General features: G+C 38.1%; 3 protein-coding genes, 2 long non-coding RNA genes and 1 pseudogene across 5 annotated transcripts; 5 read left to right on the top strand and 1 right to left on the bottom strand.

Moving 5' to 3' along the window:
• The first annotated feature begins 19095 nt into the window (after positions 1-19095).
• Positions 19096-20718, top strand: LOC107824702 (aspartic proteinase NANA, chloroplast). The gene has a single exon (XM_016651503.2). It carries the CDS (start codon positions 19234-19236, stop codon positions 20578-20580), a length of 1347 nt encoding a protein of 448 aa, XP_016506989.1. The 5' UTR covers positions 19096-19233; the 3' UTR covers positions 20581-20718.
• Positions 20719-31053: 10335 nt separating this feature from the next.
• LOC142174218 (serpin-ZX-like) lies at positions 31054-64953 on the top strand (annotated as a pseudogene).
• A 5225-nt stretch (positions 64954-70178) lies between these two features.
• On the bottom strand, positions 70179-74584 carry LOC142174780 (transcription factor bHLH30-like). Its single transcript, XM_075240980.1, has 3 exons — positions 74432-74584; positions 73476-73982; positions 70179-71640 (listed from the first exon to the last, which is right to left on the bottom strand). Exons 2-3 carry the CDS (start codon positions 73926-73928, stop codon positions 71152-71154), a joined length of 942 nt encoding a protein of 313 aa, XP_075097081.1. The 5' UTR covers positions 73929-73982; positions 74432-74584; the 3' UTR covers positions 70179-71151.
• Positions 74585-87751: 13167 nt separating this feature from the next.
• On the top strand, positions 87752-96208 carry LOC142174668 (uncharacterized). The gene is made up of 2 exons (XR_012703641.1): positions 87752-88171; positions 89391-96208. It is a non-coding gene; the product is annotated as an uncharacterized LOC142174668 (long non-coding RNA).
• A 398-nt stretch (positions 96209-96606) lies between these two features.
• On the top strand, positions 96607-106223 carry LOC142174850 (uncharacterized). The gene is made up of 2 exons (XR_012703936.1): positions 96607-97519; positions 105574-106223. It is a non-coding gene; the product is annotated as an uncharacterized LOC142174850 (long non-coding RNA).
• Positions 106224-141887: 35664 nt separating this feature from the next.
• LOC142174217 (uncharacterized) lies at positions 141888-142770 on the top strand. Its single transcript, XM_075240012.1, has 2 exons — positions 141888-142416; positions 142532-142770. Exons 1-2 carry the CDS (start codon positions 141888-141890, stop codon positions 142768-142770), a joined length of 768 nt encoding a protein of 255 aa, XP_075096113.1.
• The last annotated feature ends 1409 nt before the right edge of the window (positions 142771-144179 follow it).

The raw sequence follows: 144179 nt of genomic DNA, 5'->3' as shown, positions 1-144179 counted from the left end.
TGGTCACTGAGCTTAATTAGTTCCCCGCCTGTTTGTGATCGTTAATTAGTTGATTTGTTTGGTTTTTAAGTTTTCTGAATTTGTTTAGGTTTCATCTTTGGGCTCTGAGGTCAATCTAAGACCTCATGTTAAAGGAATTCTATTTGGTTTGAATCTGAGCCCATGTCTGTTGAGCTATTGGGTCAATATGACCCATTTGGTTCTCAAAATAAAAACAAGGAACTTGAAGGGTAATTTAGGGAATTGGGGTAAGGAATCTTGTTCTAACTAACTAGGAAGCTTCTAGGAAGCTGGGGTTGGGGATATTATGAATTTCTGGATTGTACATTAAGGACCCTTAAGCTAAAACAAGAAAAAAAAGGGGTAAAGGGTAAATAAGTAGTTCTGGGGGCTGCCCTATTGGCTGGGCCTATAAGAGGTATCATTCTTGCCTTTCAAGGCAAGATTTGAAGAGCTAAAAATCCCTAAAAATTCCAGATGGCTAAAAACTTCAAAAAATACTGTTTCATTGAGTTCTTCTGCTAATTTCTGAAATTTTCCTGGTGATGTAACAAGCCCTAACTAGCTGACCTTAGAAATGAATTAAAATCAGCTTGGTTGAAGTTTTCCTGGTCCATTGTTTGGATTGAACTGGTTTCTGGTCGTTTACTTCAATTTCTAGGTTTGAAATTTGATTTGTTCTTGCTGCTGACCCTTGCTCTTGTTACTGCTCGTTGCTGATCTTCTTACCTCTCTCTTATTTGTGCTCTCAGGTACATTTTCTTAAGCTTTAGTTGATATAAGAACTATAATGAAGATGGAAATAAAACTATAAGCATGGCAATCAACCTGGCGTTACTTCATTTGCATCTTTTTTTTATGTTATTGTTGTACTTTGGTCATTTGAAGTGTCACGAATTCTGACACTGTTGTTTGATGAGATTGATTCATATAGTTGTAATTATATTGGGACTATGGGACTTTTGTATGAGAAGATCCTGTTGTATTAAATGAACCCTCGACTTGTATGGTTTTAAGTGATTTAGATCTGCCATTATATCTGAATGTTAGCATTTAAAGGGAAGTTAATATGCAGTATGTTCTGGTAATAAGCATGAGTATGTATTTAGTGTTCTTTTATAGCGACTTTACAATTCCTAATGTGTAAATGGGTATCGTATGAGTGTGGTTAGGCCTGACAGATGGTTTGAATTAGTTATTATAGTAATGTTAATTAACATTTTCAAAAAAACAAAAGGGGAAATCTAGTTTTGATAAATTGGATTCTCCAGCTGTTAAGTACCAATTCTCAGCAGTCGTTGATATCTTTTCCATATGGTTCTGAAGATTAAAGTTGCATGTTATTTAGTTCTCCAAAATTTAAAGTGACCTATTATTTAGTTATAGAGGCGTGGTCCTGTTTTGTGTTCCAAAATCAGTGGCATTAACGTTTGGGATCTGTCATCATTAAATCAGTGTAATTCAGGGTGTCTCATGGATTCGATCTTGAGACTTTATTGCTCAACTGCAGGGCCCCTAACTTGGGCTCAATTATGAAGCCCAATCCTAAAGTCCCTTTTGAACGAAGTCTGGGTTGTCCCTTATCGGACTATCAATCCTTTGTCCTGGCTCCAGCCTTTTGGTGTGGTTGGATTAGCTGTATTATGCAGCCCAGTTTAAGTGGAACATTGGACTACATTTAGTGTTAATTGAGCCCATTAATTAGGTTAGAGGTGAGCTATCCCCATAACATAAACAATTGTGGCCCTCCGGATAAGTTGAGTTAATCCTTTTAATTTGAGAATTGAGGTGTGCCATTTAGTTGATTTTCTATGGCCCTCTCAAATACTAATTAGACACTATTGATGAATATTCGTAGAAAACCTTTAGAGCCGTTTAAAATACAATTGTGATTGTGTACACGTTCGCATGACATGATTACAATTCTAAAAACCAATTCGGAGTATGCGTTCGCGCAACTTCGAACAAACCTTCTTAATAATAAAATGAATTTTCGTAGGTTATTAATTAAATTAGCTCATATAGTCTGAGGTATGTCGTCTACCATTTAATCATACAAAATGACAAATGTTCGTAGTTTGCTTTAGGCACGCGCAACTTTGGACAAACTTTTCTTTTTTATATATAATAATAAAGCGTTATTAACTGTGGACACGTTCGCGTGACATGATTTTTTGACGTGCCAAACAAATGGGTACACGTACGCGTGACCCGTTTCAAGATAATTTTCTTAATTAAAAAGTGGTAAAGGATAAATGCACATAGGATCTAAAGTCAGTAATTAAATAATTTTAATAAGCCAAGTATGATCAAAGTGACCGTGCTTGAACCACGGAACTCGGGAATGCCTAACACCTTCTCTCGGGTTAACAGAATTCCTTACTCGGAGTTCTGGTTCGCAGACTGTAATACAGAGTCAATCTTTTCCTCTACTCGGGATTTGAACCGGTGACTTGGGACACCATAAATCTCCCAAGTGGCGACTCTGATTTTTAATAAATAAACAATCCCGTTTCGATTGTCCTTTAATTGGAAAACCTCCCTTATATATACCCCTTACGAGGTGTAGTGAAAAAGGAGGTGTGACAGTATGTATGTATGTATGTATGTATGTATGTATGTATGTATGTATGTATATGGGATATGGGAAAAGGTTACGGCGTTATATACGCACCATCACCTGAGCAGCTAGTACACGATGATGATTTTGCCCACAGTGGCCGAGATGATATGATGGGATGCCCTCAGAGGCCTGATGATGTTATGAAACATATACCTATGCGCGACATGACATTCATACGCATATGCATGACACTATAATTATTTTATGATTTACAGAGCTGTCCAGAATTATAGGTTGAGTCATTTACTTCATGTTTCTTCCATGTCTTTAATTAGTGTTGACTTACTATTATATTTCAGTTCTGCCTTACATACTCAGTACATTATTCGTACTGACGTCCTTTTGTTGGGGACGCTGCACTCATGCCTACAGGTATAGACAATCAGTTTGACGAGCCCTCATAGTAAACGAGGTTAGCATTCAGCGAAGGATCGGTAAGACTCCACCTCATTCGGAGTACAGCCGTGTTTATAAGTCATCGTGTCAGAGTTTTGCTATAGAATTATGAGTAGGCCGGTACCCTGTCTCATTTTATGTCAAATAATCTTAGAGGCTTTGTAGACACAGGTTTATTGTATACAGTATGTCATAGGCCTTGACGACCCATATGTACTCATATTTTATGAACGAAGGTTCATTGATATAACATTTGCCCACTTAGAACTGTACATTACGAGTTATAGCCATGTCGGCCCATGATAGTTACAAAAGGAATGAATGAGTTACAGAGTGGTTCGCTCAGGCCACTACGGCACCGGATGCTAGCCACGCCTCCCCAGGTTTGGGGCGTGACAAGAACCTATTTCATCAAGATTACTTGGTACGTACTCTCCACTCTGCATATGTTGAAATAATTATATTTGGATTGTGATCGAGATGAGAGTCCCATTTAATCCTAACCTCCTTGAGCTTATATGTTACGAAGTGAACCAGTTTCATTCAAACAGAGTCACAAAACATAATAAGTGCCTAAATTCTAGGGAGAGTCTTCAATGTCTTTTCAAACTGACTTCCAGTTTGATTAGACTTCTGAAAAAGCTGTCGTTACCCAATTAAACTCTTCCTCTTTAAATTGATTAGGCCTTAGTTATTTCTTCACTTCCAATTCACAACCGTCAAACAATTCTCTCTATCTTCTCTCATCTTCCAAACACACACACACACACACACTTATCCTCTCCCATACCCAAACACTAAAATGACAAACCCTTCTGAGAACCCCTCGTATCTACCCAAGGAAACTACATCCACACTATCCATCATGCCCTTAACCACACCCATCTCTAAGAAAGGAAGGTTTAAGATGATTGCACGCAAGATTGTCGTTGGAGGAGAACAAATGAAGAAAACTAATGAAAAATTGAAAGCAAGTCGGGAAGAAGAACCCTAAAAATTTGATGAATCATTCAAATTTGCTACTGAGGGGGAAGAAACCTTTTCTTCTTAAACAGAACGGGTAACATCTCATCAGAAAATTACTTCTGAAATCATCTTTGAGGTTGCTACAAATTTGGAGAATAATTTTGTTCTAGTAGGAACTGTGGCTGGGGTTAAGACCACTGAGTTTGGGAGAATATGTGGTAAAAATAAAAAGAGAAAAGAAAATGAGAGTGAGGGTGTTCAAAGTGTTGTAAGAGTTATGGGAAAAGGAGTGGCTGAACCTTCACCCACTCCTTCTAGTTTGACTATAGAAATAGGGGCAATGGTAGTATGGAGTGAGAAATCTGATGGACAAGAAGAAACTGTGAAAGAAAAACAGGGAAGTGGGTCTAGAGAAGCTACTGAGGGGCTGGTTAGATTAGGGAAGAATGTTTAAGAATAGATTCCATCTGAGCAGGAACCCTTTGAAGACCTACTAAGAAAGGTGTCTGACAGTTACAATCCTAATAAGAAAAGGAATTCAAGAGTTAAATTCCCTGGTATTGTTAGGTCAAATAAGAAGAGAAAGGGTGCCTCTTCTATCCCTGTAGAAACTTCTCCTACAAGAGAAAGAGCTACAAGGAGTTAGAAGAAGTAGGAGTAAGGCTGAACTGGAAAAGGCCCTAGAAGAAAGTAAGAGAAAACTTGCTGCTAGGGGAAAGAAGAAGGTGGTTGAGCCTGTTGAGGCAGTTAAAATTAAAGATATGAACTTGGTTATTTGTGATGAAGAGGAGACAGAAGAAATGGAGGTTATGACTCCAAAGGCAAAGAAAATCAAGACTTACACAATAAAGTCTATTTCAAAACAAAGTCTGCAGAGCCTTCTACCTTGGCTAAAAGAACCAGGTCTACATTGAAATCTAGAAAAATGAAAGTAGTGGAGGAAGAAGAATGGAGTGAAGAAGAAGAAGAAGAAGAAGAAGAAGAAGAAGAAGAAGAAGAAGAAGAATCTGATGAAGAGAAGGATAAGATGGTTAAGTTTGGAAAAGAACCATCTTGAAGGGTAGACTCCTCAGGAACTTCGAGGAGGAAGGTATGTTGATGCTGCTAGAAAAATTACAATTGCAGGTTTGGAGGGACATGGTCCGTCAGATGGATGGAAAACTTGCTAGAGCTGAGATTGTGGAGTTCATGGCAAATTGTGAGATCAAAAATGGCAAAGTCACCAGTGTGGTGAAGGGGGTAACGGTGAGTTTTGATGACAAGGAATTGGAAGAGATCTTAGGTGTACCTTCTGAAGGGTACAATGATTACAAGAAGCTCAGATGTCCAAGTCCAGAGAATCTCCCTACCTCCCTTGCCATTACAAGGAATTTTGGTGACAATGAAGAAGAGCTTCAACCCAAGGTGATATACAAAAGTGAGATGAAACCACCCCACAAGGTGTTGTTCGAATTTGTTAACAAAGTTGTGTTGCCTAGGCAGGAAAGGAGGCATTTTGCCACATTCATAGACCTGGAACTTATGGAATGTTTGGTCAGTGGAAGGAAAAGTAATTGGCCTTGATTTATCATCCAACTTCTTGATAGGGTTCTGACTAGCACCAAAACTCATGCCATACCCTATGGTATTATTCTTACGGTTGTACTTGCACACTTCAAGGTACCCATCAAGAAATGGTAAGTTGATACAAGCAAGGACCACTTTGGGGAAAATACTCTTACTTCTTGTGACTATCAAGTCCACAACACTCCCAAAGAACCTAGTTCATCTAAAAAGGTACCTGTGAACAGCAAAATGCGAGCCTTGGTGCAAGAGAGTGGGGCTAAGAATGATGAAATTGAAAGGCTGAAGAAGAGGTTGGCAGAAGTAGAAATTGAGAGAGATGCTCTCAGAGCTGAGCTAGCAAAGGAGAAGGAGAAGAATGTTGGCATTCTTCATGATATGCTGAAACTGCTTCAAGACAAGAACCAAGAACGTGGTCCTTCCCAACCTTAAGACCTTCTAGCCTAATTAGACAAACCAGTGACCCGGATGAGATTTTTTTGCTCTGTTTGCTCATGATCCAGTATTTTTATTTCTCTTTATGCTTTTTGGATGACTAGTATCAATAACAATCAACTATCATTTTTGCTTTAACTGTTTGTTGATGCTTCTTAGATGGCTAATATCATTAGATTGATAAGAATGATGCTTGAATCCATGATTGCATTTGAAGTAGCCCCAGTAGTCATGAGTAATTTCTGGTTATCTAACATAATTATGCAATTTTTCGATGATGTCAAAAGGGGAAAGATTAGGTAGTTCTTTTACTTTGGACTTTGATGTTTATAATCTAATAAACCTGGTCCTTGATGTTTTGTGACTTTAAAATAGAAAGTATTCTAACATTGTGTTGATGTTGAGTTGAGTTGAAACAGGGCCTATAGTTATGAAAAGCACAGAGTTTGTCATCATCAAAAAGGAGAATCTGTTGGTCCAAGTGAAGTTTGTTTTAATGATTGATAAAAGAACTCAAGCATGAACCAGGTCCATGCATAGTGTACACAAAAATGGGCAGATTCGAGCAACGTGAATGAGATAAGCTTAAGTTGTTATATCTGATATCTCCTGATCGAAAAGGTTGCATAAGTGATAAGGAGAAAGACTTCTTAATTGAAGAGAATTTTATCAAAAGATAAGAGAGGAGTTAGAAGTTGAAAATAATTAGAACTCTTCCACCAAGAAAGAGTATAGCATTGGAACTCCAGTTATTTCCTAACTCTATATATTTCAGGATGTTCTCATTTTACAGGGACACACAAAAGCTGAAGATAAACATGAGTTGACAGCAAAATAGCAAGGTATTTTACAAGCAATTCTTGTGTGATCCAAGTGTGCGAACCTGAAGCTACATTAACCAGATAGAAGAACCAATTCCAAGTGTTTGTCTTTTATTCTAGTTCCATTGTAGTAGGTATTTTCAAATTGTACCTTTCAACTTTATCCAACAGTAATTGTATTAGGTACTTTGAGTATTCAAGTTAGAGTTAACTTGATGTTGTCGCAACAGTTAGAGGTTGGTTGCCACAACAGAATTAGAGGTAATTCTTAGGTTTACAAAGAGTTTTGTAAATGCTATTTTGGCTCAGTGATTAAGTAAGTGTTGGAAAAAATCCTACTGAGTAGTACAGCGTAATTTTTTCACCTTTTGAGCCGGGTGTTTTTCACGTAAAAATATTTGTGTTCTTTACTTTCTGCATTTACTAATTTCGCAAGCGTAGTATAAGGAACACGTAGAAAAATCATGTCCTTCTATAATATGTGCATGTGAAAAATCTGACACCACACAAATCACTCCCTCTCTTCCTGTGTGGTATTGAAGTATAAAACATCATAGTGATAGTTATTTTAATTTATAATTCGTAGTTTATGTTCAGCTAGTTTTCTTTTGTTTGACTTCGGCTTATAATGAAACTAATGAGGTTGGTTTTTTATTTTTATCTTCCTTTTGGCTATATATTCTTCTTTTTAATTAATTTTCAAGTTTCTTGAACCGAGGAATATCTATCGAAAACAGTCTATCTACCTTCTCATGGTAGGGGTAAGGTATGCGTATACACAACCCTCCCCAGACCCCACTTGTAGGATCTCACTGGTTTTTTATTGTTATTGTTATTGTTGTAATTAATTTCCCAGTTTGTTCAACTAGTTTTCTTTTGTGGAAATATTGCAGTAAATAAATTTGTTATAAGTTGTTTTAATTTGGGCTATGTATTTTCTTTTTCCTTTTGTAGTTATTTCATGTTGATTATCTCCATTTCTACTATTATCATGATGTTCTATAAAAAGAAACTTTTTCGTTTGAATTACATGATAAATTGTCTAACATTGAAGTGTTTCCAGCTTAATTCTATGCCATTTTTCAGTATTTGATGGAAAATAATCAGATTGGTAATACTCCTAATATAGTGTCTTGATGTATTTGATTTGCGACACCTAATTTGCTAATAACTTGTGATTGCCATGACATAGGGCGGGCTGATGAAAGTGGGTCAAGTAGGACGTTTATATGGTACGTATTCTTTTGCCATTTGATGTGGCTGTATATAGGATAAATATGTTATGTTAAGTAATTGCATAACAACGTGATACGTGGAGCCGAAGGCAGAGGATAGCTGAAGCCGAAGATAATTGTTCCGTTTGTTACCAAAAAGAGTGATGCTCATAAATATGAAATAAATACCTGCCACCCAGTAGCATTTAATGGAGAATATTCTACATCATTTAGTACACTGCCCGTTATAAAGAATTTTTTCATTCATGCCCGCCGTTACACATTTTTTAATGACCCTCATAATTGACATTAAATAGGGGCATGATCCTAGGACCTTGTTCTCTATGTGCAGCAATAAATAGTGAGGTCTGTCATCATTGTAAGGGGACATATTTCCTGGCAAACTTATATTATAATCTATTCAAAGCTCTATACAATTTTATCTTCTTACTTTTTGTTTTCATACGGAAGCCCCGCTCCCGAAAATACTATTTTTGCTATTTCTTCTTCATATCAAAGCTAAGTGTTACATATTTCTTTAATTTTTTTATTATTTCAGGATCAAATTAATTCACTTGTCTAGAAGTCACATATAAATTCAATTGTACCATTTTACGCATCATTTTTTCCTGTAACAAACGGAACAGTTATCTTTGGATTCAGGTATCCTCTACTTTTGGCTCCACGTGTCACGTTCTTATACAATTACTTAACATAGCATATTTTACTCTATACAGATAGTCCCACTACTTTTCGGTGATATAACTTCGTGTCACCGGAAAGTTGGTAGAAACATTCTTTCTGGCGGAAATTTCACTGGCCCTCCTCTAAGAGACTCCTGACGGTTGATTAGATTCATATCTCTCCGTATTTAATTATCCGAACACGCGTCATCCTACTATTCAACATAACTTTTGTGGGTTATTGAGGTAATTATGGCTATGAGTTTAGCCATCTAAACCTTTGCTTGTACGCACCAACTTCCTTTATTATACTTCATAACACTCCGAAATTTCTAAGGTTTTTTTTGCTCAACTCATCTTCCGACTTTCACCTTTCTTTAGCTTCCTTCTTTGAGAAAAAGAAAACCCTTCTTCTGATAAAAATGGCTTCCTCTTCAAGAAAACATAATTCTTCAAAGAACAAAGGCAAAGCTGATGATACCGCTCCTCCTACGGTAAGTACCATTGTTCCAAAGAGCCTCGTTACCACTAAGGATTTAGAAGAGAAGTTTCCTTTTGGTAACCATCGCACATGGGCCATTCACAGATGCTCTTCTTCCATCCGTCCTTCCAGTATTTCTGCTGTAAAGTAAGATTGTCGCTGCCAAGATTTGGACATTATTGCTCCTGATCAAACACAATGAGTAACCCTACCCAATGAGGGTTATACATATTTGTACGTGTATCCCTTTATTTTGGGAGCATTTTCTTTAACTGGAGAGCTTGGCTCTGTTATTGCAAAGTTCTGCTCCCTCTACAAGGTACGTTTGGCACAAGTAAGTCCTTTTGTGTGGAGGACGATTGCTTGTCTTCGGCGATTGTGCCAAGAGACGGGAGATGACCTATCCTTAGCTCATGTGATGAACCTCTATTCCCCCAAAATCTTCCGCAGGGGAATAATAAACTTCAACAAACGCGGCCACCATGCTCTATTATCTAGTATAGATGATGACAACGACCGTGGGTGGATGAAAAGGTTTGTTGCAGTTGTTACCAATAATATCATTCCGGCAACGACTTCATCTTTTCCGGAATCATGGAATCACACTCATAATCTCCTTGTTCAATATTTCTTTTATTAGATTTTTTTCATATTCGTATTAATCTACCTTCCTTCGCCTGTTTCAGCAACTCGATGGGTTCGACCTAGAGTTGAAGGCTTGGACCAGTGGGTCCAGAAAATCTTTGACGTTACTATGTCCGAAATCCTCACGTGAAAAGAACTGGCCCTTAAATATGGGTGGAATGCCATAACTTAGACTCATCTCGTCTTTGTTTTGTGTGTGAGGAAATTAATTAACCCTTTCTCTTTTTGTCGAATTCAGGTCTACCCGCGGGCTCGGTTGTCGTCCTCGAGGAGGACATTTTGGCTGATCTTGCTGATGCGGCGAGGTTGCTTCAAGAGACGCTTACTCGAATAGGTATCTGCTTCGGGTATAAATGTTTCTTCATGGAGCCCACAGTCGGAGAACAAGCAACCAAAAAGAAGGCGTTCATTTGCTGCCAGGGAAAGAATAAGAGGGCAAAGATGCCGCCCCCAAGTCATCTTCGGAGATCATGGAGAGGACCCCTCCGCTTGGGCCGGCTATAGACACCATGATGATTGATGATGATGGAGAGGCTAGTCATGAGGAAGCTTCTCTACATAGAAGACAACGATCCTTATCAACTCAACAGAATGCTCAACCTGTTGAGTTAGTTACACCAATCGAGGACGATGTCTCGGTGCTTTGGAGAAGTTCGAGATGGTAGAAAATGCCAACTCACGTTGCCCGATCCCAGTTGATGTGCCCGGTATTGTGAGGCTAAGTACCGGGCCCCTTCCATCTTCGCTTGATAAACAACTAGCATCCAGCACTGCAGTTGTCGCAGCTGTTTCAACTCCATCAGCTCCATCAACTTCTTCACCCATTCTTCCATCATCAACTGCTACATTATTTTCACCGGTCATATTTATTCGAGAAGAGGATGTTCCCCTTCCCAGTCCTCAGTTCATGGGATGTTGGGGCAAAATTATGCCGCCTCCTCAGAAGATCCGTAAAGGAGGAGGAGCATTACTCTCTCTGTCTCTACTAGGTACAACCTGATGTCCCGACCGGTGGAACTTGCTAACTATCTGGCCTTTGACTTCAGAAAAATATTGAAAAAAGATACAGGCTCTCTTGGGAGAGTGCTTGTTGAATAATATCATGCACGCCGCAATGGTATATTCTTCTTTTCCTCTGTTATTTCTTCTATACTGACCGTTACAAAGAATTTATCATTCATGCCCGCCATTACACATTCTTCAGTGGCCCTCATAATTGACATTAAAGAGAGGCATGATCCTACGACCTTGTTCCCTAGGTGCAGCTATAAATAGTGAGCTCTATTATCATTTTAAGAGGACGAATTTTCTGGCAAACTCCTATAATCTATTGAAAGCTCTATAAAATTTTATTTTCTTACTTTTTGGTTTCATTATTGCTATGCCCGGAAGCCCCGCTCCGGAAAATACTATTTCTGCTATTTCATCTTCATATCAAGGCTAAGTGTTACATATTTCTTCAATTCTTCATTATTTCAGGATCGAATTAATTCACTTGTCTAGAAACTACGTATAAATTTAATTGTACCATTTTACGGGTAAATAATAGTGTAACCCGAAAAATAAATTCGTGTAGGCCTAGGCCCAAAGCGGACAATACATATCATGGGATTGGTTCCTGACATAAGACTCTATAATCATGGAAATGATGCCTCTAAATTTGTCAAATTTACGTGAAATAATTTAGAAAAGATGAAGACTTTAGCTACATCCAGCGATATGATTATAATCGCATACACAACTAGCTCTTTACAGCTATGTTTCTAGCTTTTTATCTTGAAAATGACTGATCTTCAAACACATTATATTACATAAGGTACAAATAATCAACTTCCTTAAAACTTCAGATTTTACTATATTCTTCCCTGTATTCGTTGTGAATGTTATAATTTTACATTAAAAGATTTGAAAAAATATTCATGTGAGAAAAATTAGTATTACGTAGCAATTGATTTTTATTTATCAAACAAATGAATGCAACACATATATTTTGGAAATAAATTGATATGTATTCTCATATAAGACTCTTACAATTAATTCTTTATTATTTTGAGTAACAGTTTGTTTTTTGCGGAAATCACTTTCCCTAATCCAGATTCACGGTGCCATTTAAGATGGAATCGCTCCCTATTAGGAAGGAATAATATTGACAACAGTATTTCAACGCATAGCATAAATTTATGAGTAAAAATTACTAATAGCAATAAATAATATATTTGAACTCATAACTTTAAAACTATAATAAGTTAAATACCAAAATTTTTGAAAGTTGAACACATAAAACTTAAATTCTGGATTCGTCTCTGTTGACGGCCTCTAAAACTTGCAGTAAATTTCATGTAAAACGTGAACTTTTAGTATGTTCCAATGTCATAAACACGAATTTCAGAATATTTATTTTTCACTATAAATATTTAATCTGAAATTGGATGTTTAATAATTTGAAACCTAACATACCACCAAACGTCGAGAAAATAGGGGGAAAGAGGAGGAGTAAAGATAGGCAAAATATGCGGGAGTGACAGCTGTGGATGGCAGACAAATAGTAGACGCCGTTAAGGTTGGGACAATGGTTTGGTTTTAACATGTCGTCGTAGTCAGACATCATCGGATCCTGCCCTTCTACCCCACAAGCCTTGCCATTTGGTGCTAATCTCAAGGCCACTGGATGACTCAACTAATTAACAGCATCTTTTTGTTCCCCCACAACATTTCAAGGGATTCGAACCGTAAAAATAATTATTAATATTGCATTATTATAAGCTATCTATATTATGTAGGCGTTTGGACATGTATTTTAAAAAAAAAAAAAAATTGAAATTTCACTAAAATTTGAATTGAAGATGAAGTTGTGTTTGGTTATAATTTTTGCAAAATATTTGAATGTCTATTTTTCCAAAACCAAGAAACATGATTTATACCCCAATAACTTGTAAAAAATATCAAAATCACCCCAATTTGATTATCCTATTTGAAATAAACAATCAAAATGATATTGTTTAATTGTTATCATATTCTGCTTTACTGCAATACACAGAAGATTCAAAATCAATATCACATTTTCTAATTCAACTAACACACAAAGAAGTGCAAAAGTAGGCATAGCCACATATTTCTCATAACTATATAATCAAACTTCCAGTAGGCAGAGTTTAAGTATCAACTAAGACTGATGTTCCACCATCAGTCGCCAAAGATGTATCTGTCAAAGATGAAAAACTGATGGGGTCATTTTATAAATTTTAAAAATATAGAGTAAATTTATAAAACTAAAAACTAGTAAATTGCCATTTTCAATTGAAAAAGTGGTGAGAACCAGTTTTTCAAATTTGAAAATGAATTTTCAAGTGAAAAATGAAAAATTGGTAAGAATGGGATAACCAAACATTATCTTCAAAAAAATAATTTGAAAAAAAGGAAAAAATTTGTATGTCCAAACGGGCTCATATATCTTTAGGAGTGTAGCCTTTTTCCGGACGCTGTATGAATATACTGGGCTGGCCTTTAACATCTCACCACATTATAAGACCATCTCCAACCCTGCCTTCATTTTCTCCTCCAAGTTGGAGTAAACTCCAACATTGAGTAAAGTTACTTCAATCATTACTCTATGTTTTACTCAAAAAAAAATATTTTATTTTATATTATTCTTTTTCTTTAATATTATATTATTATCTTTTATTTAAATTTTATTTTCTTATATCTATTAAAAATTTCTATATTTTTTTACATATTCATCACATATAATTTAATATAAAATTATTTATACGATAAATTTTTAAATAATATAATTTATAAGCAAATATTGTAGTTTATATATATTAACGGATATTTCAAATAAAAGTGAAATCATTGAGATACAATATAATTAAATACATATTACATTATGGTAAAATTCTAATTAAATATTTCATAAATATTCAACTTCCACCTCTAGTATGCTCCCATAAATGATCTATTAATGTATTACGAAGTACAAAATGAGAAACTTTGTCCTTAATTCTTTTGTGTCGGGCTAAAAATTGTTCAAATCGGTGATTTTTATCTACTACCAATTCTACTGTTAGAGGTGGATATTCTCAATCATCTTGAATTAGTGCATTAAGGTCACACTCAACTTCGACCATTAATGTATTTTTATTTAATATATTTTCAATTTTTACTTTTTAATTTTAGCAATATCTAATATATTATATTCGCACCTTTCAATTTTAGCAACATCTTTTATTTTATATTTGCACCACTCATTTTTTGAGATAAATATATATTTTTTATACAATTATAACTTATAATAAAATTAACTTATAATTTTACATAAAAATAATAAAAGCACGAAAATTAATTTATCAACATTATACGCCAAAGTTAAGATGTAAAATTAAGGTTATAAAGATATTACATAAACATAGAGATAAATTAAAAGAGTTAAATAATAAAATAATAATAAAGTAAGGATGAATAGTAAGTATCCAATACAAATATCTGACAAAGGATGAATAGCAAAAAAGAATTAACCCTAATAGCCGCACACCCTACTACTTAAACTAAAAATAGCCGGTGAATATATGATATATGCATAATTAATGTATTATATATGTATAATTGTGTATAATACATGTATAATTTATGTATATAACTAAAAAAAATTAAACAATTAATATGGCCACTATTTGTGTAAAAATGCCAAAAAAATGTGCGTTTTGTCTTCAATATATATGCACTGATCTCAAACAATAAGAGGGGACAACTACAGATCAAAACTATACTGTGAGACTCTATCAGCTTACTATGTACTGTACAAGTATTATGTATCCATTTCAGAAATTTTAGTTTATTACTCTCTTTCATTTTCATATATGTTTTACTTTTCATTTTATTTTAATCTGTATAAAAATATGATTCTTTCTATAGTTAGTAGTAACTTCTTAATTTCAACATTTTTATTTTATTCCTGTTGACACTATATGAATGAAATTATATCTTTTACTATGTAAGATTTAAAGAGTATTTTTTTTTTATATTATATACATCTAAAGTTTAAGATCAAAAAATTTATAAGCCTTTTCAATATTTTAATTTGTGCCATGTCTAACCAAAATACATTGCATTTTCTAAGGTTGTTTACTAACTTCAATATTTTTTTTGTTTCTCATTCGGTGTCCAATACTATATTGGAGCCCGACTATATCCAGATTCGCTCCGTATTGATTTTATTTGTGGAGAAGCGCTTCCTACCAAAAAATAAAAAAAATTCATATTTAGGATTCAAACCCGAAACCTCTAATTAAAGGAAGAGCAGTTTCATTCATTGCATCACATTATTTGACGGTTACTAACTTCAACGATAGCATTCTTGAGTACGATAGTTTGGACTTGTTCCCTTTGGCATCTTTGGGTTTGTTTCGATCGGCTAACAAGTTAACATTAAATGTTTAAATTATTGTTTGTGCATTTCTTGCTTTTAGCATTTGATCATCATACATTTATTTATTCCTTTATATTTTTATTGTTTTATGTTTTTAGATCGCACTTGTGGAATTATAATGAGTTTATTATTATATTGTTATTATTATTCTTTTAATAAATAAAAAACAAAAAGCTTATTCATTTTATAGGCAGTATCATGTACTCCTTCTATTTTATTTTCTATAAACTTATTTGACTAGACAAAAGTTCATAAAAATAAAAAATAAAAATATGAACTATTGGTTCAAAATATGACGTGATATTTATGTGGTCATACACTCAGAGGCGGATCCAGGATTTAAAGTTTATGGGTTCCTATATCGATCTTAAGTAAATATACAATAAATAACTTGGTTCACAACTAAATATTTATGGATATTTAGTTAATTTTTTAATACATATACAGGGTATATGCAAAAGCTATTGGGTTCATGGGAACCCACTGTTAGGTGTTTGCCATAATTTTCTAACCATATTTGGTTTTCCTATTTGTTGAAGGAAAGGACAATATAATTACCTTAATTGGGTTTTCCTTTTTGTAGAAGGAAATTATAATTCTCCTATACTTGGCTAGTCCTTTTTCTTATAGGAAAATGTTTGGACTTCTATAAATTGAGGATCCTTCCTTCTCATTCAGTAGCATACACAATGTAGCCATAGGGGGCTTGAGATTCGTGTTTAGGTGGAGAACTTTACGGGACAAGTGTTAGTGTGTCACTTGTGTTTGCCTCTTCATGAGGTTATTCTCTCGATATTATGTACTCTCTTTTTATATAGTGGATTGCTCATCTCCGTCGTGGACGTAGGTCAGTTGACCGAACCACGTTAAATGTTTGTGTCTCTTTTGGTAGATTTCTCCTTTGTTGTCTGATTTATCGTCGTTGAAGGTTTGCTTTGCTAGCTTCCGTATGACACCTAGTTTTTCGGTCATAACAGTGGTATCAGAGCTAGCTTCGAGCGAGGTTCAAGACAGGTTCATCTTGGCGGTTCAGTTCTAGCCACAACATATTTGACGATAATCGTGATTTTTTTCTGAGAAATTTGACCGGTGTGCTACGCACGTTGAGACAAACTTTGTGGTGGAGATTTGGAGATGCGACCTGTTGAAGGCTATGTGAAGAAGGTGGATCAAGTTTATTTTGTCAGAAAATTCCGGCCAAGGGGGAGAATTGTTAGGTCTTTGCCATAATTTTCTTACCATATTTAGTTTTCCTATTTGTTGAAGGAAAGGGCAATATAATTACCTTAATTGGGTTTTCTTTTTTGTAGAAGGAAATTATAATTCTCCTATACTTGGCTAGTCCTTTTTCTTGTAGGAAAAGGTTTGGACTTCTATAAATTGAGGATCCTTCCTTCTCATTCAATAGCATACACAATGTAGCCATAGGGGGCTCGAGGGTCGTGTTTAGGGGGAGAACTTTACGGGACAAGTGTTAGTGTGTCACTTGTGTTTGCCTCTTCGTGAGGTTATTCTCTCGATATTATGTACTCTCTTTTTATATAGTTGATTGTTCATCTCCGTCGTGGACGTAGGTCAGTTGACCGAACCACGTTAAATGTTTGTGTCTCTTTTGGTAGATTCTCCTTTGTTGTCTGATTTATCATCGTTGAAGGTTTGTTTTGCTAGCTTCCGCATGACACCTAATTTTTCGGTCCTAACACCCACGTATAATAGGCTGCATCCGCCCCTGAATACACTCATTTTATTAAGGATAAAATAAAATATATAAATTTAAATTATTTTTAAATATAAAAATATTGTTCTTTTGGTGACATACTAAATGAAGTAATGTTACATAAAATGAAAATGAAGCAGAGTAAGTAATTAACTTCTCCTTGTATGATAATTGATGAATTACTAGAACATCTCTTATAAATAATTATTTATTGGTGGATGTCTATAACTCATAAAAGAGTAATATCCACTACTCTTTTCCATTATCTCCATAACTCTGACTGCTCCAATATTTATGGAGTTATGGTTGTAACTTCCATACCTTCATAACCTCCCCGTGATGTTCCTCCATGATCTAAAATGTTTAATACCATGCTTATGATATTCTTTTGTATACTTTTATGTAATACTATAAATAGAGGATGAAGTGATAATGTACATACTTGAAACACTTGAAAGAAATAAGAAGCTCTTATCTCTTGCCCTCTACATTCTTGTCTATTTTTTTTGTTTCATATGATTACTTTGAGCTAAGTTTCTTAACACGTTACCAGCACTAACACCTCATTCTTCGTTAGGTTGTGATAGGTGTTTCTTAACTTTCACGGCTTGCTTACATATACCCTTTTGGTTGTCAGGTAATAACTATTTGTTTATCTGTTTTCACATACAATGGTAAGAGTCTTTATGCTATTTTTGTTTACTAATTCACAAATTTTTAATTTTAAGATTATGCTTAAAAACTAACATGCAAACTGTGTATTACATTAAACTGCTACATTGCACAAAAACAAAAAATTACATTAAATGCTCTCCTATGTCGGAAACGAACAGTACAGCTTCTGCTGGTACTTCAAGAAATATAGCCAGCAACTCTTCAATTGGATCAAAGATCGGATATACTTACATTATCATGATGACACAATTTATCACTTAGAACATGGAGTCAATTCATCGCGTATAACCATGATAATAGAGTGAATTACTAGTTCACTTATGATAACCGCGTATAAGCTGACACGCATTCGATGTGGTGGTTTACACTTTCAACCTATAGATAATTCTGATTTAATATACTCCATTAGAATACGTGTTCTAAGTCCAATTGACCTATTTTAACAACTTCAAGTAATGATCTAATACGACTACTAGGCTAATTCAATTTTAATATATAGGTGCATTATGGTAATAAGACAACTTACCATATCGTCGTTGTCTGCATAAGCCATATAATATTTTTCCTTAGAGTTAATATTAATAGATATGCATAATTTGTTTATGTTTTTAATTTGTGTCTACAATATTAAAAGTTATGATTAGTTCTCCCCTTTATGTTTTTCTGTCTACAGGCCAGGACATAAGTCCTATGAATTTTGTATTGGCCTTTTAAATATTATTTCCTCCCTCTTAATTTATGTGTAGTATTTGGTTATGTACAAAATTAAAAAAAAAAAAATTTAAAAATTTGTAATTCAGAACAAGCTATAAATATGTGTGTCATAAATCATCTCATTAAAAATAAAATGAGATCATTTTGTCTCAATTTATATGGTGCAATTCTGATTTCTAGTCGAATATAAAATCTTTAAATTTTGATATAAAATTCATATATTTGGAAACTATTTCAAAATCATTATAAGTCACAATAATAATAATTTAAAATATGAAATAATCATAAGAAACTTGTTTGATTCGCAAAATCTGAGAGGAAATGATATGTGGTTATTTCGATTCGAATAGAAGAAAATAACCTTTTCAAATCTCTTTATATTTCATTTTCAAATATCTTATGTGTAAGAACGAAGATCTTGGGTAATAATAGAATAGTACTAGTATTATTTAGATAGATGCACTTAGTCCAAATATAGTCATACATTTCTATAACAACAGTATTGTTTGTTTCGAATATTTTTTAATATTATAGTGAAATATTGTTATAAAGAATATATATTATAATAGAACATGAAAATTATTCTGAAAAAAAGTTTGACTTTTATAATGAATTGTTGTTATACAAAAATAATGTTGTAGAGAGCTTTGACGATAAATGTAAATATTTTTTGTGATGATATAATAGTACTAATCATTATAGGCCAAAGATAAATAAATACTACTACTCCTCCATATCAATCAATAATAGAAAGAGAGTAACACGTACGTATAAATGCAACCAACCCTTCTTCTCCATTTCTCTTTCTTTCCCAGATCTTAAACGTTACTCTTTACAGTACAACTCCCTCTCTAATCTCGCATTATTAATCTCCAATGGGAAGAGCATTGTTGTACCTTATCTTTTCTCTCTTCTTCCTCTCCTCCGCCGCAAACCACCGTAAAGTCGAATACCTAAAACTCCCATTACTTCACAAAGACACATTCCCACCAAACCCTTCACAATCCCTTTCCTCCGACCTCCGGCGCTTAAACACTCTTTACTCCTCCCTTAACCACCGTAGCATCCGCTCAGCTAAACTCCCATTAACTTCTGGCGCATCTTCCGGCAGTGGACAGTACTTCGTCGATCTTAAGCTCGGTACACCGCCGCAACGCCTCCTTTTAGTCGCCGACACCGGCAGTGACCTTGTTTGGGTCACTTGTTCTGCCTGCCGAAACTGCTCTTCCCGCCGCCGTGGCTCCGCATTCCTCGCCCGCCATTCCTCCACGTACTTCCCCTTCCATTGCTACGATAAAAAATGTAGGCTCGTCCCCAACCCACGAGGCGTTGCGTGTAACCTCACGCGCCAACACAGTCCGTGCCGTTACGTGTACTCTTACTCCGATGAGTCTGAAACCAGAGGATTTTTCTCTACTGAAACGACGACGCTTAATGCCAGCTCAGGCAGTGCTGTGAAGTTTAAAAAGTTTGCATTTGGTTGTAGTTTTGAAGCGACCGGTCCAAGCATTACCGGTCCGAGTTTTAACGGAGCTCAAGGTGTAATGGGCTTGGGCCGCGGTTCGATTTCATTAGCGAGTCAACTAGGCCGCCGGTTCGGCAACAAGTTTTCTTACTGTTTTATGGACTACACATTATCTCCAACTCCAACGAGTTACTTATTAATCGGCCGGTCCGCTCAAGTCAACGATTCGAAAATGAGTTATACGCCGATGATAAATAACCCATTTACGTCGACGTTTTACTATATTGGGATTGAAAGTGTTTATATTGAGCATGTAAAATTACAAATAAACCCTTCCGTTTGGGCTATTGATGAGTTGGGAAATGGCGGGACTGTTATGGATTCAGGGACAACATTGACTTTTCTCGCCGAGCCGGCTTACCGGCGTATAGTGAGAGAGTTTAAGCGGTTGGTTAGGCTGCCAGAAGTCAATGACCCGACTCTTGGGTTTGACTTGTGTGTAAACGTATCGGGCGTGTCGAGACCGAGTTTCCCTAAAATGAGTTTCAAACTCAGTGGTGACTCGGTCCTTTCCCCGCCACCCGGGAACTACTTCATTGACACCGCGGAGGACGTTAAATGCCTCGCATTGCAGCCGTTGGCGGCTCCCTCGGGGTTCTCGGTCATCGGAAACTTAATGCAGCAAGGATTCGTGTTCGAGTTCGATAGGGATCGATCGCGGATTGGTTTTACGCGACACGGATGTGGTTTGCCATGATAACTCGGCAACTCACTGAGTCGTGGATACTTTTTTTTTTTGTTGAAGGGTGGGGTACATTTTTTTTCCTGTGGAAATTAATATAAGTCGATTTGTTGTAGTAAATTGTGTTAAATATAATTTGTATTCTTTGTCGTTTTTGTTTGTATGATTTTTATAGGAAACGGCCAAAAAATGTGGAGAGAGGGAAAAATAATAAGGGAGGAGATGTTTTTGTTGCTTTTCGCTCTGTCTGATTTATGTTGATGCTTTCACGTGAAATTCTTAATGAATTATGACATTAATTTGGGTGGGTGGGTGTGGGGGTAGGGGGTGGGGGGAAAATAGGAGCTTTGTCTACTATGGGGTTGTAATATTATATGCTTTCCTAAACACAAATTCAACTGTATGGTGACTGTATCCACATGAACATGTCAATGCTTGTGAAAATGAAGATTAACTATATTAGGTATCTTGCTCTTTTCACATTAGTAGTCCGTCAAAAAAATGATACATTTATCAAAGGGTGGTAACAGAACACAATTTGTCAAAAAATATATGAAGTTTTTCAAATTTCTAAAAAATTTCGAAATTCGACTTCAAATAAAATCTGAAATTTTCATCGTTAAAAACTGTTTCCGAAAAAAAGTGAATAATTTCTTATGGCCAAAAGGGTCAGTCCTCCAATTGAAAATATTGAAGCGTGCTCAATTGCTCATCGTTCACCTGCTTCGCTCTATTGTCATTCCTAATGTAAATAATTCGTAGAATAGGTATTGAATGGACAGCTAGGCGAAAAATTGAAAACGAAAGCTATCAATATTAGACAAAACAAACCAAAAGAAAGAAGTTAACTGTAATTTTCATGAACTGTATATATCACTGTATTCTCATTTAGTTTTATGAATTCAAATGAGTATTTTTCAAGAATTACTATTTCCAAACAAAAGGGCAAATAAACTTTCAATGTTTTCTACCCCATGTTTCTAAAATGTCATTGTATGGTTGTTATATATGTTTGGGGGTCGAAAAATTAAAGGATATTCCTGTCAATTTCTTGTCTGATTGTCATGTCAAACGACAACTTTTTTCCTATTTGCCAGCTCTACTCATATATCCCTAGGCTTAGTTCAAATTTACATTCTCACTATTTTATTGGACCCCAAAAATAGAGATTGCTTTGTATTGCAAAAGAGACTTTACTTTCTCTACGTCCCCATTGAATTATAGCTATTAAACTTTGGTCTATGAATGATTTAGTGGGCGTTTGGACACATCAGAATTGTAAAATTTCGAAAAAAAGTGATTTTTTAAAGTGAAAATGATATTTAAAAATTAAAGTTGTGTTTAGACATAAATATAATTTTAGGCTTTTTTAAATTTTTGTGTGAACATTTTTAAAAACAGTTTTTTGGAATTTTTATATCTTTGTTCATCTTCAAGTGAAAATTGAAGATTTTATGGCCAAGTATTAATTTCGAAAAGAAATAAAAAAATTCTTATGGCCAAACGGGCCCTTAGTTTCTTGCCTTTATTAGGGAACATTTTTATCTTTCAATATGAGATTTTTAAGTATGAATTCGGATTTAGTCGACCCCAATGCGAATATCAAAAATTAGATGAAAAACCAAAAAATAAGACTTAGCTTTTGAGACATTGCATTCATTTCGGGGAGGAGTTTATCAGAGACAAATCAAGATTTAAAGGTAATGAATTTGAAATTTAATCTTTTTAGATTATTAAATTCTAAATAATTTGTACATATAAATGAATATCTTAAGAAGGATCAAGCTTAATGAGTTCGAAATAAAGAATTTTATTTTAAAAAGTTGTGATTAATTTGAAATGTACCCTTAACATTCATATATCATGTAGTTAATAATAAAACGAAAAGTTTAAAATTAATTTATTATTAAATATCACGAAAATATCATTTTTTTGTCATAGATTAAAACTCCATTTGTGGGATTATACTGACCGTTGTTATTGTTGTCATATATTAAAAAAATTGTCACATAGAATGATACGGTCTACCCTCTATATCATGGAGCTAGTCAAGAATCAAGTTTATGTCAATTTGTGTTGAGTGTACTCATTAACAATTTTGTCCAAACAACTACATTTTTTGTTTTGGGACCCAATCAATAATTTGGTTTATTTTTCATTTATTTTACGTATGTATTTATCCATTCCAAACCTTAATATGTATAACCTTTGAACTGCTAATATAAATTAAGCGCTTCTTAAAAAGGTAAAAGTCTTTTAAACAATCATTAGTGTATCTAGGTGTCATTAAAAAGTACATGATCACATGGTTGTAAAACGATTTTTTCAGAAAAGTTTTTCAAAAGTTTCTTCAAAAACATTCTCCAAATTAAACCTTTCAAGAAAAGCAAGCTTAACTACCCTACACTTGGACCATTCCCAAAAAAAAAAAAAAGATTAAAAAGGAAAAGAAAAAGTGAGTTGAAAGTTAATTCTTCTATGAAAACTTTTACTCTTATCGTGCGATGATATAGCAAAATTCTTTCCTCCTTAATCAAATATTTCGTGTTTAAGTTACAGAAATAAAGAACTTTTTAGTAAAAAATATTTTATCATTTTTCAGCTCATCGACGTAAATTTAAAATTATTGAACTAGTGAAATGCGAATACCAATAATTCAAACAAACAAAAAAAGTACAATTTTCGCTTTTTCTTTACGTGTCAACATAAAAAATTTGAAAATAATAAAAGTCACATGATGGACAGTGCTACCATTATTTTCATTCTTGTTTTCTAGTAGAAAATTGATTACTCCCTTTGAAGATCTTAGAAGATTGATCAGTTATGAATCACCAACTTTATTTAGCAATAATTAAAACATAATAAGTTCGAGTATATACATCTTTGAGTATGACATTATTATTGTCAATGCCAACACTCCTTTTTCATTCCATGCAACACAGACCCGGTCAAATTGTCTTTCCGGAATAATTGTCAATTGATATTTTGAAATATATATTTTTAAAATTGCATAATAATAGTCCGATAGAGGCCTTTGCACGGATTGCAAGGTCATGAGAACCTCTCGACCCTTCATAGGCTCCTGGTCATGGACCTTGAGATCACGAGGAAGAGAAGGAAGAGGGCGATATATAGTCAGCATAGGATCAAGCGGGGAGCCTTGACAGAAGTTAAAGCGCAGGAATTGGGGTCCAAGCTGGTGACTATGGGGGCTTAGAGGAGTAGTGGGGACGTAAGCGCTATGTGGACCACGACTGCACAGTGCATTAGAGAAGCTGTGAGAGAGGTATTAGGAGTCTCAAAGAGTTACTCTAGTGGTCACAAGGAGACTGGTGGTGGAATGGAGAGGTGCAAGAAAAAGTGGAAACCAAAAAAGCAGCGTATCTAAAGCTAGTGGAAAGTGTAGACGAGGAGGAGAAGAGAGCGAGTATGGAGCATTATAAGTTGGCTAAGAAAGAGGCAAAGCTAGCAGTTACGGCGGCCAAAACTGCAACTTTTAATCATTTGTATGAGGAACTCGAGGGTCGAGGAGGGGATAAGAGGTTGTTCAGATTAGCCAAGGCGCGAGAAAGGAAGGCGCGTGACTTGGACCATGAAGTGCATTAAGGACGAAGATGGTAGAATTTTTTTTATGAAGGGCTTATCCGTCGGAGATGGCAGACCTACTTTCATAGTCTCTTGAACGAATAGGGGGATATGAGCATTGTATTATGTGATTTGGAACTATCCAGGAGTCATTGTGAATTTGGATATTCTAGGCGGATTAGAGTTGATGTTGTAAGGGGGCTATGTGTAAGATGAGCAGGGTAAAGCGACCGGGCTAGATAAAATCTCAGTGGAGTCTTGGAAGAGTACGAGTAAGGCATACTTGGAGTATCTCACTAGGATATTTAATGTCATTTTTTGAACGAACAAGATGCCCGAAGAGTGGAGGTTGAGCACGATTGTTCCTGTATATAAGAACAAGGTGATATCCAAAATTGCAATAACTATCGGGGTATCAAGCTGCTTAGACATACTATGAAAGTATGTGAGAGAGTGGTAGAGCTAAGGATGAAGAGGAGTATGTCTATTTTCGAGAATCAGTTTGGGTTTATGCTGGGGTGTTCGACTACAGAAGCCATCCACCTTGTTAGGAGATTGATGGAGCAGTATAGGGAGAGAAAGAAGGACTTGCATATGGTGTTCATCAACTTAGAAAAGACATACGATAAAGTTCCAATGGAGGTTTTGTGGAGATGTTTGGAAGCTAAAGGTGTACCTATTGCCTATGTTAGGTTGATTAAGGACATGTATGATGGATTAAAGACCCAAGTGAGGATGAGTAGGTGGGGACTCAGACCATTTTCTCGTTATGATGGGGTTGCATCAACGGTCGGCACTCAGCCCTTTTTTGTTTGCTCTGGTGATGGACGTACTGACGCGCCACATTCAAGGGGAGGTGCCGTAGTGCATGATATTTACAGATAATAGTATATTGATTAACGAGACGCGATATGGTATGAACACGCAATTAGAGGTATGTAGGCAGATCCTGGAATCTAAAGGTTTCAAATTAAGCAGGACCAAGACAAAATACTTGGAGTGTAAGTTCAGTGGTGAGACTCAAGGAGGGGAGGGGGAGGGGAGGCTGGACTCGCAGGTCATCCCCAGGAGAGGGAGTTTTAAGTACCTTAAGTCTATTATTCAGGGGGATAGGGAGATTGATGAAGATGTCACACATCGTATTGGGGCGGGATGAATGAAATAGTGACTCGCTTTCGGTATTTTGTCAACAAAAAGATGCCACGAAACTTTAGGATAAGTTCTATAGAGTGGTGGTCAGACTAATGATGTTGTATGAGGGTGAGTGTTGACCAGTCAAGTTCGCTCATGTAGTTAAGATGAAAGTAGCAGAGATGAGGATGTTGAGATGGATGTGCGGGCACACCAGGTTAGATAGGATCAGAAACGAGGTTATTCGCGACAAGGTGGATGTGGCCCGTACTGAGGACAAGATGCGCGAAGTACAGCTTAGGTGGTTTGGTCATGTGAGGAGGAGGAGCACAGATGCCCCGGTGAGGAGGTGTGAGAGGTTGAAATTGGAGGGCCTATAGAGAGGTAGAGGTAGGCCAAAAAAGCGGTGGGGAGAGGTGATTAGGCAAGACATGCGCAGCCTCAGCTGACCGAGGATATGACCCTTGATATGAAGGTATGAAGGTCGAGGATTAGGGTAGTAGAGTAGGTAGTCTAGAGTGTTCATAACAGTAGTATTGACACACAGTCTCGCTTTCTGGTGCTAGGTTTCTGTATTTTTCTTTCATTGTTGATCACCTTACTATCTTGTTGTTTTATCCTGCTTTTATATGATTTTTTGGTACTGTCTCTTCTTGTCTATATTTTCATTAATGTGGTGCTTATATTTTCCTGAGTTCAGGGTCTATATGAAACAACCTCTCTATGCTCACAAGGTAGGGGTAAGGTCTGCATACACACTACTCTTCCCAGACCCCACGGTGTGGGATAATATTGGGTATGTTGTTGTTGTTGCATAATAATAGTATAAAAATGCACTTTAAAAAAATTAATAACTAGAAATAAAGAAGGGATTTTAGAAAAACTTACTATGATCAAAGTATAAAAATAACTTAATTCTTAAAAAAACAGTCTAATTAATGCTATTTGGCTTCAAACATTTTGGGATTTGGCAACCTAAATCACATTCACATTGGCTACTCAAATGTTTGGGCAAATGGTAAGTTTTGGCGGAACACGATTTTTTGCATTGGACACTTAATATTTTTTTCTTTAATTAAAATCTTCTTATCCTATAATTTAGTTATTTTCTTATTTGATAATTTATTTCATGGTCATATTTTTATTGAGTAAAGTCTACATTTATATATTTGAATTTTTTTATTAAATCTACTCCTAAATCATGTTTGATAAATTTATTTCACCCTTCGTGTCTCCAAATTGGCATCACACAACTACAACACCACATATATTTGAGAGCCCCTTATGTGAATAATAATCAGGGCATATCGGCATCGTAGCTCCAGTTAATTCGGATTCTCGCTAGTAAGGCCCACTAAAGGTGGAAATGTTCTATATCAATATTTTTCTAATATTTAAGGCTCGAAGTATCTCTTATTAAGATGAACGAATTTTATTTATTCCATCACAACCTTTAGTAGTATTTGATCCACATGTAACAATTTGAATCTCAGTGCAACAACAACAAACCTAGTGCAATCTTATAAGTAGGATCTGGGAAGGATAATAATACACAGTCTTATTCCTGCCTTGCAAAATTAGAAAAACGATTTCCGATATATCCTCAGCTCAATCTCAGTATTACGAGTTCAAATCTAATAGCCTCCTAATTACTGTTTGCCGAATTGACTTTTCCTGTTCTTATTAATTAAGTACTTGTTTACTAAAAGAAAACAATTTAATTTGGTTCATAAGGGACCACTCAATGTTTCAAGAATGGAGTCGAGTCTTTTGTAGGCCCAAAGTAGTTCGTTCTAATTGGAAATTATTGAGGAGGCTTTTTGGGCTAAGCTAATGGCAGTGATTTAGTATTAGATTTCTTTCTCAATAAAAGAAGAGAATCTAATGATGAACAAAATAATACGTTAAATGTTGTGGGCTTGGTCTACACAACAAGTATTGTTTTGGTCCACATGAGTGATGATTGTTTGGTGTACTGCCATTATAAGTTTGAACAACCCCAGCACCCCATTTTGCTTTCTTTGCGTGGGTTTGTGTCAGATTGAAGAGTTATTGCTGAAGATATAGGAATGGTCTGCACTTGCTAAAGCCACCTACAATAAAGGTTCTCTATTTATTTCATCTTCCGAGAATCTGTATTATGAATGGTTAACATATATTTGAAAGATACATACATGCAACTGTCTCTAATAAGTTAGTCTTCGTGTGAGCTATAAGTCACGAATTTAAGTCGCGAAAGTAGCCATTAATAATTACATTAGGGTTGGATATCTATGTCATACCCTCAGGATAGATACGACTCTTTCTCGGACACTGCACGTGAACGCGAGATGTTTTATCTTTTATTATATACAAGCAACTGCCTATCTGAAATTTGTAAACCCCAAAAATAAAGGCAAATAACCTTTTATAGTAGGCTACATTGTACTACATTGTTCATACTGTTTTTATTCCTTTTTGTTTTCCTAGTACCTTGTCATTGTTACTGGTTACATATATTGCTTTTTCCATCTATTTTTCTGGTTCTTAGGTTGCTGGTATTATTTTTCTGGTATCTGTTGCTATTACTGATCAATTGTCTCTTTTGTTTTTCTTGAGACGAGAGTCTATTAAAAATAATCTTTCTATCTTCACAGGGTAGTGATAAAGTCTGCGTACACACTACCCTCCCCACACTCCACTTGTGAGGTTATACTGGATTGTAGCTGTTGTAGGTTACATTGTACAAATAATGTAAAATACTCAACAGAATGAATATAAGTTTAGTCCTCTCACAATCCGCAATGAGATAGTTTAATGTTCAAACGATCAAAATTCAAATAGCATTATCAAAAGTTATCCATGGCTTCAAATTTTAGATAAGTGATGCAGGTCAATAAAAGTTTTCTTACTCATATATTGATTATGTGATAGGAAAACTTATTCCTCCCACGTGATATGTGATATTTTCTTTTTAATTTTTATTTTTTGGGTGGCCATCTCAATATTTAATGAGCCAAGCCTTTCTTTACACTTTACAACATATAGTACATTTAAATTTTTGTCTTGGTATAGATGGAAGTTGGGGGTCTTTCTACTACCCAACGTGCACAAATTTATTGATGGAAAGACACTCGTGAAAAACATATATTCCCATTTATTTATCTTATATGCCCTTTTGCTAATTTTAATTCTCTTATAAAAATATACAGCAAAAAATAATGTTCATATTTTTTTATTGTTCAAAAGATTGTAGAATATATAGGACCAAAGTTTACTTCGTTGAATTCATCATTTCAACGTCTTGAGAAAGGTGCATGTTTCAAATATGAAAAGTCATTGGTACTATAAACATTTAATCCCAAACGTTCAAATGTTGTACTATGTTATATATTTGAAAAACAAGAATTGTTACTTCAAATATAAACTTGTCCATCTTCCAATACAATTATTAACTTTTTAATACGAACAATGTTTGTTGTGTGTAAGCAGTAAGCTGTGACATTTATAACTTGTGCATAAATGCATGTAGAGAGGGAGAAGTGGAGGTACAATCCATACTGAGATGTCATGAGGCTAATACATAGTACAACGTAGTAAAAACTTATTTGTATTCGATCACAGTTCCTTCAATATCATATGGTTGGTCTAGAATTGTAACTTTCAGTCCAGATTTTAATAATTTAAAGAAAATTATATTGGAATTCACAATGAAAATTGAATACTTTGTTGCACTCCAACTCTAGTCAATCTTTTTAATATTGAGGAGTTGTACTTTATAGTCTTTCCCACAAAAAGTAGATATGTCATGTATTTAGGAGTATTGGCGATGCAGTTTGACTCAGTTTTATTTACCAGAAAAATACAACTAATTTGTTGATAAATATTTGCTCAAAACCAAATCAAACATATTACAATTTAATTGGTTTTGATTTTTGGTTGATTTTGCAATCATTTGAACACCCGTACAACTATGACTTCAGTCACTTGATCTCAATCTTTTTTCTTCTCTTTGTACAAAGTAAAGGGAATTTGAAATTCTAGGGTAAGTGACAAATTAGATTTTTTTTGTTTCCCACCCCGTAATTGTTATTTATAATGGGACCACCCGATAGTGACGTACACAGAAAAATTTGTATGCCGTGTCACCATTTGAAAAGGTGAATAAGTAATGAATAAATTATTATAACGATAAGAATTGTCATTTGTATATTTTTATCTCATATTTTATTTCTCTTATTATTTAACATATATATTTAATATAAAAATAACAAAGCAATGTCACGTGACACCGTTCGGGACAAGGTGCCTGCGGCCCTGCCACTCGATTAATCCGCATTCGCATCATATAAGGTCTATTAAAGGAAAAATCTCTCATACTAAGATTTATCCATTCTTGAGACTTGTACCTCAAACCTCTAGTTAAGAGTAGAGATATCATATCCATCCCACCGTGGTGCAAATTTGAAGTGAGTACTGTTGCACCTATAAAAAATTGTGAAAGATAATTAGTTGTAAATTTGGGATGGGAATCGGAAGCTTTATTTGAAGCTGGACAAGTGTTGCAAAAAGACAAATTTTGTTTGATGGGCTTGAATAGTCATTCTACTGGGCCGTCGACTCATATAAGTTAGGTCCAAAGAATTGGGAAAATGAAGGTAGAAATTCAAAAATAGCCAGATTTATAACTGGTCGTTTAAAAATAGCCCAATTTTAAAAGTAATCGAAATTTAGCCACTTTTCATGTAAAGATAAATCTGAACAAAAACACTGTTCAAAACCCAAAAAATACGCCAGTATATTATGTTGGAGTTCCAGCATAAGTATACTTGAACTCCAGCATATTATTCTGGAGTTCCAGGATAAGTATGCTGGAACTCCAGCATAATATAATGGAGTTCCAGCATAAGTACACTAGAACTCCAGCATAATATACTAGAGTTTGGAGCACCGGTGCTCCAGTCTCTAGTATATTATACTAGAGCCAGCAAAGTATACCGGTCCAGCATAATATGCTGGAATTCATACACAGGTGCACCAAACTCCAGTATATTATGCTGGATCGGTCTCTGTTGCAGCAAAATAGTGGCTATTTTTCATTGACTTAGTAAACACTGACTATTTTTGAATGACCAGTCCGAAAACTGGCTATACCGTGCTATTTTTACCCATAAGTAATGTTTGTACAGTCGAACAACTGTAAACGGGAGTTTTATATTTTACCTAGTTATTTGGGAATTATTTTTAGGGCAACATACAAAATTAGTTGGTTGTCCGAAATTAATTGTATTTGCTAGTAAAAAAATATAAAATATATGTGTTATATGTATATAGTACACATATTTGAGAATCGCTTTTTCCAGAATCAAAGGAAGAGTTTTGGTAAACATATTTTGATAAACAATATTTATTGGTAAACAAAATAAGATCAGCGTGAAAGATAGACGAAATAGATACCAATTAGAGAGCTAATTGCCTCCTCCCCAAGAAACCTAAAAGAATTTGTAACCTAAAATTACTCTATAAAACCCTAAGCCTCTCTCACCCCAGAATTTGTAACCTAGAGAGCTTACGACTGCATATTTGCATAAGTACTGCTCTAACATATAGGTAAAAACTTAATCATAGTTAGTGAATATATGTTTTCTTCATTTTAAATAACTTAACCATGGTAAATCGATATAATTTGTTATAAATACTTGACGCCTTCCCCCAATTCATTCTCCCCATTCTTACGTACACCAAATCACTCATTAGAAATTATTAATCTTCTCCAATATGTATTACTATTAAAATTCATTGTATTTTAAAGGAGAATGGGATGAGAGTAACAAAGGACAATGATTTCCACCTTCTTAACAGAACCTCTGTTCGAGTTCCATTCATGACTAGCAAGAAAAACCAATATGTGAAAGCTTTTGAAGGTTTTAAGGTATTAAGACTTCCTTATAAACAAGGTAAAGATTCTCGAGATTTCTCAATGTATATCTTTTTACCTGATGCTAATAATGGACTATCCAAATTGGTAGAAAAAATCAGTTCTAAACCACAATTCTTGGAAAACTACCTTCCTTGTTATCGGAAGGTTTCAGTTGGTGAATTTCGTGACCCCAAATTTAAAATATCTTATGGATTAAATGCTAAAGAAGCTTGGCCTGGATTTGCCTTTCTCTGATGTTAATGAACTTACAGAGATGGTGGAGCCTGATTGCCTTCATGTTTCTAGCATGTTTCATAAGTCTTTTATTGAGGTAAATGAAGAGGGACAGAAGTTGCTGTTGTAAAAGCAAGTGTAGACAATAAATTTGCATCGAGAAAATAAAATTAAGACCGAAAATATTGCAACAATTGTAGTATTTTATTTCAAATAATATGAGTGTACAATCTCTATGAATCCTCTGATTCTACTTTTCAATAGTAAATAAATTCAAGAGCCTTTGAGCTTGATTTTGAATATGTATCTGTTGCCTCGAACGATGATCTTGTTCTTGAGCTTGAGCTTGATTGCTTGAACTTGACCTTGATTTGTTCTTCGTTCTTGAACTTGCACTTGATTTCTTGAACTTGAACTTGAAGCCTAAAACTTGTGGAGGAATTTGCAGCGTTTGATCCACAAGCTCTTTCTTGCTTCTTGTTATAACTTCTGGTGTCTTTTTTGAGTTATGAAGACCCCTATTTATAGTTGTGGAAGGAAAGAGTTGTGATAAGAACAAACTCTTTCCGACCAATCAAATTGAAGTGTGACATGGCTGCATTTGATTGGCCAGAACATGTCACTTGCACACGTGGTGCGATTTCATTGGCCCTTTAGCGCGACTGAACATGCCTTGTCATTTTGACACATGGCATGGTCCTATTGGCTCTTCCGCTTGACTTGGCGCGCTACGTCATTTGACACGTGGCACCAAATTGGGCCTCTAGGAAGATGACATCTTGGGCTTAATGAAGTGGGCTCATCACTTTAGCCCAATTAAATGGGCTAGCCCAATGGATTAAGATTTATTTATTTAATCCATATATATTGGACTTATATAATTAATTTAATTATATTAGCCCATAATATTTATTCGAACTAATATATTTAGCATATAGTCCAAATTTTTTATTGAATTCAAATTCAATAAAATTTAAATGCTTACAAATACCCCTACTTCAAGACTTGTTGAGGTGCAAACTTGTCGAAACCGAATCGGGCCTTGAAGTACTACTTTAACGCTCGTTTAGGTTAATAATAATCTATGCACTGTACTTCCTGTATGCCCAAAAATGATAATAGACCAATATCTTAGGCCACGTTTGATAGGAGCATGTAGAAATCATTTCCATGTTAATAATATTTGGTAGTACTTTGGTATGTTGGATTTTAAAATGATTTCAAGCACTGTAAATGCTAGTGCCAGGAGATCAAGGGATAATTGAACAATAATAATAATAATTATTATCACTTCAACATGCCTTTTATTTATTCATTTTAGAACAATCTTACGGGCACTCTAAAGTTAATTTTCTTATAGAGATGATCCCATTCTTTGACTGGATTGAAGGATAATATTTTGCAATAAGAATTCTTCCATCATGAACTTAACTTAGACACGTGGAATCTACTACTCAAGTAAGAATTGAAACCAAAAGCTTTTTCTTTCATAGCAATTTCAATCACAATTGGACGCTACTAACCAGTTCCAATTCAAAATGGAATTGGAGACACCACCACCGTTAGCCTACCGAGTCCGTATAGGAGAACAATTGTGGCAACAATCCCACATCGAAAATGTGGCCCAATTCTTGGAGAGATGAGTCTCAAAATAGTCCGATTCTTGGAGAGATTACTCTCAATGTGGTCCGATTCTTGGAGAGATTACTCTTAATGTGGCCCAATTCTTGGAGAGATGACTCTCAAAATGACCCAATTCTTGGAGAGATTACTCTCAAAATGGCCCGATTCTTGGAGAATTACTCTCAATGTGACCCAATTTTTGGAGAGATTACTCTCAAAATGGCCCGATTCTTGGAGAGATTACTCTCAATGTGGCCCAATTCTTGGAGAGATGACTCTCAAAATGGTCGATTCTTGGAGAGATTACTCTCAATGTGGCCCGATTCTTGGAGAGATTACTCTCAAACGGCCCGACTATCTGAGAGATTACTCTCAAAATGACCCGACTATCGGCGAGGCCCACTTAAGGTGAAAAAGGACTCATATGTCCACCTTAAGATTGGAAAGTTATAGTTCTTTTTAAGGACAAACCCACGAAGAGGCCAACTTAAGGTGCAAAGGGGCTCATATGTCCACCTTAAGATTGAAAAGTTATAGTTCCTCTTAAGGACAAACCCACGAAGAGGCCAACTTAAGGTGCAAAGGGACTTATATGTCCACCTTAAGATTGGAAAGTTATAAAGCTTCAACTTGAAGACGACATCGACTTGAACACTTGGAGAACTTTGAAGATTTGGCGGACTTTGCAGATTTCAACTCGAAGATTTGGAGGGCTTAAACAATTCAACTTTAAGATCGACGAATTTGAAGACTGAATCTTGAAGACCGACGAACTTGAAGACTTCAACTTTGAGACTTGGAGGGCCTAAATATTTCAACTTGAAGATCGGCGAATTTGAAGACTTCAACTTGAAGACCGACGGACTTGAAGACTTCAACTTTGAGACTTGAATGGCCTAAATATTTCAACTTGAAGATCGGCGAATTTGAAGACTTCAACTTAAAGACCGACGGAGTTGAAGATTTCAACCTGGGGACTTCAACTTGAATACCGACGGACATGAAGATTTTAACTTGGAGACTTGGAGGGCTTAAAATATTTCAGCTTCTCTTTTGCTTTACATTGTTCGACTTTTATCTTAGTCGCATAATTTTCAGTTTTACGCGCTTGTAACAAAAGATTCATAACTTGTCGTGGGAGAGTCCAAATAATGAACCATTTGATGACTTCAATATCTAAAATATATCCAATAATTAGAATCAAAAACCTTCAGAATCGCCCCAGATAATATTTTGGAACCAACTTTAGATCCCACCATGTTGTAAATTTCAGATTTGCGCAGTCTTACTAAAAAAATCATATCTTGGTGTAGGAACGTTGAAATTATAAACCATTTGATTTCTTGAAAACTAGACTTCAAAATCTAGAATATATCCAAAATTCTCAATCAAATAACTTCAGAATCGTCCCATATAATATTTTGAAATCAACTTTAGGTTCCACCACGTTGAAAATTTCAGATTTGCGCGACATCGCCAAAAGTTTTTTATCTTGAAGTAGGAATGTCGAAATCATGAACCGTTTGATCTAATGGAAACTTAACTTCCAAATATATAACATATCCAAAATTCAAGATTTAATGCCTTACGGATACATTCAGATAATATTTCGAAATCAACACTAAATTCTGATACACCGACAATTTCAGATTTGCGCGACTTTACCAAATATTTTGTATCTTGATATGGAAGCCCCGAGATCGGAAGACGTCTTACTTGCCATAAATCGAAATTTAAGATCCATACTCTCACAAATATCTTGGGGTTCAAATCTCACTGAATTTGAAACGTTGCACCAAGCAATCATTTCCTTATACTTGTGTTTCCTTTTGACGCCTCGCTTCTCTTCCCCTTTTTTTAGGCAGAGGGAGGACTTGGAGACCAAAAAGTTTGAAGGTTTGGAGAACCTAAAGACATAGAGAATCCCTGGACTTCAATGCAAATACTTGACATCCTTCTAAAATCGGCCCATTGAAGATATCAATTTACCAAGGAAGGTTGCCCCTTTTAAATCAAATGAGATCAAAGTTCAACAGGAGAATGGCATTTCAGCTTGATTTTGCATTCCTCCATACTTCACTCGAACAACAATTGGGGCAATATGTATCTTTTGAACTTATGCGACTAAACTTAGAATGAAACTCTAAGCTGTCTACGTACCTCGGTGAAGAGGATCAAGTCATACCGTAGTTCAGACTGGGTAGATTTTATTTTTTACGTCCTAACTTTTTCCTAGCCCACCTCTTTAGAAATTTTCAACCTAGAGGACTTTTTTTTGGGCCGTACACAGTTTATACTCTTGCGGGCCAGGAGTGTAGCAACATGCAGTTTAGGCTCGTGCGTCAAGGAGCGTCATAACTTGCAGTTTAGGCTCGTACGTCGAGGAGCGTCATGACTTGCAGTTTAGGCTCGTATGTCAAGGAGCATCATGACTTGCAGTTTAGGCTCGTACGTCGAGGAGCATCATGACTTGCAGTTTAGGCTTGTACATCGAGGAGCATCATGACTTACAGTTTAGGCTTGTACATCGAGGAGCATTATGACTTGCAACTTCGTGGATAATACTTCTTCAAAAACTTGCCAATGATAGGGTCGATTCTCATACCATCTGCATCAACCAGCTTGTAAGCCCCACTTGAATAAGCTTCTTGTATGACATATGGCCTATTCCATTTTGAAGTGAACTTCCATACAGGTTTATGGGAAGTAATTATGGGTCTTCGTACGACAAGGACTTGATATCCTACTTGAAAGGATCTCGGACAAACTCTTTTATTGAAGGCGCAAGACAATCGAGCTTGATAACATTCAAGACTCTGTTGAGATTCCAATCTCTTTTCATCGAGAGCTTCCAACTTTGCTAATTGAAGTCGAGCATTTTCTTCATTAGTGATCCCTTCTTGAATAGCTAGTCGTAACGAAGGTATTTGACGCTCAAGTGGCAAGACGGCTTCGACTCCATAAATGAGTGAATAAGGAGACGCCTGTGTTGGCGTACGATGAGTCGTTCTATATGCCCATAGAGCTTCTTACATACGGTCATTCCAATCTCGTTTGGATTTGGAGACAACTTTCTTTAACAAGTTGCATAGAGTCTTGTTGAATGCCTCAGCTAGACCATTGGCGGCAGCATTGTACATCGAAGAGTTACGTTGCTTGAAGCCAAAGAGATCACAAATCCTGTTCATCAACCTATTATCGAATGGCTTTCCATTATCCGTTATTATGTAACGAGGAATGCCAAAGCGATAAATAATGTTTACTCAGATGAAACTTGCAACATTTTCCTTTTTTACTTCCTTAAGAGCAACAACTTCAGCCCATTTTGAGAAGTAGTCAGTTGCAGCCAAGATGTATAGGTGCCCACCAGAGGACTTTGGCAGTGGTCCAACAACATCCAATCCCCAAGCGTCAAATGGCCAGGATGCAACAGTCGGGTGCAACACCTCAGGAGGTTGATGAATAAAATTCGCATGGAATTGACAAGCCTTGCATCTTCGAGCGTAGTCCAAGTAATCTTTTACCATCGTTGGCCAATAATATCCCATCCTTTTTATATAAAAGTGGAGCTTTGGTCTGGACTGGTGTGACCCACATATCCCAGGATGTGCCTCTTGCAAAGCTTGGAGAGCTTCTTCTTCTTCTTGGCATCGCAAGAGTACTCCCTCGAACAACCTTCTGTATAGAGTATCCTTATAGTAAAGGAAGCGAGGTGCACGATGACGGATTTCAGTCCTTCTCCTCGAATTTTCTGGAAGTATCCATAGCATAAATAGTCGATAATGGGTTGTCGCCATTCTTCTTTCTCAACTTCAGAAACAGCAACAAGATGCTTGAGTTCGTTATCTTCACCTTCGACATCATTTGGCGGTGGTACTACCCATTTTTAGCAGGCGGTAACTTGCGCTTGGTTAGACAGGGCTAATGATGAAGCTAGAGCAGCTAAAGCATCAGCCTTCTTATTTTCTTTCCTTAGTACATACTGAATAGTCACATCGCTAAGCCACCCCATCAACTTTTTTGCATAATCATGATATGGGCGTAGTTTAGGCTTCTTGACCTCGTAACTACCCAAAAGCTGATTGACCACTAATTGGGAGTCACCAAAGACTTGCAATTGCAATTGCTTCATATCATCGGCCATTTCAAGCCCAAGTATTAATGCTTGATATTCAACAACATTGTTGGAATAGAGTTGTGTCAAGGTGAAAGAGTAGGGCAAGACTTCACCTTGAGGAGTGACAAATACTACGCCAGCCCTGGCTCCCCCACGATGCGCAGCACCATCAAAGTACATCTTCCATGGAGGTTAAACTTTAACAACCATTGCGTCCTCATCAGATAGTTCATCAGTTAGCTCCCAGTCATCAGGTATCGGATGATCTGCCAAGAAGTCTGCCAATGCTTGTCCTTTTACAGCCTTTTGAGGGATGTAAAAAATCTCGAATTGTTGAAATTGGAGGTACCATCTCGCTAGTCGATCACTAAGAACAGGTTTTGACATCACGAACTTGATGGGATTTTCTTTAGAAACAAGACGGACAACATGAGCTTGAAAGTAGTGCTTCAACTTTTAAATTGAGAAGACTAGCGCCAAACACAACTTTTCCACGTAATGGACAAATAAAGTAGTAAAGAGAGTTTTCTTTCCCCTCACTATATTCTTGGGTCAACAGTGCTCCAACAGACCTTTCCTGTGCCGCAATGTATAGTATCAATGGCTTCCCTGGTATAGGAGCTGCTAAAACTGGAGGTTTCATCAAGTAGGTTTTGATACTTTAGAAGGCATTGCTACAAGCTTGATCCCACTTGAAAGGAATGCCTTTCTTCATGAGGTGACTAAATGGTTGGCACCTCCCAGCCAGGTTTGATATGAATCTTATAAGGTATGCTAGCTTTCCTTGCAGACTTTTAAATTCATGGATATCTCGAGGCTCAGGTATTTTCAAAATGGCATCCACTTTGGCTTGATCAATTTCGATCCCTCGATGGCGGACAATGAAACCAAGGAACTTTCCAGAAGTAACTCCAAAGGCACATTTCAACAGATTCATCCTAAGTTGGTACCTCCGGAGCAATTCAAATACCATAATCAAGTCTTTCATGTGGTCGCCCTTCTCTCTTGATTTCACCACCAAGTCGTTAACATAGCATTCAACATTCTTGTGGAGAAGATCGATGAAAATATTCTGCATAGCCCTTTCGTAAGTAGCAACAACATTCTTCAAGACAAAAGGCATTACCTTGTAGCAATAAAAACCCTTGGGGGCGCGAAACGTAGTAAGATCTTCATCTTTTGGTGCCATGCGAATTTGGTTATAGCCCGACAAACCGTCCATGAAATACATTGCCTCGTAACCAGTAGTAGCATCGATCATTAGCTCTGTAATAGAAAGCGGAAATTCATCTTTGGGACATGCATTATTGAGGTCCCTGAAGTCAACGCATACTCGAATCTGGCCATTCTTCTTCCTTACAGGGACAATACTTGAAATCTATGTTAGGTATTTAACTTCCCGAATAAATCCAGCTTCAATGAGTTTGTTAACTTCAGTTTCAATTAGGGGAACCAAGTCCGGCCTAAAACGCCTTTGAGCTTGTTTAACAGGGCGAAGGTGATGGACTGCTACTTTTGGGTCCAAGCCAGGCATCTCTTTGTAACTCCAAGCAAATACATCCCTGAATTCTTTGAGTAACTCAATATAAGTGCTCTCTTCATCAGTTTCTAGTAAAGCACTTAGGTAGGTGGGTCTTAGTTCCTCATCGGTGCCATGGTTAACTTCTTCTAAGGCATCAACTGTCGTCTTCACTCCTTCTTCAAGTTCAGGTGGAGCATCTTTCGCATCTTCATCTTCTTGAAGGTCCCCATCATTGAAGGATATGTGATAACACAGCGAAACATCCTCCAATTCCGCATTATCTTCCATCGAAAATGGAATGCCATTCTTGATTTGTCCAGTAACATGATACGAAGAACCTACACTTTCTTCGTCTTTGTCACACCTCCTTTTTACATACCCGAGAGGGTACAAGGGAGTTTTTTCCAATTAAAGGACAATCAGAACGGGATTTGTTTATTTATTTCAGAGTCGCCACTTGGGAGATTTAGGGTGTCCCAAGTCACCAATTTTAATCCCGAATCAAGGAAAAGAATGACTACATATTACAGTCTGCGTACCAGAAATCCGGATAAGGAATTCTGTTAACCCGGGAGAAGGTGTTAGGCATTCCCGAGTTCCGTGGTTCTAGCACGGTCGCTCAACTGTTATATTCAGCTTGATTATCTGATTTTATACGAATGTGAACTTATGTGCGAATTTTAACTTTTTACCGCTTTCATAATTATTATTATTATATATTTTTTATAAAGAATTGCAACGTCGTGAAAATATATCTCGAACCACGTTACATCAATGCACACGTGGTTGTTGACACATCTCGACTCGGTTGAGATTTGGATTTGGGTCACATAAATGTGCACCCGAGTTAAGGAAAATAAATTATTAAAGGCGCGCCTAAAGCACCTAGCGTATTATTATTTTGGGGAAAGCCATAAAATTCGCTAAACGGCACGTCCCGAATTCTAAATATTTTAATATATATACATTTAGAGGGCCCCGCAGCTTTGTACATTTTTGTTTGTCGAGGCTCGTCTCATTTATTATTAAAAGAGTTTGCAACGTCATGGAAATGCATCTCGGATCATGCCACAGTCGATGTACCCATGAGTAGAGACACATTTCGATTCCGCTGAGATTTGGATTTGGGTCACATAAATGTTCACCCGAGTTTAAGGAGATAACATTCCGGGAGGGTCGTGAGATTTGCTAAACGACCCGCCTTGGAAACTGAATGCTTCGATATATACATTTAACGAGGGCCCCGCAGCTTGTGCGTTTTTATTTGTCGAGGCTCATCTCGTCTTTATTTTAAAAGGATATCCTATAGCAACTACGTTTCTTGTCGCGTTTGTCTCTACTAATTGAAAGCAGAGATAGTCCTAGTTAATTACATGCTTGCAGGTTATTTATAGCAAGATTCAGAATGCTTTTACACGATCAGAATCATGGCCACATACACAGGCCGCATCCCGAATATTATGGGCCCAAACCCAGCCCACACAGTATCGGCAGGGCCTGGGCCACTGTTTTTCCGACGGAAGCCTGCTTGGTTCGTTCGACTTGGGCCCAACCTTCGTGAGGTTGAGAAATGCAGGCTTGTATTATTTATTCTAAAGGCAATGATTTGCCAATTATAATGAGGCAGTTTGTTGAAGGGAAATGAATTTAACTATCAAGGGATAACTTCCATACTTGACGTGCATTAAAGGATATGCTAAACACAATTAGCCAAAGTCTAAGATACAACCTACTGCACTGTAAATCCTTTTATCTACCAGCCTATATACACAATCTAACATTCAATTACCATACATTGATATTTACTAGGCATGAGGGCTACCTCCAGTATCCAAACAAGAATGTAAACTATTATACATTACATGATGTTCAATATAACAGTCTATGTATGAAATAAACATCTTCAACTCTTCTCTTTTGTATTCATGCTCAACTTTCAAGTTACATTGACAGTGTATTAATCGTGTACCTGGTATAGCAAAGCAAAAGAAGAAGGAGAATGATCAGCTGAGTAGTATGCAACAAGCACAGCAACAACAGATAAGCAGCAACAACACAGCAACAACAACCAGCCACAATGATGAAGCTCAAAAGTGGTCGAGCGACAAACAAGCAATCCCAGAAACAGAATGGTGACCCAGCAGAAAAACCAGAGTATTCAATGTAACAGCACTAGCAGTTCAACAATCACAAACAGCTCGGCAAATAACCAACATCAATTGGCAAAGACAGCTTGACCGACTTGAACTCTTAAGCAGTTTTCAGACAGTGTTTGGTTACAATATTCTGAAAATTTCTTTATGTTTCTTTCTTTCTCTGAAGATTAAAAAATGTCCAGCCCTTTTTATGTTCTGAAGACAGCTTATTTATAAGCTAATAACCCAGTACAGTCAAGCTGCCTGGATCCTGCAAATTGCAGTCTGCCCATACCCCTTAGCTTCCCATGCCTAAAGGCATTTTTCTTGGTAAACTTAATCAGCCCCAATGCTTTGTCCTATTGCTCTAATCAAGAGTTATGGGTTTAAAGTATTCATTTGATCCCCATGCTCTTATGTTTTGTTCCCCATTTTCATTAGGTTAATAATACTTTAATTACCACTTGACATGCTCTTAAGTTAATGCCTGACCAAACTCTGTTTAATGCCAAGATTACCCTTAAACCTTGCATATTACTGTATTACCCTAACTCTTAATAGTCAGTATATAAACCTCTCTGATTTCAACTAATTACTAATTACTAATTACTTAACTTAAACTCAATGCTCACTTCAGGTGGATCTGCAAGCTTTCCATAGCTAACAATCAATTTTCAGCCTAAATTCAGCCAATGATTCCAATTCAATCAAACAGGGGTGCCAATTAAAGGGTACGAGTTAGTCATGCTGATATAAGTAATACCAAATAGAAACAGGCATAGTAATCAATATTGAAATTCAACTCCTGATTTTCTAATCTTTTAAGTGAATTTAGTTGACGACACCTATTTAAATGACTATACGAACTATAATATACAGCAAACAATCATCAAAACTATAAAACAAACTAAACATTTAACTCAAAATTCAAATACATGGACAGATAGGTCAGAAACCAAACCAAACCAGAACATGAACGACAGATAGAATTTAGGAGGACAAAGGAAAAGGGAAAATTACCTCAGGGATATGAATTTTAAGACTGACTCAAGCTCGAACTCGGACCAGGTCATTTTGGGGTCTAATGGACTTTAGCCGAAGTGTTCTCAACTGAGAACACCTCGGTAAAAGTCTATTAGACCCTGATCCTGCTACTGACTCGGACAGACCCCCCCATAGATCTGAGTTCTAGGGTTCTTGAGGTTTGAGTTAGGGGTTCGAGCCCCTTTGGTTAGATTTGAACGAAAACAAAGCCGTTCAGGGGGTGAGGGAGGTCAGGAGATGCTGTGGTGTGAGTTTGGGGTCGAAGGGTGTAGATCGGGGTTTGGTCTCGAATCTTCAAATCAAGATTCGAGATGACGAAGTGTGATTCGAGGCCAGGGAGTAACAGATTTGGGTTTGGGGTGGTGAGATGCATCAGGGGTGTTATTTTGGTGGTCATCGGAACTGTGGTTGCCGGGCTTACGGTGGGAAACCTAGGGCTGCTAAGGTTTGAGAGGAAAGGGGTCCTGGGACGAAGGGTGAACAATAGGTTAGTGGGGGTTTGGTTTGGGGCGTGGGGTAAGGGGTTAGGTTTATATACGGGCTAAGGGTTTAGATCCTGGCCGTGGGATCAAATGAGATCGAAGGCCAGGATACATTTATTTAGGAGGGACGACGTCGTTCGGGTGTGTGGTGAGACCGGGTGGGGGAACGGATCGGGTTATGGGTGTGAGTGTGGACCGTTGAATTAGTTTGAATGGACGGCTCAGATCAGACGCCCTATGCGTTGTCATTTTGGGTCCGTGCCTGGGCAGGCCTGATTTGGACTGGGTCCTTGTGCTGGCTGATGTGGGCTGATTTTGGGCCTCAATTTTGAAAATGAAAATAGGCTCAAGTCCGATTTCCTAAACAATTTGCACTTTTTCTTTGGTTTTCTAATTTTAAACACAATTAAAAATAAAACGAAATAAAGACACCCATTAATTAATACTTAACACATTTATCACACACATGTTAAAAATATTTAAATAGGTTAAATCACATCCTAAAATAAAAGATGCATATTTTTTGTGAATTTTCTTTTAATTTTCTTTTAATGACCGACTCACGGTTCAATTACACATATAAGATTAAATAAAAAAAAACAAAACCACAAATGACTACCAGCACATGTCACGTAAAATCGGAAAATTGTACAGCGAGGCCATTTATCATTATTTTTTGATTTCTTTTGGAGTGAGCGTCCGTGAAGCAAAAATCACATGCTTACAGTCTTCATCACGTTCCTTAGTGTAGACCACATTATATGTCTTTACCTTCAGTACTTCTTCACATGAAACCACCAGTTTTGTTGGTTGCCTCATTCTGGAAGGAACCAAACTTTGGAAATCCTTAGAGATCTCCTGAATTTTGGGTGAAGTGGGTGTTCTTGTATTTCGATGATTTCTATGGAACTTATTCCCCTTCTTTAATGGACCCAATCTCTCAAATACAGAAGTTCTCACAGTTGGTTTTCCAAGCTGATTAAAGACAGAAGGCTTGTTAGAAGCGGCAGATTTGTCTTCTACACTGATATAATTGCTACTCGCCTTTCTTATTGACATGTGCACTGGTGACGGTTGCTTGTATCCCAGACCTTCACATTGTATCCAGCTTTTGCAAATAGCTTGTAAGCGTTAGGATCGAAACTTTCATCTGTTCGCTTTGTAGGGAGTGCCACATTCTGCAAATGATTTTGGGCTACAAACTCTGCAAGTGGCTTTGAGGACAGCTTTACTGCCTCAATTTGTTTTACCGGAAGAGTTAACTCCCTTAGTGTCTTGGTTTGGAGATTATGTGACCCGCCCTTGTCTTTCTTCCTTTTAGGGACATATTGGAACGCATGACTTACTTTATTTCCATAAGACGTAATACCCCTTTATGAGATTTATTCACGTTGGTGGGTACCTCCTCAGTAACAGTTTTGGCTTTACCAATAATCACATCAGCTCTTTTAGTTATGGGTTTGTCATTCTTGCTTTTCGTACCATCATCAACTTTCAGCTCCTTCACAATGCGGTTCTTCAAGTAGAACTTTGCATCGGCAAAGTGTGACTCAGCCTCGGTGAATGGCTCATCATCGGCAACTACTGTCTTCTCAACTTTACCCTCGTAGTATTTTAAACATTGATGGTAGGTAGATGGAACTACTTTATTCTCATGTATCCAAGGCCTCCCAAGCAAAACATTATATGAAGTCTTCGTGTCGATCACATGCAGCCATGCACTTGATTGCATATCTTCAATGGTGATTCCCAGCCTGATCGTGCCTATGGCTCTTTGCCCCCTTGGTTGAATCCTTGGATCATCACAGACTTTCTGAGAGTTTGTTCATGGGAATACCAAGTTCTTCCATAGTGTGGATTGTCAAAATATTCACTGAGGATCCTCCATCAACCAAAATCCGATTTACCCTTTCATCGCGCATATAGCCAACCATGTACAATGGGCGGTTATGAGGAGTGTTGCCTAGCAAAAGATCGTCATTTGTGAACGTGACCTTTTCCTCACAAGCATTAACTTCTTGAGGAGTGGACTCGATGAACTTTTCCGAAGATGGTGCCAATGGTAGGTCATCACTCTTTTCTTCCCCTTTGTCAACATGGCAACAAGACGCATCAATGCCCTCATGGGAAATCTTCGTGTGGAACCAACTTGGTAAAAGCTCCTCCAAGGTCACTGGATTTTGTGGCTTTTGAGGGTGGTGCATCTCCACTTTTGCTTTCTTCAAATGCCTAACTGGATTCTTTTTTATTGGTCTTTTTACCATCATCTTCCTTGTTGGTTGTTCTATTGATTCTTTTCGTGGGCTCCTTTTGTGGTGCCTACGACGAGTCACCAATGTCCAACCTTCATCGTCATCAGGTTGATTGACTTCAGCTTTGTTGCTCTCCTGTAATTCTTCATCTTTACTTTCTTTAAAACCACATAAGTCATCCGGACTAAATGAGCCAAAGGTGATAAAGACTTGGTTTGCACTTGCTTTCTCATCTTCAAGCACGATCTTCTTTTCGCGAGCTAAATCCATGACTTTATCCTTGAAGACAAAGCACTTCTCCTGAGTGTGGCTTACAAGTCGGTGATATTTGCAGTAGTTCGGGTCATTTGTTTTTCCAGCTTCATTTGGTCGCTTCATCTCCGGAAGCTCAATGAGATTTAACTCGAGGAGTTCTTCGAAAATGGCTGGAACATCAGAATCTAGGAATGGGTACTCTTTCTCTTGCATTTCTTTTAGAGTAAGCTTCCCACTTGGCTTATCTTGAAACAAGTGGATTTCATACTTTGCTTCTTGCTCACCTTCGTCGTGAACTTCATAGGTGACGTATTGACATTCATAGCTTCTTTGCTTTCAGACTTGGGTACGAACTTGCCCTACTTCCTGACTTCTTGCTTGTCATTCACTTTGCGAGGTTCATAGATGGGAAGCCTTTCATTTCCAGTGGAGGCCATGGTCAATTCCATGTCATGGGCACGAGTTGCAAGTTCTTCAAATGTGCTAGGCTTGATACCTTACAAGATGTAGCGCAATCCCCAATGCATGCCTTGGATGCACATCTCTATGCCTGAAGTTTCACTAAGCCTGTCTTTGCAGTTGAGGCTTGTATTCCTCCAACGATTGATAAACTCGATAACTGGTTCCCTCTTTCATTGACGAGTATTTGTAAGCTCTATCATACTCACCGTGCGTCTTGTGCTAAAAAAGCGATTGAGAAACTCTTGCTCTAGTTGATCCCAACTGTCAATAGATCTAGCCTCGAGGTCCGTGTACCAGTCAAAAGCATTTCCTTTTAGCAAGCGGACAAACTGCTTGATGAGGTAATCTCCATAAGTCCCAGCATTGTTGCACGTCTCCACGAAGTGCGCAATATGTTGCTTTGGGTTACCTTTACCATCAAACTGTTGAAACTTCGGAGGTTGATAGCCAGCAGGCATCTTCAACATATCGACCCTTGCAGTGTACAACTTTGCATATGTAAGGGAGGATTTGGCAGCAACTTCATATTTGTTCTTAATGGTTCCTTCAATGAACTCCTTCAGTTGATCGATTGGAATTATCCCTTCAGATGAGACAGGGATAGCCTTAGTAGATGTCCCTTGTCTTAGGGGAGAGTTACTCTCTAGAACTTCTGGGAGCTTGCCGGGTGCATGGGTAGATTTTTCTTCCATCAAGATTCTCACTCTGTCTGTTAGCTTGTCAATTCTAGCCTCTTGATTTTGCATGCATTTGGTCAAGCCAGCGATTGCTTCCGTCAAGTTTGCCAACTGCTCCTCCATAGATGAAGTGTTTGTCACCATGGCTTGCATGATTGTCGTGGACGACGGAGAGTAGCATGGATTTTTACACAGATTGATCCTTGATTGGCTCACGCTATGTGGTGTAAGTGGGGAGGATCCATCACTTGAAACATCATCATCTTCTTTCACAGCAGAGTGCTTGGAGCCGGAGAGGTAAAGCAGAGCAAGAGTTTTCTTGTGGAAGATGTTGCTCCTTTTGAGGATGAAGATCCGAAAACAGGGGTTGATGCGGACAACACTTGGGGTGCTTGTTGTCCTAAAGAGCTTGCTTTGCTCCTCTTAACTGGTCCGAAGCTTCCAAAAGTGACATCGAGGATGCTTTCCACATCAGCATAGAACCTGGAGTTAGCAGCCTTGGTGGATGTTGATCTGGAGTTGATTTTCTTCGAAGCCATTTCAATGTTCTTGAACTTTGGTGATTGAAAAGTTGAGATGAGAGGTAGAGACTGTCCCACTGGGTGTGCCAGAATTTGTAGACAATAAATTTGCGTCGAGAAATTAAAATCAATACCGAAAATATTGCAACAATTGTAGTATTTTATTTCAAATAATATGAGTGTACAATCTCTATGAATCCTCTGATTCTACTTTTCAATAGTAAATAAATTCAAGGGCCTTTGAGCTTGATCTTGAATATGTATTTGTTGCCTCGAACGATGATCTTGTTCTTGAGCTTGAGCTTGATTGCGTGAACTTGACCTTGATTTGTTCTTCGTTCTTGAACTTGCACTTGATTTCTTGAACTTGAACTTGAAGCCTGAAACTTGTGGAGGAATTTGCAGCGTTTGATCCACGAGCTCTTTCTTGCTTCTTGTTATAACTTGTGGTGTCTTTTCTGAGTTATGAAGACCCCTATTTATAGTTGTGGAAGGGAAGACTTGTGATAAGAATAAACCCTTTCCGACCAATCAAATTGAAGTGTGACATGACTGCATTTGATTGACCAGAACATGTTACTTTGCACACGTGGCGCGATTTCATTGGCCTTTTAGCGCGACTGGACATGCCTTGTCATTTTGACACGTGGCATGGTCCTATTGGCTCTTCCGCTTGACTTGGCGCGCCACGTCATTTGACACGTGGCACCAAACTGGGCCTCTAGGAAGATGACATCTTGGGCATAATGAAGTGGGCTCATCACTCTAGTCCAATTTAATGGGCTAGCCCAATGGATTAAAACTTATTTATTTAATCCATATATATTGGACTTATATAATTAATTCAATTATATTAGCCCATAATATTTATTCGAACTAATATATTTAACATATAGTCCAAATAATTTTATTGAATTTAAATCTAATAAAATTTGAATGCTTACAGCAGGTTTGTTTAAACCAAAGTCAATGTCGATAGAGAAGAAAGTAGACTTCGTTGTTGATCATCCATTTCTTTTTCTGATAAGAGAAGATGAGACAGGCGTAATATTGTTTGCAGGTAGCGTTCTTATAGCCTGTTTGACCAAGCTTATTTTTGACCAAAAGTGTTTTTTTTTCCAAAAGCACTTTTGGCCAAAAATTGAGGTGTTTGGCCAAGCTTCTAGAAGGAAAAAAGTGCTTTTGAGGAGAAACAGAAGTAGTTTTGGAGAAGTAGAAAAAAGTAGTTTCTCTCCAAAAGCACTTTTTTGAGAAGCACTTTTGAGAAAAATACACTTAGAAGCAGTTTTTTAAAGCTTGGTCAAACACTAATTGCTGCTCAAAAGTACTTTTCAAACTAATTAGCCAAACACAAACTTCTTCTCACCAAAAGTACTTTTGAGAAAAGCACTTTTGAAAAAAAGTACTTCTTAAAATAAGTTGATTTTTACAGCTTGGCCAAATGGGCTATTAATCCAGAGTAGGGCTGATTTTGGGCGGGTCAAAATGGGTTGATAAATGAACCTGTTCAAAAGTTACTTCGGCTGAGATGAGCTAAATTTAGTTCAAAATTGTAAAAGGGTATGATGTACAAATAGCACGATATTTTGCCAAAGTTACTCATGAATCAGTTTGGGTTAAAAATTAACTTAATTTTAAATAGATTGAGATGAATTGTATTAAGATGGGTTAAGTTCAATAAATTAACAAATTATTAACCAATTCAACCTTGGACGGGGTGGACAGTTCATTTGGGCTTGGGCTGAATTTGACAGCCCTATCGTGGGGGAAGTGCACGGTTAGCCACTAATAACATATATATATTTACTTTTAAGCCATTATTTAAAATGTCTTTAGTCTTTATCCACTGCTTTAATAAATTTTAACTACCTAGATGAAAATACCCTTCTGGTCATGTCCTTTACTTTTGAACTTAATTTTAACTTCAGGACTACATGTCCTTAACTTTTGAACTTGTAACTCTAAGTTCAGGACTACATGTCCTTAACTTTTGAACTTAACTTCAGGACTATATGTCCTTAACTTCAGCACTTCAGGATTATATGTGCTTAACTATTGAACTTGTAACTCTAAATTCATGACTTCAGGACTACATGTCATTAACTTTTGAACTTAACTTGAGGACTTCAGGACTACATGTCCTTAACTTTTGAACTTAACTTCAGGACTTCAGGACTACATGTCCTTAACTTTTGAACTAGGAACTCTAAGTTCAGGACTTCGGGACTACATGCCCTTAACTTTGAACTTAACTTCAGGACTTTAGGACTAATGTCCTTAACTTTTGAACTTGGAACTCTAAGTTCAGGACTTCAGAACGACATGCCCTTAACTTTTGAACTTGTAATTCTAAGTTCAGGACTTCAGGACTACATGTCCTTAACTTTTGAACTTGGAACTAAAACCAAACAAAAATAGGGAAACTATCCCATATAAATAAATAACATGGGTTAAAACAGAGTTCGTTGTGACTTGGGGCCTACTCTGTTCTCTCACATTCTTCTACCCAAACAAAAGCCTAAAATAATACCAAATTTCATCTCATGGATTGGGTTCGTGGTGAAGCTGTTGGTCAAGGAAGTTTTTGAAAAGTCAGTTTTGCAATACCCACAAAGCAGAGTACTCAAATTCTTCCATTGATGGTAGTAAGTTCATCTTGGGTTTCCCACTCTACTACTCTCAGCAACGAGAAGAAAAGCGTATTTTCGTTTGGGAAGGAATGGGTAACACTTCAAATTAATTTTAATAGACTAGTGGCTACTTTTGCTCAGCATTAAAAATGCTCGATAAAAAGTAAATACCACTTTAAAAAGTGGCTACCTCACACAATTTTTACCCGTATCGTCTGAATTAGCTCTGCTCCAATTTGTGAAAATATATAGTGATAGTTTCATTACATATATGGAGGTTGATATGTTTGCATCTTTTCTGTGTTGCATTGGACTTTTTTGGTATCGTGATTCGTGAGGTAGAAATGTAGAATTACTCATTCCGTTCACTTTTACTTAGCACGTTTTGACTTTTTACGACCCTAAAGAAATAATAAATAAAGTGCATAATTTACATGATACCCATATTAATTGATGCATATTTTATTGGATTTGGGAAGATAATTTGAACTATGTAATAAATACTATGGTATAACAGGAAAAAAAAATTGTCTTCTCTTAATATGTGTAAAGTGACAAGTAAAAATGAAAATCTATTTTTAGTATACATGTCAAGTAAAAGTGAACAGAGTGAGTAATTTATACTATGAGGGCTCGTTTGGTATGAGGGACAAAGAATAATTAATCCCGAGAATAAATTTAAGAAGAGTTTATCCTATGTTTGGTTGGGAGAAAATTGCAGTATAATTAATCTCGTGATTAATTATCCCAGGATTGTAGTATTTTTTTATCTCCATAAAAAGGTGAAATAACTAATCTCGGAATAATTAATCCTAGGATAACATCCTTCCAACCAAACGACCCCTGAAAGAGTATTGCCATGTACTGTGCATGAATCCTACTTATCCTTTATCTTGCACTTCGAAAACATAAACATAAAAGGTGAGTCCAATATTAAAATCACCATAGGAGCTAATGCCTAATAATCGAAACTGATCAACTCATAGAGTCAGCGGCGAATTTAGGGGCGGAAGGGGTTTCCCCGAACCACCTTTGTTGAAAAACATTATACTGTATATATATGGCAAATTTTTTTTTTAATTTTATATATTATGTTGGGAATCTTACAGAAATATCCCAAAAATATCTCAACTTACCAACTGTAAGCATTTAAATTTTATTGGATTTAAATTCAATAAAATTATTTGGACTATATGTTAAATATATTAGTTCGAATAAATATTATGGGCTAATATAATTGAATTAATAATATAAGTCCAATATATATGGATTAAATAAATAAGTCTTAATCCATTGGTCTAGCCCATTTAATTGAGCTAAAGTGATGAGCCCACTTCATTAAGCCCAAGATGTCATCTTCCTAGAGGCCCAGTTTGGTGCCACGTGTCAAATGATGTGGCGCGCCAATTCAAGCGGAAGAGCCAATAGGACCATGCCACGTGTCAAAATGACAAGGCATGTCCAGTCGCGCTAAAAGGTCAATGAAATTGTGCCACGTGTGCAAATGACATGTTCTGGCCAATCAAATGCAGCCATGTCACACTTCAATTTGATTGGTCGGAAAGAGTTTGTTCTTATCACAACTCCTCCCTTCCACAACTATAAATAGGGGTCTTCATAACTCAGAAAAGACACCAGAAGTTATAACAAGAAGCAAGAAAGAGCTCGTGGATCAAACGCTGCAAATACCTCCACAAGTAATTTCAAGCTTCAAGCAACCAAGTTCAAGATCAAGCAATCAAGTTCAAGCTCAAGAACGAAGAACAAATCAAGATTAAGTTCAAGCTCAAGAACAAGATCATCGTTCGAGGCAACAAATACATATTCAAGATCAAGCCCAAAGGTCCTTGAATTTATTTACTATTGGAAGGAAGAATCAGAGGATTCATAGAGATTGTAACACTCAAATATTTGAAATAAAATACTACGATTGTTGCGATATTTTTCGGTCTTGATCTTATTTTCTCGATGCAAATTTATTGTCTACAAATTCTGGCACGCCCAGTGGGACAATCTCTACCTCTCAACTCAACTTTTCAATCACCAAAGTTCAAGAACATTGAAATATCTTTGAATAAAATCAACTCCAAATCAACATCCACCAAGGCTTCTAACTCTAGGTTCTATGCTGACGTGGAAAGCATCCTCGATGTCACTTTTGGAAGCTTCGAACCAATTACGAGGAGCAAAGCAAGCTCTTTAGGACAACAAGCACCCTAAGTGCCGTCCGCATCAACCCCTGTTTTCGGATCTTCATCCTCAAAAGGAGCAAGATCTTCCACAAACGCATCTGAAGGAGGAAGCGATGTCGCTGAAAAGATCAAGAAAACTCTTGTTCTGCTTGACCTCTCCGGATCCAAGCACTCTGTTGTGAAGAAAGATGATGATGGTTCAAGTGATGGATCCTCCCCACTTACACCACATAGCATGAGCCAGTCAAGGATCAATCTGTATGAAAATCCATGCTACTCTCCGTCATCCATGACAATCATGCAAGCCATGATGACAAACACTTCATCTATGGAGAAGCAGTTGGCAAACTTGACGGAAGCAATCGTTGGCTTGACCAAATTCATGCAAAATCAAGAGGCTAGAATTGACAAGCTAACAGACAGGGTGGAAATCTTGATGGAAGAAGAATCTACCCATGCACCCGGCAAGCTCCCAGAAGTTCTAGAGAGTGACTCTCCCCCAAGACAAGCAACATCCACTAAGGCTATCCCTGTGTCATCTGAAGGGATGATTCCAATCGATCAACTGAAGGAGTTCATCGAAGGAACCATTAAGAACAAATATGAAGTTGCTGCCAAATCGTCCCTTACATATGCAAAGCCGTACACTGCAAGGGTCGATATGTTGAAGATGCCTGCTGGTTATCAACCTCTGAAGTTTCAATAGTTTGATGGTAAAGGTAACCCAAAGCAACATATTGCGCACTTCGTGGAGACGTGCAACAATGCTGGGACTTATGAAGATTACCTCATCAAGCAGTTTGTCCGCTCGCTAAAAGGAAATGCTTTTGACTTGTACACGGACCTCGAGGCTGGATCTATCTACAACTGGGATCAACTAGAGCAAAAGTTTCTCAATCGATTTTATAGCACAAGACAAACGGTGAGTATGATAGAGCTTACAAATACTCGTCAATGAAAGGGGGAACCAATTATCGAGTTTATCAATTGTTTCAGGAATGCAAGACTCAACTGCAAAGACAGGCTTAGTGAAGATTCAGGCATAGAGATGTATATCCAAGGCATGCATTGGGGATTGCGCTACATCTTGCAAGGTATCAAGCCTAGCACATTTGAAGGACTTGCAACTCATGCCCATAGCATGGAATTGAGCATGGCCTCCGCTGGAAATGAAAGGCTACCCATCTATGAACCTCGCAAAGTGAATGACAAGCAAGAAGTCAGGAAGTGGGGCAAGTTCGTACCCAAGTCTAAAAGTAAAGAAGATATGAATGTCAATACGTCACCTATGAAGTTCATGAGGAAGGTGAACAAGAAGCAGAGTATGAAATCCACTTCTTTTCAATACAAGCCAAGTGGAAAGTTGACTCTAAAAGAAATGCAGGAAAAAGAGTACCCATTCCTGGATTCTGATGTGCCAACCATTTTGAAGAACTCCTCGAGTTAAATCTCATTGAGCTTCTGGAGATGAAGCGACCAAATGAAGCTGGGGAAACAAATGACCCGAACTACTACAAATATCACCGACTTGTAAGCCACCCTCTGTAGAAGTGCTTTGTCTTCAAGGATAAAGTCATGGATTTGGCTCGCGAAAAGAAGATCGTGCTTGAAGATGAGAAATCAAGTGCAAACCAAGTCTCTATTACCTTTGGCTCATTCAGTCTGGATGACGTATGTGGTTTTAAAGAAATTAAAGATGAAGGATTACTGGAGAGTGACAAAGCTGAAGTCAATCAACCTGATGATGATGAAGGTTGGACATTGGTGACTCGTCGTAGGCACCACAAAAGGAGCTCACAAAAAGAATTAGTAGAACAATCAACAAGGAAGATGATGGTAAAAAGACCAATGAAAAAGAATCCAGTTAGGCATTTGAAGAAAGCAAAAGTGGAGATGCACCACCCTCAAAAGCCACGACATCCAGTGACCTTGGAGGAGTTCTTACCAAGTTGGTTCCGCACGAAGATTTCCCATGAGGACATTGACGCCTCTTGTTGCCATGCTGACAAAGGGGAAGAAAAGAGTGATGACCTACCGTTGGCGCCATCTTCGGAAAAACCCATCGAGTCCACTCCTCAAGAAGTTAATGCTTGTGAGGAAAAGGTCACGTTCACAAATGACGATCTTTTTCTAGGTGACACTCCTCATAACCGCCCATTGTACCTGGCTGGCTATATGCACGACGAAAAGGTAAAACGAATTTTGGTTGATGAAGGATCCTCAGTGAAAATTTTGCCAACACATACTGTGAAAGAACTTGGTATTCCCATGAACAATCTCTCAGAAAATCGTGTGATGATCCAAGGATTCAACCAAGGGGGCGAAGAGCCATAGGCGCGATCAGGCTGGGAATCACTATTGAAGATATGCAATCAAGTGCATGGCTGCATGTGATCGACGCGAAGACTTCATACAATGTTTTGCTTGGGAGGCCTTGGATACATGAGAATAAAGTAGTTCCATCTACCTACCATCAATGTTTAAAATACTACGAGGGTAAAGTCAAGAAGACGGTAGTTGCCGATGATGAGCCATTCATCGAGGCTGAGTCACAGTTTGCCGATGCAAAGTTCTACTTGAAGAACCGCATTGTGAAAGAGCTGAAAGTTGATGATGGTACGAAAAGCAAGAATGACGAACCCATAACTAAAAAAGCTGATGTTACTATTGGTAAAGCCAAAACTGTTACTGAGGAGGTACCCGCCAACGTGAATAAATCTCATAAAGGGGGTATTGCGTCTTATGGAAAGAAAGTAAGTCCCGCACTCCAATATGTCCCTAAAAGGAAGAAAGACGAGGGCGAATCACATAATATCCAAACCAAGATGCTAAGGGAGTTAACTCTTCTAGTAAAACGAATTGAGGCAGTAAAGTTGTCCTCAAAGCCGCTTGCAGGGTTTGTAGCCCAAAATCATTTGCAGAATGTGGCACTCCCTACAAAGCGAACAAATGAAGGTTTCGATCCTAACGCTTACAAGCTATTTGCAAAAGCTGGATACAATCCCAATGAGCCATCAAAGTTAGGGAAGCTCCCATCAGAAGCTGCAACAAGGCAACCACGTGAAGGTCTGGGATACAAGCAACCGTCACCAGTGCGCATCTCAATAAGAAGGGCGAGTAGCAATTATATCAGTGTAGAAGATAAATCTGTCGCTTCTAACAGGCCTTCTGCCTTTGATCGGCTTGGAAAATCAATTGTGAGAACTTTTGTATTTGAGAGATTGGGTCCATTAAAGAAGGGGAATAAGTTCCAGAGAAATCATCGAAATACAAGAACACCCGCTTCACCAAAATTCAGGAGATCTCTAAGGATTTCCAAAGTTTGGTTCCTTCCAGAATGAGGCGACAAACAAAACTGGTGGTTTCATGTGAAGAAGTACTGAAGGTAAAGCCATATACTGTGGTCTACACTAAGGAACGTGATGAAGATGAAGAAAGTGTAGGTTCTTCGTATCATGTCACTATACAATGCGAGAATGGTGTTTCATCTTCGATGGAAGATAATGCGGAATTGGAGGATGTTTCGCCATATTATCACATATCCTTCAATGATGGGGACCCTCAAGAAGATGAAGATGCGAAAGATGCTCCACCTGAACTTGAAGAAGGAGTGAAGACGATAGTTGATGCCTTAAAAGAAGTTAACCTTGGCACCGATGAGGAACCAAGACCCACCTACGTAAGTGCTTTACTAGAAGCTGATGAAGAGAGTACTTATATTGAGTTACTCAAAGAATTCAGGGATGTCTTTGCTTGAAGTTACAAAGAAATGCCTGGCTTGGACCCGAAAGTAGCAGTCCATCACCTTGCAGTCAGAAATGGTGCTCGCCCTGTTAAACAAGCTCAAAGGCGTTTTCGGCCGGACTTGGTTCCCCAGATTGAAATTGAAGTTAACAAACTCATTGAAGCTGGATTTATTCGAAAAGTTAAATACCCAACATGGGTTTCAAGTATTGTCCCTGTAAGGAAGAAGAATGGCCAGATTCGAGTATGCGTTGACTTCAGGGACCTCAATAATGCATGTCCCAAAGATGAATTCCCGCTTCCTATTCCAGAAAGCTGATGATCGATGCTACTACTGGTTACGAGGCAATGTCTTTCATGGACGGTTTGTCGGGCTATAACCAAATTCGCATGGCACCAAAAGATGAAGAGCTTACTACGTTTCGCACCCCAAGGGTATTTATTGCTACAAGGTAATGCCTTTTGGCTTGAAAAATGTTGGTGCTACTTACCAAAGGGCTATGCAGAATATTTTCGACGATTGTCTCCACAAGAATGTCAAATACTATGTTGACGACTTGGTGGTGAAATCAAGAGAGAAGAGCGACCACATGAAAGACTTGATTATGGTATTTGAATTGCTCTGGAGGTACCAACATAGTATGAATCTGTTGAAATGAGCCTTTGGAGTTACTTCTGAAGAGTTCTTTGGTTTCATTCTCCGCCATTGAGGGATCGAAATTGATCAATCCAAAGTGGATGCCATTTTGAAAATGCCTGAGCCTCGAGATATCCATGAATTGAAAAGTTTGCAAGGAAAGCTAGCATACCTTAGAAGATTCATATCAAACCTGGCTGGGAGGTGCCAACCATTTAGTCACCTCATGAATAAAGGCGTTCCTTTCAAGTGGGATCAAGCTTGTAGCAATGCCTTCGAAAGTATCAAAACCTACTTGATGAAGCCTTCAGTTTTAGCAGCTCCTATACCAGGAAAGCCATTGATATTATACATTGCGACGCAGGAAAGGTCTGTTGGAGCACTGTTGGCCCAAGAAAATAGTGAGGGGAAAGAAAACTCTCTTTACTACTTGAGCAGGATGATGACACCTAACGAGTTAAACTATTCGCCAATTGAAAAGTTGTGTTTGGCGCTAGTTTTCTCAATTCAAAAGTTGAAGCACTATTTTCAAGCTCATGTTGTCCGTCTTGTTTCTAAAGCAAATCCCATCAAGTTTGTGATGTCCAAACCTGTTCTTAGTGATCGACTAGCGAGATGGTACCTCCAATTTCAACAATTCGAGATTTTGTACATCCCTCAAAAGGCTGTAAAAGGACAAGCATTGGCAGACTTCTTGGCAGATCATCCGATACCTGATGACTGGGAGCTAACTGATGAACTACCTGATGAGGACGCAATGATCGTTGAAGTTCAACCTCCATGGAAGATGTACTTTGATGGTGCTGCGCATCGTGGGGGAGCCGGGGCTGGCGTAGGATTTGTCACTCCTCAAGGTGAAGTCTTGCCCTACTCTTTCACCTTGACACAACTTTGTTCCAATAATGTTGCTGAATATCAAGCATTAATACTTGGGATTGAAATGGTCGTTGATATGAAGCAATTGCAATTGCAAGTCTTTGATGACTCCCAGTTAGTGGTCAATCAGCTTTTGGGTAGTTACGAGGTCAAGAAGCCTGAACCACGCCTATATCATGATTACGCAAAAAAGTTGATGGGGTGGCTCAGCGATATGACTATTCAATATGTACCAAGGAAAGAAAATAAGAAGGCTGATGCTTTAGCTGCTCTAGCTTCATCATTAGCCCTGCCTGACCAAGCGCAAGTTACCGCCTGCTAAAAATGGGCAGTACCGCCGCCAAATGAAGTCGAAGGTGAAGATAACAAACTCAAGCATCTTGTTGCTGTTTCTGAAGTTGATAAAGAAGAATGTCAACAACCCATTATCGACTACTTATGCTATGGGATACTTCTAGAAAATCCGAGGAGAAGGACTGAAATTCGTCGTCGTGCACCTCGCTTCCTTTACTATAAGGATACTCTATACAGAAGGTCGTTCGAGGGAGTACTCTTGCGATGCCTAGAAGAAGAAGAAGCTCTCCAAGCTTTGAAAGAGGCACATTCTGGGATATGTGGGTCACACCAGTCCGGACCAAAGCTCCACTTCCATATAAAAGGGATGGGATATTATTGGCCAACAATGGTAAAAGATTGCTTGGACTACGCTCGAGGATGCAAGGCTTGTCAATTCCATGCGAATTTTATTCATCAACCTCCTGAAATATTGCACCCGACTGTTGCATCCTGGCCATTTGATGCTTGGGGATTGGATGTTGTTGGACCACTGCCAAAGTCCTCTAGTGGGCACCTATACATCTTGGCTGCAACTGACTACTTCTCAAAATGGGCTGAAGCTGTTACTCTTAAGGAAGTAAAAAAGGAAAATGTTGCAAGTTTCATCCGAGTAAACATTATTTATCGCTTTGGCATTCCTCGTTACATAATAACGGATAATGGAAAACCATTCGATAATAGGTTGATGAACAGGATTGGTGATCTCTTTGGCTTCAAGCAACGTAACTCTTCGATGTACAATGCTGCCGCCAATGGTCTAGCTGAGGCATTTAACAAGACTCTATGCAACTTATTAAAGAAAGTTGTCTCCAAATCCAAACGAGATTGGAATGACCGTATGGAAGAAGCTCTATGGGCATATAGAACGACTCATCGCACACCAACATAGGCGACTCCTTATTCACTCATTTATGAAGTCGAAGCCGTCTTGCCACTTGAGCGTCAAATACCTTCGTTACAACTGGCTATTCAAGAAGGGATCACTAATGAAGAAAATGCTCGACTTTGATTAGTAGAGTTGGAAGCTCTTGATGAAAAGAGATTGGAAGCTCAACGGAGTCTTGAATGTTATCAAGCTCGATTGTCTCGCGCCTTCAATAAAAGAGTTCGTACGAGATACTTTCAAGTAGGAGATCAAGTCCTTGCCATACAAAGACCCATAATTACTTCCCATAAACCTGTAGGGAAGTTCACTTCAAAATAGGATGGGTCATATGTCGTACAAGAAGCTTATTCAAGTGGGGCTTACAAGCTGGTTGATGCAGATGGTATGAGAATCGGCCCTATCAACGACAAGTTTTTTAAGAAGTATTATCCATGAAGTTGCAAGTCATAATGCTCCTCGACGTACGAGCCTAAACTGCAAGTCATAACGCTCCTCGACGTACGAGCCTAAACTGCAAGTCATGACGCACGAGCCTAAACTGCATGTTGCTACACTCCTGGCCCGCAAGAGTATAAACTGTGTACGACCAAAAAAAAAGTCCGCTAGGTTGAAAATCTCGAAAGAGGCGACCTAAGCAAAAGTTAGGACGTAAAAAAAAATCTACCCAGTCTGAACTACGGTATGACTTGATCCTCTTCACCGAGGTACGTAGGCAGCTTAGAGTTTCATTCTAAGTTCAGTCGCATAAGTTCAAAAGATACATATTGCCCCAATTGTTGTTCGAGTGAAGTATGGAGAAATGCAAAATCAAGCTGAAATGCCATTCTCCTGTTGAACTTTGATCTCATTTGATTTAAAGGGGGCAACCCTCCTTGGTAAATTGATATCTTCAATGGGCCGATTTTAGAAGGATGTCAAGTATTTGCATTGAAGTCCAGGGATTCTCTATGTCTTCAGGTTCGCCAAACCTTCAAGTGTCTCCAAGTCCGCCCCTGCCTATAAAAAAAGGGGAAGAGAAGCGAGGCGTCAAAAGGAAACACAAGTATAAGGAAATGATTGCTTGGCGCAACGTTTCAAATTCAGTGAGATTTGAACCCCAAGATATTTGTGAGAATATGGCTCTTAAATTTCAATTTATGGCAAGTAAGACGCCTTCCGATCTCGAGGCTTCCATATCAAGATACAAAATATTTGGTAAAGTCGCGCAAATTTGAAATATTTGTTATATATTTGGAAGTTAAGTTTCCAGTAGATCAAACAGTTCATAATTTTGATGTTCCTACTTCAAGATACAAAATGTTTGGCGACGTCGCACAAATCTGAAATTTTCAACATGGTGGAACTTAAAGTTGATTTCAAAATATTATCTGGGACGATTCTGAAGTTATTTGATTGAGAATTTTGGATATGTTCTAGATTTGGAATTCTAGTTTTCAAGAAATCAAACGGTTTGTAATTTCAACGTTCCTACACTAAGACATGATTTGTTTAGTAAGACTGCGCATATCTGAAATTTTCAACATGGTGGGATCTAAAGTTGGTTTCAAAATATTATCTGGGACGATTCTGAAGTTATTTGATTGAGAATTTTGAATATGCTCTAGTTTGGAAGTCTAGTTTTCAAGAAATCAAACGGTTCGTAATTTCAACATTCCTACGTCAAGATATGAATTTTTTAGTAAGACTGCGCAAATCTGAAATTTTCATCATGGTGGGATCTAAAGTTGGTTCTAAAATATTATCTGGGGCGATTCTGAAGGTTTTTGATTCTAAGTATTGGATATATTTTAGATATTGAAGTCATCAAACGGTTTATTATTTGGACTCTCCCATGACAAGATATGAATCTTTTGTTACAAGCGCGTAAAACTGAAAATTATGCGACTAAAATAAAAGTCGGACAATGTAAAGCAAAAGAGAAGCCGAAATATTTTAAGCCCTCGAAGTCTCCAAGTTGAAGTCTTCAAGTCCGTCGGTATTCAAGTTGAAGTCCCCAGGTTGAAATCTTCAACTCCGTCGGTCTTCAAGTTGAAGTCTTCAAATTCGCCGATCTTCAAGTTGAAATATTTAGGCCATCCAAGTCTCAAAGTTGAAGTCTTCAAGTCCATCGGTCTTCAAGTTGAAGTCTTCAAATTCTCCGACCTTCAAGTTGAAATATTTAAGCCCTCCAAGTCTCAAAGTTGAAGTCTTCAAGTTCGTCGGTCTTCAAGTTTCAGTCTTCAAATTCGCCGATCTTAAAATTGAATTGTTTAAGCCCTTCAAATCTTCGAGTTGAAGTCTGCAATGTCCGCCAAATCTTCAAAGTTCTCCAAGTTTTCAAGTTGATATCGTCTTCAAGTTGAAGCTTTATAACTTTCCAATCTTAAGGTGGACATATAAGTCCCTTTGCACCTTAAGTTGGCCTCTTCGTGGGTTTGTCTTTAAGAAGAACTACAACTTTTCAATCTTAAGGTGGACATATGAGCCCCTTTGCACCTTAAGTTGGCCTCTTCGTGGGTTTGTCCTTAAAAAGAACTATAACTTTCCAATCTTAAGGTGGACATATGAGTCCCTTTTCACCTTAAGTGGGCCTCGCCAATAGTCGGGTCATTTTGAGAGTAATCTCTCCGATAGTCGGGTCATTTTGAGAGTAATCTCTCTGATAGTCGGGCCGTTTTGAGAGTAATCTCTCCAAGAATTGGGCCACATTGAGAGTAATCTCTCCAAAAGTCGGGCCATTTTGAGAGTCATCTCTCCAAGAATTGGGCCACATTGAGAGAAATTTCTCCAAGAATCGGGCTATTTTGAGAGTAATCTCTCCAAGAATTGGGCCACATTGAGAGTAATCTCTCCAAGAATCGGGCCATTTTGAGAGTAATCTCTCCAAGAATCGGGCCATTTTGAGAGTCATCTCTCCAAGAATTGGGCCATATTGAGAGTAATCTCTCCAAGAATCGGGCCACATTGAGAGCAATCTCTCCAAGAATCAGGCTATTTTGAGAGTCAACTCTCCAAGAATTGGGCCACATTTTCGATGTGGGATTGTTGCCACAATTGTTCTCCTATACGAACTCGGCAGGCTAACGGCGGTGGTGTCTCCAATTCCATTTTGAATTGGAACTGGTTAGTAGCGTCCAATTGTGATTGAAATTGCTACGAAAGAAAAAGCTTTTGGTTTCAATTCTTACTTGAGTAGTAGATTCCACGTGTCTAAGTTAAGTTCATGATGGAAGAATTCTTATTGCAAAATATTATCCTTCAATCCAGTCAATGTCAAATAATGGGATCATCTCTATAAGAAAATTAACTTTAGAGGGCCCGTAAGATTGTTCTAAAATGAATAAATAAAAGGCATGTTGAAGTGATAATAATAATAATTATTATTGTTCAATTATCCCTTGATCTCCTGGCACTAGCATTTACAGTGCTTGAAATCATTTTAAAATCCAACATACCAAAGTACTACCAAATATTATTAACATGGAAATGATTTCTACATGATCCTATCAAACGTGACCTAAGATATTGGTCTATTATCATTTTTGGGCATACAAGAAGTACAGTGCATAGATTATTATTAACCTAAACGAGCGTTAAAGTAGTACTTCAAGGCCCGATTCGGTTTCGACAAGTTTGCACCTCAACAAGTCTTGAAGTAGGGGCATTTGTAAGCATTTAAATTTTATTGGATTTAAATTAAATAAAAGTTTTTGGACTATATGTTAAATATATTAGTTCGAATAAATATTATGGGCTAATATAATTGAATTAATTATATAAGTCCAATATATATGGATTAAATAAATAAATCTTAATCCAGTGGGCTAGCCCATTTAATTGGGATAAAGTGATGAGCCCACTTCATTAAGCCCAAGATGTCATCTTCCTAGAGGCCCAGTTTGGTGCCACGTGTCAAATGACGTGGCGCGCCAAGTCAAGTGGAAGAGCCAATAGGAGCATGCCACGTGTCAAAATGACAAGGCATGTCCAGTCGCGCTAAAAGGCCAATAAAATCGCGCCACGTGTGTAAAGTGACATGTTCTGGCCAATCAAATGCAGCCATGTCACACTTCAAATTGATTGGTCGGAAAGAGTTTGTTCTTATTACAACTCTTCCCTTCCACAACTATAAATAAGGGTCTTCATAACTCAGAAAAGACACCAGAAGTATAACAAGAAGCAAGAAAGAGCTCGTGGATCAAACGCTGCAAATACCTCCACAAGTAATTTCAAGCTTCAAGCAACCAAGTTCAAGTTCAAGCAATCAAGTTCAAGTTCAAGCAATCAAGTTCAAGCTCAAGAACGAAGAACAAATCAAGTTCAAGCTCAAGAACGAAGAACAAATCAAGATCAAGTTCAAGCTCAAGAACAAGATCATCATTCGAGGCAACAAATACATATTCAAGATTAAGCCCAAAGGCCCTTGAATTTATTTACTATTGGAAGGAAGAATCAGAGGATTCATAGAGATTGTAACACTCAAATATTTGAAATAAAATACTACGATTGTTGCGATATTTTTCGGTCTTGATCTTATTTTCTCGACGCAAATTTATTGTCTACACCAACCTCTAGTCATTAATAATAAACTTACCAAAACTAGCCAAACACATATAAAAATTAAAAATCCAAAGAAATAAGGTTCTTTTTCTCCAAGAATCATACACAAAGATCTCCTTCCATATTCTTAAGTGTGATTAACAACATTAGATGCAAGACGGAAAGGAAATTTTATGGATGAGATAGCAAATAAGGTGATGAAATACTATATATATATACGCACACACACACAAGATTCCAAAAATATAAGAAAAAAGGACTTTTTTCAGTGGATATGGTTGAGATTCATTGAAAACATATAGATGAGTTATATGCAAAATTTGAGGAAGATTGGAGATGATTTTGGTATCAAAATTTGTAGTTAAAATCGAATTCAAAAAATTCTTTTGCGATACATGTATCAAACATGTATCACGCATGTATCTCACACGCAAGAATATATGGATATACATGTGATACACATTTGATGTAAATATGATATACAGTGTGATACACCTATTATTTTTTTTCATGTTCATCTTCTACTTCGAATTTTCAATTCAAACCACCTCAAAATTCCACCAAATCATCTCAAAATTGAGATTCAAGGTCTTTAAGATGTACCTGATCTATTCTAATAACACTCACTCAATTAGCTACAAATAGCTAATTGGCTAATATTGGTAATTTATGATTGACCAATTTTTGTAATAAGCTACTTATAAATGAACATAGTTGATATTTTTCCTATTATGTTTTGAATCCCCAAGACACAACCCAAAAGCATAGCTTAATACTTAAGAGGGTTCAAAACCTTTGTAAGGTCATTGGTTCAAATCATACTAGCTATAATCTTTTTTAAGTTTTTTTTAACACATTTAGCAGAAATCATGCCTCTGCCACTGCATACAGTAACCAATTCCATTTATTAAAGTAAGCAATAAATTTCTACTAAATTAAAGCCTTACATAATTGAAAATGATTTACTCGTTACATGCATGCTTGCTAATTAGTAGGAAAATCAATGCTTATTTGTACCTCCTATAGCAAAGGTTAACACCTTATTTATTTTAAATAAATATCATTTAAAAAAACTATATTCTATAGATACCTTTTAATGTATATAGCAAAATATCTAATTTTGGTTACCTCCTACCCCTAAGCTACTAAATACGCTATTCAGTTACATTATTTTTTTTCTCTCTACTTTGATACATGTCATTCTCTTCCCCCATTCCCTGAAAACATGACCGAGGGCTCTACTCGCCGCCACTTTCATGGCTTCCTCTGCCCGGACTCGCCGGTTCCGCCATCCTTCACTCTATCGGAACCCTAACTAACTTTTATGTATCCTGAGAATGATGATCCGAGAGAAAGTATTGATTGATTTCGTTCAATAGTATGAGAGAAAGAACTTTGTATTTGGCGGAAAATGGTAGCCTTTGATGGCTTTTATAAGCTGTGTTATGCGACAGTGTTCACTATAGCAGGGAAAAACCTATTTTTAATACACAAGGCCTAGTTTCTTTTAAGGAATTTTTACCTCCTATAGCTCGGCTACTGTACAGGATGCGTGGGAACAGTGAAATTCAGGATTTTTGCTCGACGGCGGATTCGTCGGAAATTAAGGTTTGTTCTTGAACAAAGACGACAGAGTCTGGAGCTGAGCAACTTGATTTTCTGTTAATATATTTCAATGTATTTTCAACGTATCACGCTGTATTTTTATGTATTTTATTATATTCATTGTCTTTTTTTTTTCATTGTAATTCAATGTAGCTCGCTGTATTCCATGTATTTCATTGTATTCAATGTCTTTTTTTATTGTATTTCGATGTATCCCACTGTATTTTATGTATTTCATTGTATTAACTGTCTCAATATATGCCATGAATGTATTCATATGTTTTTTCTAATTAATATAATTTATGTATTCAGATGTATTATATAATTTCTCTAAAGATCGCTATGTTTTTGGGGAACTTTTCAGTTGAGAATCTTTTTTATACAAAAATACAAAATTTGTGTGTTATAATTGAGTTTATTGAGTTATATTAGGAGTCTATTATGTTAATTGATTCACTTTCCATTTAAAAACAGTGTAATCCCCAGTTTCACGCCATGAATACAGTCAAATACAATAATCTGTTCAGCTGTAATCCCATGTTTCATGCCATGAATATAGTTGAATACACTCGAATATAACAACCGATTAGCTGGATTTCCCTGATTCACGCCTATTTTTGCTACTGCATTCATGAATACAGTAGCTTAAATACATCTAATACATTTTATAAGAATAGAAAATATATCTACAATCCCTAATATAGCAAATGGTATCTATAGATAGCCAATTACCACTAAAAGATAGTGCTTTATGAAAATTTCTCATAAAATTTTGCTACCAATTATCTTATTAGGAAAGCCAATGATTGAGAAATAGAATAAGAAAACCTCGTTGGACATGCAGATTCAAAACTGTTGTTGTAAAAGCAGGTTTGTTTAAACCAAAGTCAATGTCGATAGAGAAGAAAGTAGACTTCATTGTTGATCATCCATTTCTTTTTCTGATTAGAGAAGATGAGACAGGTGTAATATTGTTTGCTGGTAGCGTTCTTAATCCTGAATAGGGCTAATTTTGGGCAAGTCAAAATGGGTTGATAAATAAAATCATTTGAAAGTTACTTCTGCTGAAATGAGCTAAATTTAGGTCATAGCCATATTCTCCCAACTCGTACCAAGCTTTAATTAATATATGTTGTGTATTGGTCGAAATCTAACCATCACTATCGAACTGATCAACGTCCCACCTAATGGACCGGGCAGTGATAGATAACATAGTCCAATCTACCCCCTTTTCCCGACATCCGTCGAGTCTGGAGGAACAACGCCTAAAGGGGTAACCAAGGCACATTGGAGGCAGGCGGACGTCGGACCAAGCAAATGGCAATGGTGCCTTGACTATATATAGCAAGGGAAAACCTTCAATAAAGGGGACTCCCTTCTCTCTCCCTCTAGGGCTAAAAAAGCCCTCTTCTTGTATTCCTGATAAAAAACAAAGTGATCTCTAGAAGAAAATGTAAAGTCATCTCCTTATCAATCGATGGGAGATACAATATTGAATTTCAATAAGATCATTTATATTTCTTTTATCTTATATGCGATCCGCACTGCCAGCTCTTTGATCTGGAATTAATTATGTCTGACTAAGATTTACCCCTTTATTTTTGATTGATTTGTTCAAAAAGGTTTCGATATCTTTTGAGTCAAACAATTTGGCGCCGTCTGTGGGGATTTCTTAGTGAAGTTTCCTAGTCTCTCCCAGATCAAAGACAGGAAGCACGATCATCCACCAAAAGGAACGCGAAGGAAAAACCCAACCTACGCAAGACAAAGGTGCAGTGCGGTAGGGGGGAGAAGAGCCGAGCAAAATTACCAAACTTAGATATCTTTGCCCCATCAGCCATCGATATGCCAAACAAGACGAACAACGTTGCCAACCTGTTCTCCTCCATCGGATCACTGGACGGGGGCAAGGAAAGTATCACTCTAACTCACATGCTCTCTACTCAAGTAGGGACACAAAGGCCGCACATGTGAACGAATAGAGAAACACCTCAGTGAAAAGGATAAAAGAAAACTACTGCAAAACAACTGTGACACCGTCCACCGGTGATACCTCCAGACCGGAAGGCGAGAGTCAGACAAGGAAACTACAATATGTGCTCAGAATGAACCTAAGCGAAACAACCACGTTTCGCACTCTCTGACGCTGCATCCTCCGTTGTGAGCAATGCCAAACGAACTGGGAATCCCTTAGAAGATATCTGGCTCTCCAAAAACTGGGACTAACGACGGGTTACTATTTCGATAAGTTTGAAATAACACCCTTTAAGGCCAAGGGCCTTCTCCAAAAAGAGAAGAGTTCGACCTCGATCGGACGACGACAGGGCGTTATCTCGATAAGTTCGAAATAACACCTTTTAAGCCCAAGGGCCTTCGCCAAAAAAGAGAAGAGTTCGACCTTGATTGAACGATGACGAGTTACTATTTTGATAAGTTCGAAATAACACCCTTTATGGACAAGGGCCTTCGCCAAAAAGAGAAGAGTTCAACCTCGATTGAACGACAACGGGTTACTATTTCGATAAGTTTGAAATAACACCCTTTAAGGCCAAAGGCCTTCGCCAAAAAGAGAAGAGTTCGACCTCGATCGAACGACGATGGGGCACGATCTTGATAAGTTCGAAATAACACCTTTTAAGGCCAAGGGCCTTCGCCAAAAAAAAAAAAGTTCGAACTCGATCGAATGATGTCGGGTTTCTATTTCGATAAGTTCGAAATAACACCCTTTAAGGCCAAGGGCCTTCGCCAAAAAGAGAAGAGTTCAACCTCGATCGAACGACGACGGGTTACTATTTCGATAAGTTCGAAATAACACAATTTAAGGCCAAAGGCCTTCGCTAAAAAGAGAAGAGTTCGACCTCGATCGAACGATAACGGATAACTATTTCAATAAGTTCGAAATAACACACTTTAAGGCCAAGGGCCTTCGCTAAAAAGAGAAGAGTTCGACCGAGAAGAGTTCGACCTCGATCGAACGACGACGAGTTACCCTTTCGATAAGTTCGAAGTAATACCCTTTAAGTCCAAGGGCCTTCGCCAAAAAGAGAAGAGTTCGACCTTGATCAAACGACAACGGGTTAATATTTCGAAAAGTTAGAAATAACACCCTTTAAGGCCAAAGGCCTTCGCCAAAAAGAAGAGTTCGACCTCGATCAAACGACGATGGGTCAGTGTTTCAACAAGTTCGAAATAACACCCTTTAAGGCCAAGGGACTTCGCCAAAAAGAGAAGAGTTCGACCTCGATCGAATGACGACGGGTTACTATTTTGATAAGTTCGAAATAACACCCTTTAAGTCCAAAGGCCTTCGCCAAAAAGAGAAGAGTTCGACCTCGATCGAATGACGACGGGTTACTATTTCAATAATTTCGAAATAACACCCTTCAAGGCCAAAAGCCTTCAGCAAAAAGATAAGAGTTCGACCTCGGTCGAACGATGACGGGTTACTATTTCAATAAGTTTGAATTAACACCTTTTAAGGCCAAGGGCCTTCGCCAAAAAAGAAAAAAGTTCGACCTCGATCGAACGACGAAGGGTTACTATTTCGATAAGTTCGAAATAATACCCTTTAAGGCCAAGGGCCTTCGCCAAAAAGAGAAGAGTTCGACCTCGATCGAACGACGATGGATTACTATTTCGATATTTTCGAAATAACTCCCTTTAAGGCCAAAGGCCTTCGCCAAAAAGAGATGAGTTCTACCTTGACCGAACGACGAGGAGTTACTATTTTGATTGTTTCTCATCTTTGACATAAATATTATTTAATAGCTGACGACACAAATCAAGATTATTTCCTTTCTGGTGTGGAAGATCAGATTAAGATGCAACCACAAAGCATACTCAGACAGAACCTTGACTCAGTTCCCAAGATAAATCCTTTCTGGTGTGGAAGATCAGACTATGCTGCAACCACGGAGCATACTTAGATAGTATCTTGGCTTTGATACCAATTGTTGCGGAAGCCAAATGTATATAGTGTAAATGAGTCACAACTACTATACCAAAAATTATGGCATCCACCAAATAATAAATAAGACAATAAAATAACAATAAAAGGAACATCAGAATTTACAAGGTTCGGCCAATTTTGCCTACTTTCTCGGACACAACCAATATTTTATTCCACTCCAAAATACAAGTGAAATAATACTAAAGAGAGAAGATACAAATGCCTTAAGAAGATAAGAATGCAAATGAGAGGTGTGTTTAAATCCTAAACATTAGGCCTTCTTTTATAGGGTGAAGTACCAACCAAATTTGGTACTTCACCGATGTGGGACTTTGGCACTCAACACCAAAAGCATAGCTTAGTGCTTAAGAGGGTTCAAAACCTTTGTAAGGTTATTGGCTGGTTCAAATCTCATAAGCTATAATCTTTTTTAAGTTTTTTCTTTCTTTTTTTTTAATATCCTTCTCAGAAATCCTGCCTCCACCACTATATACAGTAACCAATTCCATTAAAAAAGTAAGCAAAAAATTTCTACTAAATTAAAGCCTTACATAATTGAAAATGATTTACTCGTTACATGCATGAATTAGTAGGAAAATCAATGCTTTAAAATTTAACTCCTAATTATCTTATTAGGAAAGCCAATGATTGAGAAATAGAACAAGAAAAGCTCGTTGGACGTGCAGATTCAAAACTTCCCAATCAATTTATAAGTGGCCCAGAGGACATTCAAATATTTTCTGAGATCTCAGTTGTTCCCCATGTCTATGAGCTCTGTCAACTGACTATGACTCTTTAAGATATCAAAAGCTTGACATTTGCTAAAGAAAATTTGTACTCCTAATACGTAACTGAAACTCAGAAAGGTTTTCAAAATACCATCTGGTAGTCACCATCAAGAAGCTAATAAAACCTTTTGGTTTGTAATACATAAAAGTTTGGAAGGGAGCCTCGGCGTAACTGGTAAAGTTACTATCCCAGCCACGGGTTTGAGCCGTAAAAATAACCTCTTACAAAAATGCAGGGTATAAGACTACGTATTATAGATCCATGTGGTCTGGCCCTTCCCGACCCCGAAGATTAGTGCACCGGGCAACCCTTTTTTAATACAAAAAAGTTTCCTTAAAACAAATAATATTTTCATAGCAGTTAAACAAAGTGATTTTGTTAAATTTTCATTAAATTGTCACTACCTTGACGTTGCGGATTGCTTATGAATCAATATTCCAACTTATTTACAAGTATGTGGTAATCTGATCTTATACATATCCAACCAATGCATGCATGATCTGTATTTACAAACTAAGGCCAAAACATGTAAATATTCAACAACAACGGCCCAGTGTAATCTCACTTGTGGGGTCTGGAGAGGGTAGTATGTACGCAGATCTTACCTCTACCTTGAGGGGTAGAGAAGCTATTTCCAGGAGACCCCCAGCTCAAGAAGACGACTAAAACATGTAAATATTATATTTTCGAAAGCTTCATCTTTATCAAATTAGAGTCACACGTAAGAGTATAGGCACACTGGAAAAACCAATTTCTACTACCCCCTATACACACGGATAAAATATGCACATATTATAGTAATATAGATCTCTGAGTGTTTCAAGATGAGGGCAAACACTATGTGATAGATATAAAGAAGATCCTGGCTGGAGAGTTGTAGTTGAGATTGACTTGTAGGCTGTAGCAAGTAATGGGGGTAATCCCGCGTTAATGCAAGATCCGTGAAAGAGCCTCACCCAAGAAGTATAATGTAGATAACTTATTCTAATGCAAATAATAATGATTACTTTCACGGCTTGTACCAGTGACCTATATAAGCAGAGGCGGATGTAGTGTATTAACTACGGGTTCAACTGAACCCATAACTTTTGACGCATAGTAAAAATTTATATGTAAAAGTTCATTAAAATTAAAAAATAATATATATGAACCCAAAACTTTAAAAATATAATAGGTTCAATATTAAAAACATTAAAACTGAAACCATAGGATTTAAATCCTGAATTCGCCTCTATATATAAGTCATATATAATTTTATCGTTGCTCTAAGACTCTCCTTTAAATAGAATAATTCTAATATATCATTTACAAATATGGATGGCTACGAAACTTAAATGAAAATATAAATAGAAGAGAGTCCAATAATCCAGATATATCAGTACAAGCGGTATGGATGCAACAACAACAACTTCCTAGTAAAGTCTCACCCCTATTCCAATAGGGCAGAGAGATTGTTTCCGATAGACTACCACAGTATGGATGCCTTAATGAAAAAGGATAAAGATATAATATCATTTGATAATTTTCCCATCACCTTGTTACATGACACCCCAAAATTAAAATAAAAAAACGAAAATAACAACACCCATGATTTAAAAAAAAGGAAAGGGAAGATATATATTGCATGCCTTTTGAAGAAAAAGTAGGCATCTATAGAAACAACACAACACTAGTAAATAAATATGTACAATTCTTCCCTTTCCCCAAAAAAACACCCCATTCCACATCCTCTCTCGTGATTCTAAATTCTTCTCAAAACAGCATTGGAAGAATTTTCTGTTCCATAAAATGATTCAAAACCCTTATCGTCACCTTGCATTAATTCTGACGAATGGGGAGAGAGAGAATAGAGAAGGAGACAAGGAAATTTCAGTAGGGAACAAAAGACAAAACTGCATGGTTTTGCACCCTAGAATGGTTCACCCAACGTAATCAAAACTTCACCATTTCTATGTTAGGTTTTCTTATAACGTTTCTCTCTTCACGAAAAAGATCCTTTCCCTCTATATATTCTATTTTGTTCTCTTCTTCCCATCCTTCTCTTTCTCAAGGTTTTCTTGCTTGAGTTGAACTGTTGATGAACATGACATGAGGCATCTGATAGTGACACTTTTGCCCCCCCCCCCCACCCCCCCACCCTCCAAAAAAAAACACCACAAACCCTCTACATATTTTTATAACTGAAAAATTTTCGAGGGCTAGTAGCAAACGGTTCAAAATCAAGTGAAATATATCAGGTTTTTGTCGACGAGAAAGTTCAAAAATCTTTGACGTGTGCCTCACCAATACATCAGAAGCTGCGATCTTACCACTAGACCGGAACGCCAAGCACCACAAACCCTCTATATTATATTGTTCTAAAAGGTCAAAAAAAAAAAAAAAGACCACACCCCATAAATAAATAAAAAAAGCACCACCCAAAAAGAAAGAAGAAAATAGAAAAATATTAAAAGGCTAGTGTTAACTAACTGAGGATATTGATGTTATTAGTTCTTTGTCTCTTAACACTTCCAGAAGCAGAATCATCACCACTTGATTTCTCCATAACTGCTTTAAGTGCTTCTTGTATTGAACTTATAGAATATTGTGGTTGTTGCTGCTGATCAAGATCATCACTTGTACTCAAATCATCTTCTTGATTATAATTATGATCTCCAGTTATGAACAAAACATTTCTCACACGTCCACCAAGTGTTGTAATTTCAGCTTTTAATGTTTTTAACCTTAGTGCTTTTAATGTCTTGATTAAATCAGGTAAAAGATCGGACCTGTCTTCACAACAAAGTGAAGCTTTTATCACAAACTTACCATCTTCGAATTCATCAGATGCATTATCCACTGTTAATTCATCTATCTCTGTTGGAACTGGATTTGTTTCTGCTATTAAAGATGTTTGTCTTTTGAGCTCTTTCACATGTTGTATCACTTCAGCTAGCAATGAAGCTTTGTCCGTCTACACCATAATAAAACCAAAAAAAAATGAATATCATAAATATATTGCAATTTTTGAAGATCTTTTGTAAAAAAAAAAAAAAAGGGAAAAAATTCTTCTATGCAAAAATGCACTATCATAAAATAATCGATACACGTAACCGTTCATAAACGAGATTAACTACACCAACAACATATCCAGTATAATCTCACAAAGTGGGGTTAAGGAGAAAAGATTGTATGCAGACCTTACACGGACCTTTGAAGCTATAGAGGCTATTTCCGATAGACCCGGCTCAAAAAAAATTAAAAGAGACAGACACAATAAGTAGTAATATCATCCAGATAAAGGGATAAGGTGAATAAACGAGATCAATAATATTTAAAATTAAGAAGATCATACATAAGTTAAGTAAAAACCAGTTGAAATGACAATATGGGGATTCTAAACTTGATATGATTGATCATTAAACTGAGAAGTTTTAATGGTTTTTTGGGTGGAGTTTTTTCTACTATCAAATCTCGTAGTCCTAAATAATACTTACATATTGGTTTAATGGTAATTAAATGTAATCGTCAATACTAATATTGTTACATTTAAATTATCAGTATTTACAACTGAAAAGGAGAAAATAATGAGAAAATGGGATTTGTAAACTTGACAAGATTGATCATTAAAATGAGAAGTTTTAGTACGTTTTAGAGTGGGGTTTTTTTGGGCTAGGCATGAGAATAGAGTGGTTTTTTCATGGTGTGAATGACTGACAAGAATGCTTGTTTGTCTCTTATTAATCTTTAATTTCTTTTCTTCTATCTATAACTCTTGTTTTGATTTATTTTTTTTAAATTTTCTTTTACTACTTTATACTAATGGATGTAAATTAAATAAGAGACAAGAATTTTCTATGGAAGCTTTTCAACTGCTACGTGGTTTCTCTTTTTCATGTCAAATTAGCGACATTAACGCTTGTTCCCTTTTCCCGTTTCGTCTTTCCTCGGAACTAGCACTACAATCAGAATATTTCCACAATCATCGAAAATATTTATTCTTTATGTCCAAACCTAACTGAAATAATTAAGAACCTAATAGATCAAAGTAACTTCTTCATTCGTCCTAATTCATGTGACCTTCTTCCCTTTATAATCAAATACTATATTATTTTAGATCATAAATTTTATTTTATTTTTAAAATATTTAATGCCGAATTAAACACCATCACATAAACGAGGAGAAAGTATTATTAAGAAAATTCAAAAGGGCTACACCTTTTTTGCACCTAAGACACACTTAACTCGTTTGGTGCTGCTAGGTTTTCTATTATATATCTATGCTTTCAACTTTCTAGCTGAGGATGAAATAAGGATTCTAACACACTTTATATTATCAATGCAATTTAGTCCTAGCAAGTTATTAGTTATATTTCCTGTTATCATGCACTCTTAGTATTGAAACAAAGACTGACCTATTATAGGTTATAAAATTATTTTGTATTGCCGGTGTATATGGCATAATTAGTAGCGAAATTATGAATCTTTTCAAGGGTGTTTAAATGAAAAGTATTTTATTTTTTTAATATATATTATATATCTCTAAAACTTAATATTTTACTCATATATACAGTAATAACTACAATAATAACTTTGCTCTTGGGCATAACTACAATAACTACACATCAAGTCACAAATAAGTAGGAATACACATCAGTCACAAATACGTAAGAATCGGCTATATGAATCCTTATTTCTGTACATATATAGGACATAAAATATTGCATTAAATAATCATAAAATAAGTTTGTAAACATGAGAATGATATGATTAATGATTGGAAATGCAATATATATATATAGAGCTTACTTTTGTAGTATTGGGAAGAAGGCTTCGCAATTTAGCAAGATGATTATTGATTCTTTCTCTACGTCTCCTTTCAGCTTCACTATGACTTTTTGAAGCAGCAAGAGCTTTAGCATCCATAATTTCTTGAGCAGTCATTTTTTGAAGTTCAGCTTGTAAACCAAAAGGAGCTGAACCGGCCGGTTGATGATGAACCACATGACCTAAAGTATCCGAAATAAACCGGAGGTGATGGTCTGATGAAGTTGTACCTTCGTAAGCAAATTGTGGTACTCTTCTGTTGAATAAACCGCCGTAAGGTGATGGTGTTGGTGGGAGAAGAAAAGGGTCGACGTGGTGGTGGTGGTGAACCGGGTTGAAGGGTTGAACCGGTGGGAGAGTCCAAGGTAGAATTTGAGACATTTCTGAGTTGCTTGGGAAATGAACCGGATTTATATTGAAACTTTGTGGCTGCATATTTTCTTGATTTGATTGTTGTTGATGTCGAAGTAGTAGTTGTTCTTGAATACACTGTTGAAGATTATGTATAGCTTCAGAACAATTTCCTTGTTGATCTTCTTGATCTTTCCTATCAGACATAACATATATATATATATATATATATATATATATATATATATATATATATATATATATATATATATATATATATATATATATAGTATGTATATATATTTTATGTGTAGATAGGTAAAAATTTGATCTTTTTCTATCCAAAAACAATACAAAATAAGTTTGATTTTTCAAGAACTTTAGACAAAGAATGAAAAAGTTATAGTTTAACCAAAGAAAAGGGTATAACAAACTTAGATTTTGTGACAAACAAGGTTCGTTTATTAATAATCAAGAATGAAAAAGAATATTAACCAAACTTGGATTTTATGACAAAAGGGGGGATTTTACAAAAGGGATTTTCAAGGGAATAAAACACAAAAAGAGGAAGTAAGTAAAAGACAGACCTTTGCTTTGCTTTGCTTTGATGTATAGAGATGAACAAACTGAGGATTTTTGTTTTTTTGAGAAAAAAGGGTCTTTTTTTTGTGCCTTTCAACTTGTTCTTCTAACTTGGTATGTATAGTTTCTTTCACTGAAAAAAAGCTTTTGTTTGTGTGTAGTGTTGAATGGCAATGGAAATGACCCTTTTTATCCTAAGCATCAACTAGCTTTTTTCAAATCTCTTTTGTGGTTTTCTTTGTTGGTATCTTTTTGTTTTTTTTTTCTTTAAAAAAATGGACCCTCTTTTTTTTTTCTTTTTTTTTTTCAGTATGTATAGTCTGTTCTCTTTCATATATTTACCCCACTTTTTCTTCTCTCCACTCCTACAATATATAGAGGGTATACAAAGTACTGGCAGTCTTCTTTCCTTTCTCTTTACGGCATTCTTTTTTCTCTCTCAACTATCTATTTCTGTAGCTATCACACTAACTGGTGATTTCTCTCTCTTTCTCCTCTTTGTTTTGTTTTATTTATTTTTCCTATAGAAACACATGAACAATACATATTTACTACGTAGTGCTTCCTTTCAATTTATTTGTCTTTGCTTGACTTGATACGAATTTTAATAAATAAATAAAAAAATTTGAAACTTGCGATCTTAGCTATATATGCCATAACATTTGCAAAACAATAAAAAAAAATTGAAACTTATGTACCATCAAAACGGACAAATTCTATAGCCAAACATAAAAATAATCTTATTTAGCGACAAATTATCAAGAAATTTTGTTAGCTACGAGCAATTTAGTGAGAGACTAGCGACAAAATTCGTAGCGAATTCTAATTTTTTTGTAGCAATGGTCTAAAACAAGTTATAGCATTCGCGTAACTATAAAAGTATTACATTAAGGAGATATAGGAATGTGTCAATCCTTTTGAAAAAACTAATAAAGAAATAATGTCAATTTTTTTTAAACGGACAAAGTAATAGTATATAAGTACAACAACAACAACAACTCAGTGAAATCTCACTAGTGGGGTCTGGAAGGGTAATGTATACACAGACATTATCACTACCCCGAGGGAATAGAGAGGTTGTTTCCGATAGACCCTCGGCTCCAAAAGACGTAAAGAGGCAAAAAGGGAAAAAGAGAAAAAGATGCAACATATCAGTATCATCAATAGAAACCATAAAAATAAATAATAGCATCACAAGCACCAGTAAATAAATGAAAATCAAAACAATAACCAATAGCGAGTAAAAAAAAGGCCAGGCACTATAAAAAAACGGAAGAATAGTATAAAAACAACTTAAACCACTAGCAGTGTAATACAAGAACGTAATACACTAACCTCACTCAGGTGTGAAGTAGAAAGTAATAGTATATAAGTTGAGTACTAAAATTAATTATGAAAGTAGAAGCATGTTACTTTGTGATTGATTCAAAGTATATAATTAGAGTCTGTGAGTAATGTTGCTGCAGCAGAAAGAAAGAAAGAGAGAACGGAGGGAGCAGAGATACAACACAGTGAACGCACAACACACGGATTGTCGACCGACCAAAGACAACTATAATAAGTAGTAATAAAGTTTTAGTTACTGATGAAGAAATTTAATTTATATTATCAAAGACAACTATAATAATAAAGATAATAGAGATAGCTAGGATCCAAAATTTAAATTTAACATACTTAACTTTATTTTACGTGCTTACCATTAAAGTCATCGCACTTTTAAAATTGTAAGTTCATGATTTGATATTTATTGAGATTTTCACTAAATTTTTCACCTATATATTTAGGTTCAGTGTTGAAAATATTAAGATCAATTGTATATGGTGAATCAACCTCTATCCGCATCTGAATTGATATGTAAATTTTTTTAATGATATGGTAAGTTAATAATACTTTCAAATTACAACAGAACAAAAGATTCCAAGTATCTTATCTGCTTAAATTTTGGTAGATAAATTCCGCTAGTTGTCCTGATAGAAAATATTAGCAAATATTTTATGAAATAACCGAGATACACGTAAATCAACCCAAATACGACCTATCAAAAAATGCAAATTTGTCGTTACCAATTGTATTGTACTGTATTGTTACTTTAAATACAATATTTGTTTTGATTGTTATTTAAATTTTTACTGTATCGTACCGTTAAATACGTCGTCACGTAACTACGAAAAGTGTCACTTTATGAAATGCCAGATTTGATATGGTGGCGTCATTACCTTATTTTTTTTCTCTCATCATGCACTTCCTTATTATTAAATAATTATATTTTATTCTTTATCCTGCTTTTTTATAGAATAATTTTGTTTTGTATTTTATTTTTTCTAGGTAATGTTGCAAGTTTATTCTTCATATTGTTGATGCATGATATCATGAAATGATAATAAACAATACAACTAATCCAAACGTTATATTCATTAAACAATATAATACAATACAATACAATATGACACATTATGAAACGACGGGTAACAACCATCCAAACAAGCTGTTATAGAAAAAGAAACTAAAATAAGTTGTTTTTTTGTATATATTTGTTTATTCAAGTGTGTGAGTGTGTGTAAGGGATCATGAGAGAGATAGAATAGGAAAAAGGTAGTTTAAAGAAGTTTGGGTATGGTATTAGTAGGTTTTGGGTCAAGCTCCCACGTTCTTCTATATTATTATTCTCTCTTTCCATAGAGAAGTAGGCTATTTTCCACGCCAACCCTTTCTGCTTCCCCAAGACCCATGTAATCATTGTGTCTTGGAACACACTCCTCCCCCCACCCCCACCCCCACCCTCACCCCCTCTTCTTCATTTCTTCACTCATCTACTATAGAGGGAATTGGAATTGGCCATTGTTACAACTACATATTGAGTTTGTCTTCACATTCCATAGTTCTATTCCTCGGTTTCAGTTGCATATATTCATGACATATTTAATATAGTTTTATGCTCTTTTGAAATTATTATATCCTACTTTGAATTGAATGACTACACTTGAACCTACACTAATTAGATCGATATATCTTTTTTTTGAATTTCTTCCTTTTGAGCCAACTTCGACGTGTCAGCTTAGTTATCATCATCAAACCACTTACTTGATGTCTAGCTTCCCAACTGATAGACGATTCCTTTTCCCCCAAATCAATAAAGAAAGGAGACGTAAGTTAATTCTTTCGAAGAACCGGAAGCGAAGCGCTATGCCGGGGTGGGGGACGGAAAAAGGTTTCACTTCGATATCTAGTACTCACGTTAAACTTTAGTTAATTTAAATTTGTACAGAATAAAATTCACTAAAAAGAAAAATGCTTTTACCAAGATTTTTTTGTATTTTGTGGAGATCGAGAATTAAGGTAAAAGGTTAGTACTCCATCCGGTCCAAAATAAGTGATTTTTTGGATGTTTTCACACAGATTAAGAAATCCACCTTGTAGCATTAATTAGCAATGAAATTGACCATATTGACCTTTACTATCTCACATAAACACTCCTAACACATATTCCAACACTAGTTACTCCAAGGACAATGTAGGAAAAAAATAATTAATTTATTCTTGAAATCTGAAAAATCACTTATTTTGGACCACAAGAAAAAGGCCAAAAAATTACTTATTTTGGACCGGAGGGAGTAGTTAATAGAGTGTGTGTCGTCCCCATACGTAGTAATAGTAGTTAGCCTTGTATTCTATTATTGGTAATTTCTATTACTATTTTTTGATCATTTTGCTTCTTTTCTTATTATCTTATATTGTTACTGCTTTCTTTTTTCCTTTCCTTGAGCCGGTGGTCTATTGGAAATAACATCTTTACCCTTAAGGTAGGGGTAAGATCTGCGTACATACTAACCTTTTCAGACTCCACTCGTAAGATTACACTGAATTTATTGTTGTTATTGTTGTTCATAGCTCGAACATGAGATCGCTATTTTTTAATTTCCTTTTGAAATTAACTTGTACCTTAAAAGTGTAAAGCTCTTACATTACCCGTATATCTTGTTATAACAAATAATTTCCTTTATTTTTCAGCTTAATGATCTCACTTTTATTAACAATTACAAGTTATTATTGTTTAGATGATCCGATCGTATTAAAAAAAATTATATTGCTGGATATATTATAGAATTTAAAGGTGATATTTTTTTTATTTTTTTAATAAACTGTACCTGTCATTTTGAACTCAAGGGGTTCTTTATTCTCTAGTCTATTGGTTGGGAATTGGCAACAGATTTCGCACTAGGTAAAGGAATACTTAGGCTACCACAAGCTTATACTATTATAGTATCACTTTTATCAAGTTGTTTGCTGACATAAGTTACAAGTTCTAAAATGTTGTCTCTACTTAAGTTGTGAGGTTTGGTGTGATTCTATACTGACATCATGTTGCATTATGATACTGGTTTTTAATTATTCAAATATTTTGGTCAATTGCTATATATATCATCAAATTAACTTCAATGACTATATACAAAACAGTATTTAGAGCCAGAAAATTAATTACGAGTATAAGTTCTATACATTGTTAGTAAAAAAAAAAACTTCTATTATCAAGTTAGTCAAATGATATTAAGTTTCCTTATAATTGTGAGATTTATAATCTTAAAAACAAAATAGATTACCAATTACAATAAATAAAAGTAACTTGATGGTATAAAAAAGTTTATACTACCAATAGGCAGCATGGTATACTAAACTCTTTCTATGCGCGGGTCCGAGAAAGGGTCGGACTATATATGTCTTTGTAAGCAGCCTTACAGCTCGAACGCGGGATCTCCTGAACAATATATATACTAATTACCCTAATCTCTGAAAGACCAAAATACTAAAAAAAAATAATGGATATTTTCAAATGTGACAATATAATGTGGTATAATATCCAATGCTCAAGAGGTGGCTTTCTAGTTTGTTCTTTCATGTTTGGGGTTGCAACAAATTATGTTTATTTCTTATATTTTTTTCGTCTGTAAGGGTCTATTTTAGTCAAATATGCATAAAGCTCCAAAGCTGTTTTTCAGAAATGATTATAATACTTACAACCAAAAAAAATGACTGACTAAGAGTGAATTGAGGAGAAAAACTTGCTTTTATCCTGAGATGTCTTGACCAACAGAATCTGACTAATTACACAGATCATAAGAAATTTGGCTGAGTAAAGTTAATACAAATATCATCAACCCCTGCGCTCTCTTCTTTATTTACCCTATATCTTGGAATACTAAAGAGCTTTATTGATTAAGTAATTAAACTGACCAAAAAAAAGTTAATACATCTTCCCTGATTCATATATCAGGGAAGATATATGTTTACTAAAATTCTTGCAAACCTCTTAAGAATAAATTAAACAGCTTAATTTGATCATAAGAACATTTTTGTGAACAATCCGTTATTTCTCGTTAGACGTATCACACTTACTAATTGAAACAATAAGGGTAAATATGAAGGAAAAAAAATAATAAGAAATGATTTCAAGTTTTTCTAAATTGTCAAATATTTTGAACTAAATTCAGTTTTTTGGCTCTATTGGAGAGGGAATCGTTGTTACCCTTAGGATCAAGAATTTACATTATCTTAATATTCAAGAAAATGAGTTTCTTTTCATTACCTAGAGAAAAAGATAAACGTGGATATATTCGCAACACTGGCCTCCATGATAAATATTTTTGAGGAAAAATCTAAACAAGTATCATGATATATAGTACGTACAAAAAAGCAACTTAGTACATAAAGGGCAACGCAGCGCATGGAATATTCTGTATTCATGCAATGTTCGAAAAAGCATCGTACCCCAAGAGAATATGAAGTAGGCAGTCTACTCTAATAAAAGCATAACTGATTGATTTATTAAAGCAGCTTGGTATATATATGTTTTGTGAAAATTAAATGAGGAATAGAGAAAATCTTCTATAAGTCCGTGAGTTACCAAATTTTCCAGAGAATAAAGATTATTTAGGTCACTGTTGTATGTGGCAAATTTGAACAAACACTATATGTAGGAATAATAACCTATGATTCTATGAACCAACATTTGAAGTAGGAATAAAAACCCTATATTATTCACATGAAGAAGAAAAACATGTTCATTTCCAATGTCTCTTATTAGTGCTCTTCCTACTCTATTTTTAGTACGGATTTCCCTTATACTTTTCACATTGTCAGGTCACTCCTCAATTGTCTCTCTGCTATTGCAAGTACTATTCTTTTTCCTTTTATAAATTTCCTTTTTGTTTTGTGAGGGAATGGAAAAGGAACGAATCAAGTTACTGCATGGCAACAACTACGCACATTTAACTAGATATATCGGGTTTGAGGTTTGCGTATGGGAAATATTATAGTAGGGAGCGATTCTCTCTTGTGAGTAGTTCTTATGTGACATGAATCCGAATTAATTAGGGCACTTATATAAATATTGTATACCGTATAGATAACTATGCAATATAGTCTTAATCCTTAAATCTAATTAGTATTGCCTATAAGCAAATAAGGTGAAGATTTTAAATTGGAGATGAATCAAGAATTTTACACCATTTATCATTCAAGATATTACGCGGAAATATGAATCCAATCTTGATCCTTAAATCTAAATATTGTCTATAAGCAAATACAGAAAAAAAAATGAATTAGATGATTAGAGTTGAATCTAGAACTTTACACCATTATGAATTTCAAGGGATTTTAAGCAACCAAAATTCAGACAAAGGGATTTTAAAAAGATAATTCAAGTCCAAAATTCAAGCACGCAATTTATAGTAATTTTTGAGTCATCTTTGAGGCTACACTGAGAGCTTCACTTATGTCAAAGAGATCCAATTACATACACAAATATCTATACTTATTTTTGTCCTATTTGCATGGTATAAATATTCGATATTTATTTTTATTTTATTTGGACCGTATTATTTTTTGAAATTAAAGGAGAGCCTTACAATAAAGATAAAATTATCTTCCAGTGACTTATAAGTCACGGGTTTAAATTGTAAAATCAGACTGTATATATCACACCTCTTGAAATACGACTGTCTTTCTTATGTATATGCGGGATACTTCATGCACCGAACTGTCCTTTTTATTATTTATTGAGAATTATATATATAAACCCCTTTGAATCATGTAGAAGCTAATGGAAGCCTTCTTTTTTGTAACTATATGGTGGTCACACGCATGGCTACTTTGGTCCCCATTGTTTTAACCTTTTTAGCTAGGGCTCCTTTTTCCTGTACTTATGTTTTTTTATTAAGTCTTTCCTAATTCAAAGATTTGATGATAGCTAGTAGCACAAGCACTAGCCAAAAGGAAGAAAAAAAAGGAAAAAAACCTGTATATTATTTATTAAAATAAAAGCTCCCTCCCCTTTGTTTGTGGGGATTATTATGACATCAGTCTCATGCTGTCATGACGTTTGTTCTCCCTAAGCAACAAGTGATTAATTAGTCTTGAGAAACCAACTCCTCATGTCTTGGCTAATTATAAATATTAGTGCTCTTTAATCACCTTTTCACCGTTTTGGCTAATTACAATGGTTTTGTTTAACTTTTTGTAGAGTTTGAACAAAAAGGTAGACAAAGGACATGGCCAAAATTAGTTTATAATTTTGTCTTAAAGTATGGAACTTTTACATCTAATTTTATCCTAAATATTTATTGCCCCTATGACATTTCTAAAGGTTAGCCGCATGCCTCTCTCACATTACTAACATTATTATTGTTTTTTTTTCCACATTTCAGGTGGTTTGCACATGCTGAGATTGCATGTAACTACATTTTTGTTAGTTACTCTCTCCGGTTCACAATAAGTGATCAGTTTCCTTTTAGCATGCTCATTAAGAAAATGCTAAATCCTATACAAAAATATCTAGTATAACTAAATCACTCTTATTAAATATTGGTCACATAGTTATAGTGAGGAGTGAGAAAATTTTTTAGGAATATGTACATAAGGGTAAAAGAGTAAAAACAAATTGAATTTTTTATTGATTACCTAACTGGACACTTGTTTTGAATCAAAATGAAAAAGTAAACTGGTCACTTATTGTGAACCGGAGGGAGTAATTTTCTTGCCTTTTTTTTTAAAAAACTTTTTTTTTGGAGCAAGATGTCTTTGTGTTCAACCAAATACTAAAATCTTCTTCAAGAAGAAAGACAAAAAAGTCTCTATGTCCAAGTTATTATAACAAATAACAATAATAATTTCATTCGTCCACTTCTTGTTTTTTGCCCCGTGTCCTGAACTCGTTTTAAGGTTTGACTAATTTAGATTCACCTCAGGAAATTCTATTACGAAAATAAAGCACTCCTTACCAAAAAAACAACTTCGATCCTTCAGTTTTCGTTCGAATTAGAAACTTCCTGGAAAAAATTAGGGATCACATAATTATTATTTTTTTTTATTTTTTTTTGCCTTTATAGAATACCGATAATGTCATTGCAAATATATAGAGTAGCCTCTCAACAAATTGATTTGCTGCTTCTAATCGTTTATCCATTTCACCATTCTTGAATTGTGTAGATCAAGTAGAACTTTAATTTGTGTCAATGTTAAGGAAGTTATGCAGAAAACTAATGCTCTCTCTGTCTTTCTCTTTTTTCTTTCTATTAACAAGGTTTAAAGCTTTCCCATTGTTGAGACATATAATATCATTAAATAATTAAAAGTGTGTTCCGTCAAGAAGTTAATTAAAATTTTAGATAGGATAATCACACACTTTTATCATAGTACCAGAGAGCCAAGTTTGGTCCTCTAATTATTTTGGATCTCAAGATTAGTTCTTTCAAGTTTTTAATTTCTAATTATTGCAGTTTTTATAGATTATATTCTTGAAATTCTTATATGAGGGGAGTTCACATATGCAATTCAAAACGTTGCAGCCACCATTAAGCTGAGGAGAGCTTGATGGAAACCCTGATTACTTTTTTATTTCCTCATAAGTTTTAATTAAGTTAGATAATCAAAGAATATAAACTGATAAATGGTTCAACTAATCTGTAGAAGCTGAATCTATTATTTGTAATATATATATTCCAAAAAATCAATTCAGGTTTCTTTTTGTTTCCCACCCAGTGTGCGTAACACCCCATACTTTAGACAGTGTTCCACATTGGCAAAACACAAGAGAGACATTGGATATATAAGTTAGAAAGCCTTAGACCCTGATGACGCGTTTTAAACCTGTGAGGACCTAGGCCCATAGCGGAAAATATCACTAGCGGGTTGAGCTGTTACAGATGGTATCAGAGCCACATTTGTGTCAACCTTGCCGATGGCGGGTCAGAATTCAAATGAGTTTAGTCAAAAGGCGGGGCAAACCTTAGTGCTGAGTCTAGGTGAATCCCATGCGGTGGGGCAAACCTCAACGAGGACGTTGAGTCCACAAGCTGGGGTGTATGTAACACTCCAAACTTTAGACAGAGTCCCACATCGGCAAAACACAAGAGGGATGTTGGATATATAAGTTAACAAGTCTTAGGCCATAATGACTCATTTTAAACATTTGAAGGCCTAGGCCCAAAGCGGACAATATCACTAGCGGGCTGGGCTGTTATAGAGGCCAAACCCACATGATTTTACCCAAAAGGCCTCTAGGTCGAGCTCTAATGGAGAGTTTATAAAGAATGGAAGAAATCCTATTTTTGGACGGTTTTAAATCACTGGCGTCAGGCCTTTTTTGCGTTCGCGAAGGGCCTGCCGCGTTCGCAAAAGGCAGCGACCAAAAGGCCTACGCATTCACAAGTACACCCACGCGTTCGGGAAGGCTGCTCCCCCCAGGCCTCTGCGTTCGCGTAGAGTAAAACTGGTCCCCCCCAGGTCTAAACCTTACGCGTTCGCGTAAGTATGGGCGCGTTCGCGAAGGGCAAGCCCCCCTACTCTGCGTTCGCGTCCATCCCATCGCGTTCGCGTAGAACAAATCCTCCCCCAATATCAATTTCCTCTTCGCGATCGCGAAGCATAATATACCAGATGACAGCTGAAGCTAAAAACTAGATTTTTTTTTAAGTTCAAATGTTCCATAGGCTATCCAAAACTCACCCGATTCTTCCCAACCAAAGATGCACATAAGTCTAAAAATATTAAACATACTCGCTCGCGCGATCAAAACACCAAAATAACACCTAGAACTATGCATCGGACACCAAAACGAATGAAATTTTCAATAAAACTTAAGAACTTTCATTTTAACAGCTGGACGTCTGAATCATGTCAAATCACTTTCGTTTTACACCAAATTTTGCAGACAAGTCATAAATATAGTAATGGACTTATACTAAGTTCTGGAATAAAAATACGGACTCGGTATCAATAAAGTCAAACATCGGTCAAATTTATGAATTCTTTAAACCTTTAAAGTTCAAATTTTTAACAAATTGCGATAACTCGAGTTAGGGACCTCCGAATACGATTTCGGGCATATGCCCGAATCCCAAATCTCGATGCGGACCTACCAGAACCGTCAAAATACGGATCCAATACGTTTGCTCAAAACGTTGATCGAAGTCAACTCATATACATTTTTAAGGCACGAATTCACATTTTAATCAATTTTTCATGTAAAATTTTTTCGGAAAAGGCACTGACTATGTACGCAAATCGAGAAAGGCTAAAAGAAGTTATTTAAGGTTTCAAAATATAGAATTAAGATTTAAAACTTTAGATGACCTATCGGGTCATCACATTCTTCACTTCTAAAATAACCGTTCGTCCTCGAACAAACATAGAAAAGTACTTGGACTAGTGAAAAGGTGTGGATATCTACTCTACATGTCCGACTCGGACTCCCAATAGGCTGCCTCGATTGTCCGATCTCTCCACTGCACTCGAACTGAAGGATAACTCTTAAATCGCAACTATCAGACCTGCCAGGCTAGAATAGCTACCGGCTCCTCCGCGTATGTCAAATCCATGCCCAATTGGACTGAGCTGAAGTCTAACACATAGGACGGATCACCTTGATACTTTCGAAGCATGGGCACATGAAACACCGGATGGACTGCTGATAAACTAGGTGGCAATGCGAGCTTGTAGGCTACCTCACCCACTCTCTGAAGAATTTCAAAAGGCCCGATGTACCTAGGGTTCAACTTGCCATTCTTTCCGAACCTCATCACACCCTTCTTAGGTGAAACCCGGAGCAATATCCTCTCTCCGACCATGAATGCAACATCACGAACTCTACGGTCAACATAATTTTTCTGTCTAGAGTCTAGACTGAGCTGTGCGAAGTCGATCCTGAATAATCTTGACCTTATCCAAGGCATCCTGTACCAAATCTGTACCCAACAACCGAGCCTCCCCCGACTCGAACCATCCAACTGGCGAACGACACTACCTCCCATATAATGCCTCATAGGGAGCCATCTGAATGTTCGACTGGTAGCTATCGTTTTAGGAAAACTCCGCAAATTGCAAGAACTGATCCTAAGAACCCCCGAAATCTTTAACATAAGCGCGAAGCATATCCTCCAATATCTGAATAGTGCGCTCGGACTGTCCGTCTGTCTGGGATGAAATGTTATGCTCAACTCAACCTGTGTGCCCAACTCACATTGTACTGCCCTCCAGAAGTGCGAGGTGAACTGCGTACCCCAATCAGAAATGATGGACACAGGCACACCGTGAAGACGGACGATCTCGCGGATGTAGATCTCAGCCAACCGCTTTGAAGAATAGGTAACTGCCACAGGAATGAAATGTGAGATGACGAATACTTATGCGTTGTTGTTGGGTTTAAGTATGCGGGCTGGACTGTTACAGTGTGTGACATCTGTATTGGAGCCCCGAATGATCTGTATTCGCGCTACGTAAGATTCATTTAAGGGGAGGAGCTCCTTATTAGGATTTTTTCAATTTTCAAAACTCGAATCGGAGACCTTTCAATTAAGGATGGAGGTATTCTATCCATCCCATTGTAATCCTTGGTGGTGATTAATTCAGGTTCTTTGCAAGGAGCCATGAATTATAACTAGAGAATGATCCATTCTCAGAATAATCCAACTTCTTACGGCAAAATGCTGTACTTTAAAGCTGTACAATAGCATTAATTTAATTGGAGGGCTAGAAAATTAGTTTCCAACTTCCCCACTGCCCATAAGATCTATATTAAACGTAACTTAGGTACAGATCATAAAGCAAAAGAGATAATTTAATTATTCCCTTTTACATTATGAACTTACTTATTGTCCCTTACTATTATTTTAAGCAAAAGTTATTTGCTACAGAACAAATTTTCTAAAAGTCACTTTCAGTTTCAACTTAGATAACCATTAAATTTGAAAAGTGTGTTGCTAAAATATACATCCTTTTAAGATAAATCAGTCGTGTCCAAAAACCTTTGAATATATTTATTTACTTATTTTATTCAATATATATATATGATCAAAGGCCTTTTAAGAAAAATACGAATCCCAAACCAACCAGAGGAAGAATCTATAGATGGGAACTCCAATGGAGAAGTTGGTTAACTGAAGATTTGCCACTAGATAGAGACCAACATACCTAACTACTTATAAAGTAAATTTTAAAAATGGCACTTACCGCCAAATGTATGAATAAGAAATTCTAAGAACTCTAAATTTTATCATCACATATGTACCAAAGCATAAAATATACGTACAAGTAATTTTAGCAACAGAATTTAAGGAGTATATAATAATTCATTTACTGGAATGTATACATGGGGTTATCAAAGTTTGTCGATTACAAAAAGGAAAGGAAAGTAGGAATAACTTTTGTTAGAACTGTACCGGCTATGTATAGGATAAAATATGCTCATATTAAATGCTTGCATATTAAAGCCACATGTGAAGTTGAAGACAGATGGAAAGCGAGGCACATAGCAACCAGGTTCGAAGGCAACAATCTTGTTTGTTCCTATAGACATGTGATTTTTGACACTCCCCAAGATATTACACATTTTAGTATTTAAATATTTAGTTTAGGCCTAATATCACTATTTCAATTAGTTGTGACTCTTTTACTTCATTTGTCACAAAATAAAAATTACAAAAAATATATATATTTTTTCTTTATTTAGGTAATTAATATTTTATTTTGTTACTTTCAATTTATTTACCTTTCATAAAATTGAAAAATACAAAAAAATAGTTCCATCTTTCTTTATTTAATTCACGCATTAAGTATTTTAGAATGATATATTACTTTGAACCTATTTTATTTTAATATAATCTTTCAAAATACCAAAAATAGTTTCATATTTTATGTATAATTTAGTTTAATTAGTTAGATTAATTTTTGCATTATGTAGTATATTTATCTTATATTAAAAAGAACTTAAATAAGATTTGGACATTTATTTTTAGCCCAATTTTAAGATCCAAATAGGAAGCCCAATACCCAATACCCACTAACCCTTCCCTAACGCTTAAAACCTTCTTCTTTGACTAGCCTTAAGCTCCTGAACAAGAGGACAGCCGAAACCCCAATTCTTCGACACCACCGCACCTCCTCTGTCTTCTTCACCCCAGCAATGCCCAGCAACATCCGCCACTCATCTCTACCTTCAAATATCAGAACCTCACATATGAACCTCACGATAAACCACTGTCCTTCTCACCATAAGGACCGGCTGAAAACAACTTCAAAATAACATAAAAATCCAATTCAAATCAGCCTCGCCGTAACCCTGAAAACGCATCAAATTTCAATTCCGGTCAGCTTTTTGAGCTTCGGCATTCTCCGGTCGAGTTCGAGTTTCTGTCTGCAGTTCATTATATTTTGAATTCAAAGCAGTGATATAATTAATTTCCAGTTATATTGAGGTATATATCTCGCTCTTCTCTTCAATTATGTGTGCCTTTACCATTATTTTGATGAATTGAAGCCATCTGATGCATTTGTGTTTGAGATTACATGTACATTTCTTTCGCTGGGATTCTTATTGTTTCCAAGTGCACTTTGTTTAGTGTTAAGGGCTACTGCTGAATCATTAGACTATTAATAAGCCTAATTAAGAGGAAGAATAATGAGATAGTGCATTGAAAGCTTCCAATTAAAATGAGCCTGGGACTGGCAAACCTTGAAAAAAAATTTTTGGCCAAGATTAGTGAAATGGATTTGGGACGTGATGTTGGAATTAAAAAGAAACAGAACTGAGATTTGAATACTATACATTTATTAATTTACCCGCTAGGAGCATGCTAGGCCGCCATCATATGGGTAGGCAAACTTTAGGATTTTTATTAGTTTTGAGGCGAGAGGTCATTCCTTAGTTAAATTTATCTGGGGAATGCCCCAAGGGATTTGTATATATTTTATTTCAAGGGTATGCCCCTAAGTGAATGTAATTGGAGGCCGTGACGAACATCTTAGAAGAAATAGCGTAGGATAATTAGAACTTTAATCTTTCTTCTTTTAATTTTCTTTCATTTAGGTGGGGACGACCTCGAGCCTCTTTTGATTGTTTATTTTCTTTTGTGTGTTATTACCTCAATTCGAATATCTTAAAAGCCAACTTGATCATGTATGCCACCGTACTAGTTACGGGACTCGGGGAATGCCTAATACCTTCTCCCCAAGTCAAATGAACCCCTTACCCGAATCTCTGGTGCGTACTTGGTTTTAGAGTCTAAAATGTTTTAAAAAGGAAAAATCGTTTTTTAAAAAAAAAAAGGTGACCTAGCACACCGAAATCAAAGTCAGGTGGTGACTCTGAGTTATTTTCCTTTTGAATATAATTTTTGTCATGTTCTAATTGGAAAACCCTTTTCAAACTTTAAAAATCTTTTTATTATTTTTAAGAGGTTTAGTGAGTTTGTTGTAAAAAAAAGGGGGTGTGACATCTCTGGCGACTCTGCTGGGGAGTTACAGGTTTGAGCTGATACTTGATTTTGTTGGCTTTTTAGGATATTCGGTTGAGATTTTTTATGTTTTCTTTATTTGATTTATTTTTGTCGCTTTATTTGCTAGTTGTTTTATGTGTTTACAGTTTTTTTCCTTTATATGTTACTGCTTTATAACTGTCATCATATGCATTACCAGGTCAATTCTTTCTGCAACAAGTCTCGGAGTACGCATCGCGTACACGAACTCTTTGTTGAGTCACCCTTATTTTAGGAGGGGGGCCGTCAGACGTATGGAGTGGGTGGAAAGCTTGAGCAGCCACTATCGACCATACGCTCTACCGAATTGCCTTGTTAGTGGACCCCAAACTTAGGTCAGCCTTGTCACACCCCTTTTTTGCAAACTTCACTAAACCCTCTTAAATTAATAAAAGGATTTGTAAAGCTCAAAAGGGTATTCAAATTCGAAAGTGATAAAATTGTTTTCAAAAGGAAATAATTTAGAGTCGCCATATGACATTGGTTTCGGTGTGCCGGGTCACCATTTTAAAAAACAAATGATTTTCCTTTTAAAACACTTTGGACTCCAAACTAAGTCTGCGCCAGAGATTAGGGTAAGGGGGTTCATTTGACTCGGGGAGAAGGTGTTAGGCACTCCCCAAGTCCTGTACCTAGTACGGTTGCATACTTGATCTAGTCGGCTTTTAAAATATTCATGTTGAGGTAAAATCACAGAAAACCAAAATGAATACACACGAGGCTCGAGGTCGTCCCCACCTAATAAAAAATAAAAAATAAAAATACTACGAGTTCTACTTTCGACCTCCAAATACAAATGCTTCGGGACATACCCCGGATAAAATATATACAAATTTCGCGGGGCATTCCCCGGATAATAAACTAAAAGTAACGACCTCTCGCCTCAAATAAAAATGAAATTAAAAAAACCTAAGATTTACCTACCCGAGTGTGGTCGGCCTAAATATACTACTAGCAATCCAAACAAATAAAGTAAAATAATTAACATGATGGATTCGATTTTCATTCTTGTTGTCCGCCCCCACGTTCAAAACAACGAAAATGCTAACTTTGTTTGGCTATGCACAATGTTATATCGTTCTGACAATTAGTACAACCACAAAACATCCCAAGACAATTAAAACATATAAAAACAAAGAAAGCCTAAACGCGCCCTCTACCTTCCTTCCCTACTAAGTACACTGAAAACCCTGCAACTATCTCACCACTAACACAAGCCAAGGTTCCCACTACTGTTGCTCTTTCCCCTCAACGCACCCCAGGCTTCACCCCTTACCACAATTACCCTGGCACTCCCTCCCAAATTTTCTATGCTTCATCAGCCAAAACAACCGTATTCCCAGCTCCAGATACGCAATACTATGCCCTGGAACCCACTTTCAAAGTCCCAGATCCTTATTCCTACACTCCTCACTTTGAGCCTCATGTTGAAACTGAGAAACCACCCAAGAACGCGGAGCAGGAGGAGATATTTAGGAAGGTAAAAAGTCTTGAGCAATCATTGAGAAATATGCAAGGGTTAGGAAGCCAGGTGAGTGTGGCTTATAAGGATTTGTGTTTGTTCCTTGATGTTCAACTGCCTGCCGAGTTCAAGATGCCCAAGTTTGACTTGTATGGCGGACATAGGGATCTTGTAGCTCATCTGAGAGGTTACTATAGTAAAATGAGAGGCGCCGGGGGAAAAGACGAATTACTGATGGCGTACTTCAGCCAGAGTCTGAGTGGGGAAGCTCTAGAATGGTATACTTGCCAAGATGCCAGCAGGTGGTACACATGGGACGATTTGGCTCAAGGCTTTTCTCGGCATTTTCAATACAACATAGACATTGTCTTGGATCGCATATCCCTGACCAAGGTAGAAAAGAAGCCCAGTGAAAGCTTTAGAGATTATGGTTTCCGATTGAGGGAGCAAGCTACACGGGTCAATCCTCTGATGGAAGAAGATGAGATGGTTGAATACTTTCTTCAAGCCCTGGTGCCTACTTACTTCGGCCATTTGATCTCAGCCATTGGTAAGCCTTTCAATGATGTGGTAAAGATGGGAGAAATGGTGGAAGAGGGACTGAAGTCAAGCAAGATCATGAGCTATTCTGCCTTAAAAGCCACAACACAGGCAATCAGAAGAAACATGATGATGTTGCCATGGCTGTATCAGGATCGCGACATAGCCCAATGGGCCTGCATCACCAATATACTCAACCTCGACCCCAACCCCAAACCTATTCCCGAGCTCCACATAATCCACATCAGTACTATCCTCCGAACAACGTCCAGTCATTTGTTCAACCACTAGGTCACTTCTTATGGTGAGCACCGGCACCGCATAATACTCTTTCGCCTTCACAACATTGTCGAGCACCCAACAACCCTAGAAAACAGGGGAATAGAGGGGAACAAAGGCAAAGAAATAGTTTTACGCCAATCGGAGAATCCTACACAAGCTTGTTTGAAAAGTTAAAACAGTCTGGCCTGATTGAGCCGCTCCTTGGCCATACTCCACACCCATATGCAAAAGCTTTTGATCCTACTGTACGGTGCATGTACCACTCTAATGTCCAAGGGCATAGCATTAAAGATAGTCGTGATTTGAAAAGGGAGATAGAAAGAATGATTCAAGAAGGGATAATTGTGGTTCAGGACAGTGACACCCAGAACATTGCACAAAATTCTTTACCTGCACATGATGATGCACACTTTGTGGGGAAGATGTGTGGTGACAGGGAGTATGAGAATCCTCTTGGTAACTTGCTGACTGAAGTTAATAATATTGAAATTGGTGAAGGTCCCAGTAATTTTAATGTGCAACCCAGTGGCTAAGATGTCGAGCTTGGTAATTGGAAAGACACTCCTTTCTTGGCTAGAGAGGGAGGAGTTTTGGTGATTTATTTTGTTGTCATTTCTGTTTGTCCGGGTTATTTCAGGGTTGTAATTCGGATATTGTCTTGTGGCTCAAACTCTTCTTCTTCTCCAGTTCGTTTAGTTGTAGTAATTCGTCTAGTGTTATTTAGGATTATTCCAGGGTTGTAACCCATGTCTATTTTGCTTGTCTTGTTCAAATGCCTTTTCATCATCTATCTAATGCAATCTCCTATTTTCTGTTAGTTCTAGTCAGTTTTTATTTAGGTCATTTTTCCTTTTATAGTTATTTTCATGCCGACTCTAGTGACTATGACATGCATGCATAATTCTTAGCCTGATATTGAAAGTTAGTCTAATCATGAAGTAATGACACAATTTTGAATATGATAAAAGGATGCATTTGAGGAAACAATTAAAGATTCATGCATTTTGAGATGACCTGAACTTTGAATTGAGTGAAACTGAGGCAGTAAGTTTGGGAAATCATGAGGTTGATAAGAGCATACAACAAGGAAATGTCTCTCAAGCAGTTTTTAGGTAAATCTGTCAGTGCTGAAATGCATTCTTCCACATCAAGATAAGGTTGAGTCAAGTCTGCTTCGAACTGGCAAAGGTCATTCATTGGGACAAATGTATTGCCCATTGGTACTTTTTGTTTGTGTTGATGCCATCAATAGATACTATGTGTGATTTGTTTGCTTATCTTCAATTGCATTGCATGTTTGTACTTGACATTTTTAAGTTTGGTATGACGAAGGCATTTTATTCTGCTACCCAAACACGTTTATCCTTTGCTACCCATTTTGAGCCCTAATTTTTTGTTTTATACCACTCTTTTGGAATCAAAAAATAGAGTTAGGAACTAGAAAAAGGAAAAGAAAAAGAAGAAAAAAAGGGAAAAGAGAAAAAGAAAAAAAAGAAAAAAGGAGAAAAAAAAGAGAAAAGGAAAAGAAAAAAAACAACTTAGTCTTTTGAACTGCGTTCGACCTGATTCTTGTCACCACAAGATACGTAGGCAGCCTTAGGGTTCGGTCACACCAAATAAAATATTTCATAATCCCACAAAGTCAAGATTGGGGCAGTCTTTCTTAGAAATTTTCATCAAAGCAAAAATCCACAAAAAAAAAAAATATATCCCCAGACTCCAAAAACTGGGGCAGAAGTTTTGAGCCTTCATGCCACTCTTTTTTTTCAACCCTATCCAAAAGCCTACATTACGGTCCAAAGAAAAACATTCCGACCAATCATTAGGATGCCAAATCAAGTGTGGTGTAAAAGTATGATCTTCCTGCATCAGGAATAATACCTTGTTCTCAGCATAAAGAGAGAAGATGATAAAATGAGAGAGTCTTATCGGTGAAAACCCTCATGAGCACCGAAAGGTGACAGTAAGTTGAGAAAAAGAATGAAAGAGGCTTGATGGTGAAAACCCTTCAAGGCACTATCAGACATGATAATTCGAGCGTTGAAGCCCAGTTTCACAGCTTAGAGGCATAACAAGAGTTGAAGATTAGACTCGCTTGACAGATCAGGCCGCTTAAGCCAAAATGCATGTCATGGTCGGTGGAGATGGCCTTCAAATCATATTAGTTTCTACTTTGCTCTTTTTCCTGGGTTAAAATGTTTTCTTGTTAGATACCATCTCTTCTCGTTTTTCTCCTTATTTTGTTCCTCTCGTTTTGTTTGAATCCCTTCTTGAGTCTGTTTGGTCAGAACAAGTGAGAAATGACTTCAAAATTTGCTACCAGCTTTCCAATTGTACAAAACGGATTTGGCTAGCACATCAAAGTGGCATAAGTCAGGAAAGAATAATATGCGCACTGAGTTGGTAACAATCAACATGCTTTGGGATTCATATGAAATGCAAAGGTTCGGTAAATGTCAATTCATGAGCAAATGCAACGGATAGAGGATATTGATCGAATGGAGCATAGGTGATTTTTTTGTGATAAGTGTTGAAAGAAAATGGGTAGTCGATAACAGGCAAGGTCTTCCAAGTTTAAATTCAAAGTTATCTTAGCAAGTGTAGAAGTAGCCGCTTTCGAGGTCAAAGCCACAAACTAACCACCGTGTTTTAAACTCACAAGTTTTCTTTATTTAAAACAGGGATGAAGGCTTTGTCCATATCAAAAAGTGAATTTTTCAGGTGTAATGCCCCAATTCTGCTTACGCAAAGGCTATTAAGAAGATCACACATCACCCCTAGGAGAAGCACTTCCTAGTCTGGGTTTTTCAGGTTATATTCTTGTTTTAGGAGATGCACTTCCTAAATTGAGATTTTACCCTAGGAGACGCACTTCTTAGCTTTGGTCATTTAAATTCATTTCTAGGAGACACACTTACTAGTTTTGAATCATCGAAGTTTCACCCCTAAGAGACGCACTTCCTAGTTTTGGGTCATTTAAGTTCATTCCTAGGAGACGCACGTCCTAGTTGGAGTCATTGAAGTTTTACCCATTAGGAGACGCACTTCCTAATAGGGGTCTTTCAGATTATACTTATTAGGAGATGCATTTCCTAACTTTGGTCATTTAAATTCATTCCTAGGATATGTACTTCCTAGTTTTAGTCATTGAAGTTTCACCCCTAGGAGACACACTTCCTAGTCTAGGTCTTTCGGGTTATATTTTTGTTTTAGGAGATGCACTTCTTAAATTGAGTTTCACCCCTAGGAGACGCACTTCCTAGGTTTGGGTCATTTAAGTTTATTCCTAGGAGACGCACTTCCTAGCTTGAGTCATTGGAATTTTACCCCCTAGGAGACGCACTTCCTAGTCTGGGTCTTTCAGGTTATATTTTGCTTTAGGAGATGCACTTCCTAAATTGAGTTTCACCCCTAGGAGACGCACTTCCTAGTTTTGGATCATTTAAGTTTATTCCGAGGATACACACTTCCTAGCTTGAGTCATTGAAATTTCACCACCTAGGAGACGCACTTCCTAGTCTGGGTCGTTCAGGTTATATTTTCATTTTAGGAGAAGCACTTCCAAAATTGAGATTTTACCCTAGGAGACGCTCTTCCTAGTTTTGGTCATTTAAATTCATTTCTAGGAGACGCACTTCCTAGTTTTGAATCATCGAAGTTTCACCCCTAGGAGACGCACTTCCTAGTCTGGATCTTTCATGTTTTTTCAGGAGATGCACTTCTTTAATTAAGATTGTACCCCTAGGAGACACACTTCCTAGTTTTTGGTCATTTAAGTTTATTTCTAGGAGATGCACTTCCTAGTTTGAGTCATTCAAGTTTTATCCTTTTATCCTTAGGAGACACACTTCCTAGTTTGGTTCATTCAAGTTTTATCCCTAGGAGACGCACTTCCTAGTCTTGGGTCATTCAAGTTCATTCCTAGGAGACGCACGTCCTCGTCGAGTCTTTAGTTTTGCTCTCCTCATTGCATCAATAACATAGGTGATTTACAGTTTTGCTAATAACTCACAAATCTTCCTAGTGCAAACTGGGGCAGAAAATTTTGTTTGTTTGTTGTTTGATTGCAGGCACCCACCTGGAGAACGAGAGAAGACATTTCAGAGTTATTTCAAGTTTCAAGTCAGTAGCAGGCACCCACCTGGAGAACGAGGGAAGTCATTTCAGAATTCAATTCATGTTAGAAGTAGCAGAAGCTCGCGGCAAGAATGCGAGTCAACAGTCCGAGGTGACCAACAGAAGTAATCTCTATCACAAAAAAAAAAAAAAAGTGAATCCAAAATGCAAAAATTGAGACAAGAGGTGGTTTGCTAAATACATGACTGAGGTCACAAGCATAGTGTGTCCGGTTTTGATCCGAAAAGCTGAAAAAGAATAAACTAGCACCTACAGCTAGCAAGCATCAAGGTTCAAATCAAAAGTCTGCATGAAGAACCATTCAAGACTCAAAATCAAGTTTCAGAAGACTTATAGATAGGAATCTTGTAACTCATAGTTGACATGCTTAGTTAGTCTTTTTCCATTTTGTGATTTTGATGTAATAACAGGACCGTGGATCGGAACCTCGATGGAACGGCACCTCAATCGGCTCTTTACCTCAGTATACTCCACCACTGTCCCTACTTCTGAACTACACGTGGCCTGATTCCTTTATAGCCAAGGATATGTAGGCAACTCAGATACCAGGGCTCGGTCATATTCTCTTCCTTTCTCTTAGTTTTCGGTCTCTCTAAAAAAGGGTCGAGTCAAAAAAACCTGTCTAGTCGTTCTTTGTCTGAAAATACTTCGTATTTCCAGTCAAAGAGGGCAGCTGTAGACATGTAATTTTTGACCCTCCCCAAGATATTACATATTTTAGTATTTAAATAATTAGTTTAGGCCTAATATCGCTATTTCAATTAGCTGTGACTCTTTTACTTCATTTGTCACAAAATAAAAATTACAAAATAATATATATTTTTTTCTTTATTTAGGTAATTGATATTTTATCTTGTTTCTTTCAATTTATTTACCTTTCATAAAATTGAAAAATACAAAAAAATAGTTCCATCTTTCTTTATTTAATTCACGCATTAGGTATTTTAGAAGGATATATTACTTTGAACCTATTTTATTTTAATATAATCTTTGAAAATACCAAAAATAGTTTTATATTTTATATATAATTTAGTTTAATTAGTTAGATTAATTTTTGCATTATGTAGTATATTTATCTTATATTAAAAGGAACTTAAATAAGATTTGAACATTTATTTTTAGCCCAATTTTAAGACCCAAATAAGAAGCCCAATACCCCATACCCACTAACCCTTCCGTAACGCTTAAAATCTTCTTCTTTGACTAACCTTAAACTCCTGAACAAGAGGACAGCCGAAACCCCAATTCTTCGACACCACCGCACCTCCTCCATCTCCTTCACCCCAGCAACGCCCATCAACATCCGCCAGCCATCTCTACCTCCAACTTCCATCAGAACCTCACATATGAAGCTCTTGATTTCCATTTCCTAACAAGTAAAAAATTTGAGCCGTTACTCCACCTTCCATTTTCAATGGATTTCGTTTTTGTATTTGTTTGCTTTCCTCCTATCTTTTTTTCTCAATAATCCATTACAGGCTTCTTTTCCCTTTCATTCAATTTTTTTAACAATCCCAAATGTATTCCTCCATTTCTCTCTTTATCATATTTTTTGGCCTTAGCTTCTGGAATTGTCAAGCGATAAGGAAGTGATCCTTATAAATGAGAGAACGGAGACGACGAGGACAGAGCTAAGGGGAACGATAAACCAATGTCCTTCTCACCATAAGGATCAGCTGAAAACAACTTCAAAATAGTATAAAAATCCAATTCAAATCAGCCTCGTCGTAACCCCGAAAACGCATCAAATTTCAATTCCGGTCAGCTCTTTGAGCTTCAGCGTTCTCCGGTCGAGTTCGAGTTTCCGTACGCGATTCGTTATATTTGAGTTCAAAGCAGTGATATAATTAATTTCCAGTTATATTGAGGTATATTTCTCACTCTTCTCTTCAATTATGCGTGCTTTTACCATTATTTTGATGAATTGAAGTCATCTGATGCATTTGTGTTTGAGATTACATGTACATTTGTTTCGTTGGGATTCTTATTGTTTCCAAGTGCACTTTGTTTAGTTTTAAGGGCTACTGCTGAATCATTAGACTATTAGTAAGCCTAATTAAGAGGAAGATTAACGATATAGTGCATCGAAAGCTTCCAATTAAAATGAGTCGTGGACTGACAAACCTTGAAAAAGAATTTTTGGCCAAGATTAGTAAAATGGATTTGGGACGTGGTGTTGGAATTAAAAAGAAACAGAACTAAGATTTGAATACTATACGTTTATTAATTTACCCGCTAGGAGCATGCTAGGTCGTCATCACCTGGGTAGGCAAACTTTAGGAATTTTATTAGTTTTGAGGCGAGAGGTCGTTCCTTAGTTAAATGTATCCAGGGTATGCCCCAAGGGATTTGTATATATTTTATTTCAGGGGTATTCCCCGAAGTGAATGTAATTGGAGGACGTGGCGAACATCTTAGAAGAAATAGCGTAGGATAATTAGAAATTTAATCTTTCTTCTTTTAATTTTCTTTCATTTAGGTGGGGAAGACCTCGAGCCTCTTTTGATTGTTTATTTTCTTTTGTGTGTTATTACCTCAATTCGAATATCTTAAAATCCAACTTGATCATGTATGCCACCGTACTAGTTACGGGACTCGGGGAATGTCTAACACCTTCTCCCCGAGTTAAATGAACCCCTTACCCGAATCTCTGGTGCGGACTTGGTTTTAGAGTCTGAAATGTTTTAAAAAGGAAAAATCGTTTTAAAAAAGAAAAAGAAATGGTGACCTAGCACACCGAAATCAAAGTCAGGTGGCGACTCTGAGTTATTTTCCTTTTGAATACAATTTTTGTCACGTTCTAGTTGGAAAACCCTTTTCAAGTTTTACAAAATCTTTTTATTATTTTTAAGAGGTTTAATGGGTTTGTTGTAAAAAAAAAAGGGGTGTGACAGTTCCTGAAGGGAAAATTGTTCATAAAGATAAAATACATGTCTACCACCCGGTAGCACTTGATGGAGAATAATATTTTATAGCATAAAATACGTAGTCCGTTACAGAGAATATGATATTCATTGCCTACCATTACACATTCTTCAATGGCTCCCATAATTGTTATTTAAGAGGGGCTTGATCCTAGGACCTTGTTCCCTAGGAACAACTATAAATAGTAAGCTCAACAGTTATTGTAAGGGAAAATATATTCAGACAAGCTTATGCCATATACTGTTCAAAGCTCAATAATACTTTATCTTTTTGCTTATTAATATCGTTACTACTGCCTCCAGATGCTCTGCTCCCGGAACCATGATTTCTGTTGTCTTATCTCAATTTCAACACTAAGTCTTACATTCTTATTTAATTTATTTATCATTCTAGGATCAAATGGATTCACTTGTCTATAAACTACTTATAAATTCAATTATACCGTTGTACGGTTAAACATCTTGGCGCCCATCGTGGGGCTTAGATAGTTGTGTAATTGAGTTGATCCTTGCATGTATTACTAACCTGTTTTATTCTTTGTTCTTCGCAAAAATCATAAAAAATGGCAGATAACGATGTCAGCATCGCACACAAAGTAGAGGCCCAAGGAAATCAGCCTCAACATGAAGATTCGATTAGTGATACCCGCAATGAGGGGGATGAGGCCACATTGGTCCATGGCAGGAAATATCCATGACATGTTCGAGAGGCAACTCCTGATGATGCTGAAGATGAGCATGTCACTAAAACAGTAAGGATCCTAAGGGAGCAACAAAAAGCCATTATGGGCTACCTCTCACGACAGGATCAGGTCATGATGGAGTTGAGGCAGGCATTGTCAGGTGCTTCCAACAACGAGAATGGACAAGGTCCAGTTCCTCCCAGTGCTCCCGCAAACCAAAAAACGTAGAGGGTCGATAACAATACCCTAAGGGGCGAAGTCGGTTTCGGCAGGGTTGTGAGGAACGGTAGTAACTCCAGTAATAACAATGAGAATGATCCCTTTAAAATCAAACTCATGTAGTTTATGAGAGAAATTAACACATCAATGGATCAAATTCTGGGTGTGCCACCAGTATTGAAAGGACCAGACTCAAAGAAATATACCTAGTTGCCATTCAAACCAAGCGCGACACCAGAATTGATCCCGAAGTAGTTCAAGATGCCACACATGCCGAAGTATGATGGGACTTCAGATCCTCAAGAGCATATCACCACCTTTACAATGGTGGTGAAAGGGAACGATTTAGCCCCGCACGATATTGAGTCGATCTTGCTTAAGAAAGTCGGGGAGACCCTCACGAAGGGGCCCCTGACATGGTATTCACTTTTACTAGAGCAGTCAATATTCTTTTGAGATGTTCACGGATTCTTTTATCAAGGCCTATGCCGGGGCTAGAAAGGTACAGGATTGTGCGAGGAGATTTTGAATTGTTGCGGGATTTCCTGACCAGATTCCAGAAATAGAGGATGTTGTTGCCGGCCGTACCGGATGAATGGGCAGCTGAAGCATTTACTAAAGGGCTGAATCCGAGAAGTTTCGATGGTTCCTAGAAATTGGAAGAAAGTCTACTCGGGTTCCAGGTAACAACATGGGCAGATATTCATAATTGATACGAGTCGAAGATAAGAATTAAGGATGATCAGCTCGGTTCCCAGCATCAACCAAGGGTCGGGACTGGGAGAAGAATAAGAAGAAATCAAAGAATGATTTTGACACAAATCGACGATCTTCAGGAGGTCGATTTTTGCCTTATGAAAGGACCGAAGGATGTGATAGAGGTTTCCGATCGACAGATAGATTCACCATCGATAGGAGAGCTGATCACGGCCGGAATAACAAATCATTGCAGGATAAGGAGATATCGGGTTCCCGATATTCCTCCTACCCCAGGCTATCCGAATAGAACTTCAACGTCCACGTAATGGAGCTAGTGTCGGCTATGAGGAACATTAAGGAAGCACGGTTCCTGAAGCTAATGAGATCTGATCCTAGTTAGAGGGATTTTAAATTTGTGGTGAGAATACCATGGGACCAATAGCCAGCGGACAGGGGACTGCCAACATTTGCGTGAGATTGTCGCCGAAAAATGGTTATCTCAGAGAATTCTTAAGCGACCGGGCTAAAAATAACTATGAACGCAACTGTGAAAATGAGGAACCCTGGAAAGTAGGAGAAGAACCTCTTCGTTCGACGATCAACATGATTTTCAAAGGGAACGAGATTAATAGTGCGATATTTTCGGCGGCAAAAATGAGAAAGATATTAGTAACCCACAGTAAGAGACCGGGAAGTCGCTAAGGATGACATTACTTTAATGGAGGAAGACGTAGATGGTCTACTGCTGTCACACAACAATGCCTTGGTAATCTCTCCTAATGTCTTAGATTTTCCAATTAAACCTATTGTGGTATACCTAGGAAGTTCGGCCAATATTATCCAATGGAGAGTGCTGGAGCAAGCCAAGATAAGTGAAAGCTTCATTTCGGTCACAAAAATCCTCGTCGGGTTCAATTTGGCAAGCGTGACAACCCGAGGAGAGATCCTATTGCCCATAAATGCCGAGAGGGTAATAAAGATGAACTTTTTTGAGGTAGTAGACAAGGATATGGGCTACAATATTATCTTGAGGAGACCATGGTTGCACGAGATGAAGGTTGTGCCATCAACCTATCATCAATTACTGAAGTTCCCATCTCCTGAAGGAATTAAACAAATAAGAAGAAACCAACCGGCGGCAAGGGAGATGAACGCAATCTCAGTATTTAGTAGTAAAAGGAATGAGCATGCAACATAGCAATTACAGGAACCGACGCCTGCTCCCAAACCGAACGAAGTCAACTAGGGGGAGGATTTGTTAGAATCCTGTCATATACCAAGATATTTCTAGGTACCAGAAGAAACGGACGCAACAAAGTCCACAACAGAAGAACTTGAGCAAGTCGCGTTGTTCAAAAAGTTCTTGGAGAGGAAGTTCCATTTGGGGACAGGTTTAAACCCAGAACTCATGTCAGGATTCATAGAATTTCTTAAATTTAACATTAATTATTTTGTGTGGTCGCATGCGGATGTGACAGGTATCCCGCCAGAAATGGTCGCGTTGTTCAAAAAGTTCTTGGAGAGGAAGTTCCATTTGGGGACAGGTTTAAACCCAGAACTCATGTCAGGATTCATAGAATTTCTTAAATTTAACATTAATTATTTTGTGTGGTCACAGGCGGATATGACAGGTATCCCACCAGAAATGGATGTTCACAAACTAAGCCTTGATCCTAACATCAGTCCGATGAGGCAGAAAACAAGCCCTATTGCTAAGGTCAGAAACAAATTCGTCAAAGAAGAGGTAATGCATTTGCTTTATATCAGTTCAATCCGAAAGGTAAAGTATCCTGACTGACTAGCTAACATAGTAGTATTTCCAAAGAAGAAGAATAAATTTCGCATGTGCGTAGACTATAAGGATCTAAATAAGGCATGTCCAAAAGACTCGTTTCCATTGCCAAACATTGATCAAATGATTGATACGACGGACGGGCACAAGTTAATGAGTTTCCTTGATGCTTACTCCGGGTACAAACAAATCAAGATGAACCCATAGGATCAGAAAAGAACTTTGTTCATAACAAACTTCAGCACATATTGCTATAATGTGATGCCTTTCCGGATAAAAAAATACTGGAGCAACTTATCAGTGGCTCGTAAACAAAATGTTTGAAAATTAAATAGGTAAAACCTTCGAAGTTTACATAGATGATATACTGGTTAAGTCTTTGAACTTAGGTGATCATCTTAAACACCTGCAAGAAACCTTTGACATCCTACAGAACAACGTGAAGCTTAACCCCGAGAAGCGTGCATTCTGATTCAGCTCCGATAAGTTCTTGGGATTCCTGGTGTCCCAAAGAGGGATCGAATTTAATCCAGCTAAAAGACTAGGCGCTTTAAGCAGGTTCATTTCCCGATCTTCAGAAAATCGTCATCACTTTATTTCACTCCTCAAAAAGAAGAACGACTTCGAATAGACTTCGGAATACTGGAAGGATCTGAAGGATTTGAAAAGTTATCTATTAAGTCCTCCATTACTGTCAAAACTGGAGGAAGGCAAATGCTGCTAATTTACTTAGCAGTTTTAGAGGTAGCACTAAATGCCATTTAAGTCCGTGAGGATGAAGGTATGAAATCTCTTATCTATTATGTTAGTAAAATTTTAACGGGAGCAGAAACGCGCTACCCACATCTGGAAAAATTTGCCTTAGCTCTTGTAGTCACCGCTCGAAAGCTTAAGCCTTAATTCCAATGTCATCTAATAGCCGTGGTGACCACCTTCCCCTGCGGAATATCCTTCATAAACCTGAACTTTCAGGTATGCTAAGTGGGAAGTTGAAATGAGTGAATTTGACATAGAGTATAAACCTAGGACTGCGATTAAATCACAAGTTTTGGCTGACTTTGTGGCTGATTTCAGTCTGGGACTGTTACCTTTGGCTACCAAAGAAGCAATGATGGTGTCAAAATTAACATCAGGAGTTTGGACTTTGTTCACAGATGGAGCTTCCAATGTGAAAGGGTTTGGGCTCGACGTAGTACGAATTATGCTTTCGTGGGATGCCCTAAGGCAAACCATAAGAACTATTCGCCTTATTAATAATGAAGCAAGGTATGAAGTTCTGATTGCAGGACCCGAGATGGCCCGGGGACTGGACTCCGAGGTTATAGAAATCAAATATGATTCCTAATTGATAGTGAATTAGGTTTAAGGGATATTCAAAGTCAAAAGAGGAATGCATGCAATAATATGTAGTAGAAGTCCAGGCTCTGCTCGTACGGTTCAGGGAATGGTCAATTACCCATATCCCCAGAGAAGAAAACGTGGAGACAGACACACTAGCCAATGTGGGATCTTCCACGGAAATGAAGGGATCAGACTTTAGTATAGTCATGCAGCTTATGCATTCGGTATTGGACGCAGGAGACTATTACGAAGTAAACGTGACCAATTTGGTCTAGGACTAGAGAAATGAGATCATTGACTATCTCGAGCACGGAAGTTGCCTGAAGATCCGAAGGCATCTCGGGTGTTGCTTGATACATATTCAAGGGAGGTCAATTGTATAGAAGATCTTTCCAAGGCCCATTGGCCTGATGTTTGGGAACTTCCGAAGCTAACTATGTCATGAGAGAAGTCCATGAAAAGATCTACAGAAATCACTCTGGCATGGATTTCTTAGTGTTAAAGCTAATTAGGGCAGGATAATACGGGCCCCGAATGGAACAAGACGCTAAGGCTTATGTTCATAAATGTGATAAATATCAACGCCACGCACCATTATTACATCAACCGGCAAAGTTACTACACTCGGTTTTGTCTCCCTGGCTATTCATGAAGTGGGGAATAGATATAGTTGGTTTGCCACTGCCGGCCCCTAGTAAGGTAAGATTTCTTTTGATTTTAACTGACTTTTTTTTAAGTGGGTTAAAATAGGTCGTTACTAGAAAATCGGCAAGCATGAAGTGGTACATTTCTTGTGGGAATATAATTTGCAGATTTTGAATACAAAAAGAGATAGCATGCGATAACAGACCTCAATTTGTAGGCGCAAAGGGCACAAAATTCCTTGAAGACCTAAAAATCAAAATGATCACATCATCACCTTGAAGACCTAAAAATCCGAGTGCAAACAGTCAACCGGAATCAACAAACAAGGTGATTATCCAAAATCTCAAAAAGAGATTAGAAGCAGCCAAAGGCAAATGGCCCGAAGAGCTACCAGGAGTACTATGGGCGTATCGAACAATAGCCAAATCAAGCACGGGGGAGAATCCTTTCTCCCCTGTATATGGAGCAGAATCCTTGATCTCGGTCGAAATAGGAGAACCTACCCTAAGATACTTTCGAGTGAATGAAGAAACAAACACTGAAGCATTATTGGTCAAATTGGAGATGCTTGACGAACGCATGGACTTGGCGCATATAAGGATGGCAGCCCAAATACAGAGAACAGAAAGATATTACAATCAAAGAGCCAACTTTCGTTATTTTTTTTAAAAAAAAAAGGAGACTTGGTTTTAAGGAAAGTAACTCAGAACACCTGGAGCTCAATGTAGGAAAACTAGGTCCGACATGGGAAGGCTCCTACCGGGTTTCAGCTATCACCGGGAAAGGACTATACGAGTTGGAAAGTCAAGACGGGTTAAAGTTGCCGAGTAGCTGGAATGTAGCACACCTATAAAGATACTATTGCTGATGAGCACTGCCTATACTGAAAGTATGTACTGCACTCTTTTTCTCTTCGTCCAGTTTTTGTCCCAACAGGGTTTTTTGGTCAAGGTTTTTAATGAGGCAGAAACAAAAAGCATACTGTGAAGGAAATATCTCTAGCAGAAGTAAGACCTTTAAACAACAAGGCATGAAAGCAGAAAAATGCTACGGGGTGGTTAGATAATCTTCTGCTCGGTAGCAAAGTTCCTACCAGGAAGTAAAAGTTTGCTATTGAGCCAATGGTTACCTGACCGTTCACGAGTGCTAGCCTCTGGGGATTGTTAGATAATCTTTGGATCTATAGCAAAGGTCTTAAGGGAAAGTGAAGCTTGCTATCAAACTAAAGATTATCCAACCATTCACTAGTGGAATCTTCAAAGGAGCAAACTTTCAGTGATCAAATTTGTATTCTTCGCATCCGAATACTGGGGGGAATGATATGAGAATATGGTAACAATGACTACCACATCGATTGGGACTACGAAATTCGAAATGAAGTTTTATCATCGGGACTTGGGACTGCGCGACCAGCCCTGTAGAAACAAGTTGTACAAGTTAGCCATAAGTAATGGCAATTTTTTTAGCACAACAAATTCTTATGTACTTTTGAAAATGGAAGTAATAAAGTAAATGATAACTAGGGATTATGGTTCATTTTACACTCCTTCTTACTTGAGTTTTGATTTAAAATGTGTACAAAATAGTCCCAAAGACTTACATGTTGTACTTGTTTGCAGGGTTTAGTCAAAAAGGTGACAACTAGTCAAAACTAGCTCAAAAAGGAGTGAAACATACACAAGTACCAAGAACAAGTCCAAGCATAGTGCAACAGGTCCACTGCGGCCGCATTCCATTTGGTGCGGTCCGCAGTGAGGAGATTCAGAGAGGTGCTTATTTCGGGAACTCAAGCAATGCGGCCGCAAAACATTTTGTGTGGACCGCAATGGCCTCACCGCGGTCGCACTCGATATTGTGCGGTCCGCAATGATGGAGTTCAGAGATTTATTGCCAATGCGGTTCGCGGTCCTTTTTATGCGGACCGCAGAAGAAGCCACCGTGGCCATGGTGCATTTTATGCGGCCCGCGGTGGCCAAGTTCAGAGAGTAGATATTTGAAGCCAAAAGCCTTACTACGGCCGCACTCCATTTCTTGCGGTCCGCGGTACCCCTGAAAGGGTATTTTTGTCCAAAACATTTGGCCTAGTATAAATACTTTCTTTTCCCATTTTTAGGTCATTAGTTGTAATCTGACTTTGAGATGCACTCGTGAATAGTAGTTCTTAACCATTTTGAGTAATTTTAGAGTAGTTTTATCATTGAATCTTCAAGTATTAGCTTGTAATTAAATCTTATGGGTTTTTCTTCATCTATTTATTTGTTTTCTTCTATTATCATGAGTAGTTAGACCCATTAGCTTGGGTTGTGGCTCAACCCTAATGTGGGTATTTGATGGGTCTTGAGTTTTAGGGCTTGAATGTCTATGGGTGTTTGATATTTGGACTAATTTGTGTTTTCCATATTGAATTAGCGGTTGCAAATACTAATTTGTGCCTTTTTGACTTGGGCTCTTCTTGAGAAAGAGAGCTTGAGTCTAGGAAAATTAGTCCAACAAGAAATTGGAGCGTATTCAAGATATTGATAGCCCCAATTAAAGGGTTAAACATAGAGATAGTAATACCCGACTTGAACCTCAATTGCTTGCACAAATTATCATACCCAATTGGTCTTGAGAAAGTCAATTAGGGCAAAATCACTCAAACTACCGAGAGGTATAGAGTGAGAAGTTTCGTGCATTGGTTATATCGTAATCCCCAACATGACAACCTAGCCTTAGACTCGAGAACCCGTCAAGTATCCACCTAAGAGAAAGTCACTTTCGTAGTGCCTCCTTAACTATTTAGACAACCTTTTAAGTATCTTACTCTTAGCTTAATTTAGCATCTTATTAGCATAATATTAAAAGTAATCAAAAGACCAATGATGTTTGGAAGAGCAATTACGCATCTCTAATTTAGATAGGAACCCAATTCCTATTTCTATCTCCTTGTGGAATTCGACCCCGACCATCTCAGGTAAAAGCTGCTTCGACCACTCTCACTATTTTATAGTAGTGCAGGGTTGGGGCCGATCACTTTTTGGCACCATTGCTGGGGAGCTAACGGTTTTATCTATCTATCTAAATAGTTTTGTGTATTGTTCTTCTTTCCTTCTGCGTTACTAATTTGTGTGTGTCACAACTTCAGGTACAAAATGACAGCAAATAACGCACCTCTTGGAGATCTTCCACTGAGGGAGGAGGTAGATGACAATATTGATGATGAGGTTCCTATTGTGCCTCAAGGACAAAGGAGAGGCCGCCAGGCCAATGATATTATTCCAGACCCTCCCCCGCCACCTCCAAGAGTGGCTCCTCAAGTGTTTCCCAACCAAGGATATGCTAGTGCAATTGTCTCACCCCAGATCCGGGCGGGCAATTTTCAAATTACAAATGAGATGCTGACATTGTTGGAGCAACGAGGGTATTTCGCGGGTGCTGCCAATTAGAATTCTTACAAACATCTTAAGGGTTTTGTGGATTCCTGTTGGGAGAGCAAGCAAACTAATGTGTTGTAGGATGCACTTCGGTTGAGACTATTCTATTTCTCACTTAGAGGGAAGGCATTGGATTGGCGTGAATGACTTCCCAACCATTTCATCACTACTTGGGATGAGTTGGCGGATAAATTCATTGCAAAGTTTTTCCTGCCGGGGCACATGGCAGCATAAAGGGATGAGATCTTAGCTTTCAAGCAGGAGCCCACCGAACCATTACATGAGATTTGGGAAAGATATAGAACCATGATGAAGGAATGCCCCAACAATGATATGACTAAGGCAATGATACAACAGACTTTCTACCGGGGCATTAACATAACAAATCAGTGCATAGTGAACCAACTTGTTGGGGGTAATTTCATGAAGCTGTCTTATGATGAGGCTTGTGACATTTTTGATGAGATGGCTGACACGTCCTCCGCTTGTCAAAGTAGAGCCAATGTTCCCCAGGGTGACCCCACGGTCACTCACTTGCACAAAGAGCTACATGATCATGGGCAGGCTATAGAAGAGATGACAACAACAATGAACTAGCTAGCGAAGGAACAGTTACAATAGGTTCAAAATTCGTGCCAAGTAAATGCTATGGAGGGTGTCAACATGCTAGTGAATAAAAAAAGACAAAGAGGTCAACAGAACCAAGGGAATTCGGATCAATATGACAATGACTATGGTGGATTCCAAGATGATAATTATGATGGGCATAATGAAGAAGTGCAATACGTGAACAATTATCAAGGCCAAAGGGTCAATTCTTCAAACCAACAATAATGGAGACCCCAAGACAATTGGGGAAATCAACAATAACAAGGGAATAGTAATTGGGGGAAAAAAAACAAAATTCCAATTGGGGCAATCAGAATAATAATCAGAACAATCAGAGTAATTGGAATGGCAACAACAACAATTGGGTTGGTAACAACAATCAGGGATGTTGGAACAATGGTGTAAGCACGTGATTTTTTCCCTATATGAGAATTACTCCCAAAAAATTCAAAAAAAAAAATTTTTCTTGGTGTGCAATTTTTGTGATATTTTGTGTAACTATTTGTATGTTTGTCTATGCATGTTTATTTGTTAAATTAATAAAAATACAAAAATATGTCGCATTTTGCATGTAGGATTTAATCCTACAATTTTTAGTAATTAAATTTGTTTTACAAAAAATAAAATTACAAAAATAGGCATCGTTTGCATTTTTAGCATTTAATATCCAAATATACAATTTTATGCTTAATTATTACTTAATTGTGCGTTAATTGTTATTGGGAGTTAATTTGCGCTTTTATAACTTAATTTAGTTCTTAATAATAAGTTAAGTATTTTTATAATTTAGTTTTAGAAAAATAAAAGAAGAAAAGAGAGCAAAAAATAAAGAAAGTCGGAATTGGGCCTCTTCTTCGATTTCAAGCTACAGGCCCAAAAAATGACCCAATCTTCCCAAACGACCCAGTCCATTTCGAACTGGGTCGACCCAGTCCAGTACCAACAACCCAACTCCCCCTCTTCATTTTCATTTTTTTCATTTTTTACAAAACAAAAAACAAAACAAAAACAAAAACAAAGAAGAAGAAAACCCTAACACTAACTCACCCGCCCCCATCCCCTCTCTTCTTCTTCATCTTCCCCAAAGCTCCAAACCTTCCAACCATGGCTGCCCCTCTCTCATTCCCTTCATCCCCACGCCACACACACACAACCACGGCGACGTAACACACACACAAATAGAGAGAAAAAACGGACAGAGAATAGAAGAGAGAAAAAAAAGGGCTGAACATTTAAGAGAAAAAAAAATTCCGAAAAATATTTAAGCTTTCAAAATAAAAATAAAAACTAAAAAATCTTCTACTTTCTTTCTTTGTTTGAAATTAGTATTAATGGTTGTTGTTTCATTTAAAGCTTAAAGCTTTTGTTTTTGGGATTACTACTCCACCGGTCGGTTACTGAGTTGTTACTGTTGCTGAGCAGTTGTTGCTGTTGTACTGTTATTACTGCTGCTGATTCTCATCTTCATTTTCTTTTGCTTCCAATATCAGGTATATATTTTAGACTCATGTTGTGGAAAGTTTCAACATTGCCAAATAAATGAAGTTCGGAATTATAATTATGTCTTTTACTCGTTTAAATCTATTAGTTTAAATTTCAGTTTTGTTTCAGCTGGTTAATATAGTAGCTTACATTTGATGTGAGAACTGTTAGTTAATCATCCTTTGAAATTCGCATAAGCTTTGTAATAATGTTATTTATTTCAGAATTTCATTAAGTATAGCTATATTCAAATTATAAGATAGGGAACATGGTAGAAAGCTAGCCATTAATTAAATCTTATGATATTGTTGGCTAAATACGGAATAGTATGGAAGTATCAAGAAACTACATTACTAGCATATTTTGTCACAAAAGTCCGATTTTATTTAAAGCTAAATTGATGAAATTTGTATGTTGTTCGTACATGGCGTGATAACAGTTACATGTATAACCATAAATGAAAGGTGAGTTGGTATAATTCGTTGCGAGTTTAGAATATTAGGAATGGTTCAAACGTACAACTATATTGCATGTGATGCAATTTTATTGAATCAATTTGTATAACAGTTCTCTTTCTCATCAACTTGATTCTTATCTACCATTGTAAACAAATTAACCAAACAATTATAACTTTGGACTAAAAACAAGTATATGAGAAGGATATGGGATTTATAAGCACAAATTACAACATTTTATGTCAAGGATATGTAGAAATAGAGTTCGCATTAAATATAACAATAAAAATTCTTCAGAAACTATTAATTTGTTTATCAAATTAATTCTTTTTTCAGTTTTAAATGCGATTCGATTTTTTGATATATTAATGTTGTATCCACGATAAAAATGGTAGTATTTTTAGTTACATGTTGTTTGTTTCTTTTTCATATCATTAATTCTTTAAAATTTGAATAGTTTTGAGGTATATAATTCATACGCGTAAAATAAGACTTGTAGCAACGCCTAATAAATTTTGAATTCTTTGTCAAGAAATTTGGTGGCATCCCAATCGGTGATTCTCAATGACTCTTACATTTAAAAATAGATGGATGCAATAAACATTTGTAGAGAATTTATATTACTGTCAAGAATATTTGCATAATTAAGGATGCGTTCGCGTGACTTGAGTATACTTCTAAAGGCAATTCGGATTATGCGTTCGCGCAACTTCGAGCAAATTTTTATTAAAAAGAGATTCGTCGGAGGATCTTAAATTAATTTCATAAAACCCGAGATGTGCGGTTCACTACTTAATCATACAAAAAGTGCGAATGTTCTTGATTTTATTTAAAAATACAATTTCGAAAAAATAATTATTTTATAATAAATATATTATCAATATCATTGTGTACACGTACGCGTGACACGATTTTTCACGTTAAAAAATATATAATATATAAAACGAATACACGTATGCGTGATTCGATTCGAAGAAGGGTCTTTAATTGTAAACAATCTAAACAGAAGCGATAACAAAATCATGCAATAAAAATGTAAAATCGAGATAATTAAGCCAAATAAAAAAATGGTTAAGCGACCGTGCTAGAACCACGGAATTCGGGAATGTAACACCTTCTCCCGAATTAACAGAATTCCTTACTCAGGATTTCTAGTTCGCAGAATAACAAACAGAGTCATATTCTCCTCGATTTAGGGATTAAAACCGGTGACTTGGGATGCCTTAAAATTCCCAGGTGGCGACTCTGAAACAAACAAACAAATCCCGTTTCGACTGTCCTTTAATTGGAGAAAACTCCCTACACCCTCGCGGGGGCGGAAAGAGGAGGTGCGACAAATGGCAATCAGGGAAATAGGGGGCAAGGCTTTCAAAGGCCCCCAATGTATCAACAACCGAACAATACACCCCCATTTCCATCCCAATGTCCTAGTTCTTCCAACAATGATATGGGGAAAATTGAAATGATATTTGAACAGCTGATGAAAAAGAATGCGGACTCTGATGCTCAGTTGGCTTCCCATAATACTTCAATCAGAAACTTAGAGGTTCAATTAGGCCAAATCTCTCAATCCTTGAATACTCGCCGTAAGGGTGCTCTACCAAGTGATACGGTAGTTAACATGAAGGGTAGGAACAATCATGTTATGGTGGTAACTACAAGAAATGGAAGAGGCGGTGATGTAAATGCCTCCAAGCAAAAAGAAATTTTGAGTGATGAAGTTGAGTTGCAAGAAGATGAAATTCCTTTGGTGGTTGAAAATGTGATTGATGAGAACGTGAATGAAAAAGTGAGGATTAACATTCAAGATGCTGAGGTGGAGACTCAGAATGACGTTAACCCGTCTAGGGAACACGTAATAGACATGCCAGAAACGGTTGTGCCTAAAGCCAAGGCTCCTTTGCCAAGGCCACCTCCACCTTATCCTCAAAGGCTCGCGAAGTAGAAAAATAAGAATTAGTTTAAAAAGTTTATTGACATGATGAAGAGCTTATCCATTAATATGCCTTTGATGGAGGCTCTAGAACAAATTCCGGGTTATGCTAAATTCACGAAGGACTTGGTGACAAAGAAAAGATCCATGGATTGCGAAACTATAAAGATGACCCACCAACTTAGTGCAATTGTGAACTCAATGGCCCCGAAGCTAGAAGATCCCGGTGCTTTCACCATTCCTTGCACCATTGGGAGTGCGGACTTTGCTAAAGCTCTATGTGATTTGTGGGCAAGTATCAACTTGATGCCCTACTCAATTTTCAAGACTTTGGGTATTGGGCAACCGAGGCCGACTTCCATGAGATTGCAAATGGTAGTTAAAACTATGAAGAGACCATTAGGTATCATTGATGATGTCCTTGTCCGAGTGGACAAATTTATCTTGCCAGCTGATTTTGTGATCTTAGATTGTGAGGTAGATTATGAAGTTCCAACCATATTGGGAAGACCTTTCCTTGCTACTGGGAAAACCTTAGTTGATGTGGAAGCAGGGGAACTCACATTCCGGGTGGGTGATGAGAAAGTGGTCTTTTATGTGTGCAAGTCAATGAAGCAGCCCAACAGTTTTGAGGTGTGCTCTTTTGTGGACCTTGTCACGGCAGTGATAGTTGATGATACTAGTGCAATGATCAATGTGGAGGACCCTCTAGAGGCAGTATTGTTGAATCTTGATGTAAATGATGATGAAGGCCGAGTGGAGTGCGTGAATGCTTTACATGGAATGGGCTTTTACTCTTATGAGCCTAGGAAACTCTCTTTGGACCTTGAGAATAGGAAGACTCCACCAACAAAACCTTCAATCGAGGAACCTCCGGTGTTGGTGTTGAATCTATTGCCTCCACACCTCAGGTATGAATTCTTAGGCCCTAGTTCAACTTTGCCAGTTATTCTTTCTTCTTGTCTTACTAACATGCAGGTTGATGCCACATTGGCGATGCTTCAAAAGCGGAAGAAGGCAATTGGATCGACCTTAGCTGATATTCGAGGATAAGCCCCGCATTCTGTATGCACAAGATTATTCTGGAAGATGATGATGCAAAGCCCTCCTTGGAACATCAAAGGAGGTTGAATGAGGCAATGCAAGAATTTGTGAAAAAGGAGGTGATCAAGTGGTTGGATGTCGGGGTTATGTACCCCATTTCTGATAGCTCTTGGACTTTGTTGGTGCAATGTGTGTCGAAGAAAGATGGCCGCAAAATGAGTTGATTTCGACCAGGACCGTCACCGGTGAAGGGTATGCATGAACTATCGCAAGTTGAATAAAGTGACCCGCAAGGATCCCTTTCTATTACCTTTTCTTGATCAGATGTTAGATCGACTTGGTGGGCGTGCCTTCTACAGTTTTTTGGATGGGTATTCTAGATACAACCAAATCTTGATTGCCCCGAAAGATCAGGAGAATGCCACATTCACTTGTCCATATGGCACCTTTGCCTTTTCTAGGAAGCCTTTTGGGTTGTGCAATGCACCGGCTACATTCCAGCGGTGTATGATGGCCATTTTCACCAATATGGTGGAAGATATTTTGGAGGTGTTCATGGACGACTTCAGTGTTGTGGGTGATTCGTTTGATGAATATTTGAAAAATCTTGATAGAGTGTTGGCCTGTTGTGAAGAAACCAATCTTGTTCTTAATTGGGATAAATGCCACTTCATGGTTGAGGAGGGCATAGTTCTTGGGCATAAAATTTCAAAGCATGGTATATAGGTGGACAAAGCAAAATTTGATGTGATTTCAAGGCTCCCTCCCCTACCTCTGTCAAGGGAGTTAGAAGTTTTCTTGGGCATGCGGGGTTCTACCGGAGATTTATCAAATACTTTTCGAAGGTAGTGAATCCCTTATACAAGTTATTGGAAAAAGATGCCAAGTTCGTGTTCGATGAGAGATGTATGCAAGCCTTTGAACTTCTCAAGCACAAGTTGACCACTACTCCTATTATCACCGCACCCAATTGGAGCTTGCCTTTTGAGCTCATGTGTGATGCGAGCGATGTTGCGGTTGGGGCGGTTTTAGGTCAAAGAGTGAATAAAATGTTTCATCCGGTGTACTACGCGATCAAGACAATGAATGATGCTCAAGTGAACTACACGGTGACCGAGAAAGAGTTTTTCGCTATTGTGTTCGCAATGGAGAAATTTTGGCCGTATCTTATGGGTGCCAAGGTCATAGTGCATACTGTTCATGCTGCACTCCGATACTTGATGACAAAGAAGAATTCCAAAGCTAGACTGATGTGATGGGTCTTGTTATTTCAAGAGTTTGATTTGGAGATTGTGGACCGGAAGGGTAGTGAAAACCAAGTGGCGGACCACTTTTCCTGCTTGGAGGTGTCATGCCCCAACCTCGAGACGCGCGACCAGTGCTCAATCGGGTGAACCCAACTAATCAAGCCTTTATAAGAAGTTCTACCCAGCTCAATACGATTAAGAAACCCTGCATTCGTTTATTTAGCCAATAGCAAAATCGTACAATCAACATTGTTGATTCATTTTATATCACAACTTTAAACCGTAGTTAAGTTTCCAAGATCCCATACAGTTAAAATTTAGAGAAACAAGAGTTTAAGATATAAACCTAGTTTATAGACCCATCCAACACTCGTACATAACCCACACAAATGTCTACGAAGCCTCTATGGATACAAAAGACAAATTATAACAACGCCGGCAACAAGGCCCCGTTATACCTCAAAAGTAAGTCTACAACCAAAGATATACAACATAACCCCTTGAAGGAAGAAGGGGCTCACCAAGACTTTGAGAGGAGGACACTCCGCTATGCGCGATCGGCACTGTCCGCTACGGAGCCACCTACATTCATTTAAAAATGTTGCGCCCCCGGCAAAAAGGACATTAGTATCATGGAATAGTACTAGTATGTATAACTAAACACTATCTAGTTAGAAAGAACTTTCATACAAGAATAAGGAAATCACAAGTATAACTCAAACACTTTAAATGGTCACAACATTATCAAATAAAAGAATCATACAATTTTCACGTTATTTTCTCATAGCTTTTAGTTTTGGGGCATTTCATAGTGTTCATCATTGTACACAATACCACCGCTATCTTGAGCGAAGTCCGATCTCGACCCGATCGGCTAGTTGCCTCATTTGAGGCATACACTTCAATCACAAATACAATACCACCATGTGTGCGGCATGGAGTTCGATCTCGGCCCGATCGGCTAGGCTGCCTTACCAAGGCATTTCCCTTTTCCATAAATCATCTAATTTCAATCTTTGTTTCACATATATCATTTCATAGGCACTTGGGACCATAGCTATCACGTCATATATTTGGCACTAGGCCACATCTCACATCATTCCCAATTTCAATGTTAGATTTGTAATTTAGGATAATATGTGCATACAAGAGCAAATAAAGTTGTAAGCATAGATGAGACTTCACATAGATGGCACAACATATGCAGCTTCAATCTTAATTTAAGGTCTAGGTATTTCAATACATAATTCATATTCATTGCACATTTTCAAGTTATCAAGAATAGCACTTTGACCACATTGAGACACATCTTTCACGCCTATAAGGTTGCAACTCCAATTCATGTGAAACAACAATCAATATAACAATCCAACCTTAATCTTACCACATTTACACAAATAAACGGAGCTCAATTTCTAAAAGACGGGGTTTTAGTCATACATATCTCGATTGAGCTTTCCCTTAATCCTATAATGTCCCGGAATGATCGCACTTCAATCTATTTATGCAATGTAGCATAATTGAACCCATAATCAGGAAAAGATCATAGTTTAAGCTCACTTGAGTATTTTATCAAGCATTGAGTGTTCATCAAGGCCTTATGGTCCTTTTATGCAAAATTACACTAGCCCTTTCCCCATGCCTCTCTATTTATAATTTTCCCATATCTACTAAGAACATATGCATGCAATGTAATCACCCTTATCCCCATGAATTACCTCACTAATGGCCCCTTATAGCTATGTTTAAACTTAAGAGCTTAGATGATGAATTCTTACCTCCTGGGATGAAGATTTAGGTGTCTCACTTGATTATCTTCAATGTTTTAACAAGGATTTGTGGAGCAATTTTGATGAAAGGCACTTCCCTTCTCTTAGACCCTCTTTCTCACTCTAAAAGCATAAAGAAAGTAGGGTCCAAATGAGCTATTTCACAGGATTTAACGACAGGGCGTCGAGTTTAAAATTTAGAAATTTGGAGCCCCGAATCAGATCTGTGATCGCATATGCGATCGCAAAATTGACATGCGTCCCACAGAATGGACCGCAAAAATGGCCCCAAAACCTGAACACACTGTCTGGGTATGCAACAAAAATGCGGTTTGCATACCTGTTCTACGGTAGCATAATGCACCGTAGAACTGCTTCTCACAAAAATTCTTAGGGGATTATGCGATGACTATGCGGCCCGCATATTGATTATGTGATCGCATAATTGGCTGCATAGTTGACCTCAAATTAACCAACAAACTGTCTGGCTCGACGACGACTATGCTACCCACATAGATATTATGTGATCGCATAATGGACCGCAGAAATGCATTTTCCTAGAAAACATTATTCCTTAACTATTTAATGCACAGATCAATCCAAAGGGTCCGAACTGCGGCGAGGTTGGCACTACCAGATTTGGGTTTTTGAGTAGAAATTTCGCGGCCCTTACAGGAGGAGGAGGGGAGCCTCGTGATGGCCTAGAGATCAGTGATTCACTTCCCGATGAGCAACTCCTTTTGGTGTCGGTGAATGGTATGCCATGGTTTGCGGACATTGCTAATTTCCTTATGACTGGTATAATCCCGTGTGAGATCTCTTCTAACCAAAGGAAAAAGCTCAAACAGTATAGTTTGGATTTCTATTAGGATGAACCGTACTTGTTCAAGATTTGCACGAATGGTGTGATCCGAAGGTGTGTTCTAGAGGAGGAGCAATTGAGTATCTTAGAGGCTTGTCATTCCTCTACCTATGGTAGCCATTATGGTGGGGTGAGGATGGCTTCAAAAGTTCTTATTTGCGGGTTTTATTGGCCAACTTTGTACAAAGATGCAAGTGAACTTGTGAAGAGGTGTGACGAATGTCAAAGAGCAGTGGAATTTCGAAGAAATATGAGATACCTCTCAATACCATTCTTGAAGTTGTTATTTTTGATCTATAGGGCATTGATTTTATGGGCCCGTTTGTTAGCTCGTGTGGGAACACATACATTCTTGTGGCGGTTGACTATGTTTCAAAGTGGGTTGAAGTCGTGGCTTTACCCAATAATGAGGCCCTGAGTGTTGTTGCATTTCTCAAGAAGAGCATTTTTACAAGGTTGGCACTCCTCGTGCAATCATAAGTGATTGGGGGTCTCATTTTTGTAATAGAGCTTTTGACGCTTTGCTTGCAAAGTATGGTGTCAATCACAAAGTTTCTACTCTTTATCATCCTCAAGCGAGAGGCCAAGTTGAAGTCTCAAACAGGGAAATCAAGAGTATATTGCCAAACACTGTCAATGCAAATAGGACCGATTGGTCAAAGAAGTTAGATGATGCTCTATGGGCTTATAGGACTGCTTACAAGACTCTGATTGGTATGTCTCCATATCGATTGGTGTTTGGGAAAGCTTGCCATCTACCGTTTGAGTTAGAGCACAAGGCCATGTGGTATTTGAGGAAGCTGAATCTTAAATTGGATATGGCAGCAAATCTTCGTTTGGAGAAACTTAATGAACTTGATGAATTCCGATTCCATGCCTACTTGATAAGTAGGGATTTTAACGAGTTTCATGCTCCTTCTTGCCTATGCTTTGATTATAAATTGTTACAAAATAGTCCCAAAAGGCTCATAAGTTATGCTTGATTGCAGGTTTGATCGACATAGTGACGAAATGTCAAAGATGGGCTCAAAAGGAGTAAAACCTGCTCAAGTATCAAAGACACAGTAAACTGAGGGCAAACAAGCCTAGTCCAGACCGCACAAAGTCGAATGCGGCCGCACTAGGTGATTCGGAGAGAAGAAAAAAAATAGGCTTCAGGCAACGCCGCCGCGGTACATATTTCGCGGTCCGTGGTGAAGGCTTCGAGGCCGCGCTACCTTTTTGTGCGGTCCGCGGAAGGAGGTTCAGAGAGTTGGCAAAAATGGGCTTCAGGTAATGCGGTCGCGGTACACATTTCGCGGTCCGCGGTGAAGGCTCTGCGGCCGCGCTACCTTTTTGTGCGGTCCGCAGAAGAGATATTCAGAGAGATGGGAAATGCCAATGCGGTCCGCGATCATGGATGTGCGGACCACGACAGCTGCCTCCGCGGTCGCGGTCCATTCTACGCGGTCCGCGGAGCCCAAGTTCAGAGAGCCCAGAATTGAAGTCCAAGAACCTAGTGCGGTCGCGGTCCATTTTATGCAGCCTGCACTTACCCCGTAGGGGTATTTTTGTCTAGTTCTTCCAGCCTAATATAAATAGAATATTTTACCATTTTTTAAATCATCAGATATATCAGAGCTAAGCTGCGCTCGTGGGAACCTCATTTGTAGCCATTTTTGGCATCTTAGCTTCAAATTAACGATAGATTCTCTGTATTTACATTAACATTTAATTAATATGTCGTGTTCTTCATCTATTTCTTTATTTTCTTCTTCAAGCATGAATAGCTAAACCCATTAGCTATGGTTGTGGCTCAACCCTAGTGTGGGTAATTGATGGGTGTTGCCATCTATTGTTAGATTGACTATGAGTGTTTGTTATTTGGGTTACTTTTATGGTTTAATCTATGAATTGGTGGTTGCAAACACTGGTTTGTGCTAAGTTGACTTGGCTCTTCTTGAGAAAGAGAGCTGAAGTCTCGAAAATTGACCCAACAAGGAATTGGGATGGACTCAAGAGAATTGATAGTCCCAGTTAACGGGTTAAACCTCGAGAGAGTAATCACCCTACTTGAACCCTAGTTGCCTGATCTAATTTGCCTACCCATTTGGTCGAGAGAGAGTCAATTGGGCAAAATTACTCTCTCTATCGAGAGGTGTGAGAGTGGATAAAATTGTGCAACGGTTATAGCATAAGACCCAATTATGTCAATCGAACTTTAATAACTTCTACCCATCAATTAGCCACCCAGGTAATGTCACGACCCTAGTGCCCTTCTTCCCATTAGATACAACTTAACAATTATCTCGTAGCATAATCTAGTTTCAATTAATATCTTGGTAATAGTAGTTTATAAGTTAAAAACCCAAAAATGTATGGAAGTGACATTTGGAACAAATACACACTTCTAGTCTAGATAGATACTCAACTCCATTCCTAGCTCCCTGTGAAAATCGATCCCGACCCTCATATCGGGTAAAAGCTATTGCGACCCTCTCTTCCTACTTTTTAGTAGTGTGGAGTTTGAAGCGATCACTTTTTGGCGTTGTAGCCGGGGAGCTAACGGTGTTGGCTATCTATTTAGTTAGTTTTGAGTTTTGTTCTTCTTTCCTTCTTTGTTACATACTTGTTTGTGATATTACTCAGGTACCAACATGGCTTTAAACAACGCAAATGACCCTCTTGGAAACGTGATAGCGGGGGAGGAGGTAGAAGATCTTGAGCAAGATGAGGTGTCTCTTGCACCTCAAGGACAACGGAGAGGCCGAAATGCCAATGCAAATGCTAATCCAAATGATAATATTCCAGACCCTCCTCCGCCACCTCCAAGAGCGGCTCCCAGAGTATTACCAAACCAGGGCTACGCAAGTGCTATTGTCCCACCCCGAATCCGGGCGGGCAACTTTCAGATAACCAATGTGATGTTGACCTTACTTGAGCAGCATGGGTACTTCATAGGCGCTGCAAATTAAAATGCCTACAAACATCTCAAGGGGTTCGTAGATACATGCTGGGGGAGCAAACAGACGAATGTGTCCGAGGATGCGTTGAAATTGAGACTTTTCCCGTTCTCACTTTGGGGAAAGGCATTATATTGGCTCGAAAGACTCCCCAACCATTCCATCACAACTTGGGATGAGTTAGCGGATAAGTTTATTGCCAAATTCTTCTCTCCTAGTCATATGGCGGCACTTCGAGATAAAACATTAGCCTTTAAGCAAGAGCCAACGGAACCTTTGCATGAGATTTGGGAGCGATATAGAATGATGGTGAAGGAATGCCCAAATAATGATATGACCGAGGCCATGATCCAACAAACCTTCTACCGAGGCATAAATACTACAAATAAATGCATTGTTAACCAATTGGCTGGGGGCAATTTGATGAAACTTTCTTATGAGAAGGCATGTGATGTACTTGATGAAATGGCGGACACATCTTTAGCATGGCAGAGTAGAGCAAACATGCCTCAAGGTGACCCTACGGTTATCCATTTGCAGAAAGAATTACATGATCACGGGCAAGCGATAGCTGAGCTTACCACTACGATGAATCAATTGGCTAAGGCACAGTTGCAACAAGTTCAGAATCCTCGTCAAGTGAATGTCATAGAGGGTATTAGTATGCTTGCCAACAAGAGAAGGCAAAGGAGTAAACAAAATCAAGGAAATTCTGAGCAATTTGTTGATGAATATGATGGGTGTCAATATGATGGCTATGATAACCAAAGTGAAGAAGTACAATATGTCAACAACTATCAAGGCAATAGGGGCAACTCTTCAAACCAACATAGCGACCCCAAGGAAATTGGGTCAATCAACAACAAAGTGGTGGCAATTGGAACAACAACCAAAACAACAATTGAGGTAATCAGAACAACAACCAAGGTAACTGGAATGGAAATAACAACAACTGGGGTAGCAACAACAATCAGGGTGGGTGGAACAACAATGGAAACCAAGGCAACAGGGGGCAAGGCTTTCAAAGGCCCCCAATGTACCAACAACCGAACAATCCACCCCCTTTCTCTTCTCAGGGTCCTAGTTCTTTTGGTAATGATATGGGTAGAATTGAAATGATGTTCGAGCAGATGATGAAGAGGAATGCAGATTCCGATGCACAGTTGGCTTCTCACAATACCTTTATCCGAAACTTGGAGGTGCAATTAGGCCAAATCTCTCAGTCATTGAATACTCACCCGAAGGGTGCTCTACGAAGTGATACGGTAGTGAACTCGAAGGGTGGAAATAACAATCATGTAATGGCGGTTACAACAAGAAGTGGGAGAGGCGGTGATGTAAATGCCTCAAAGCAAAACCAAGTTATGGATGAAGATGTTGAGTTGCGGGATGTTGATTTACCTTTGATTGTTGAAGATGTGGTTGAAGAGAATGTGAACAATGATGTAAGGATTGATATTGGTGAGGCCGAGGTAGAAATCCATGATGCCGTGAACTCATCTAGGGAACACGTGATTGATATGCCCGAGCCGGTGGTGCCAAAAGCCAAGGTTCCTCTGCCAAGGCTACCTCCACCTTATCCTCAAAGGCTCGCAAAGAAGAAGATTGATAATCAGTTTAAAAAGTTCATTGACATGATGAAGAGCTTATCTATTAATGTGCCTCTGGTGGAGGCACTTGAACAAATGTCGGGCTATGCAAAATTCATGAAAGAATTGGTTATAAAGAAGTGTTCTATGGATTGTGAAACTATAAAGATGACTCACCGGGTTAGTGCTATATTGCATTCAATGGCCCCGAAGCTTGAAGATCCCGGTGCTTTCACCATTCCTTGCACCATTGGGAGTGCGGATTTTGCTAAATCTCTTTGTGACTTGGGAGCTAGTATCAATTTGATGCCCTACTCGGTTTTCAAAACATTGGGTATTGGGCAACCTAGGCCAACTTCAATGAGACTTCAAATGGCGGATCGATCGATGAAGCAATCTTTGGGCATTATTGATGATGTGCTTGTCCGGTTGGACAAATTCATATTGCCGACCGACTTTGTGATTTTGGATTGTGAGGTGGACTATGAGGTTCTTATTATCTTGGGCAGACCTTTTCTTGCAACAGGGAAGGCATTGGTTGATGTTGAAGTGGGTGAGCTCACTTTCCAAGTGGGAGACGAAAAGGTCGTTTTCCACGTTTGCAAATCTATGAAACGGCCCAATAGCACCGAGGTGTGCTTATTTGTAGACCTTGTCACAACAGTGATTGTGGATGATACCAGTGCTATGATCAACGTGGAATATCCGCTTGAAGCAGTTCTCTTGAACATGGATGTCAATGATGATGCTAGTAAAGTGGAAAGTGTCAATGCCCTACATGGGATGGGCTCTTATTCTTATGAGCCGAGGAAGCTATCTTTGGATCTTGAAAATCGGAAAACTCCACCAACAAAGCCATCCATTGAGGAGCCACCGGTGTTGGAGTTGAAGCCACTTCCTCCACACCTCAAGTATGAATTCTTGGGTTCAAATTCTACTTTACCAGTTATTCTTTCTTCTTGCCTTACTAACATGCAGGTTGAGGCCACTTTGGCGGTGCTTTAAAAGCGAAAAAGAGCAATTGGATGGACTCTATATGACATTCGGGGAATAAGCCCCGCATTTTGCATGCACAAAATCATCTTGGAGGAGGATGCAAAGCCTTCCTTGGAGCATCAAAGCAGATTAAATGAGGCGATGCAAGAAGTGGTGAAGAAAGAGGTTATCAAGTGGTTGGACGCCGGTGTGGTTTATCCTATTTCTGACAGTTCTTGGACTTCTCCGGTGCAATATGTGCCGAAGAAGGGTGGTATGACTGTGGTGGCCAATGACAACAATGAACTCATTCCTACTCGCACGGTCACCGAGTGGAGAGTATGTATGGACTACCGGAAGCTAAACAAGGTGACCCGTAAAGATCATTTCCCATTGACATTCTTTGACCAAATGCTAGATCGTCTTGTAGGGAATACGTTCTATTGCTTCTTGGATGGTTACTCGGGGTACAATCAAATTTTAATTGCCCTGGAGGACCAAGAGAAGACAACTTTTACATGTCCCTATGGCACATTCGCCTTCTCTCGAATGCCATTCGGATTGTGTAATGCTCCGGCAACCTTCCAACGTTGCATGATGGCTATTTTCACCGACATGGTGGAGGATATCTTGGAGGTTTTCATGGATGATTTCAGTGTGGTTGGAGATTCTTTTGATGAGTGTCTAAAAAATTTGGATAGAGTATTGGCCCGGTGTGAAGACATAAACCTCGTACTCAATTGGGAAAAATGCCATTTCATGGTTGAAGAGGGTATAGTGTTGGGTCACAAAATCTCGAAGTGAGGAATTGAGGTTGACAAAGCCAAGATAGAGGTGATTTCAAGGCTTCCTCCCCCTATTTCTGTCAAAGGGGTGAGGAGTTTTCTTGGGCACGTGGGTTTTACCGGAGGTTCATAAAGGATTTTTCTAAAGTAGTACACCCTTTGTGCAAGTTGCTAGAGAAAGATGCAAAGTTCTTGTTCGACAAGAGTTGTATGCAAGCATTCAAGCTTCTCAAGCTCAAATTGACTTCTACCCCCATCACTACCGCACCAAATTGGAGCTTGCCTTTCGAGCTCATGTGTGATGCTAGTGACATTGCGGTTGGGGCTGTTTTGGGCCAAAGAATCAACAAGAAGTTTCATCTGGTGTACTACGCAAGCAAGACCATGAATGAGGCTCAAAAGAACTATACAGTCACCGAGAAAGAGTTGTTAGCTATTGTGTTTGCTATGGAAAAGTTTCGACCTTACCCTATGGGGGCCAAAGTTATAGTGCACACCGACCATGACGCCCTTAGGTATTTGATGACCAAGAAAGATTCCAAGGCAAGATTGATGAGATGGGTGTTACTTCTTCAAGAGTTTGATCTAGAAATTATTGACCGGAAGGGTAGAGAGAATCAAGTGGCGGACCAATTGTCCCGTTTGGAGGAGGTGGGGAGTCCTTGTGATGGCCTTGACATCAGGGATTCATTTCCCGACTAACAACTCCTTGCGGTGTCAATGAAGGATATTACATGGTTTGCCGATGTTGCCAATTACCTTGTGACCGGAATAATCCCGTGTGAGCTCTCTTCTAACCAAAGAAAGAAGCTCAAGCGGGATAGTTTGGATATCTATTGGGATGAGCCATACTTGTTCAAGATTTGAACGGATGGTATGATTCATCGATGTGTCCCGGAGGAAGAACAATTGAGTATCTTAGAGGCTTGCCATTCTTCACCCTATGGTGGCCATCATGGTGGGGTGAGGACCGTCTCGAAAGTTCTTAGTTGTGGATTCTATTGGCCCACCTTTTTCAAAGATGTGGGCGATTTGGTGAAGAGATGTGATGAGTGCCAAAGAGCGGGCGGAATTTCAAAAAGGGATGAGATGCCTCTCAATACGATTCTTGAAGTGGATATCTTTGATGTTTGGGGCATCGATTTCATGGGTCCATTTGTTAGCTCTTGTGGGAATACTTACATTCTCATGGCGGTTGATTATGTCTCAAAATGGGTTGAAGTCGTGGCTTTGCCTAATAATAAAGCCCCGAGTGTTGTTGCATTTCTTAAAAAGAGCATCTTCACAAGGTTTGGCACTCCTCCTGCAATTATTAGTGATGGGGGGTCTCACTTTTGCAATAAGGCTTTCAACACATTACTTTCCAAGTACGGTGTCAATCATAAGGTTTCTACCCCCTATCATCCTCAAGCTAGTGGTCAAGTGGAAGTCTCCAACAGAGAAATTAAGAGCATCTTGTCAAAAACGGTCAATGCTAATAGGACCGATTGGTCAAAAACGTTGGATGACGCTCTATGGTCTTATCAGATGGCTTACAAAACTCCGATTGGTATGTCTCCATATCGGTTGGTTTTTGGAAAAGCTTGTCATCTTACGGTCGAGTTAGAGCACAAGGCCATGTGGGCTTTGAGGAAGTTGAATTTGGAATGGGATGTTGCGGCAAATCTTTGTGATGAACAACTTATTGAGCTCGATGAGTTTAGATTCCATGCCTACTCAAGTTCATCCTTGTATAAGGACAAAATAAAGTACCTTCATGACAAATATGCTCGGGGTAAGGAGTTCAAGGTTGGAGATATGGTTCTCTTGTTCAATTCCCGGTTATGTCTGTTTCTGGGTAAGCTCAAATCAAAGTGGAGTGGGCCATTTGAAGTTGTGTTCGTGACCCCATTTGGAGCTCTTGATCTAAGGAACAAAAATGGTGAAGTTTTCAGAGTTAATGGGCACCAGGTCAAGCATTATCTTGGAAAAATTGATGACAGCCACGTGGTGGCGCTTCTTCATCTAAAGTGATGTGATAGTAACATGCGTCGTGCTGTGAAGTTAAATCAGGCACTTCTTGGGAGGTAACCCATGTGTTTTTTTTCTTGTTTTCTCTGATTCTCTTTGTAGTTTAGGATTGATTTTTGAGCTAATTGTTTGTGAGGTGTTGCAGGGATTGTGTTGATGTAGTGCAAAATATTTTGGAAAAATTGTACAGCCTCTGAAGTTTGCCAGTGCGGCCGCATTGCACTTTGTGCGGTCCGCACTTGTGAAGGCAAAGTGAGGTACTCTCTAAAGTTTGCCACCATGGTCGCATTCCATTTAGTGCGGTCCGCGGAGGACCTCCGCGACTGCGGTCTCGTTTTGTGCGCACCACGGAGGTTGCCTTCTCAAGCTTCTTCTGAATAATCCCAGTGCGGTGCGCGGTCCGTTTTGTGTGGCCGCGCTGGTAGGTAATACTAGGTCCCACATCTTTCTCTACAAATAGAGCTCAGGGGTCACCATTTACACTTTTCGAAATTTTAACACTCAGAGACCTAAAAGCTATTATCCAAACTCTCTTGTGACCATAATTCTTGCTTAGACTGACTAATTGCATTTCATCTTCACATCTGGTAATATTTCATTCATTCCTTGTACGTTTAATTGATTAATTTTGTTTTATTTTATTACTATTAGCTTGTAACTTCTTTTTCGTCCTGTTTTCTCTATTTTTGTTAGCTTAGGTTGGTTTAAGTGTTAGTTTTGGGGTGCTTAATGTGCATAATGACTGGGTAAATTGAGTAGGGACAAGTAGGTGAAAACTTGAACAAAAATGCAAAAATTGGAAACCCTAACTCGGTGCCTGAACTAAGCACCCTCTGCGGACCGCAGTAGCTTTTGTGCGGTCCGAAGTACCATTTTGTGCGGATCGCGGTACTCATGTGTCTGAAAGTTGACTTGTGCCCAGCACGGACGCATTGCACTTAGTGCGGTCCGCGCTGGCCCACCACGGCTGCGATACCACTTTGTGGGGACCGCGGTGGTGGAATTCAGAGAAGTGGTGTTGTAGACCTGTGCGGACCGCGGTCACCTTTATGCGGTCTACGGTGCACCCAATGCGGCCGCACTCCTTTTTGTGCAGGCCGCGGTACACTGTTTCTGCAATATGTTCTGCAACTTTTGATCTTTAGTTCTGCAATTCATTTTCCACAAATCTTTCATTGTCTGTGTGGATACTAACAAAGCTAGATGTTTATGCTTGCAGGCAATGGTTAAACAAAGAAGCAAAGGCTCGAAACAACCCGGCCGAGGTAATTCCTCCTGGGGACGGAAGAAGGGATGGTAAAACTCACTCCCCAGGCTAGAAAAAACATAAAGGACATGAGTAAAGCAATCAAAGCGGCCGACAGAGCCATTGACTACTCGGGGAGTGAGTACGAGCCCTCCCGGGAGATCTCTTCAGATTCAGTCCCACTATACATCCCGTATCCGGAGAATGCCATACATAGAGACACTCCTCCCTCTTCCCCCGATGCTCGAGCTTCGATCAACATTTCTTCTGGGTTGTCTGAGGGCTCAGCGGCAGGTAGTAGGGATGAATACTCTACCTCTCCCACAACGTCAATATCTGGAAAGGGTGCTAGAGGTGATGAGGGAGATGGGGAGTTACCTGGGGGTGGTATGCCTCAAGTTGGGGGTGTTGAACAGCTAGAAATCCCACTGTTTGGGAAGATAGATTCGTCAGCCAGGTGGCGTTCCATAAGTTTAGGGAATGGTGGTCGGTACGAAAGTTGATTCTTAAGAGGAGCTTCATTGATAGATACCTTCTACCCCTACACCCAAATGTACATAGATAGTTTCAAGCTCGAGTGGGTTGGGAGCACTTCAAAGATAATTGTGTGAAGGCGAATGAGCACATGGTCAAGGAGTTTTATAGCAATGTAGCCCACATCTTGAAGGGCACTAAAGTGACCAAAGTGCGAAACAAAAATATGGTATTTACTGGGAAGGTGCTAAATGAATACTTGGGGTTCAACGAAGAAGATGAGTTCTTTTACAATGAAAAGTTGGCAATGGGCAAGGAGGTTCGTCTGTGGTTAGCCTTATACCTGGCAGTCCCGGATACGGTTCCAGAGTGGTTGCAAGCAGGGGTCAAAATACTTCGGAGGACTTTTAACTTTGAGGCTAGGAGATGGTTGACTTTTGTGTGCAGTCGGCTCGACCCCACTACCCATGATCAGACTATTCCACTTGCTCAGGCTGTTCTTGTTGCATTATTATGGTGGGATACCCTATCAACGTGGGCAATGTGATGTCTCGTGTTATTTTTGTAGTGGGGGTGGAGCATGACCGGAACTACCCTTTTCCCAGCACCGTCACTATGTATTTCAGGGACCTGGAGGTGGAGAAGAGACCTTTTGACATCAAGGTCAAACCTGTGGCTCCGTTTTCATGGTACAGTCTGAAGGGGTCAGACAACCCCAAGGACAAAAATTACAAGCCGCCTGCTTCTGCCCCAACCGGCCAGTCTGAAGAGCCGGTTACGGTAGAGCCCTCCACTGAGCCTGCTTCCACAGTTGCTGACATGCCTTCCGGACCTTCCACTACTGCTGGTCCCTCTACTTCAGCTGGCCTGGGGATTCCATCTTCCTGGGCCCATCCTATCACTGCCCACCAGCTGAGCCAGACACTTCATAGCTTGAACAACTGGATGTTAGTTGCGTCATCCAAGTTGTCCATCTTGACTTCTACCATTGCGGCTCAGTCAGCACCGCAGCCAGCACAACTTCCACAGGTCATTGAGGATACATTGAAGAAGATCCTAGAGAACCAAGAAAAGATCATCAGTATTCAGGGTGCCTTGGCTAAGGCAGTAGATTCACATGGCAAGGCCCTGAAGGAGCTTGTCATGGAGCACAAGAAGCTGCGCAAAACACGGGCTTCCAAGGAGTCTGTGAAGGAGCTTAGAGTGGATGTGGACAAACTGAAGGCAGACCAGCTGCCTTTAGACTTGATATTTGAGGATCCAACTCCAACAGCAGTACCAGCAGCATACCTACAACAGATGCAGACACAAAGGCTTCCAAAGAAAAAGAGGAAGCTCCCTAGTGCAGATGAGGCGATCATCCAGTTGGCGGACCCACCGGAGGTTCCCTCCAGTCAGCCATGGGATGTTCCTGATATTCAACCCATCCAAGTCCAGGCCCTAGCCCTAGAAGCTAAGCAGTAGGAGACCGGGAACCAGTCTGAGGTTCCCGCGTATACATATGACCCAGGGACCATTGATGATCCCATGCAGACGGACACAGCTTAGGGAGTTCCCATATCCTTTCCTTATACTTTTTGGTGCTTATTTGTTTAGTTGGCATTGGGGACAATGTCTGTTTTTATTTGAGGGGGTGCGCCCTACATTTTTGGATGACTGTATATATTGTTACATTTTATGTCTTTTGATTTTCATCTTTGGTCTATATATAATTTTACGTTTAGTTACTTTTATCGCACTTTTTATCTTTTATTTGGTCTGTATATAAAGTTACATTATTGTATATATTCATCCTCATTGTATATTCACATCCCCTATTGTACACATTCATTCTATTTTCTATTCTTTGTAAAAAAAATGTTTTTAGTTCCTTAGATAGGCTCGTAGCTTTTTGTTTTGTTTTTGGCGCTTTCAATAAGCCTTTGGTTTTCTTAATGTCACGGTTCTATCCAAAGGTGGAGTATTATGTGAATTGGGTGGCTCTTCCCGATGATGGATGGCGTGACAACCTTCTTAAGTGTTTGAGTACGTTTTTGTTTCTATTTTTGGTAGCTTGTAGTCAAGGTTTCCTCAAGCAAAGCTTCACTTGAGCCTAACACAGTTGCCTTTGATCCCATGGTCAAAGACAAGTCGTTGTGTTTAGGATGGTGAAAGTCGTGACCTTGAGACTGTTGTGTTGACCAAACAATCATCATGTGGTCTTTCGGGACCATTGTGTGCTCAAATCATGTCTAAGGTTGTTGTGGGTCTCCGACTCTATGTCTGAAACAATCCTTGAGCTTGTGTGGTGAGAAATTGAATTGTGAGTCCAAGTTCCGAGCCAATGATCTAGAACTTGCCCTGAATTTCTGTTGAGGCGAAATCTTAAGTGAAATTTGGCTTGAGAAGTGATTATAGGCTCTCCTTGATCCAAATGATAGTTGAACAATTCCATATCCCACCAATGATATACTCCCTAGTTAACTCTTTTGAGCCTTAAACCTTTTTTCTTTCAAGAACCAATACTATCAGCCTATATCCATTCTAAAATATACCCTCTTTCGGCACCCGATCTTCCCTTGAGCAATGGCAAAAGTCTAAGTTTGGGGGGGAGAGACGAGAGAAGGAACAAGTGGTAAAACGTACTAAAGTGAAGAAAAGAAAGGCAATGAAAAAGAAAATAAAAGAAAAGAAAAAGACAAAAAGAAAGGCCATTGTGAAAAGGAATAAAAAGGGATTCAAGAAAAAAAAACAAAAGAGAAAAAAGTGTGGAAAAAAATTGAAAAAGGAGAAATGCTTTAAAGTGCAATAAAAAGAGTAACATTACGCCTCTCTAACCCCTTAAAAAGAAATAAGATACTCAAAGAGTCAAGAGAATTGTGCCAAATGAATCAAAAGAAGTGCTTAAGGGAAGATGGAACCCATTTAAACAAAACTTTTCTCCTACCCTGAACCAAAGTCTTCAGATTGACTCCTCAAAAGCCCTATATGATCTTGAGTTGAAGGACGCTTACATTAGTGGATACTTACATGAGGGGCAAGTATATGGTACTTAAAGCCAGACTTGTGACTTTTCCTTGAGAGAGAATAGTGAATTCCCATTAACCTCGGTTTGTATGTTAATACTCTAAAAGGTGAGGCTTACTTAGAGAGAGTTGAGGATGTGTGAGTTTGGGTTCCACAATGACCAAAGTAATTGAGAAAGCTCTTTGATGTAATGAGTCAACTCTTGATACTCTTGTGTCACACTTGATCCATAGTTTTTCAAAGTTTAAATGTTTTTAATGATTCATTCGTATTAAGGGCAATTATTAGTCCCAATTGATGCTTGTTGAGGTTACTTTAGGATAGTTAGAAATACTTGGATTTTTCCTTAAGGGGTGGGTCTTATTTTGTTTGCTTGAGGACAAGCAAAGGCTTAAGTTTGGGGGAGTTGATAAGTAGGGATTTTAACGAGTTTCATGCTCCTTCTTGCCTATGCTTTGATTATAAATTGTTACAAAATAGTCCAAAAGGCTAATAAGTTGTGCTTGATTGCAGGTTTGATCGACAAAGTGACGAAATGTCAAAGATGGGCTCAAAAGGAGTAAAACCTGCTCAAGTATCAAAGACACAGTAAACTAAGGGCAAACAAGCCTAGTGCAGACCGCACAAAGTCGAATGCGGCCGCACTAGGTGATTCATAGAGAAGGAAAAAAACAGGCTTCAGGCAACGCGGTCGCGGTACATATTTCGTAGTCCGCGGTGAAGGCTCCGCGGCCGGGCTTCCTTTTTGTGCGGTCCGCAGAAGGAGGTTTAGAGAGTTGGCAAAAATGGGCTTCAGGTAATGCAGTCGCGGTACACATTTCACGGTCCGCGGTGAAGGCTCTGTGGCCACGCTACCTTTTTGTGCGGTCCGCGGAAGAGATATTTAGAGAGATGGGAAATACCAATGCAATCCGCGGTCATTGATGTGCGGACCGCGATAGCTGCCTCCGCAGTCGCGGTCCATTCTACGCGGTCCGCGGAGCCCAAGTTCAGAGAGCCCAGAAATGAAGTCCAGGAGCCTAGTGCGGTCGCGGTCCATTTTATGTGGCCCGCACTAACCCCGCAGGGGTATTTTTGTTCAGTTTTTTCAGCCTAGTATAAATAGAACATTTTACCATTTTTTAGATCATCAGATATATCAGAGCTGAGCTGCGCTCATGGGAACCTCATTTGTAGCCATTTTTGGCATCTTAGCTTCAAATTAACGATAGATTCTCTATATTTACATTAGCATTTAATTAATATGCCTTGTTCTTCATCTATTTCTTTATTTTCTTCTTCAAGCATGAGTAGCTAAACCCATTAGCTAGGGTTGTGGCTCAACCCTAGTGTGAGTAATTGATGGTGTTGTCATTTATTGTTAGATTGACTATGAGTGTTTGTTATTTGGGTCAATTTTATGGTTTAATCTATAAATTGGTGGTTGCAAACACTGGTTTGTGCTAAGTTGACTTGGCTCTTCTTGAGAAAGAGAGCCTAAGTCTCCAAAACTGACCCAACAAGGAATTGGGATGGACTCAAGAGAATTGATAGTCCCGTTTAACGGGTTAAACCTCGAGAGAGTAATCACCCTACTTGAACCCTAGTTGCTTGATCTAATTTGCCTACCCATTTGGTCTCAAGAGAGTCAATTGGGCAAAATCACTCTCTCTACCGAGAGGTGTGAGAGTGGGTAAAATTGTGCAACGGTTATAGCATAAGCTCCAATTATGTCAATCGAACTTTAATAACTTTTACCCGTAAATTAGTCACCTAGGTAATGTCACGACCCTAGTGCCCTTCTTCCCATTAGGTACAACCTAACAATTATCTCGTAGCATAATTTAGTTTCAATTAATAGCTTGGTAATAGTAGTTTATAGTCTAAAACCCCAAAAAATGTATGGAAGTGACCTTTGGAACAAATACACACTTCTAATCTAGATAGATACTCAACCCCATTCCTAGCTCCCTGTGGAAATCGATCCCGACCCTCATATCGGGTAAAAACTATTGCGACCCTCTCTTCCTACTTTTTAGTAGTGTGGAGTTTGAATTGAATACTACTCCAGTTTGTCCTTGTACTAGGACAAAATGAAGTACCTTCATGATAAATATGCTCGTGGCAAAGAGTTCAAAGTGGGTGATTTGGTTCTCTTGTTCAATTATCGATTACGTCTGTTTCTGGGAAAGCTTAAGTCAAAATGGAGTAGACCTTTTGAAGTGGTGTTTGTGACTCCGTTTGGTGCACTTGACTTGAAGAACAAATATGGGAAGGTTTTCAGAGTTAATAGGCACAGAGTCAAGCACTACTTGGGCAAGATTGATGACAGCCACGTGGTGGCACTACTCCATCTAAAGTGATTTGATAGTAACATGCGTTGTATTGCGACGTTAAATCAGGCACTTCTTGGGAGGCAACCCATGTGTCTTTCTTTTTGTTTTCTTTGATTTTCTTTGTAGTATAAGATTTGCTTTTGGACTAACTGGTTGTGAGATGTTGTAGGATTATTTTGATGCAGTGCAGGACCAAGTTGGAAAAATGCACTCTCTGTGAAGTTTGCACTGCGGCCGCAATGCATTTTGTGTGAAACGCAGTGGCCTCTTTGCGGGGGCAACAATTCAATGCGGATCGCAGAGTTAAAAATGATGAGTCTCTAAAGTTTGTCATCGCGGCCGTAATGCATTTTGTACGGTCTGCGGTGGACCACTGCGGCCGTATTGCATTTCTTGCGGTCCGCAGTGGACATATCCCTAATGCCACTTGTTTTTGAGTACCGCGGACCGCGGTGCCATTTTGTGCGGTCCACGGTGAGTAGGTGAGATGGGCCCCAGTTCTTTTTTCTGTAAATAGGACCTGAGGCCCTCATTTCAAACTTTTCGACCCTTTGCACTCAAAAGCTAAAAAATCACTGTTCATCCCTCATACTTGCTTGAATTCAACTGCTAAATCTCGTTAAACTACATTGCATCTCACTTCTGGTAATTTTAATTTTATCTTAGTTATTTAACTTTGTTATTTTCTTTTAACTTTTATTTTTCTTAGTTTTTTCTTCTTTTTCTTCCCGTTTTCTTTCAATTCTGTATCGTAGGTTTGTTTAATCATGTTTAAATTAGGATTAATTAGTTAAAAACATTGATTCAACACCTAGGGGATCAATAATAGGTGAAAAAATTGGACTAAAAATGTGAAAAATTGAAACCCTAGGTTGGTGTTGTTGGGTAACACTTACCGCAAACTGCGGTGGATTTTTGTGCGGTCTGTGTTTGTTCTGTACGGTCCGCAATGCTATTTTGTGCGGACCGCGGTGGTGAAACTTCTAAAAACTGATAATTGAGGATCGCGGTCACGATGGATTTTTGCGGTTCGCGGTGCCCTAATGAGGACCGCAATGCATTTTGTGTGGTTCGCGGTGCCTAGAATCAGAGAGTAGGTAGTCTTATCCATACCTCAGTGCGGACCACGGTGCATTTTATGCGGTCCGCAATAGCTTCTTTGCAGCCGCACTTCATTTTGTGCAGTCTACAATTCTGACTGTCTACAAATTTTTTTCTGCATTGTTTCATCTGTTATTGGGATACTAACAAGAATAGAATTTGTTCTCTTTGTAGATAATGGTGAAATCATGAGGCAAAGGCGATAAATAGAAAGGAAAAGAAGAGTCCTCCCGGGGTAGGGGACGAGGCATGATTAGATTGAACCCGCAAGCCCGCCAAGCCATCAAAAACACCAGAAAGATCATAAGGGCTGCTGATAACTGTGATTTCTACATGTTTTATACCCATTCTTACCTAAGCTTTGTGCATTAACTGTCATAAATTAGTCCCAAAATACTTCTAAGTTGCGCTTGATTGCAGGTTTGAGCGACAAGATGACAAATACCAAAGATCGGCTCAAAAAGGAGTGAAATCTTCCAAGTGTCAAAAGACAACTGAAGTGGGGAACAAAATGACCTGTGTGGTCCGCACTGATGTGTCACGCGGCCGCACAGGAGAGTTCAGAGGCTGGGCTATTTCAAGGTCAATCTGCGCGGTCCGCACTGTTTTGCCACGTGGCCGCGCAGGATAGTTCAGAGACCATGCAATTTCTAAGTCAAGAAGTGCGGTCCGCGCTCCTTTCCACGCGGTCCGCGCCCAAGAGTGTCAGAGACTCAGTCATTCAAGACAAAAGCCCACGCAGTCGCACACCTAATCAGCACGGTCCACGTGGAAACACCCTACGCGGCCGCGTGTCACATTTGTGCGGTCCGCATCCCCAGTGTCAGAAGCAAGATATGAAGAACCAAACCCTTATGCGACCGCGCGTCATTTGTGCGCGGTCCGCGCCAGACCCTCAGGGGTATTTTTGTCTGGTTTTTCCTGTGTAGTATAAATAGAACATTTTACTCTTTAGGTGGAGTTTTTCAGTTTTGGTTTTTCATCAGATAGCAACTGAACTCGAGACTTGATGGTTTTAGCCTATTTTGGGCAATTTCTTCTAGTATTAATGTGGATTTGAGTAGATTAACATTGTAGTTAATTATTATGTCAATTTCATCTACTATTTCTTTAATTTCTGTTTCTATTATGGCTAGCTAAACCTATTAGCTAGGGTTGTGGCTCAACCCTAGTGTGGGTAATTAATGGGTGTGATTGTTTAGTGCATGAACGATGTTGGGTATTTGTTATTTGGATTAATCTTATGTTTTCATTAAGATTTGGTGGTTGCAAACACTAAGTCTAGCTTAGTGAGTCTTGACTCTTCTTGATAAAGAGAGTCTATGACCCCAAGATTAATTCCAACAAGGAATTGGGATGGACCCATGAGAATGGTAGTCCCAATTAACGGGTTAAACCTCGAGAGAGTAATTACCCAACTTGAACCATAAGTTTCTTGGGCAAATTGGCCTACCTAATTGGTCTCGAGAGAGTCAATTAGGCAAAATCACTCTCTCTACCAAGAGGTCTGAGAGTGGGTACAAAAGTGCAATGGTTATAGCATAAGTCCCATATTCATCATCTTGCATTAGGAATCTCTACCCGTTAGTTGACCACCTAGGTACATGCCAAGACCCTAGTGTCTTTCTCTATATTGCATACAACTTAGAATCAATATCTTAGCCTAACTTAGCTTTAAACTTGTAGTTGATAAATTGTAGTTGATAGTCAAAAGAAAACCGAAAATGTTAAAAGATCAATTAGGAGCTAAAACATAGTCATAGACCATACAAACACTCAACTCCAAATTGAAGCTCTCTGTGGAAAATTGACCCCGATACCGCTATTGGGTAAAGGTATTAGCGCCCACTCTTCCTTAGGTTGAGTCCGCTGTGATCACTTTTTGGCGCCGTTGCCGGGGAGCTTTACGGTGTTGACTATTTGTGTAGCTAGTATTGTGTTTTGCTTCTCTTTCCTTCTTATTTACTAACTTTGTTTGTGTCAATCAATCAGGTACAATGGCTCTTAATGCAAATGACCCTCTCAGCAATGTGATAGCGGGGGAGGAGGTAGAGGATCTAGAACAAGATGAGGTCTTACCTAAACTTCCATGGAGAGGCCGACATGTCAATATAAATACAAATAAGAACAACAACATTCCATACCCCCCTCCTACACCGCCGAGAGTGGCTCCCAGAGTTCTACCAAATCAAGGATACGTCAGTGCTATTGTTTCTCCCCGAATCCGGGTGGGGAACTTTCAAATCACAAATGTTATGCTGACCTTGCTCGAGCAAAGAGGTTATTTCACGGGTTCCTCTGATCAAAATACCTACAAGCACTTGAAGGGGTTCGTGGATACATGTTGGGGTAGCAAGCAGACAAACGTGTCCGAGGATGCGTTGAGATTGAGGCTTTTCCCATTTTCTCTTTGGGGTAAAGCATTGGATTGGTTAGAAAGGCTCCCCAATCATTCTATTACAACATGGGATGAATTGGCGGACAAATTTATTGCCAAGTTCTTCTTTCCAAGTCATATGGAAGCTCTTCAGGATGAAATTCTAGCTTTCAAGCAAGAGCCAACGGAACCTTTGCATGAGATATGGGAAAGATATATAACAATGGTGAAAGAGTGCCCTAATAACGACATGACCGAGGTTATGATTTAACAAACCTTTTATCGGGGCATCAACACCACAAATCAATGCATTGTGAACCAATTGGCCGGAGGGAACTTTATGAAACTTTCTTACCAAGAGGCATGTGATGTACTTGATGAAATGGCCGACACCTCTTCGGCATGGCAAAGCCAAGCAAACGTGCCCCAAGGTGACCCCATGGTCATCCATTTGCACAAGGAATTGCACGATCATGGCCAAGCTATAGCGGAGCTTAAAACAACTATGAATCAATTGGAAAAGGCGCAATTGCAACAAGTCCAAAACCCGCGCCAAGTCAACCCAATGGAAGGTGTTTCTATGTTGAAAAGGAGGCAAAGAGGGCAACAACCTCAAGGTAATTGTGAACAATATGACAACAACAATGATGGTGGTGGTTATTCAAATGAGTGCTATGAGGATCAAAGCGAAGAGCTCCAATATGTCAACAACTATCAAGGGAATAGAGGTAACTCCTCAAACCAACAATGGCGTCCTCAAGGTAATTGGGGAAATCAACAACAAGGCGGAGGTAATTGGATAACAACAACCAAAATAACAATTGGGGTAATCAAGGCAACCAAGGAAATTGGCATGGTAATAACAATAATTGGGGCAACTACAACAATCAAGGAGGGTGGAACAATGGCGGTAACCAAGGCAACCGGGGGCAAGGTTTTCACAGGGCCCCCCTGTACCAACAACCGAACAATCCACCCCACTTTCCTTCTCAAGGTCCGAGTTCGTACGGAAGCGATATGGGGAGAATTGAAAGCATGTTCGAGCAGATGATGAAAAAGAACCAAGATTCCGAGGCCCAATTAGCTTCGCATAACACATTTATCCGGAACTTGGAAGTGCAATTAGGCCAAATCTCTCAGTCTTTAAATACTCGCCCAAAGGGTGCTCTACCAAGTGATACGGTAGTAAACCCCAAGGGTGGGCACAATAATCATGTGATGGCAGTAACAACGCGAAGTGGAAGAGGCGGTGATGTGCATGCCTCAAGAGGAAACCAAGTTGCGGTAGATGAAGATGAGTTACGAAATGATGAGATCCCGTTGGTAGTTGAGGATGTTGTGGAACAAAGTGCAAGTGATGATGTGAGAATTGAAATTGATGAGGGTGAGGAGGAGACTCAAGAGGCCGTGAACCCGTCTAGGGAACACGTCATTTATATGCCTGAACCAGTGGTGCCAACAGCCAAGGCACCCTTGCCTAGACCTCCTCCGCCCTATCCTCAACGGTTGGCCAAGCAAAAGGGTGACAACCAATATAAGAAATTCATTGAAATGATGAAGAGTTTGACTATCAACGTGCCTTTGGTGGAGGCACTCGAGCAAATGTCGGGATACACAAAGTTCATGAAAGATTTGGTTACAAAAAAGAGATCAATGGAGTGTGAGACAATCAAGATGACCCATCAAGTGAGCGCAATTGTGTATTCTATGGCTCCAAAACTTGAGGATCCTGGTGTATTCACTATCCCATGTACCATTGGAAGTGTCGACTTTGCAAAAGCCCTTTGTGACTTGGGGAAAGTATAAATCTCATGCCATATTCGGTCTTCAATACCTTGGGTATCGGACAACCTCGTCCAACTTCTATGAGGCTTCAAATGGTGGACCGGTCAATGAAGCGGCCTTTGGGGATTATTGATGATGTCCTTGTTCGTGCTGATAAGTTCATATTGCCGGCCGATTTCGTGATCTTGGATTGCGAAGTGGATTTCGAGGTGCCTATCATTCTTGGAAGGCCCTTCCTAGCTACAGGGAAGGCCTTGGTTGATATGGAAGCGGGATAATTGACCTTCCGTGTTGGAGATGAAAAGGTGGTGTTCCACGTGTGCAAATCAATGAGGCAACCGGATAGCACCGAGATATGTTCGTTTGTTGACATTGTCACGGCGGTGATAGTGGATGACACAAGCGCAAAGGCAAATGTTGAGGACCCGCTTGAGACTGTGCTATTAAACATGGATGTTGATGATGATGCTAGAAGGGTGGAGTGTGTGAACGCATTACATGGCATGGGCTTATATTCTTATGAACCGAGGAAGTTATCTCTTGATCTTGAAAATCACAAAACTCCACCCACCAAGCCATCTATTGAGGAGCCACCGATGTTGGAGTTGAAACCACTTCCTCCTCACCTCAGGTATGAATTTCTTGGTCCTAATTTCACTTTACCGGTTATTCTTTCTTCTTGCTTGACTAACGTGCAGGTTGATGCCACTTTGGCGGTTCTTCAAAAGTGCAAGCGGGCGATTGGATGGACCTTGGCGGATATTCGGGGTATTAGCCCCGCATTTTGCATGCACAAGATAATATTGGAGGAGGATGCTAGGCCGTCTCTTGAACATCAAAGGAGACTCAATGAGGCCATGCAAGAGGTGGTCAAAAAGGAAGTCATCAAGTGGCTTGACGCCGGTGTGGTATATCCAATTTCTGACAGTTCGTGGACTTCTCTGGTACAATGTGTGCCAAAGAAGGGAGGAATGACAGTGGTGACCAATGACAACAATGAACTTATTCCGACTCGTACTGTGACGGGTTGGAGGGTATGCATGGACTACCGGAAGTTGAACAAGGTGACTAGAAAGGATCATTTCCCATTGTCATTCTTGGACCAAATGCTTGATCGTCTTGCGGGCTGGGTTTTCTATTGTTTTCTGGATGGGTATTCAGGCTATAACCAAATTCTCATTGCCCCGGATGACCAAGAAAAGACAACCTTCACATGTCCTTATGGCACATTCGCCTTCTCTCGAATGCCATTTGGATTATGTAATGCACCGACGACCTTCCAACGATGTATGATGGAAATCTTCACCGACATGGTGGAGGACATATTGGAGGTCTTCATGGATGATTTTAGTGTGGTTGGGGACTCATTTGGTGAATGCTTGCAAAACTTGGATCGTGTGTTGGCCCGATGCGAAGACACAAACTTGGTTCTGAATTGGGAGAAATGCCATTTTATGGTAGAAGAAGGAATTGTGTTGGGTCACAAAATTTCAAAAAGAGGGATTGAGGTTGATAAGGCGAAAATTGAGGTTATCTCAAGGTTCCCTCCCCTACTTGTAACACCCCAAAATTTTTACAATATTTGCATTCTTGATTGAGCATTTTTTTTATAACGAGGAAATATTTTACTTTGCACTTCCTAAATATAGAATGGTCAATATATAAAAATTTCTTACTTTAGGTTGTGTTAATATTGGCAATGAAGTTCCATGGTGTTGCTATATGTAACACTTAATATTATTTTGACGAGTTGTTAGTAAATATAGTATATAATTAAGTTTTGGGTTTCCAACCTTTTATATTTATCTAAGAATATTTAGTAGTTGGAGAACCATTTTATTTCATATTTGTCCATAAACTCCCTATTCTTCTACTCTTCATAAACAAAGAAGAATAACTATCTACCTCTCTCTCTCTTTCTATCTCTATCTTTCTATCTCTATCTCTCTATCTCCTCCGTAGGAACAAGAAGCTGTAGTTTTATCAAAAAACAAAACCATGGATTTCTACTAAACCAACGCACAAAATTCGTTTTTGGTGAAGATCAAGTTGCTCCTCTTGGTAAGTTTCTAAACTCGTTTTTATACTAGACACCTACTAGTATTTTCTACATATCTTTTTGTACAGAGCTCCGATTTAAGTGATCCAGGACTTTCTGGAAAGATATTTCATAAATATATAATTTTTATGAAGGTACAAAAATCTTGTTTTGTTGGTATATACCTGAAAAAGGGTCAAAAAGTACAGGACAGGTGCTGCCCAGATTTTCAGTTTTTGAAATACTCCATGTACTACTGTTAGTAAGTTTAGCATAACTTTTTGTTCCAAATTGATATGGTGGTGATTCAAGATGTTTTGAAATGCTAAGATATAGATCTACAACTTTTGTGAAGACTATAAAGTCTAGTTTGTCCATATAGATCTTCCAAACTGAGTCACAACTCGAAATAGTGATACTGTCCAGAATTTCTGTTTCAAACGTTTTTGGGTAATTTTCACCAATATCATGTTTAGTTTGACTTGCTAAATCACTGAACTTATTTAAATATTTGATTATGTATTTAAGGTATATAAACCTTTGAAAAAAAATCAAAGGGGAAGCGTTTGAGGAAGTGGACAGATTTGGTTTGTTTACGGCGTAGACAATTCGAACGTCCCCAAGTTGTGATTGAATTGTTTTGTGGTAAAACACCAAGGTTTGTGTATAAACTTGTACTCTTTTTGCTTGCTGGAAATATGTTGAAATAACCTGATATTTTATTTTTCTTGGCTTTAATTTATATTATTATATTCGTACTATATCAAGTATTGTAAGATATTTGCTAAGTCGTCCATTCGTACGGATTGTTTGATCATTTTGCATTCTTGTTGGGACTTTGTCCTTCTTGTGGCAGTGACTTTGTCACTCACTTGGCATGCCTCTTGATTCGGATCTTTTGCCATCTTGACTTTGGATTTGTAGTTCGTCTTGAATTATGGAACTTGTCCGTGTTAAGTACGAACTAGGAAGCCATTTTTAATATGGTTCTTGATTCTCTTGTCTATTGGGTTTTGAACCTACTTAATTTGGGGCTTCGGTCCATCTTGATATCTGATTATGCTTAGTGTGATGGCATGACGTACATATTAGGCGAAAAATGGATATTTGGTATACTTTCTTAAATTGATAGTATACACTTTCTAGACTCTTGAACATTGTTATTGATATTTGGAAACACTTCAAAGTTTGATATTGGTATGTTTGATATATTTGTTCACTTATTTTAAATTATGTTAAATTGAGCTAACTATGACTGAAAAGGGGAATTGGAGAATTTAATGACTCCAAGCCTAAAGTTTATACACCACTAAGCTTTATGCTTAGTGATAGTTGTTTTCTATCGTAGGAAATGTTCGGGATGAAATCTGAAGATGTCCAGGGTGAATTGGTCTTTTGGAAGAACTTATGAAGATCACATTTGCATATGCACCTTGGTTTTGCATAGTTTTGGGACGTATACATGATATACATGATATACATGATATACAGGATATATATATGTCACACTTATGTTATTTGGAGGCTTGTTGGATTTTAAAGACCAAAATCTTGTAGCTTGAATTTGTAACCTATTTTATTGTATTAGGGTTTTTTAATAACGCAAGTCTTGTAATATGCTGAATTTACACTTTCTCTTGTAAATATGTAGAAAAGGAGAAAACTAGTTTCCTTTGTTTTTGTATATACCCGATAGTTTGAAATTTATGTACAATATAAACTTGCAGTAATTTTGAATGATTGTATAAATCAGTTAGGAAGTTGCTTTAATCTGTTAATGTTTTGATATTGTATTTCATTTAAAATAAAATTATGGTGTATTTTCAAAATATATATATATATATATATATTGCACTTCCAACCTTTCCGCATGGGCCAACTTCCGCTACCAAAATTATTCTAAATATTTTTATTAATATCTCTTTTAATATTTTGTAAGTAGGAAATTAGATTTGTTTTCCTAAGTAGTACTCTCCTAAAGGAGTTGCTATAAGTTTTGGTATCAGAGTCACGGTTTGTGATTCTAGGATTTGTTTTGTTGTGATAGTACCTAGTATTTGTTGTTATTTCCTTTCTTTAAAATGACTTGGAGTTTATAAATTTTTGCATACTTGTTTAATTTAATTTATTGTATTTTGTGTGCATATGAATCATGTACATGTCCCTAATGCAGTGTGATCTTATCTTTTATAGGACTTTTAATATGGCCTCTTCTTCGAATAGAGCTGTTGAATCCATTGATGAAAGTCAGGCCCAGTATAATGCCATGCCTCACCTTCATGGAGGAAATGAGGAACTCTTGCCTAACCTAAATCATCCTCGTGTTAGTGGAAATGAAATGGGCAGTAATCCAAGAGCAATGAGTCATAATACTCCATTTATGACTCCCTCATTCCAGCAGATGGCTGAATTCTTTCGTCACTTAGCTGGTACAATGTGAGAACCTAGTGAAATGAATTTTGAGATGATGAGAAAAATGGGCAGAGTTGAATTTGAAGGCACTACAGATCCCACGGTAGCTGAACAATGGCTCGAGCGCATGGAGAGGGTCTTTGAACAACTGGAGTGTACTAATGCTGCCAAATTTAAGTATGATATCTCTCTTTTACAAAAAGATGCCTATGATTGGTGGGTAAGTGTGCCAAATACAAAAGCAAAACCTTCGGTGCTGACTTGGGATGACTTTGTGAAATCATTTCGTGCAAAATATGTTCCCCCTGTCTATTGTGATGCTAAAAAGAAAGAGTTTCTGAATTTAAGACAAGGGAGTATGTCTATTGCAGAATATCAACAAAACTTTCTCAGGCTTTCTCGCTATGCTAAAGGTATTATTGATGGTGAAAGAGACAAGTGCAGAAGATTTGAAGAAGGTTTGAATGGTTACATTCGAAAATCAGTGGCAATCTTACAACTTGATAATTTTTCCAAGCTGATTTCAGCTGCACTTACTTGGGAAAGAATTGACAAGGAAGAAGCTAGTAGGAGAGAAAACAAGTTTAGGAAGGGTAATTCAGAATATGGCGATCCATCCAAAAAGGGAAAGTTTGACTATTCCAAGACCGAGAGTACACATAAATCATTACATCATAAGCATAATAAGTCAAATTTTTCTACTGCCAGTACTCCAAGTTATGGCCAAGGCAAAACTCATACACCTACTTGTGCACAGTGCGGGAAGAATCATTATGGTGCACCGTGCATGTAGACGAGCTTTTGGTACTTGTTTTAATTGTGGAAGTATGGATCATAAAGTGAAGGATTGTCCTAATCCTAATCCTCTTTCTTATACACATACAGAAGGATCAGTTCAAAATCCTGTCACTACTCATTCTCAAGCTAATAGTAGTGCTAGACCTTAAAATATGCAAGCAGCGGGTTCGAGTGTAGCTAATCAGGCTGGTGGGTCGAGAGCTGTTGCACGAGTTTATGCTATGAGATAGAAGAATGACCAGGATGGTCCGGACGTAGTTGCTGGTAAATTTCACTTATTTGGCATATCTGTTGTTACATTATTTGATCCTGGATCTTCGCACTCTTATGTTTGCTCATCACTTGCATTTCTCGATACTGTTAAATCTGTGAGACTTGACTTTGATGTGCTGGTCATGAGTCCATTAGGTCATCAAGCCGTTGTTAACAAGATTTACCGAGATTGTCCATTCATGATTCAAAATCTGGTATTCCCTGTCGACTTGCTTGAAATGCCCTTCCGAGACTATGATGTTATTGTTGGCATGGATTGGATCCATAGGCACCATGCATTGGTTGATTGTAGGTTGAAGCAAGTGACATTTAAAACTCCTGCATATTCACACATGGTAGTTCAAGGAGAAAGATCATTGACATCTAATATTATTTCTGCGGTCTTGGCAAGGAAGATGATTTGTCAAGGTTGTGATGCCTATCTTGCTCATATAGTCGATACACGATTGAGGAGTCCAAGTCTTAAGGACATACCAACTGTGTGCGACTTTCCTGATGTATTTCCTGATGATCTTCCTGGGTTGCCTCCAGAAAGGGAGATTGAATTTCCTATAGATCTTGTCCCTGGAACTACTCCTATTTCTATCGCTCCTTATAGAATGGCTCCAGCTGAATTAAAAGAGTTGAAGGCTCAATTGCAAGAACTTCTTAAGAAAGGTTTCATCCGTCCCAGTATTTCACCTTGGGGAGCTCCTGTTTTATTTGTGAAAAAGAAAGATGGCACTCTTAGGCTTTGTATTGATTACCGACAGCTGAACAAGGTAACAATCAAGAACAAATACCCACTGCCTAGAATCGATGACTTGTTTGACCAACTGAAGGGTGCCAGCTTATTCTCAAAAATTGACTTGAGGTCTGGATATTATCAGTTGCGTGTGAGGGAGCAAGATGTTCCTAAAACTGCTTTTAGGACCAGGTATGGCCATTATGAATTTTTGGTAATGCCATTTGGTTTGACAAATGCTCCTGTTGCATTTATGGATCTAATGAACCGTGTATTCAAGCCTTATCTCGATCAATTTGTGGTGGTGTTTATTGATGACATTTTAGTCTATTCTAAGAATAGAGAAGATCATGATAAGCATATCTGAATTGTCATGCAAATTCTGAAAGAGAGACAACTCTACGCGAAGCTTCCAAATGTGAATTCTGGCTGAATGAAGTGGCTTTTTTAGGGCACATTGTATCATCTGAAGGTGTGAAGGTTGATCCTAGTAAGATTCAAGCTATTGTTGATTTGAAACTCCCTAAAACTCCAACTGAGATAAGAAGTTTCTTGGGTTTA

Source organism: Nicotiana tabacum, chromosome 20, assembly GCF_000715075.1.
Source record: "Nicotiana tabacum cultivar K326 chromosome 20, ASM71507v2, whole genome shotgun sequence".
In the NCBI taxonomy this organism is placed as follows: domain Eukaryota; kingdom Viridiplantae; phylum Streptophyta; class Magnoliopsida; order Solanales; family Solanaceae; genus Nicotiana; species Nicotiana tabacum.
This window is presented reverse-complemented; position numbering and strand designations above follow the sequence as displayed.

Coding starts and splice junctions, on each gene's coding strand:
- LOC107824702 (XM_016651503.2), top strand. CDS start 19,234: ATGGGAAGAGCATTGTTGTACCTTATCTTTTCTCTCTTCTTCCTCTCC.
- LOC142174780 (XM_075240980.1), bottom strand. CDS start 73,928: ATGCAGCCACAAAGTTTCAATATAAATCCGGTTCATTTCCCAAGCAAC. Junction 71,641..73,475: donor TTCTTCCCAATACTACAAAA/GTAAGCTCTATA, acceptor ATTATGGTGTAG/ACGGACAAAGCTTCATTGCT.
- LOC142174217 (XM_075240012.1), top strand. CDS start 141,888: ATGGGCAGAGTTGAATTTGAAGGCACTACAGATCCCACGGTAGCTGAA. Junction 142,417..142,531: donor AGAAAACAAGTTTAGGAAGG/GTAATTCAGAAT, acceptor TTCTACTGCCAG/TACTCCAAGTTATGGCCAAG.